Consider the following 103191-nt stretch of genomic DNA (forward strand, 5'->3'; position numbering starts at 1 on the left):
CTATTGTCAAACTTTTCGTCACACAAAAATGTTTATGTTGTGGCTAATGGTCATTTATAGACTCTAATTTTTGTAATTTCATGTGTGGCTATTGTCTTACTTTTGGCCACATCTCTTTAATGTGTTCTATGTGGCCAAATTGTGTGTAATTAGGCAAATAAAATTTTTTATTTTTGTGCAGTAATATAAAACAGCTATAAGCAAGCATGACAAAATAATATTAGAAACAAATTATAATAACAATAATATTCACTTAAGAAAATGTATATGCAAAATATCTTACAAAATACAAAAATAATGACTACCTATATACTAGCTAAGGCGTCAGTTTTCTTGGCACTGTTCCTTGTGTTCTGTTTGGTCACCCGGTCTATCGTTGTGTACTTTGCCTTTGCCTTCTTGCCTTGTTCTTTTGAGGATGGGAGTGGTGGTAGCTGGAACAACAGAATATGAAAAACAAATATGTATAATTAATGTCGTATTTTGTAATTGAATAGAACAAAAGAGTAGGCCTGCAGACGAACCGAACGTTCGTTTAACTGTTCGTGAACCTTTCGGTTGGAAGTTCGTTTATCTTTGTTCAATTACGTTAGTTTAGATTATAAACAAATGAACATAAACGAACACAAGTGTTCATTTTTTAAACTAAATGAAAATGAACATAGATATTTGTTCGGTTAAGTTAAAAGGGAACAAACCTCCTGGTCACATAAGATTAGGTGTTCTAGCCAAGCAACAAAAGTAACACGTGCGTTGCCAACAGTCACAATTTCACCTGCCTCACAAGGAATAATTGCTTGTTCCTTTATGACTTCATCAATACTAACTTTATAGCAACCTGCCGGTAAGCCTGAAGTTGAAGAAAACACTGCAGCTGAGGAGAAACAAGAACATGGTATTAAACTTGTTATTTTCTTCTAAAAAACTCTCATATCTCTGATCTCTACATGCATTTTATGTAATACAACATTATATGTAATTAAAAAACAGATGGTCAAATGTAACATCCCAAAATTTCAATAAATAATATTTTAAATATTCTCTCTTTGGATGGATAAGTTTACTTAAGATGGTAAATAAAATAATAATAAAGGATGGTAAGATAAGTATGCTAATTAAATGGATTAAGCATGGACTAAAAAGGAAAGATGGGTCTTAGGTCCATAGGCTTAAGGGAGTATAAATACCCCTTAAACCCTAAATCTTTTCATTTTTATCCATCTTATTCTCTCTACACCTTAAAACACACTTAAGCCAAATATTCCCTCCCTAGCCGTCGGCCACCATCCAAGTCCACAACCAAGCATCATAACTTAAGATCTTTCATCATATAAGCAAGATAACAAGTCCAAGATGGTATATCAAGCTAGTCGTGACTTAGTGACGATAAAAGGTATGTTCTTGATCTTAAAGCTTGCATTTTTAGAAACGACTAGCCATGAAACTTGAGCATAAACTAGATCGGGTCTAGACAAAGCATAAAGTTTCAAACTTGATGATTTAAAATGGACATAAAGGATTCAAAGTTATATACGGTTCATCAAGAAAACCCTAGATCTAGCTTAATGGACATTTTTATGGTAAAAGGTTCGAGTTTTATGCTAAAAAAAAGGACTTGGAAATGGGGCGATAATGAGCGTAGGACGGGTTAGGAGGTTGGGTTTTGGGTGATTAAAGGTGTGTTTACGAGTCGGTAACCGTTGTTGAGCCTTAATGTATTATGGATAAGAATGATACAAACAAAGAACATCAGACCTGGAAGTTCTCGGCCAGCATGCAGTCAACAAGAGTTCTCGGCCATGAGATCTTTTCCTTGGAGTTCTCGGTGACCTTATGTTCTCGGTCAAGGTTCTCGGCCGAAAACAGGAGTTCTCGGCCAACGATTTCGGCCAAATAAGAGTTCTCTACCTTGGGTTCTCGGCCACACCGCTCTTGGTAGGGCCTTGGGCCAGAATCCAGTGGACCTGAATTAACTAAATCCATAAAAGATAAGCCCACATCTAACATAAGATAAACCAGCCCATTGTCATGAACTAACAAACAAGCCCAACTTAGGAAGCCCGTTGGTAAACTAAAATACCAACTTAATTAGTTAGACGGTTGATTAACGAATATATATTTAACAGTTTACCGAGCTCAGTTAAAGAAAGGAATTACGATAAATGGCGAACGCAACAGGATCCAGGTGAGTTTCTAGCCCCATTTACTTGTTATGTTTTCGGGGCTGTGTGCATAATCGATGTGAATGTTAATACACTTACCTTAATGGTAAGTGTATGTCTTTATGAATATTGTGATTGTTATGTATGTATGCTTAATAGTACGTGAACGACCTTCGGGTATTGCACGTATTGTTAAGGCAAGTATAGTGTAGTATGTATGATGCGTGCATGTGAATAAGGAAGTATGTACGACTATGATATGTATGGTGTTAGATTTATGGCTATGGAAATGAAGGGTAAGGAAAGGATAAAGGGTTGCATACCCTAATAATATATGCGAAGGATAAAGGATTGCATACCCTAATAATATATGCTATGGAAATGAAGGGTAAGGAAAGGATAAAGGGTTGCATACCCTAATAATATATGCGAAGGATAAAGGGTTGCATACCCTAATAATATATGCGCATGTTTAAGGGTTGCATACCCTAATATATGCGAATGTTAAAGGGTTGCATACCCTAATAATATATGCGAATGTTAAAGGGTTGCATACCCTAATAATATATGCGAATGTTAAAGAGTTGCATACCCTAATAATATATGCGAAGGTTATAGAGCGAAATGCTCTTTAAAACGTAAGGTATGAATAGTAAGAAAGAGAGTAAGTAAGTAAGTAAGTATATGAACGAAAGTATGAAGGTATGGAGTACGTATGAAAGTATGTAATTACGAATATGTTGTATGTTGTATGATTAACTAGAACTCACTCAGCGTAGCTGACTTTTAGTATGCACTCAGGTGAGTAGGAGTAGGCGGCTCGCTTGAGGGGAACACGTGGCATTGAATAAGAGGCTGGCATCGGAAGACTCAAGACGTGTTATGTTTTAATTACTTAGTTTTTGAAAGACAAGTTGTTTGTTTAAGACAAGTTATGGATTTATGTAATCTTTTATGAAGTTTCTATTTTTCGCGAAAGTTTTTATTAACTCGGATTACTAAAACTATGTGAATGAGTAAATCCAACGTCCAATATGAGGCACCGGTAACGGGGCCTTACAAGTTGGTATCAGAGCAAAGTTCGAGAGATTTAAGCATCCTACATGCTTAGACTCGAACAGAGAATGAGATTTAAATAAGAAAAGAAAGAAGATGCCAGTCCAAGAATGCCATGTTTCACTCAAGCAAGCTCAGTAAAGGTAAAGTATGTGATTGAATAATGTATGTTAACAGTAGAGATAGGATTAATTGATTTTCCTTGATTGATTAACTGTTTAAAGAAGAACCAACACAAATGGACTCATGAAGGGAAGTGTATAGGACATGGAAAGTAACGTGATTAGCTAATCACAACTGGCCACTATTATTACCTGTTAGCCTTACTATCCTTGTACTAAATAGTTCCTTGAGTGATGACGTTTGTGTTTCCTTATAGAATACGAATGGCTGGAGCTAAGAAGGTTGTTGGAAGGGGAGGACATACAGGACGTCGTGGTAGGCCACGCGTTGTCCGAGAGCCGTCAGTAGGAGCAGCTACTAACGCTGAAGGAAAGGGAAGTCCAGCTGGTGGAAATCTGAGTAACAACGAGGGAGCTCAACTGGACCCCGCAATCCAAACAGCCATTGCTCAAGCGGTAGCAGCTGCTGTGAAAAACATGAATGTTGAAGGGTTTGCTGGAGGCCGTGAAAGAACTGCTGGAGGGGCAGGGGGTGATGGTGAGAGGAATGAGGAAGAAGAGAGGGAGGCCTCGAGTGAGGTTAAGTCTGTGAAAGCTGGTGACGGGAAAAGAGTCCGAGGCAGGTGCAACTATAAGTCCTTTAAGGGATATGACCGGCCAAAGCTGACTGGTTTGGGTGATGCAATCACTACCCTTCAGTGGATAACCGCTATGGATAAAATTATCCGAATCAGCGAGTGTCGCCCTGTCCAAGCTGTCGGTTATGCCACCCAATCCTTCGGTGATAAGGCGATGTACTGGTGGGAATCAATTGAGCAGAGGAAGAGTCGAGAGCAAATCAAGGCTATGAAGTGGGAGGATCTGAAAGAACTGGTTATGAAGAAATTTTGTGCTGACGCCGAGGTTGAAAGGGCGGGGATGAAGTTCTTGAACTTGAAAGCTGGGACGATGACACATCGTGAGTATACCACCGAGTTCAACCGAATGTCTAGGTTGGTACCCGATATGGTCAACACTGAGGCTAAGAGAATCAAGTGTTATGTGAGAGGGTTGCCACAGAAAATCCGCTTGCTATTCAGGACGAGTAAACCTGCTACTTTTGACTCTGTTGTCGAACTCGCAGAGATGGTTTATGCAGACCTGGCTGCGGATGATGTGGTGGTGGGAGAAGAAAAGAAGGATAAGAAGTGGATTGCTCCTGTTAAAAGGCCATGTACTCAGCTGTGGAACCCTAAAGATAAGAAGCAGAAAGTTTGGGAGAAGAGGTCGTGTAAGACCTGCGGGAAAATGCACGGTGGTGAGTGCAAATGGGGTAAGAGTTCTGATACTTGTCACAAGTGTGGAAAGGTTCATGGTGGGGAATGCAGGATGGGGTCTAATGCATGTTATAAGTGTGGGAAGGTGGGGTATTATGCCAATGAGTGCAGTGAGAAACCGGCATGTTTTCGATGTGGTAAGACGGGCCATATGGCCAGAGAGTGTACCGAAGCTAGGGGAAGTGGAAAGAAGGATGCTGAAACATCAAGGCCAAAGACCAGAGCCTACATGCTGACCCAAGAGCAGGCCAAACAAATCATAGATGTCGTCACACGTACGTTTCTAGTAAACGGTATTTCTGCTTCTGTATTGTTTGATTCGGGTGTAAACAAAAGTTTCATAGCCACGCCTTTTAGTAAATTAGCTAAAATGAACTGTTGCCGAGTGTCTGAAACTTTAATAGTAGAAACTGCTAGTGACACTTCGGTTAAAATAATTAAAATGGTTAAGGACTGTAAGATAGAGTTAGAGGGACATGATTTCCCTGTTACCTTGTACGTAATGACCTTAGGAGGGTTCGATGTGGTTTTGGGAATGGATTGGTTGTCTGAGTACGAAGCTCAGATAGTGTGTAAAAGTAGGATAATAAGGTTAAAGTCCTTGGATGGTAGTGCGGTGACGGTTTATGGTGATATGGAAAGTTCTGGGCTTAACGTCATTTCGATGATAAAAGCCGAGGGTTTGTTAAGGCGAGGGTGCGGTGCCTACCTGGCGTATGTTGTCACCGCTACGGCTGAGACAAAAGAAATGAAAGATGTTCCGATAGTGCGCGACTACCCATAAGTTTTCCCAGAGGATATTCCGGGGTTGCCACCGGAGCGAGAGATAGAATTCCAGATAGATCTAGTACCAGGATCCCAGCCCGCGCAAAGGCGCCTTACCGTCTAGCGCCGTCTGAGATGAAAGAATTAATGTCCCAACTGCAAGAACTCCTCGATAAGGGTTTTATTAGCCCGAGTGTTTCCCCGTGGGGCGCTCTAGTGTTGTTTGTGAAGAAGAAAGACGGAAGCATGAGAATGTGCATTGATTATCGCGAGTTGAATAAGCTTACGGTGAAGAATAGGTATCCTTTGCCAAGGATTGACGATCTGTTTGACCAACTGCAAGGTTCAAGTTGGTTCTCACGAATAGATCTCAAATCAAGCTATCATCAACTAATGGTGAAGGAGTCAGACATCCCTAAGACAGCGTTCCGAACGCGGTATGGACACTACGAGTTCCTCGTGATGTCATTCGGTCTAACAAATGCTCCTGCAGCATTTATGGACATGATGAATAGGGTGTGTCGGCCAATGTTGGATAAGTCAGTTATTGTCTTCATCGACGATATATTGATTTATTCAAAGAGCGAGTCTGATCATGCTGAGCATCTGAAAGAGGTATTGGAGACTCTGAAGAAGAGAAATTATATGATAAGTTTTCGAAATGTGCGTTCTGGTTGCGAGAAGTGCAATTTCTAGGTCATGTGATTAATCCTGAAGGGATTACCGTGGACCCAGCTAATATTGAAGCGATAACTAAGTGGAAGACTCCATAGAACCTGGTTGATATACGAAGCTTCTTAGGGTTAGCTGGCTACTATAGGAGATTCATCGAAGGTTTCTCCAAGATAGCCGCACCGTTGACCGGTATGACCCGAAAGTCGATAGTATTCAGTTGGGGTAAGTTTCAAGAAGAAGCTTTTCAGGAGTTAAAGAAGAGACTCACGCAAGCTCCAATCCTTGCCTTACCTGATGGTTGTTTGTACTGATGCTTCGCATCGTGGGTTAGGTTGCGTATTGATGCAACGAGGAAAGGTGATAGCTTATGCATCTAGACAGTTGAAAGTCCATGAGAGTACTTATCCGACGCACGATTTAGAGCTAGCAGCTGTAGTGCATGCTCTTAAGATATGGAGACATTATCTGTATGGTACTAAGTGTACCATTTACACCGATCATAAGAGTTTGAAGTATTTCTTCGAGCAGAAGGAACTGAACATGAGGCAGAGAAGATGGTTAGAGTTGATAAAGGATTACGACTGCGACATTAAGTACTATCTTGGTAAAGCTAATGTGGTCACTGATGCGCTAAGTCGTAAGAATGAGGAAGTCATTTCTATAGTGAAGTCATACCGGTTGATTATGAATTCGAGCCTTTTTGAAGAAATCATCAAAGTGCAGTCAGAGGTGTTAGTAGATGAGAGGTTAGTGAAGAAAGAGAGAGTCTATGGCCAGCAAGATGAGTTGATGCAAAACACTCATGGTGTTAAGACTAGATTTGACCGCATGTGGATCCCACGCCATGGAGATCTTAGAGGTCGAATCTTAGAAGAAGCTCACAAGTCAAGATACTCGATTCATCCTGGAGCTACAAAGATGTATCAAGATTTGAAAAGAGACTACTGGTGGCCAGGAATGAAAAATGATGTGGTGGATTATGTCAGTAAGTGCTTAACTTGCTTACAAGTCAAAGCCGAACATCAGAAGCCTTATGGGAAAATGCAACCGCTTGAGATACCTAAGTGGAAAGGGGAACACATCACCATGGATTTCATAACTAAGCTACCTCGTACAGCTAAGCACCATGATACCATATGGGTGATTGTGGACCGATTGACCAAGAGTGCTCACTTTCTGCCCATACGAGAGGCTATCTCGTCAGAAATGTTAGCAAGCTTGTTCATAAAAGAGGTTGTATCTAAACATGGAGTACCACTGTTAATAGTGTCTGATAGAGATACACGGTTTACTTCGAGGTTTTGGAAGAAGTTCCATGAAGCTATGGGAACGAGATTGAACATCAGTACGGCGTATCATCCTCAAACCTATGGACAGTTCGAGCGGACGATCCAAACCCTTGAGGATATGCTACGTGCTTGTGTTTTAGATTTTGGTGGAAGTTGGGATGATCACCTGCATGTGGCAGAATTCTCGTACAACAACAGTTACCATTAAAGTATTGGTATGCCACCATTTGAGATGCTTTATGGAAGACAATGTAGGACTACCGTGTGTTGGGGAGAGATTGGCCAGAAAGAAATGGAAAGTCTAGAAATGGTTCAAGAGACATCTTCAAAGTTTGATCAGATTAAGGCAAGAATGAAAGCTGCTCAAGACAGACAAAAGTCGTATGCTGATAAGCGGTGACGACTGATTGAGTTTAACGTTGGCGACAATGTGATGCTCAAGGTCTCGCCTTGGAAGGGAATCATTCGATTCAGAAAGAGAGGAAAGTTGAGTCCAAGGTACATTGGACCGTTTAAGATTTTAAATCGCGTAGGTGAAGTAGCTTATAAGCTAGATTTACCTAAAGAGTTAGAAGGAATTCATTCAACCTTCCATGTTTCTCATTTGAGGAAATGTCTAGCTGATGACACGTCTCACGTGCCACTGATGGATATTGAGGTAGATGAAAAGTTGAACTACATTGAGCAACCGATAGAAATTGTCGATCGCAAGGAGAAGCAACTTCGTCACAAGGTTATACCCTTAGTGAAAGTGATATGGAAGCACCGCAAGGGATCGGATGCCACTTGGGAGGCGGAGGATGAGATGCGCAAGTTTTACCCTAATCTGTTCGTGTAATAGTTAGGTTTCGGGGACGAAACCTCTTTAAAGAGGGAAGACTTGTAACATCCCAAAATTTCAATAAATAATATTTTAAATATTCTCTCTTTGGATGGACAAGTTTACTTAAGATGGTAAATAAAATAATAATAAAGGATGGTAAGATAAGTAGGCTAATTAGAAGGATTAAGCATGGACTAAAAAGAAAAGATGGGCCTTAGGTCCATGGGCTTAAGGGAGTATAAATACCCCTTAAACCCTAAATATTTCCATTTTTATCCATCTTATTCTCTCTCTACACCTTAAAACACACTTAAGCCAAATATTCCCTCCCTAGCCGTCGGCCACCATCCAAGTCCACAACCAAGCATCATAACTTAAGATCTTTCATCATATAAGCAAGATAACAATGCCAAGATCGTATATCAAGCTAGTCGTGACTTAGTGACGATAAAAGGTATGTTCTTGATCTTAAAGCTTGCATTTTTAGAAACGACTAGCCATGAAACTTGAGCATAAACTAGATCGGGTCTAGAAAAAGCATAAAGTTTCAAACTTGATGATTTAAAATGGACATAAAGGATTCAAAGTTATATACGGTTCATCAAGAAAACCCTAGATCTAGCTTAATGGACATTTTTATGGTAAAAGGTTCGAGTTTTATGCTAAAAAAACGGGTTAGGACTTGGCAATGGGGCGATAACGAGCGTAGGACGGGTTAGGAGGTTGGGTTTTGGGTGATTCAAGGTGTGTTTACGAGTCGTTAACCGTTTTTGAGCCTTAATTTATTATGGATAAGAATGAAGCAAACTGAAAACATCAGACCTGGAAGTTCTCGACCAGCATGCAGTCAACAAGAGTTCTCGGCCACGAGATGTCTTCCTTGGAGTTCTCGGTGACCTTATGTTCTCGGTCAAGGTTCTCGGCCGAAAACAGGAGTTCTCGGTCAACGATTTCGACCAAATAAGAGTTCTCTGCCTTGGGTTCTCGGCCACACCGTTCTAGGTTGGGCCTTGGGCTAGAATCCAGTGGACCTGAATTAACTAAATCCATAAAAGATATGCCCACATCTAACATAAGATAAACCAGCCCATTGTCATGAACTAACAAACAAGCCCAACTTAGGAAGCCCGTTGGTAAACTAAAATACCAACTTAATTAGTTAGACGGTTGATTAACGAATATATATTTAACAGTTAGCCGAGCTCAGTTAAAGAAAGGAATTACGATAAACGGCGAACGCAACAGGATTCATGTGAGTTTCTAGCCCCATTTCCTTGTTATGTTTTCGGGGCTGTGTGCATACTCGATGTGAATGTTAATACACTTACCTTAATGGTAAGTGTATGTCTTTATGAATATTGTGATAGTTATGTATGTATGCTTAATAGTACGTGAACGACCTTCGGGTATTGCACGTATTGTTAAGGCAAGTATAGTGTAGTATGTATGATACGTGCATGTGAATAAGGAAGTATGTACGACTATGATATGTATGGTGTTAGATGTATGGCTATGGAAATGAAGGGTAAGGAAAGGATAAAGGATTGCATACCCTAATAATATATGCGAAGGATAAAAGGTTGCATACCCTAATAATATATGCGAATGTTAAAGGGTTGCATACCTTAACAATATATGCGAATGTTAAAGGGTTGCATACCCTAATAATATATGCGAATCTTAAATGGTTGCCTACCCTAATAATATATGCGAAGGTTATAGGGAGAAATGCTCTTTAAAACGTAAGGTATGAATAGTAAGAAAGAGAGAAAGTAAGTAAGTAAGTATATGAATGAAAGTATGAAGATATGGAGTACGTATGAAAGTATGTAACTACGAATATGTTGTATGTGGTATGATTAACTAGAACTCACTCAACGTAGCTGACTTTTAGTATGCACACAGGTGAGTAGGATGAGGCGGCTCGCTTGAGGGGAACACGTGGCATTGAATAAGAGGCTGGCATCGGAAGACTCAAGACGTGTTATGTTTTAATTACTTAGTTTTTGAAAGACAAGTAGTTTGTTTAAGACAAGTTATGGATTTATGTAATCTTTTATGAAGTTTCTATATTCCCTCAAAGTTATTATTAACTCTGATTACTAGAACTATGTGAATGAGTAAATCCAACGTCCAATGTGAGGCACCGGTAACGGGGCCTTACATAAAAGTGCATCTGAAACAGATAATGCCGATCAAACAGCTGAACATGATTTGGTTGGTTATGTAAGCGATTATTCACCTTTAAGTTTGCAAATGCCTATCATGCTTGTTGACTATTATTTAACTCTATTACAACTGGCTGGGATAAATTAAAGATGTTTTTGAATTAACAATAACTAAATTTTCCTTTTACAGTCTTGGAATAAGGCAATGGATAACAAGTTGAAAAAATTTGATAAAGTTTGCTCCGAGATCAACGAGTTGGTCCGTCAAGGAAATGATAGACATCCATCAAATGAAAATATCTTTGCTAGATGTTGTGAATGGGAAAACAGATTCACTAATAATGTGGCCCCTAAAACACAAGATTCAGATGTTGGTGTTAGTGGTCCAGTGGCTGCTCTATAAGGTATTTGGGCTAAATTAATTATTAGTATAATTAAAACGCTCTTAAAACACTTATGCTGTTATTTTAAACTTATTACATCTGTGTGATGCAGTTGATTCAGATGTTGGTGTTGGTGGTCCAGTGGCTGCTCAAAAAGGTATATCATATATGTACCAGCTTAATTATATACCAGCTTAATTATAATCACAGTTGAACATATTACATCTTTGGCTGTCGTAAAAAATGATGCAGGTGATGCATGTCAAGAAAACAATGTCTCGTGCGCAGATATTGATGAAGTTGTTAATACAGTGGTTGCGTGGGCAAAAGAAGGTATTTAATTATAAATAAAAACCAAAAGGGGTTGAAGGTATTTAATTATAGTTACAATTATTTTCAGTCAAATTTAATGTGAGTTGTTTTATGTTTAACAGTTGACACCGGATTGTCAACAAGTGATAGCCTCATTACACTAAACTCTCCATAACTACGGTGTCAACCAACATGAGTTTTAAGGAGATGGGGGCGGAGACTGTGGACAAGGCGGAGTGATGGTGATGTTAGCTTCTCTCTTTTTGGTTTTTTTGTGATGCATTGTAAATATATGGATTATCTTAAAATGCTTTATGTATTGTAATTAATGGTACTTTTTGTGATACATCTTTTGATGAATGGTAAATATGGATTAATGGTTCTCATCTTTCTTTGTTACAAATGCGTGTAATCAATTAGCTTAAAATATGTTATATATTTGTTCAAAAGAGTCTATTACGCTTGCAACACGCTACTGTACATAGACATATACAAATATCCTAAAATGCTAGTAACACGCATGTATACAACAACTCCTTTCTAAACCCTCCTATATATATATACTTATATATCTAGTTTTATTTTCAATAAAAACTCCTTTTTCACCATGGAAGAAACCTCATCGCGAACCACAACATCAAGTAACAATAAATCTCAGGTTTATTGTTTTTGTGGTCAAGAAGCCATTCTAAGAACATCAAGGACCACCAAAAATCCAGGTCGGAGGTTCTACAATTGTGCATCTCAGGTTAGTGAAATTGAAAATAAATTTGGAATTCATCTACAATTGTTGACCCTAAACTCTATATTTTTTAACTTAGGGCAAAAAATGTGATTTCTTTACATGGTCTGATTGTGTTTCGTCCACAAGATATGATGTGTGCACAAGATGTACAGACATAATTTCTATCTTGATAAGGGCAAATAAGTCATTAGAGGATCAACTTGCAAGGAGTGTATATAACGTCCCGTTTTTCTAGTTTCGGTTAATAAATGGAAATACGAGTTATTATGAGACGGGCTAGTGTTGGGTTAAATGGATATGGGTTATGGACTTGGGTTATGAAAGAAAGAGGAAATGACCATGGGCTTAAGCTCATGATCCATTATTATATAAACCATTAATCACCCATTTAATTCATTTTACACACATTCTATACACCACAAAAACACACACTTAGCTCTCTCTCATCTTGCTCTCTCTCTCAAGCCGAAATATAGAAGAGAAAACCGATCCCGAGCCAAGGTATGATGGTATTTTGTTGTATGAGCTTAAACCCGTTAGATACAGTCACGAAACGACGAGCCGACACCGTTAAACCGTTTAAGTCACGAGATCCGGGTGGAATCGGGTATAAACCGAACCTAAGATGAGCTTAGGGATCACCCTAGCTCAGATTTGGATCGAACGGGACGAAAAACGGTGGAAAAACGAGTAGAATCTCGTTTTCCGGCAAAAAAAACGGTTTTCCGGCGATGACGGCGCCGGAAAGGCGGCGCCGGAAAAACATGTACGAGGTTGTCAGGGAATGTTCTGACATTCCCTGACCTAACCCTAATTCGCTATGGAAATCTAAAGAATTAAAAGGTAATTCGTTAGTTTATTCGTATGAGGGGGCATAACGAACTAGCCCTAGTTCGTATCTGATTCGTTAAGGGAAAAGGTAGCGAATTACCTGAATTCGTGATAGTTAGTTCGTTAAAGAAATAACGAATTAGAAAGTCCAATTCGCTACTTGGACCGATTCGTTATATAGACTGATTCGTTAAGGAGTCCAGTTCGTTAAAGGGTTCAATTCGTTATAGGAACCAGTTCGCTAAGATAAGCCAATTCGTTATGAACCAGTAACGAATTAGAAGTTTAACAGAATGACAGAATGGTCCCTGGACTTCGAAAAGAATGATTTAATTACAAAGAATCCCTTGGACTTTTAGTAGCAAATTATTTAATGATTCAAAATCCTAATGAAAAATGTGTTAAGACACTGCCCCTTGGACCCCGTTAGGGGCTGCCGCCCCTAGAACCCGCTGCCAGGGGCCCTGCCCCCGGACCCCCGTTCGTTGAGGGTAATAATTAAACTAGAAAGACGATATGTGTAGTGATCGTTTATTGATACGTATAATTATTATACCGTTAGTCGTGCACAGCTCAAGAAGGGAATAACCGTAAACGGTGAACGCAACCGCATTGAGGTGAGTTTCTAGCCTCACTTCCTTGTTATGTTTTCGGGGCTGTATGCATACTCGATGTGATAGTCAATACACTTACCTTAGGTGGTAAGTTTATGCCTTGTATGATTTATATATGACGATTGCTTGACGGTGCGTGAACGATCTTCGGATATTGCATGCGCCGTCATGTGTTAGTTAAAGGTATGATTGATATGTATGATGTATGAATGATGTATGTATGAATATGTATGATGTATGAACAATGTATGTATGAAATGTTGATGGTACGTGAACGCTCTTCGTAGATTGCACATATCGTCAAGGAAGGTATATAAATGACAGGTATGTTATAGTAGCACGAATGTAGGGAACCGACCCTAAAAATGTCGGCGAATGAAGGGAACCGACCCTAATAGTATCGGCGAATGTAGGGAACCGACCCTAATAATATCGGAGAATGTAGGGAACCGACCCTAATAATATCAACAAAGGTTATAGGGCGGAATGCTCTTTAAAACGTATATGTACGAATGAAAGTATGTAAGTAAGTACGAAAGAAAGAATGAAAGTACGTATGTAAGTAAGTGTGTAAGAAGATATGAAGGTATGTACCTCCGGGTGCATATGCTAGTATGTGAATGTATTGTATGTCGTCTGATTAACTAGAACTCACTCAGCGTAGCTGACTTTTAGTATGCACGTAGGTGAGTAGAATGACGCAACTTGCTTGAGGGGAAACACATGGCATGGATTTGAAGACACTAGCATCTCAATGAAGTGTTATGTTATGAGGTTTTAAAAGACAATGTTTTATGTTTAAATAATTTGAATGCCCATTAAGACAATAAAGGATGGTTATGTAATATAATGGTTTGAATGTTTTAATATTTCGCGAATGTTTTTATTAACTCTGATATTATGAACCGCGTTTATGAGTAAATCCAACGTTAAAGTGAGGCACCGGTAACGGGGCCTTACAGTGTAGCATCACTGATTGAATCAGAAAAAAAAGTGAAGATATTGTATTTTATTTGCTTCTTGTTATTTTTAGGGCTTTTAATTAGTTTTGTAATTAAAATCTAAGAAACTTTGTTATGATTTTATACCAGCTATTATGATGTATTTTTATGTTTCTGAACGGATTTAAAGGCCTTTTAATGAGTAGTTTAGTTTGAGTGTTTTCAAAATCACAGTGTATTTATTTCATTAAAAAGAGGTTATTATAAAAAAATTAATAAAAATATGTTCCCTCCGGAGTTTCGAACCTGCGGTATTTGCAATCTATATTTAATCACAAGCGCCTCAACCATTTGAGCTACACCCTGAGAACGTAATAGAACCTCTTCTAATATTTATATACCGACATTTAGAAGTTTAAAATTTTCATTTTTACCCGCCAATTAATCGAGTTATCTTCTGGAAGACTCCCAAATCAATTTAGTACGGTAACTTTCCCTCATGATGGTAATACGTTGCCACTTGTAAAACCAAATCAACTGCTTCGTAATGCGTCCCCGGATGATTACTGGAGGCCCGGGAAAAAGCCTACAACCGTAATGGAGATTGACACCGATGTCGGGGTTGTCGACCCAGCAGTTGTGTTCGTTCAGCTAGTTAGATGTAAATAATGTTTAAATTTAGTTGTGATACACGATATCACCAATCTTTACTTTGTACTTATTAATTCAAACTAAAGAAATATTGGTTGTTTTTAATACTATTACTACTTATACAGGCCGGTTTGTTGAATTCATTTCATCTTCTGGCTATTTTGGTCAATTGATGTCAAGTTCAAACATATATCATGTTACATCGATAAAAGTCACAATTGACTTGTAGTGTATCATAGTAAGATCAATAAAGTCATTACACTCATAACTGACTCGTGCTATATCAAAGTTACATTAATACAAAGAAAGCCCAAAAATGCATCATGTTGTCTAGGGTGTTCATGGTTCGGTTGGAAACCGCGAAACCGCCCAAACCGGCCATCGGTGACAGTCATCATTTCTCGTCTGATGGTTTTGTTTCTTGCACAACCTCTATTTGGTTATGTTTCAACATACTTTTTAACAAATGGTTTCCTGCAAAACATTATCAACTCATTTTATAAAAAAGACCATTATGCCCTTCTTTTCACTAACCTGCATACCAAAATTGTACCCTCCATACGTAGATCTTTGACCAAAGCATCTGTGGGTCTTAGACTTTGAAGAAGCCTTTGAACAAATAAAATTCAGTTTTGAAAAACCCCTTCCAAACTCAATGCCATCACCAGTAACCTTAGATTTGGTGATGGCATTGAGTTTTGGAAGGGATTTTATCACAATTTAAGATCTTTGGGAAGTTTAAGATCTGTGGGAACCTTAGATTTTTTCTGCTTGGCCAAGTTTGGAATTCACATAACATATATATATTAAAGCCTAATAAATTTCAGCCACCAGTTTTATTGCAGGCATTAAAGTCTGTTGTTTTATAGTTGGTTTATTGCAGTCATTAAATTTCAGCCACCCGTTATATATATCACGCTTTGGAAACGCTCCACGCTTTACAGTTAATAATAACATTTACATTAATAACATTCACATAATATAAGTGATTATGTATTAAAAAAAAGCAGTCATTAAATTTCAGCCACCAGTTATATATATCACGCTTTGGAAACACTCCACGCTTTACAGTTAATAATAACATTTACAATAATAACATTCACATAATATAAGTGATTATATATTAAAAAAAAGCAGTCATTAAATTTCAGCCACCAGTTATATATATCACGCTTTGGAAACGCTCCACGCTTTACAGTTAATAATAACATTTACAATAATAACATTCACATAATATAAGTGATTATATATTAAAAAAAAGCAGTCATTAAAATTCAGCCACCAGTTATATATATCACGCTTTGGAAACGCTCCACGCTTTACAGTTAATAATAACATTAACAATAATAGCATTCACATAATATAAGTGATTATGTATTAAAAAAAAAATTAAATATGATTAATCAATTCACATAACATATTAATACCAAAATATAATAACATTTACAATAATAACATTTACATTAATATAGAAAACCAAATTACATAAAACTAACTAGCTCCTAACATCCGACTCCATCTCGGAATCTACATCGACATCCATCGTAGACCTCCCTATAGATTCCGTATCCGAATCTACATCCGGATTCTCTTCTGGAGTATAAGAGAGCATGATCCTCTCGTACATGCCATCCGAGGTATAAGTGGAGTCCCTAAGCCTTTGGAGGCGAAGGTTCACCTGAATACGGAATGCCCCATAAACGGACACCGCCTTGAAGTGCTCCAAGTCGTTCAACTCGATGTATGCCACCTCGATTCCCTGCACTACCATATCAATGCTGAAATAATCAGCAGTCGTGTACCCAAGCCACCTAACCATTCGGTTAAGTTGTTGGTACGTGAAGGTGTGAGGGTGGACATAGTCCACATACCTCACCATCTGATTCCTCCTGACAGCGCCAGAAGAAAAGTGGAATCGTATGGTGAAAAATGTGGGGTCGTAGTAGATAGGGGCATGAGCACTCGGTGCACGTTCAACCCATGATGAAGCCATTATCGGAAATTATAATCAGAAGAAAGGTGGATTGTGATTGTGATTGTGATTGTGGACTGTGATTATGGATTGTGATTATGATTTGTGGATTGTGATTGGTATTTAAACACCATCGCAACCCGGCGGTACATCTCCCTGACAATTTGAAATTGACGGCACAAGAAACTGTAAAGGCAATGATGACGTCGCCACTCATCAAATCAATGTGTGGCCATTAATTACCTTTTTGACACGCTTAAATATATTTTAGTGTGACCATTTATCACTTATAGCCACACATAACAAGTGTATATGTGACAATAAAAAACTTAGAAAAAATAAAACTAACATACTCTTTGGTCACACAACCTCGTATAAGTGGCCATTAATTACATTTGGACACACTTAAAAATATTTAAGTGTGTCAATTTATCACTTATAGCCACAGATAATAAGTGTATCCGTGACAATAATAAACTTAGGAAAAATAAAAGTAAACTACTCTTTGGTCACACAACCTCGTATAAGTGGCCATATATTTTAAGCTTTTTAGCCACATTACTAATAAATACAATGGTTGTTCGTCATATTTCGCCACTTTATTAAAAATGTGGCTAGAAAATGTGACATTAGGTCACACAATGTAATATAAGTGACTATATCTTTTACCTTTTAGACACATCTTTTATCAATACAGTAGCCGTTTGTCACATTTGGCCACACTATTAAAACATGTAGCTAGTTAAATGTCACAGTTTGTGGCTAATGCATGTGTTTTTTGTCACATGTATCAAAGATCAAACAAATTATGACTGTAGGTCACATTTCGCCACACGTTTTTATAATGTGGCTAGTTTTTGTAACAGTTTTTTTTCTAAGTGTGGCGAAAAGTACCTGAGTATGTATAGAATGGTCACATGAAGAATAATATGTGGCCAAAACATTCTGGAAGGTTTTCAAGCATGGTCAAAGACCTTTTAGCCACACATTTAAGCCGAAGTGTGGCAAATCGCCCAGACCACATGTGTGGCCGAAGGTTGATATTCACGTAGTGACATTATAATATTAGAAACTAAATATCTACCCTGTATAATAAAGGAAACTAATATTGGACCGCTTGTGACCTTATCAATCACCCAAAAGTTTTATTCCTAGCGTAGGCCTTTTTCACAATTAGGGTTTCTCTCCTGATGCATATTCTGCAGATCTCGATTCTATTCTTCAGCCACACCTTTTTCGCAATTAGGGCTTCATCAGTGATTCACTGGTTTTGGTGTTCTATTGATTTGTAATCGGATTCTCTAATTGACCAAACAAACCCTAACTGTAATCATCTATTGAATGTACTTGTGTGCAGGATATCAATTCCTTTGTTTGACAATCACGACAAGGTTTGATTTTAATTCGTTTATTAGATTTTGTTAATTATCTATGTTGATTAGGACAGGGTTTTTGTAGTAATCTCTCAGGTCTGCACTAAACTAGGTTATTTGATATTTTCTCCATTTTCATTTTATAACATAGATGAGGAAAATATCATATGATAGTGTTTATAAAAGTACTCTTGCTATACCATCGAGTATATTATCATCCAATCTTTCTGGTTCGAAATATTACCTTTTTAAGAATCTTGATATACTATTTTATTTTTAATAAAACATTGGTTTTGAAAGTAGTTTAATGCAAGCAATGCTTTACCGGTCATGATCAAGTAATTTTAAACATTTTTTATATCAGATGCTTATTGCAATGGGACCAGGTACGATCATTTATGGTGGAACAACTAAGGCCAGGATCAGTTTTTGTTTGTATCTCTTGTTTGCTTTCGCCATAGTTCATATGAATAGAATACTCATTTGAGTATATTTTTGTTAATATGTAGCATTTGTAGTTTTAAAGTAAATCATGCTGAATTTGGTAAGGTAAAATTTCACAAGATTTTGTGTTACTTGGTATTTTCAATCCTTTAAAGGGTAAAATTGGCATTCTGTTACTTAAAATTTGCATTATCTTTTTTATGTCAGACGATCTTAAAAATGTTTTTTCAAGAAAAAAGCATAAAGGCCAATATGGGGGATAAGTAAAATTGTTTGGGATTATGTCAGAATGAGTGTGGTTTCTGACATAAAGCAATGTGTACTTATTTAAAACAACCAGTCAATCACCTTTTAATCTGTTATTGGTTGAAATATGGATCAAATGTACACATTAAGGTTAGATTATGGTGCTGGTGACTTACTTTACATTCAACTTGAAGATATAATATATTTTCAATACTGCAAATGCTTATACTTAAGGGTACATGTATGTAGCCAATATTGGATCTATATGATGATAAGTTGATAACCCGTACGAAGTTGAGATATAAATACTTAAAATATAACCCGGTATTGAACAATTCTTTAATAATCTCGTTACTTGTATGAATTTCATATTAGACTATTAGGATTTTATATAATTTCTATTGACAATATTTGTCTCCATGTTTCAGCAACCCCTTGGTAGCAAAGCTCCTGCTGAAAAGAAAATGAAGGTGATGCTCTATTAGAAGTTGTATTGTATTACACCATCTTTATGACAGGTAAATTTTCAGAGCATCTTTCTTTCTTTTCTTTTCTTTTCTTTTGGTTGGATGTGCACTTAACTATTTGAGTATGAATATAAAGATTTCCCCAATATTGGCTATAAACCTTTCAGAAGGATTTAATGAAATTCCATGTATAACTTACATATGGGTTGGCGTAAAGGAGTAAATTGCATAGACTCATTTTCTCTGTGTTTGTATTTGGTAGTAGTTTCTTATGGTTAACATTCTTTCTAGACTTTTAATTTTGGGTTTTCCTTTCTGTTACTGTTACTGGTCGTTTTCATAGCTCTTTAAATTTCAGTTTGGTTTTATTCGATGTTCTGTCCTTCTGCACAACTCTTTTAATTTTAATTTTCAACTTTGTTTTCTTTTTGTTTTGATGTTTGCTAATTATGAATTCAACCCTTCTGCGCAACTCTTTAAATTTAAGTTTTGGTTTTTATTTCTGTTTTAGTGTTTACTAAGTATGAATTTAAACATTCTGCAATTCTATACGATTTCTTTCTTTTTAGTGTGAGTACAAACCATATATCTATTACTCAGTACACTTTAATATTCAATTACAACTAGATATATGCTTTTTGATCTTTGGTGGTAAGAAGTAAACAAATGGTATTTGTGGTCCAACCTAACCCGGTCTATTTTGACCCACCTGTTGTGACCCGTATCGGTTATTATCTAACTCATTTAATAATCTTGATGAATGTATATCTTCGAGTTTTTATACATACTTTTTTAACGTTTTTGTCATTTGATTAGAATTATTTTTTAATTTCCAAAGTCTAACTCTCTAACAACCCCCCCCCCCTCCCTCCGGAGGCTGTTGACACAAAACAAACTATTGTTAGTTATAATGTATGTACTTTTCTTAATATCTCATGTATAACCCATAGCAAAAAATAAAGGAAACCATCAGATTGTTTCTTTCTTTTTTTTTTTTGATAGAATTGTCATTATTTTAGCTTAATAGTTTAGATGGCAATTGTTAACCAAGTCTATTTCACCTTTCATTCTCGTGTTGACTTGTATAAAGCTATTGTATCAATGGAAGGCTAGCAGATGAGGCCGGAACAACAACAATCATTCTCTTTAATGTTGTTGTCAAATCATTCGCATACACATCTTGTAGAGAAATGGTCATTAAGCATACTAGAACCAATTTTAAAAGGTCAAACAAAAGTATTTAAGCTTATTTTTATATCCGGATGCTGCCAAATTTGTATACAACTAATGCTAAACACATCTACAGAAGAACAGCCACTCACACCCGTGTGCCCAGAATTAATTGCAGCTTTTGCACATTAAATGGTGTTACACAATGAACATGCACTTACAACCTTGCCTTTTTATATTGCTGCAAATTATATGGATGATACATGGATGATACCATTCCTTTTGTAATGTTTAATATTTATAAATTCATTCTTTTCTAATTCAAGTGTTCCATTGTCTGGATTGCTAATGTAATTATTAAAATGTGGCAATGGTTGGATTATAAACCATAAAAACTTATATATAACATGCAAGTTTATTATTCATTGTTTTATTCGTAGACTTGTAACTTATATAATTTATATCTTTCAACACGTGTAGCACACGGGTACCTAACATAGTATTATAATATAAGAAACTGAATCAGTTTTGATATTTGATATTCAATCCATATATGGAATTTACGTAGGACCCATTTCTATTTGTTTGATACATCTAGTTATTCTGATGAATATGAAATAATTGTTTTGTTTTATTAGTTATAGAATACATTTATCCACTATAGTCCAATGAAATTTGGAAACGAAGATATTTAATTTGAATATTATTTCAATTCAAATAAAAAATGCGTATACAAAATTAGTGTTCGGTCGGCTTAAATTATGTTCGTTAAGGAACTGAAACAAAAAAATAAAGAATAAAATAAAATAAAAACAAAATGACAAGGACCAGTAAGGTCCGCCAAGTAGTCTAAGTAGGTATTAGAAGCCCCAAAGTTGTTATATCTAACTATCTATATAATTGTCTACCATGAAGGCCTGTGTGTCGTTCTCACGAGGCAACGGATTGCTTGATTTCAGAATGGAGACTTCTCATGCGTTTGACCCCGAATTCATGATGGGTATGAGTCTTCTAAACAAACAGGTTAGATTGGAGTAAAATGGATTATATCTTCTCAGCCTCGAACCCTAAATCGCGTTCATCAGAGCACCCCCTTTCTCTCCAACATCACCCAAACCTCTCAATTTTTGGTTGATTATTCGCTCGCAAAAGCCATCAGATTGTAGTGCGTTTCGTGGTGCTTTTGATTCTACTCGATTACTTCTTTTGATAATATGCAAAGTTCGTACTACTTCCTTGCACTCACGTAAGTCAAATCCTATTTATTAAAAGCCCTAAATCGGGTGAATTCTATTTTTCTCTCCGTAAACTCTAGGTTTTCAATGCATATTGGGACATTTGCTTTTCTAATGTTCAATTTGTTATTTTAGTTTATAGCCTCAAGAAGTAAATATCTTATCTCATCAAAAAGCAAATTCTAGAGTTTGAAAAGTAGGCACACATAAACATAACTTCTGAGGCAACCCTACAGTTGAGATTTTTTCCCCTAGATCTTTTAACACGTTGCGTGATTTGTCTGTAATCATGATTTTAGAGATCCTGTTTCTAAAATAAGTTTATTTGTTTAATTAAAAATTGTAAAATCAATGTATGTTTATTAAATTATTCTCCAAAGAGTGATCAAAGGACTTGAGTTTTTTTAATTTTTAACTTTGCGTCTTCATGTGTGATTGTTATATTAAAGTTTAGCAAGCCTTTTTGGTTCGAATTTGTAAGACTGTAATTGGTAACTTTTGGGTTGTACTCAACATGTGATCTTGTGTTCATAAATTGGGTTCTTTCTGATCAACAAGATATATATAGGCTTGATCTAATCATTTTTTTATGTTAATTTGTGTTCAATTTGGGTTGTAAAGAAGGAGGACACCCTTTAGGGGATCACACATGTTTGCCTGCCTGTCAATTAGGAAATATGAGGATAAAAGCATTGGGTGTTTATATATGTTGTTTCTATTGGTTTATTGTTTAAATGCAACATCTCATATTTTAGTGATTACTAGAGATGTTACGCATGGAGTTTATTAGAAATGCATCAGACATATCATGTGTACCTTATCTTAAACACCATCAAGTATAACTATCTCAAAAAGTGTTACGTGCAGCCAAGAAAGAAAGCATGCAATCTTCTTTATTTTCAATGCTTGTCAAACGGACCGTCCAGGATGGGCTGACCGGCCAACACTTGGGGTTCAACATTTTCTTTTGTTAACATGAATAGTTGATTATTAAAACTATGGTGTTACAATAATGAATACTAGGATATTGGCCCGTGTTACACACGGGTGGAAAATATTTCAAACGTCATATATATGTAGATATCATAAGAATTTTTTACCATGTACTCTACAAAACCACAGGATGTAGGAAACGTTATAAATATACAAATAATTGAATTGCTAAAATAATAGTCATACTAAAAAAGAGAACACAAAATCAGTTAAAAATAATTAATTGTGGTCAAAATCGGTTTTCAAATCATTTGAAAGGAAATAGTTGGTTATGACTGTGGAAAACATTAATTAGTAAGATCATGATTCTAGAAAATATCAATTAGTTTATGTGATAATTCTATTGATGGAAACCGGATGATTTGTAAGTCTATGTGGACGTGCTAGTTAAGGGACATGTTTATATTTTGTATTGCTTTAATAATATAGTAAGATTAGTAAATCAGTTTAAATAGGTGTGTGCATACTTTGGCCTAACACCCTACGTAAACAAAGCATTTATTTCAGATTAGATTTGTTTTTAGATACGAGCAAAGTTTATTACTTTGTGTTTTAATATTGCCCGATCTACCATTTGTATAGGATTACTAGCTCTAACTGCTAGCCCGCATTAAAAAAATATATAATTTTTGTAATTGTTGACATATTTACTATGTATTGTTCTTATTACTTGAATCATAGGATCTGCATGAATCTCTTTTCTTATTGTACTTTTTGTAAGATATGGAACGGGCTTATAGTATTTTTTTTAACTTGATTTTGCTCATATGTTATATATAGAATGGAACTACTGAGAATGTGAAGAAGATTGTGTCTATACCGTCTTACAACATCGTCTTGATGGTGAAGAGTATTTTGCTGTCAATGATGAGTTTATGGAAGTCGCTATTGGTGACCAATTTATGAGGTTTTTCAAGTGTTGGTTGCAAGGGCAAAATGGTCTTCATGTATACAACGTTTTTTATATTAGGTTGAAGGTTATTAAAATAAGTGGCTTTTTAAGTTACTCTAATAGATAGAGAAATAGCTATAAATTATTTAATTATGACGTGAAGTGCAGAAAAACAAGTGATATAACTTCAATGATCTTTAAATCCAGAGTATAAAATGAAGTTTTTAAACCCTCAAAATCATGTTAAAATCCACACAAAACTGTATATTTGTAAATGTTGATTCTTTAATAAAATTGCAATCCTCTTAACTGGACAATTTAATCTAATGTTTAGAAACAAACAGCCAAGATTCCATATTGAGAAGACAAAACGTAAATAAAATAAAAATGAACTAAAGTTTGACTATTAATACCTAAACACGTCATACAAAAACAGCATATATTCATAAAATGTTTTTAAAAGAAAAAAACACTAAAAGTAACCCGCGTAACACGCGGACTAAAAACTAGTTGAATATATATGTGAACGAAACATCCATAAATTCTCTCAAGCCATAAGATTGATTTTTTTGTAAATGAAGACTTCTCATTCATTTTACCTGAATTCACGGGTATGGTCTCATCAAACCCATATAGCCCTTAAATGGGTTATAACACCTCATTGTATTAAAAATTAATCCAACAAATATTTGATATGAAAATCCTATAGAATAGGGATATACTAAAAATTAATATCCGATTTTTTTTTAAAATATATATTATTTATAATTAATAAACAGTTTTATAGTAAAAAAAAAGCAGGTCATGGGTCTCACCAAACTCATATAGCTTTTAAACTAGATTATGACATCTTATGTATTTGTGAAACATTTCCATCATAAAATCCTAAGTATATTATTAACTTCCTTATAAAAAATAAAATTAATATTCTAAAAAATATATAAATATTAGAAAAAGAATAATGTAAAATAACCTTGTAATACATGGGGGATAAAAACTAGGTATATATATATTAGAGTAAAATGCCAAAATATTCCCTGAGATTTGGTCAATAATGTGAGTTTGATCTAAAAAGTTTATTTTTTGCATCTGAACCATCCAGATCTTTAACCCATCTAAAAGTTCTGTTAAATTTTTATAAAAAGTCCAAAATACCCTTTATAAAATAATTGTTTAAAAAACTAAAATATTTATTACCTTTAAAAGATAATAACGAATATAAATATACCCCCACCCTAAGCTTCCCCCCCCCCCCCTCTTTTCATTCAGACCACCACCACAACCATTCTTCGACTACCGGAAGACTACTACCACAACCGCCACTCACTCCTGCCCATTTCTCTCGCCTGATCAATGATAGTAGTTGTTAGTGCACGGTTTTGCGTATTGAGTCTTTGTAACTATCGTTAACGTTTTGTTTATTATTTAATGTAATAATTAGTTAATTTATTATCTAGTTCGTTAAGATTAAGTCTAGTTCGCTAGGGGATGTTAGCGAACTAAGACATTAATTGTATTCCCTCCTGATTCGTTAGGGGATGTTAACGAAACATGGGGTGTTTCGTTAACTTAATGTATGTAACGAAGGAGAGTCTGGTTCGCTAGGGGATGTTAGCGAACCAGATCCTCTTCTATATATAGTGAACCCCTGTTCACTGTTTAAAAGAGGATTGAGAGTTAATTATCGAACCTCTGTCCAATTGTTCTCTCGATCTTCAAGCTAATATTATACGAATTACACTAACACATATATTGATAATACATATACATATACAACACTTAATCTATAGTAATTATGAGCTAAATCTATAAACGTATTAATCGGTTATTCACAGATCTGAGATCTGTTATAGTTATAGTTATTGGATTGATACGAATTGGGTTCCAACAGGTGGTATCAGAGCTGTTGGTGCTCATTACACTTGATTTGGTGTTTGAATTAGTTCGATATTGTTAGTTTTATGTTTAAGTGAATTTTGGACTAAGTTTATGTTGATTTGATTGAATTATGGTTGAATTGGACTGGATTTGAGTTGATTAAGGTATTGGTACGGATTAGTGAATTGGAATTGAGGTTTGAATTGGTTTTGTGTGGATTGGTTTTGGTTTCGGTTTAAGTCCGAAACAGGGTATATGTTATGATATAATTGGATCGGTAATTGGAATCGTTTGATATCGAGGTTTAGTGTACTAGATTCGCGATGATGTTACGAGTTGTTTGATAGGTCATTTGTGCGATCTGGTTATGATTTGAGATAGTATTACGAATTTGATATTTCTGGGTTTCTGGGTTTTTGTAGTTTGATGTTCATCATTTCTGGAATTTCATGTTGAAGATTTGAAGATTCAAGATGAATATGATTCGTTATATTGATTCGCTATACTGTTTAACTTAATTCGTTCATCAAAGTTGCTAATTCGTTATCCTGTTCAAGTAATTCGTTAGCCAGTTCGTGTGAGTTGTTAATTCGTGTTATTTGATTCGTCAATTGGATTAACCGATTCGTTTGACACGCGTCCACTTTGGGATTTGTGTCATAACAACCTTTGCCACGTGGCATAAGGTGTCATAGTTTGTTACAAACGGTTGTAACAACCTGATTCGCTATAGTTTGATTCGTTATCAACTGTAGTCAATTCGTTATCTCATTCGCTAAGCATTCCTTAGTGATTCGTTACTGTTTATCATTTGATTCGCTAAGATTGATTCTTGTTGATTCGCTTGGTTAATTCGTTAATCTTCAGATTTGTTGGTTGATTCGTTAAGTTCAGTTGTGATTCGTAGACTGATTTGTTAACTATCAATCTTAACTTCGTTAAGACTTGATTCGTTAGTCTACTGTTTACAGTTCGCTATAACTGTTCACAGATTCGTTAATCTTATTCGCTATTTGATTCGTTAAGCCCTAGAATTTTCAAAGATGGCCGGTATGTATGCATTAGCGTCTCAGAACATGTTGATGCAACAAATATTGCAACTTGATACCGAGATTGGTTCACATTCTAAATGTCCTAGATTGATGAAGTTTAGTGACTTTGCCAAGTGGGAACCTCGGTTTCGTGCTCATTTGGGATCTGTTCACCCTGATTGCTCCTATTTTCTCGATGAAGTTTATAAGGAACCGTTAATTGGTGATTATACTATTGGTTTTGTTCCTAAAGCTGTTTCTCAATACTCTCAAGAAGAAAAGAAAGCTTTAGAAATCGAAACAAAAGCTTATTCCACTCTCACTATGGCATTGCCAGAAAATATCTTTCATCAAGTGGGTAACATAAAGAGATGTGCTTCTTTATTTCAACATCTTCGTATGAGAAGTATGGGGAACACTGCTGAGAGTAAGAAAGTAATGCTCAAGTTTCAGTTTCGAAACTTTAATCTATTGAAGGGAGAAACAGTTGAAGAGATCATCACAAGGTTTATTCATTTAATTGCTGAAATGGACAAGATGAAATTGGAAATTTCTAAAACAGATAAAATTGACACTATTAAGAGTGTGCTTCCAAGTTCTTATTCAACATTTCTCATGGTCTTAAAAGAGAATGATTACTTCTTGAACGAAGATTTGACTGCACTTGAATTTTTACAAAAGATCGAAGCTAGAGAATATGATCTTAAGTGTCAAAATCTTCCAAGGAAAATCAAGATCCAGCTTTCTATGGTGGAAGTATGCCTCTTAGTTCATCAATTTCTCCAATCAATGCTTTTCTTACCCAAGCTGCAAGTGAAAAAGAATCAACTATGTTCAATGATCCAAAAGTTTGTTTCTATTCTGCTGGTAATTCTGGATTGTCTGGTGGTTCTGGAAGTTCAACTACTACTAATCCATTTGCTTCAACACCTAGTGTTAATATGAAGGAAGCTGAGCAAATCTTTGCTTTTCTGACAGCTTTCATGTCTTCATATGAAAACTTGGTGAGTAGTAAAATTGCCACAAGTGATTTAACTGATGAGGATTATGATCAGATAGATCCTGATGATTTGGAAATCATGGATTTAAAGTGGAACATGGCTATGATTGTCCGTAAGGTTAAAAGATTCATGCTGAGAACTGGTAAAGATCTTCCAGCTTTAAACAAGAAATTGGGCTTTGACAAATTGAAAGTAAAATGTTATAATTGTCAAGAATTTGGGCATTTCGCAAAGGAATGTGACAAACCAAAGAAAGAATACACTGGTTCTCGTGGTCAACATCAAAATACTTCTACACCACGAGGTAGTGATGCTGAAAAGAAACCATCCTCTTCTACAACACAAGCAATGTTAGCAGATGGTAATGATTGGTCACAACGGTTACTATGTAATGATGCTCAAGCAAATTTGGCTATTTTCGGATTACATAAAGATTGTCAAGATACAAGTGGGAGTGAGATGTCTTCTGATAATGATTCTGGATCTGATTATGATGACTCTTGCGACAAGCCTCCAACAGTATTTGCTTGCATGGCCAAAATCAATGAGGTTAGTCATTCTACCTCTGCTACTTCATCTGTTAAAGTATCATGCGTTGATTGTGAATCTAACAAACCTAAGTTAGAAGCTTTGAAAAGTCAAAATGATAATCTGGTAAGAGAAATTGCTTCTCTAAAGGATACTTATCGACAATCTCTTGAATCTCAAATGAGATCTCGAGAAAAGATTGAAGCATTATCGACAAGTAACCACGATCTCAAAGCTGAATTATCTATGAATATGACGATTAATGACCAAAAGTTTCAAGAAATTCTGAAACATCGTTCAAAGATAACCGAGCTTGAGAATGAGGTTCTTGAGTTGAAGAACAAACTGGGAAAGTTTAGGAATTCTTCTTTTCTGTTGAATGAAATTATTGAAGTATTTGGTAAACAAAAGGATTCTAAGAAAGGTATTGGTTTTGTTGAAGTTCCACCTCCATTTAACAATGATTACAAAATTAATCCTTTTGCTAGAAAAGAAGAAGATTTGATTGAGAAAGAAACAGTGATTTCTAAAAAACCTAAACTAGTTAACTCAGTAAAACCAGTTAAGACCCAAGTTGCTCCTCAAAAACCTCATGTTCAAAGTAAAAAGGTCTTTGTTGAGAATGATGATAAAGTGATTATCGAGGACGTGTTTGAACCTGAAATCATACACAAGAATAAGAACATCCCAAGTTCTAATCATATTCTTTGTGAACCTCAAGAATTTGAGGAAGCTGTGTATGGTTCATTCAAGTCTCACATGAAAAAGGAAGAACCGGTAAAAACTAAACCTGTAAAGGCAAAGAAGTCAGATAAACCAAAGATTTCTGATGAGGACTTAATGCGGTTTGTTAATCCTCCTAGTTCTAAGCCTTCACCTGTTAGAGTTTTTAAATTTAAAGGGATGGATACGATGTTCACAGAAAAAGATATTCCAATAATTATCATTAAACCTGAACTTATTGAGAGTGTCTTTATCAATGAAACGTAAAAAATTCAAGATCTTGAACGTCGATATGCTCAAGCGAAAACATCAGTTCCATCTGACCCATTGACTAAGGCAAAGCATGTTTTAAAACAAGCTAAGAAAATCAACTTTGTGAAGTCAACTGGGACAGACACAATGAAAAGTTTTTCAAATTGTTCTAATTTGAATTTTTACTTGAAAAAGAAATCTGAATTAACTGATGAGTTTGCTAAGAGCATGACCAAGAATGTGAGTCATCATCAAACTTCTGCATCATTCATTCCAACTACTTCACAACAACATCGTGTAGACATGCGAAGCTGTTTTCTTTGCAGTCAACTCGGTCATGTTGTGAGGGATTGTAATCAGAAGAGCTATCAGAATCTTCATCCTTTTATCAAGGACAACTCTAAATCAATTCCACTGGTAAAGGAGATTCTGAAACGACCTGCGTCGTATACTGATGACACTCATATTATGTTCTCTAATGTGAATCCACGGAAGGTTATTCATGTTAATGAGACACATGGTCAGGTTAAACCAAAGTTTGTCCCGCATGAGCCAATTTTTAGGAACACGAATTCAAACATTGTTCAAGCAGTTTACTTAAGACGAAAGTCTAGAAAGCCTGTAACTTATTCACAAGTGGTTGAACAACATTTGAACTCTGTTAAAGTTAATGATCAAAGAGAAAACCAAAAGGTGCCCAAGACTGAGGCCTGGGCTGCCTTTTTGAACTAATCATCTTTATTTTGTGCGTAGGGTTCATCCAGGAGTGTGTCAGGTGAAAACTGGATAATGGATAGTGGATGTTCTCGTCATATCACTGGGAATCTCGACCTATTAACCAACGTGAGGAATATTCAAGGGGGTTGTGTGGCATTTGCTGGGAATTCTGAGGGCATGATCACACAAGAGGGTGAAGTTTCAAATGGTCACATCACGTTTGAGAAAGTAAATTATTGTGATAAAGTAGATAATAACTTATTAAGTGTATCGTAGATTTGTGATAAAAAATACACAACGATATTCACTGACAAAGAATGTCTTATCTTAAAACCGGGTTATGTTATTCCCGAGGATATGGTTGTCATGCGGTCACCACGATCGAATGATATTTATGTCTTGAACATGAGCTCTAAGATATCCACATCAATCGAAACATGTTTTGTCTCGAAGGCAACCGAGAAAGACTCGATTCTATGGCATCGTAGAATGGGTCACATACATGTGAGAAAGATGAATTATTTGATGACTAATGATTTAGTGGAAGGTGTCTCGTTGAAGAATTTTAAATTATCCGATCACTGCGTTGCATGTAAAAAGGGCAAGCAGAAGAAGAAGACACATCCTTCTAAATTATTGAATTCCATTAATACTCCTCTAGAATGACATCATATGGATTTATTTGGTCCTGTGAATCGTGCGAGTATTTCTGGGGATTGGTATTGTCTTATGGTGACTAATGACTATTAGAGATACTCATGGGTGTTATTTATGAGTTCGAAAGATCAAACACCGGTTTTGGTACAAAACCTTATCACCAAGATCGAATCACTATACAAACAAAAGGTGAGGAGAATCCGAAGTAATAATGGTACAGAATTCAAAAACACTGTATTGGATTTCTTTTATGTTCAAAAAGGAATTCATCGAGAATATAGTGCACCTTATGTACCTCAACAAAATGGTGTTGCCGAACGAAAGAATCGAACCTTGATTGAAGCTGCACGTACAATGCTCGCTGATTCTAAGCTTCCCGTCCAATTCTGGAATGAGGAGGTGAATACAGCTTGCTATACTCTTAATCGGGTTCTAACAGTTAAAAGAATCAAAAAGACAAGCTATGAGTTATTGAATAATCGAAAACCTAACTTAAAGTATTTGGAACCTTTTGGGTGTCCGTGTACTATGTTGAAGAAGGAGGCGGGTAAATTTGAAGAAAAAGCTATCGAAGGGTATTTCTTGGGATATGCATCTCCAAAGAAAAGGGTATTTAACTTTACATCCGGTTGTGTTGAAGAGTGGTACCATGTGGACTGTCAAAAGTACACAACTCCTCCTCAAGGGAAAGGTCCCGATTGGATGTTTGACTACGATAGTTTATTTAATTCAGTTACTCCATCAACTGAACACATAGACGAAGACCTGGTTCGAGCATACTTTGAAGATCATTTGGCAATTCCGAGATTTTCAAGTTCTAATGATGTTGAAGCTCAACCTGAAGCTCCAACTGAGGAACCTCAAGTTGCTTCTCCAGTTTCTATCGATAATGTTTCCACTTCTTCTGATGATGATCAAGTTGACGATCAAGTTATTAACATTGACAGTGATAATGTTTCATCTCCTGAACTTGGTGAACATTACACTAACTTATTTGATAATGTTGTTGTTCCTGAGAATCCCACTCTTCGGATTCATGGCTATCATCCACAGGAAAACATCATTGGAGAACTTGATGTGGGCGTACGTACACGTCATCAAGTTGCTTCGTCAAGTGATAATAACATATTGTGTGCTTATACAGATTTACATTCATCGGGAATTGTAAATCTTGCTAAATTCACTTGATTTCTATCTCAAGTTGAGCCAACGATAGCTCGTAAGGCACTTGAAGATCCTTCTTAGGTAGAAGCTATGCAAGAGGAATTACAGCAATTTGCACGTTTGGGTGTTTGGGATTTAATAGACAAGCCTTCTAGAGTCAAGAAAGCGATTCCGACTAAGTGGGTATATAAGTGTAAGAAAGACGATCGAGATGTGATTGTCAGAAACAAGGCACGTCTAGTAGTGCAAGGGTTTCATCCGCAGGAGGGTATTGATTACACAGAGGTATATGCTCCAGTTGCAAGATTAGAATCGATTCGAATCTTCCTGGCATATGCAGCTTACAAGAATATCAAGGTCTACCAAATGGATGTTAAGAGTGCTTTTCTCGATGGTGAACTACACGAAGAGGTGTTTGTTCAGCAGCCACCTAGTTTTGAAGATCCTGAGTATCCGGACCGTGTTTACCGATTAAACAAGGCCTTGTATGGTCTACATCAAGCCCCGAGAGCTTGGTATGACACGCTCGCCGACCATCTGACTGATACTGGCTTCAAAAGAGGGACTGTCGACTGCACTCTATTTCATAAAACTGTTGGTGATGATCTTCTCGTAGTCCAGATTTATGTTGATGATATTATTTTTGGGTCCACAAATGACACATTGTGTAAGGAGTTCGAGAAGTCCAAGCAAACAAAGTTCGAGATGAGTTCGATGGGAGAGATGAATTTCTTTTTAGGGCTGCAGGTTCACCAGTCTGCTAACGGAATATTCATTCACCAGACTAAGTATGTGAACGACGTCTTGAGCCGATTCAAGATTTCTGCCGGAAAAATCCCTTCTACTCATCTCCCCGTGGGTCACAATTTATCACCGGATGAATTGGAGGATACCGTTGATCCTACCCTCTATCGTGCCATGATCGGTTCTTTGATGTATCTAACGGCTTCTCGCCTTGATATTATGTTTGCTGTTTGTCTTTGTGCTAGGTATCAAGCAAGTCCACGAGTGACTCACCTAGCTGCAGTCAAGAGAATTCTTCAGTATTTGAGGGGAAATCCAGACATCGGTTTGTGGTACCTCAAGGATGATACTTTCGATCTTACTGCTTATTCAGATTTGGACTATGGAGGTTGCAAGATCAACTTCAAATCAACGGCAGCAGGATGTCAATTCTTAGGAAATCGACTTATTTCCTGGCAGTGTAAGAAGCAGACAACGGTCTCCACTTCAACCGCCGAAGCTGAGCATGTTGCAGCCTCAAGTTGTTGTTCCCAGGTTTTGTGGATACAACAACATCTCCGCGACTACGGTTTGAAGTTTCTTACTACTCCTATTCTGATTGATAATTCTGCTGTAATTTCTATCACAAAGAATCTCGTACAACATTCGAAAACAAAACATATCGAAATTCGATATCACTTTATACGGGATTGCTTTGAGAAGAAGTTGATTGACCTTGAGAAAGTACATACTGACTTTCAGAAAGCCGATCTGTTTACCAAAGCTTTTGACAAAACACGTTTTAAATTTTTGCTTGGTTTAAACGGATTGAAGACCCCCGCTGATATCCTTAAACAAGGATAACTATCTTTATTTTCTGTTAATTTTTCTTTTAAAATTTATTTTGGTTTTAGGGGGTGAAAATTTAGAAAATACAAAAAGATTGTGTTTTTCGTTTGTATAGATAAAACTCAAAAACATTAGAAAATTCAGAAAAATCAAAAATACTGTTATTTCTTTAATATTTTCCTTTAAAACATTTCTTGAAAAACCAAATACATTTTAAAATCTGAAAATACAAAAAGAATGTACTTTTCAGTTTGTACAGAAAAATCCGAAAATACAAAAAGAATATGAAGTTTATTTTGTTTATAAGAATATTGAAAAAGACAAAAATATTGTGTTTTTAAAGTATGTAAAGAGAAAAACCAAAAAGATTTTTGCATACGTTTGCTGAAAATTATGTCAATTATCTACATTTGACGGACATGTACGTGTATATGTTTGGTCCTGATATTTACTTATAAATGTTCAGGTTAGCCATTTACCTGATAATGGAAAATAGTTGGGGCGTTCGTTATGCGTTTTTAGATTATTTTCTCGCTGAAAATTATGTCGGTTATTTAAGTTTGTGAAGCATGCTTGCATGTTTTGGTCCTATTATTCACTTGTTGGATTGATAGAACAGCCATTTATTTATTGACTTAAGTTAACTGGGTCGATTAAATTTATTTTTATTTTGTTTTATGCTCCTCAATTTTATTTTTTTTGAAGAAAAAAGAGAAAATGATAGCACATTGATTATCTTGACCCCAAGTCCAGCAAGAAGTAAGCTTAAAAGACTGTGTGCTTAATTGCATTGGTGCATTGGTAGGTCTTAAAACAACCTAGTAGAGTAAAGTATGTGATATAAACATAAAGAAACGCCAAATTGAAAGGGGTGTTAGTCTCTAGCAAAAGTCTCGGTGAGGATGGCAGAAATGTAATAACCAGACATACTCAAGCCTTATAGTTGTTGATTACCAAAAATATAATAAAGCAAATAACAAGCGTTAGGATTCTGGACACTGCGAGTCTTTATGCGGCTTAATCATCTAGGTATTCATATGCATGAATATTTCATTCGCTTTCTAGAGCAAACCCAAAGTCATTAAACTTGATCACTGCTGTACTTAGTACAAACTTCCAAATTACTGACTTGATCAAAATCTGCTGTTAGTCATACATTTGTTCTTCCCTTGCGCGCGTCTTAATACCATTAAGAAACAGACCCCAGGGGATACAATATATGTAAGCCGACAGATGGACTCGTGCATTCTCACTCACAGTAAAGGAAACTTGATGCATTGCTCAAAATTTCTAAATTGGTATCAAAATTTTTGATCAATACTATAATGGTTTAAGTCAAGTTGGGGTGTTTTGGCAAAAATCAAATTAAGCTTGAACCGAGATTAGAGGCTGATAGTTTCTGATATTTTGTGCTATAATTGAACCAATTAATCATATCACAAAAACACTTGAAAATTTGTTATTAGATTTAAGTGGACAACAATACCAATGACCGACTTAACGCCAGTCATAATATCGCTGAAATATAAAACTGTGATGGAATAGCAACTTGGTCAATATGATTCTCTGCTCAAACTCAACAAAAACACAAAAATATGTATTGCTTTTGTTAAAATCATAGAAAAACACAAAAAGATTGTTCAATTTTTTAAATGTTCGGATATTTCTTTGTACATACATTCTTTAAAAAATTTTTTTACAAAATACCAAAAAGATTTTATTTTTCTTTCTTTATAAATTATTTAATGGCTTTAAGTTATGTTTCGTAAAAATGAAATGTCTTTTAAGGTATTTAGTTATCGGGATAAAACGGTTCTCGGTAATGTTTTTAAGTTAAAAGATTATTTAATTCATTTAATTATTTAATTTAAAATTAAATAAAGTGTTTAATTTGTTAACACTAAGTCGTTAATTATGGATAACGAACTAGGTGATTCTTTAGCGAACTGACTTCCAGTTCGCTCACCTAATTCGCTTCCGCACTCTGTAACGAATCATCCCTCTTCGTTATACATATTTAACGAATCAAGACACGAATCATGTCTTGTTCGCTACCCTTAAGTTAACGAACTGAGTTAGCGAATGAGCTAATTCATTTATTTTAAATCCATACAAATCGCTTGATTCGTACAACTTGTACCTCGGGTTGCGTGCAAGGCTATAAAAGACAAGAAACACGAACAGTCCTTCACTGTTCGTCTTCTTCCTTCACTCTAAAGACACCCTATTCAAATTTTCTTTGAAATCTCAACATTCACATTTCGATATTTCTAAGATATATTTGGATTTCTCAGGTATAGATGAACACGGCGATATGTTTTTCGTCAAAAATGATTGTGTATTTATGGTTAAATTATGAACTTTTGTGTTTAAGGGTTTTACGAGTGTATAAACCCATTTGATTTATGATTTGTTATGGTGAACTTGATTATTTATGACTTAATGTGATCGGAATGCTATTCCGATACCCTTGGTGGACTTTAATCGACATTTGATTATCGTTTGTTGGGTTAATTATGTATTCATGCTCTCGGTGTTTATGTTTGGTTCGTTTAACCTCAGTATCTCTGGGTTTTGAGTCTCAATCTCATCACCATGAGCTTCATTGTGTGTTTCCGAGCTCAACATGTTCATTGTTTTGATGATTCAACGATAGTTATGAACTAATTGCTTATGGATTCATATTGTTGACTATCTGTGTTCATCTTAATTTTGACCTTGACTATGAGGAGTCAAAGATTAAGTCTATTTAATGGACAATTCATTCTAACGAAGAATGGAGTTCACAAATCAGATGTTGATTCGTTAAAATTATAACGATACTAGATCCTTAGTTCGTCAATTTGAATAGTAATTCGCTAAGGCTACTTCGTTGGCTTATTTACCTGATAGCGAATCACACAATTCGTTATTGAATTGTAACGAATCAGTGGGATATTTAACAAATGACATTTAATATTAATTAAATTTAAAAGTCACGTAATTTAACTAAAGTATTTAAATCGTCTAAACGTGTAAATAGATTAAATACACATATCTTTTATCATTGAATACATTCCATCTATAAAATAATCTGACATATTTTGATGTTTAATATATTTTACGTCTTCTATATTCGTTTTTATGTATACAGTAATCATGGCTGATCAACAAAAGTAACCACCACAACAAGCACAACAAGACGATGTTATTCTACTCCCATTTGACTAGAAACACAATATCTGTTCTTATGTGAATCAAGATGTTATAGATGTGGCTGTGTTTGGGGATATGTTGGCCTTCTTCCGACGTTCAAAGATACACTATGCCATAACCGCGAGACCTAAAGTGTATCTAAGTATTATCAGGCAATTTTGGAACACAGCTGAATATGTTGAAGAGGACAAAAACATTCGAGCAACAATCAATCAAACTCAGATTACAATTGATGTTGAGGTCATTCTTCGTGTACTTCAATTTGACGATAATGATGATAACCCAAGTGAATTTGACAGGCCGTTGGTTAGAGGAACCGAAATAACCCAACCTGTTTTGATTATCGGTTATAGATAAAACCAAACCGAACCGATGTTAGCTCACCCCTAACAGAAACTGTATGCAATTATACTCTGAACTCAACGGTTCACCCACCAGTTTTCTAAGACTAACGCAAATCAACACAAAATAGAAACAAATTCTAAAGGCGGACGGTATACCTTCCAATTGCAGACAAATTAAATGGTTCACTCAACACAGTTGTATACACATTTATTTATTATTTTTAATATATATATATATATATATATATATATACTCTGATAAAAATATAACTAAATAATACATATTATGTTATATTCTAAATCATAATTGAAAAAAAAACAATAAATACACATAAATTAAATAAAATCCTAGAGCTTTAGAAACAGAGCTCGAAACGAGTCAACGATATACCTTTCGGATTGCAGACACGTCTTCTCCAACTGCTCAAACAAAACCCTAGCAGCTCGCAACGTCCGCTTCACCGCGCAAATCTCTCTAATCGAAAGCAACTGCCCGGCCAACGACGACTCAACGAGCTCCGAAACATCCTCAATTCCCGACAAATCCGGCGGGAAATGAAGCAAAACCGCAGCAGATGTTTGATCCAACAGCCTCCGGGTCTCCTCGGGGCTCCGGCCAATAGGAAGCAGCCCGTTCTGGCTGCGGATAGGCCCATGGTGGTGTAGGTGAATGCGGAGAGTTGAGTGCAGATGGATGGCCATTCGAGGATGCTTAGGGTCTCGTGTTGGAGTGAGTCGTTGAGTTTGGCTGAGCATTTGAGTGAACGGGTGGTGGTGGTTTAACTAGAGATCTCTGGTTAACTCATAACACATAGCCTTATGAAAACTCGGATTTGTGGATTTGTGACATTTGTAAGTTGTAACAAGTTGATCAAGATTAAATATTCATGCTCTAATATGACAGTAGTGTTAAGTTACATAGACATTTGATGTAAAATTGTAAATATACACAACAAATGTATACAAGGTTTGCACTTCTTCTATGATTACATTGCTAAAATTGAAACTTTATCGACTTTAAAGGTTGATTTTAAAACTTTTTTTATTGGCTATCTACCATGGTTTGTGTTGCCATTTGTCAATCTAATATTGGTTTCACAAAAATAAAAAAGAAAATAAAAGCAACAATCTGATCATTTTGAACGTCGCTTGAATGGCATAGGTCATGACCCAAAAATTTTCAAGTTTGTTCAACTTCATGTCACTTGTCTAAATTCGGTTGGTATACAGGTTTACATTTCTTTTTTACTTTTTTCTTAACTACTACTTTTCCCCTATCAATTTAAATACTAAAACCTTGTAATATTTAAACTAAAATAAAAAAAAAACTAAATACAAAACATTTCTTATTTTTATTTTCTTGTGAACATCCCGATATTAATATTATTGAAAACGGTAGTTTACTCTTGAAAATAATAATAATAATAATAATAATAATAATAATAATAATAATAATTTTGTTATGAACATTTAATTAAAAGTTAGTTATATAAAAGGCTATGAATGTAAATATAGCATTAACAAATAAAATTAACTAAAATAAAAATATCATTTCGTGAGAACCGATCTTGATCTGTTGGTTCAATAATATATTTGGATCAAACTTTCAAATTTTCCAACCTTATCCGCTATAAACTAACCATCGAAATTTGAAAGAATCGGGATCACAAAGATATCCATCCGGCTTATTTATATCAACCCACGAACCCACCGCAAATTATATACTCAGGAGATGCGATCATAATCTGTCGCCTCTCAGCTCTGTTCCGACTTAAACCACGTCTGGTAATCTGCCGCCACGCCGTCTGCTAACTTCGTCGCCTCCGTTATTGAACTATCGCTACCGTCTCGCCCTTTTTCCATCCTAATTTTGAGGTAACATTCACGACATTTGTTCTCGTTATGACGATGCCTAAATACGAGTCCCGATCTGCACTACTTGATTGTTCCGGCGACTGAATCGTTTTAAAAATGGAAGTTATATATTTTGCTTGGAAAATAGTAATAAAAGTAATAGAATTCTTTTGTTTAGTTGGTTTTGCGTATAATCTTGTTCCACATGCACACACCAGTAAGTGATTATTAAACTAATTGTTGGATGCACCATAGTGTTGCATGTATATATACTTATTTTAACCGACTATAAAATCTAAGAGGCTAAATTTTAATGTGTTATCGTAGGGAATATAATAATGAGTTATTTTAGCCTCTTAAATTTTATATTCTGTTTAAAATAAGTATGTGTACATGCAACACTATGGTGCATCCAAACAATTAGTTTAATAATCACTTACTGGGAGTTTGAGCCATAACATAAACAATTTGCATGAGTATTGATGTGTGCATGTGGAACAAGATTATAAGCAAAACCAACTAAACAAAAGAATTCTATTAGTTTTATTACTATTTACCAAGCAAAATATATAACTTCCATTTTTAAAACGATACAGTCGCCGGAACAATCAAGTAGTGCAGCTCGAGACTCGTATTTAGGCATCGTCATAACGAGAACAAATGTCGTGAATGTCACCTCAAAATTAGGATGAAAAAGGGCGAGACGGCAGCGATAGTTCAATAACGGAGGCGTCGAAGTCAGCAGACGGCGTGGCGGCAGATTACCAGACGTGGTTTAAGTCGGAACAGAGCTGAGAGGCGACAGATTATGATCGCATCTCCTGAGTATATAATTTGCGGTGGGTTCGTGGGTTGATATAAATAAGCCGGATGGATATCTTTGTGATCCCGATTCTTTCAAATTTCGATGGTTAGTTTATAGCGGATAAGGTTGGAAAATTTGAAAGTTTGATCCAAATATATTATTGAACCAACCGATCAAGATCGGTTCTCACGAAATGATATTTTTATTTTAGTTAATTTTATTTGATAATGCTACATTTACATTCATAGCCTTTTATATAACTAACTTTTAATTAAACGTTCATAACAATATTATTATTATTATTTTCAAGAGTATTACAACTCTACCTCCTTAAAAAAATTTCGACCTCAAAATTGCGAAGCATAGATGACAGTAAGTACAGATAGCTAAAAGATATGAGACATAACTTTAACTTCTTAAATCACATATGAGAACTTGTATCACACCAAAACATAAGACTTCCATGCCATGACAAATAAACGGAAAATGTAACTTAACAAAATCCAGTTCAAACGAAATCATATCCAAATAAACGAAATACAGAGTACTAAGACGGAAACAAATACAAAAATTAGGAACGGATCTGCCAAAGAACTTTATCGAAGGGAACTAATTTTCTTCCGCGGGTCTAGCATTCTCCCCGGTATTAGCTCTAGGGTTAATTCATTTTGGGTTAATGATACCAGGAATAATGGGTGTACGTGGACTAGCTAGTTGTGTACCAGTCTGTTCTGTTTAGGCTTGTGGGTGCTTTCGTCTCACTTGACTTTGAGTTATTGATATGTGTAGTCACGTGGTTTGATGTGTGTATATGTTATGATATGTTTTTTTATGCTTCCGTATGCATTTGATTATGTTCTGGCCAAGTGTCAGATCATACCTCCGAATTTTATTAAATATATGTTTCGGTAAAAAGGTTGATTTCGAGTTTGAAATGAAGTCCGTATATTTATTTTCCTTCGTCCATCTTTACCTATACTACTGTTTTTTCCGTTACTGGGCAATTTTTGGCTCAGCCCTATTTTTCTTTGTTGTGTTTTTCTTATTTGTTTACAGGTAATCTGAGACTCGGGGAAGTTAGTGATGAGAGAGATTAATAAAGTTCAAGTTTTTAAAAGTTAATTCATTTTGGGTTAATGATATCACTTAGGTTGCTTGATTTCTGTGGTAATTTGGATTGATGCTTTGGTTTGATATCTGTATTAGTGACACGTCAGCCTGTTCCAGATTAGAGTGTTACGGTATATATTTATGTATAAAATAAATACAGGAGATAAATTTTTTTTCCTATATTGAATAAAATAACTTTCAGTTATTAAATTAATAATTTATAATATTATTATTTTTTGATAGAATAAGATAACCACACCCTACTGTTTATTTAATAAAAACTTAGGTTGGGTTGGGTTGTGTTATAAACGTCGTGTAAATATTTGAATTAGATTAAGTTGTGTAGGCGGAGGAAAGAGATATTACTTTTTAATAAAATATTAAAAAAGTTAGATTGTGTTAAATCACCAATAAAAGTAGTCTTAGATGAACTCCGGCTACTTTTGTTCAAGGCACGTGTTCAAAGCTCGAGATTGCGACACATAGGTTGTTGCCATTGGTGAATATGTATATGTTTTTTTGTGATATGACATAAATTCTTTAGATGGTTTTATGTTTGCTATAAAAACACACACCCATCTTCAATTGCTAATGGCAACAATAAGCAACATGCTTCTACAGACTATCTAGTGTTTAAATGCCAACACAAAAAGTTATTAGTTTGGGATTCAAACCAGTCGATTATGACTATTTGGACAGCCTGCCTGAAAAATGAAACTTGGGACCAACTGCTTTAACTTTAGAATGCACCAACTTATTTATTTGTTATTTCTTTTTGTATTTTGTTTGTGTATAATATTTATGATTATAAGATTTTGAATACAAATTCTAGAAGTTTAAAAAAGACAATATATGCCCATAACTCCACAAGACAATGTAACAAATATAGTTTTTATTGTATTTGTTTATATAATTCCAAATCAAACCTACACATACAATTACTATTGGCAAGAGTAGGATTAAAATTCATAATCTCCAGGGCCAAGAAAACAGACATTTTAGCATTCCAGCATATACATATTTACTACATACAATTACCACAACAGCCACCACTTTATGTTGCAAATAAACTATCCGAACATCAATCCCATGCACGCCACAAACTCGGGCCGGGTTCATCTAAACAACAAACATTTGATTTCTAAAAGCCTAAACAAACCCAAACGAATCTCGGGTTCTCTCCATTTCAGGAGGTGGGGTAGATATGTAAATTAGTACGGACGCAGCAGGGGTTAATTAATATATGGTCACATCAGATGCGAGTCGTAGCTGTCAAAATGTGAGTCGGGAATAATAACCAGAGGCAGCTTGTCTATGTACATGAACAATCTTTTCAGATTCTCTCTTGTTATTGTGGCCATGTCAATTGTTTCATTATAGTCAACATACACCCACAGCTCACTCGAGTCAACTCTCTTCAGGCTGACCCGACAAAACGGGCATGATAGGGATCTTGTACGCCTGCCATAAAGTAATTGTATTGTGTAAGAACTAAGAAAGATGAAATGTTTATGTTTCGGGACAATAATAAAAACACTTTTTGTTCATTCTTTATATATAAATAACTAAATCAAAGCAACATGCTTAACCAAAGAGTGAAACAAAAATATAACAATAAGGTTATTAGGAGGCTCAAATTCGTAATCTAAAGTATTCTACGGCATCTAGTCAAGATCATAAAATTGGTTATTATGTTAAATTAGTTGGTGTATACTGTATAGAACATAAACATTTAACCTCACATCAAACAATCAGTATTTACTAGCTCGCAAGCGTTTATCATCCTCAATCCACAAACTGAAAATACATTGAAGTTTGCATATCATTCACCCAACAATGACATCTAGAATCAATACCAAGCAAATGTTGGACGTAATTTCCATCTTAATAAGCCTGTCACGTGTAGGTGACCGGGTTGGACCTATTGGATCGTGGGATTCATTAATATGTAATGGGTTTATGGGGTTACAATTAGGGTTTATTATATTTGGTAATGTCTTATAACATATACTATATTTCTATTTAGAAAATGCACTACAATAACTTTTTTATTTTTAATTCCATGCCAAGAAACTGTAACCTTTTGAAGATCTACAAATAACAAGCTTATAACAGCTAAGGAACCATGCCCATCTTCATATATTGTTTTTGAAGTTGCACAGGTTCACAAGGACTCCTTACAACCCCTCTGGATTTGTTTAACAGATATGGATGTTAAGATTCATTTCCAAACTCAATAATCTTTCATATGGAGGATGATTAACGTGAAGTAGATACCTTCTACATTCGCATGTGATAACACGCCCTTCATCTTTCTTGCTGCCAATCAAAGAAACATTCATCACATTAACATCACCAGTGTATGGCTGTGATTTGAAGGTTGGGTCGACAAATTTAACCAAGAATTGAATTTGGTGTTGGTGTTGGTGTTGGGAGGATTCTCCAAGAACTTAATTTAGTTCTTGGTTATATATGCCAACTCAGCCTTCCAGTCACAACCACACCAATGGGGATGCAGATGTGATAAATATTTCTCTGATTGGAATCTAGAAAAGGAAAGGACATGTTCCCACACGGGAACAGAGAAAGTGCATACTTAACGGTCAATCATCCTCTATGAGAAAGATTACAAATTCGGAAATGAATCCAAGCAATCCATGTTGGTTAAAATGAATTTCAGAGGGGTTGTGAGGAATACTCATGGGCGTGTGCTAACATCAAAAACAAGAAATAAGATGAGTAAGGCTCTAGTTGTTATAAGCTTGTCTTTAGTAGATTTTAAAAAGGTTAAAGTATCATGGTGAAACATTACAAGGATGTAAAATTCAAGCATATTATAAAGAAGAAAATTTCAATTACTGGTTGAAGATAGAAGGTCATACCAGTCATTATAGCAACTTGAGCACATGGCGTGGTTACATTTAGGTAAAACGAGTTTGCTGTTCATCTCCATGCAAATACCACATTCTTCTTCACGTTCAATATCAATAGCAGAACGATGATTAAAATCTCCATCTTCTCGTTTTCTATATCTTTCCATGCATACTTTCTTTTGTTTTCTTTCTTCCGAATCAGTCACACCACTTTGAAGATGCATTAAAGATGGATATATGATACCTATTCATTACATCATCCTAAATATCAACACCATTGAAACAATAACAAAAATAATATAATAAAGGATCCAGTGATCCAATAATCCCCTCTTAGGACCAACTAGGCCTTTCAACATAATATTAGTGAATTAATCAACTATTCTCAACAAGTCATTTGATATATAGCACCAAATTCTTAGCTCATATGAAAACATTATCTTAAGAGAATTATATCGTGTAGTCCTGTAAACGAACCGAACATTTAGTGAGCCGTTCAACAGGAAGCTCGTTTTCTTTATAAACAATACATTTTAGTCATTTAGTTAAACGAATGGACATCAATACATCTTATCCGTTCATATATAGTCATGAACGTTCGCTCGTTTATGTTCTTTAGTTTGTGTTTGTTCATTTGTGTATGCATTGAAGTTGTTAAGTCCATTACAATTTAGTCTAGTTTTAATAAATCAAAACATCACCTAGTATAATTTAGTCTAGTTTTATCATCTTCTAAGACCCAACAGGTTGATATTCACGCTTATTTATAATTGGCTAATTGGTGTTTGCTCAGTTATGTTCGTTTATATTAGTCCATCAATTTTCAGTTATATTTGTCGGTGCATGCTATTACGTTTATCTTCTTAATGAACGAACAAGAACAAGAAAACCTTGTTTGTTTAACTGCTCGTGTTTGATCATTGTTCGGTTAAAGTAAAACGAGCGAACACGAACAGGCCCTGTCTGTGTTCTTTCAGTTCGTTTACAGGCCTAATATTTTGCACAGTTGAATTCGGAACAATGAAATAAGCCAACATTTGAATCAAGAATTCATGTTTGACTTATACAGAGATAGTCAAACCGTTTGGGCCTTTGGATCTTACCATAGAATTCTCTTATGCTTGCCTTCCTTTCGTGTGTAGACATGGTGGTCGTGCCATCTTCATAAACCTGTAATATGTGCAAGTCGGAAACCTTATCACTGGATATTATTTACCGAATCCTAGAAATAATGAATATACCCTAACAAGTTTGACTTTTTGACCTGAAAAATGAGAATCCTCAAGAGTCCAAGCGCACCCGCGAGATGGTAATCCGACCATTGAACAAAGAAAAGAAAAAACTGTGCAACCGGGCTGTACGACATCCTCATCTGCACACACGCACCATCATACTCCCTTGGAAAATCAGATGCCCTGCATCATCATACATCAAACATACATAACAATCACATCATCATCATCATCATAAAAGTCTTGCAAAAAGATCATCTTCAATCTTGATTAGACCTCAAAAGTCAAAGTGTATATCTTTTCTACACTAACTGGATTCAAAAGCTCACGTTCTTGGTGTCAACCTCACTCTTTCACAATATACATAAATGTGTGGGTTATATATGTGTCCCTGTGTGTTTTTGAATCTACTCAATAATACTTATCAAGTTTTTAAGGTTTTTCACTGTGTTCATGGGCAAAGCTTCAACCCCCCACCCCTTTTATGCTGTGTAAATTTACGTATTTTCATTCGGAAAAATAATTTTATGCGTATTAAGCCCGGGCCCACCGAAGCAGGGTGCATAAGTTTCAACCCCCCGGTACCCCTAAATTGGCCAACATAGGATCAATATTAATCAATATAAGTTATAAGAAATTAATCTAAATAAAAAAAAACTTGAATTTCAAAATTGGGAGTGAAAATTAATTAAGGGTATTAAATTAAAAAAATTGAATACCCAAAAAAAAGATACCTTTATCGCTAATAGAAGCAACGACTAAAGTCAAAATCAAATACACAATTTACATGTAAAAAATCAAGAAGAAGAATTGAAAGAAAGTGTTGGGGGATTATTCTTACAGGGTATTAGCGTGTTGAAGATCAGCTTCAAGAATTTTGAGGGAATCCTTGAACGATTTTCTCATCGATCTCAATAATATTAATATTAATATTAATATTAATTTCTTCTTCTTCTTCTTCTTCTTGTTAGGCAAATAATTCACACACCATCTGATTCTCTCTCTCTCTCTCTATATGTATGTATATAGAATTAGTGGTAAGCTGTTGTTCGTCTCTGTTCTCCAGAGAACTGAAAAAGAAGGTGGAGAAGAACAACAACTGTGTCACTCTCAAGCTGACACGTGGACAACAACCTCCTTTATATTTCTATAAACATTTCTTTTTCTTTTTATTGGATGTATGTAGTGGTCATTATTATAATAATACTAATATTAATATAATAATACCAACTGGATTAAAGTGGTGATTGACGGTGGTTTAACAAGAAGCAAAGTATCCCTTTTTCCACTAGCTGGGTGTCTTTGTGATGCGACGGAGTATGCACGCAAACATGAGTAGTGACCTCACAACCGTACGTAAACCGTTTCAACCTGACACTTTTCTAACCTAAAATTTGTTTTGACGTGGCCCCTTTTGACCTAAACCTGTCTTAACCAACCTGAACAATATCAACCTTTTTTGTATCACCCGTTCCAACGTTAACCCTCTTAGACCCATGACCCGAACTCACCGACCCGACCCGTTTGCCGGTCCTTACAGGCAATCACGTAACATGTTAAGTTTTTAAAATGAAAAAAATATAGCAATATCATACTCAAATTAAAGAGAATAAAATGTTTGTTTTTATAGAATAATATTTCTAAAAATATATTTACGTGTAAAAAAGTTATTATCGTTTAAACGTCCTGAAGGTAGTTGATTTAAAATAATATGTAAATATGTAACTGTTTTATAAATTAACAAAATAATATTGAAGTTAAGGAACAAACTTGTAACTATTTTTAAATGAATTAAAATCAAACATACAAGATGGTGGGTAGAGACCAAACTGTCCTAAAAATCTAATAATTTTATGATCCTTTGTTGTACCTAAATAAACAAGTTTGATATCTATTAAAAATAAAGATGTCTCTAACTCATGCTTTATATATAATATATATTATTGAGTTGTATAAGTTTTTTTTTAAAACATTATTTTAACACTGCAAACACTCATCCAAAAACACTATTAACAAGGAAAACCAACTAGTATAGGAACTCACTTGAGTAATATTTCAAACATAAAAACATAAGATCTCAAGTCTTAATCGTCACTCTCATCATCTCATGTCATTAAATCAGTTCAATAACATTATTTTTATGAAATCGATGGCATCTTAGCATCATACATATTCCTTCCATGTTAGTACATCTCTTATTGTCCTGAAATAAGACCAACTCAAAAGTCCAAGACTAAAACTTCAATGAAATCCAGTTTTTTTTTTTATTTACACGAATTAGGATAAGTAAATGTACAAGAGGTTATAAATAAATATTATACAGCTATTGTGTTATATAGAAAAAAAACATCATTAAACAATAAAATCGTCATGTCAATGTTCCGCCTCATGGTGTTACCAAAACATTTTAGTATCTGGCATGTATACCGAGATCCTTAGCTGATCAAAACATGTTGGGTGGAATCTCCAACACATATATATCACCAACTATCAAATATCTCTTTAAAAAGGCCGAATTCATCCTCTAATAATTAAGGTTTACGTCACTACGTGATGTACTTAAGTGATGATATGGAGAGGATAAGAATGGTGAGAAGATATCAAAAAGTTCTAGTTGGAGTTTTCCTGTTATAATTAATATTCTAAAATTTTAATGGCTTTGTTGCATTACGTACGTGTCCAAAATATAATCAAAGAATTCTTAGGGACAACATATTTTTAGTTTTATCCTTGTATCAAATTATAAGGATGATAGTGACAATATTAAATAAAATGGGACAATGTCAACAAATACTTTCTTATATAAAAATAAATACTAATACCATACTTATATTTTAATTCATACTAAAAGGAATGACATCTTAAATCATTTATTACCCATCCATTTCATTCTCTAATTCCTTCCTTTTCTTCCATATCTTAATCATCATTAATTAACCTTGTAACCTGTCGCTTGCAAGCTGGTAACCACCGTGTTACCGGCACTCTCTTTCTGTTGTCGTCCCTGCCTATATATGATGTCTACATATAACTTTGGTTGACGTTGTCCCTAATTAAACTTGGCATAGTCCCACAACGTACCCAACCCCACTCCCCATATCTTTAAAAGTTTTATATAACAAATAGACAGAATTACAAATTTTGTCCTTTAAAATAAGACGAATTACGGTTCGTGTCCTTTTCTAAGTTTCCTTGCAGGCGGTGTACTTTAAACTTTTTTTTCCTACAAGTTTTGTCCTTTACGCTAACTGGGTTAGAAAAAGTCAGTTAAGTATGACATGTGCCAGACATGTGATGGGCATAATTGTAATTTTAATAGGGGAATGTATTATATATATTTTCTTTTCTTTCTCTCTAAGCCACCACCATCACCATAAATTCCGGCCACCATAAATTCCGGCCACCTCGTTGCAGATTCCATTCAACCCACCACCACCACCTCCTCTCCATCTCACAAACCGCCACCACACTTTCCGTTCACAAACGCAAACGATCCCTATCACCCGAACCCGACCCATCCTTTTCCAAAACCCGTATCCGAAAATATTCTATTATATTTTATACATATACCTGTATTGAATGAATACGACAGTGAACCATCTAATTATAACTATGCACTTGATTATTATAACATTATTCTAATATAGCTAAAGTATTACAATTTTACATAAATATTAATACGACTTCTGTTATAAAAATAACAGTAACATGAGATCTACAAATAATTCAGATAATAATACTGAATTGCAAAATATTAAAGGAAGCACGGCCGTAGCAGAGGCTCGGGTAGACGGGTTTCGACGGGACCGAAATCCTAAATGGCTTGAACAAAACCCAGATCGAAACCGATTGTTCAACGAACCCCGACGGCCACAGTTAGAACTCGAACCAGATCTGGAGAAAGGCCGTGCGATGGGAGGATTTCGCTTCTGTAAATGGTAATTCTTGTATTTCATTCTTTTTTTTTTCCTTTCACATATTTATTTGATCAGATCAATTTAGTTGTGTTATATTATATTATATCATGCCTGAAGCTACACCAGCCATTGAAGTTAACCAACTGTTAAGTCGCTTGATTGGGTGCGACTGATCTTGGTCAGTGGGTGGGTTAGGTGAATTGGGTTTTCGGATACGGGTTTTGGAAAAGGATGGGTCGGGTTCGGGTGATAGGGATCGTTTGCGTTTGTGAACGGAAAGTGTGGTGGCGGTTTGTGAGATGGAGAGGAGGTGGTGGTGGTGGGTTGAATGGAATCTGCAACGAGGTGGCCGGAATTTATGGTGGCCGGAATTTATGGTGATGGTGGTGGCTTAGAGAGAAAGAAAAGAAAATATATATAATACATTCCCCTATTAAAATTACAATTATGCCCATCACATGTCTGGCACATGTCATACTTAACTGATTTTTTCTAACCCAGTTAGCGTAAAGGACAAAACTTGTAGGAAAAAAAAGTTTAAAGTACACCGCCTGCAAGGAAACTTAGAAAAGGACACGAACCGTAATTCGTCTTATTTTAAAGGACAAAATTTGTAATTCTGTCTAACAAATAATGAAAGATTAATCTTGAATATTAATAAAGTTAAGGGTCCATTTTGTTAAATTATAATTTAGTTATTTGAATTGTAGTAGGTTTATGAATGGTATGTCTTGGAAAGCAAGTTAAGTAGGTCTATAAATATAGTTTAGATTATTAGTTTTATGAGTGTGAGAGTTGAGAGAGAGTTAAGAGATAGTCAAGGAGTCTCATCTTCATGTACGTTTGATAAGTTCGTGAAGTTCGTTTGGTATGTTCTTTTGATATATGAAAAGAGTCGCGGGTTGTCACCCCAATATCGCATGTTTGTTTGTTTGATAAGTTCGTTTGATATAATTGTTTGATCCGTCCGGGCCAACAATTCGTATCAGAACTTAGGCTCGTTGATCGTGAAAGTTTTGTGAGTTTCCCATTCGTAGGGTTGAAAGAATCGATGTTCGGAGAGAAGCTGTTGAGTTTTCTTACAAAGAAATTTGGTGTTTTAGATTTGTTGCAATATATATATTATATTGTTTTTGTTTGTGTTCGAAGTCAAAGCAACAGCCGCTAAAGACAAAGAGGAAAAGGAAATAAGAGTTTGTTGGATAGATTAATTGGACCTTAACAATTTACGTATTCAATTTTTATTTTATTCTTCTTTACTTTCTACCTTCATATATTTTTTATTTGGTAATTATATTATCAAGTTCAAAACCTATGGCTGGTGATAAAGAAGGGAGTTCAGGAACAGAACAGTAAAAAAATCGATGGGTGGTTTTGTTTTGCAAGCACCGAAGTTAACTTTGACCAACTACGCGTCATGGTCGGTTATGGTGAAAATTATTTTGGGTGCGAATGGTTTGCATGATGCGATTGATAAAGAAAAGGGTGCGGGAATTGAAGAAAGAAAGAAGTTTATGGCATTGGGTGTTATCTTCCAAACCCTACCTGAAGATGTGATGCTTCAGATGGCCAAGTAGTCAAAACCGAAAGATGTTTGGGAAGCATTAAGAGTTCGTTATCTTGGTGCCGAAAGAACTCAGAACTCGTGTTCAAATGCTAAGAACCGAGTTAGATGCATTGAAGATGGGCGAGACATAAAGTATTGATGATTATGTAGCGAAGTTGGGTGGAGTACAATCTAAGTACAAGAGCTTGGGAGCGGTACTTGAAGAAGAGGTTTTGGTAAGAAAGTTCTTGAACTCTGTGCCGGATAAATATTTACCTATTGTTTCTTCGATGGAGCTACTCGCAGACATCGAAACAATGGCGTTTGAAGATGTGGTTGGACGTTTAAAGGCATATGAAGAAAGAAACAAGTTCAAGAATGTGAATGGAAGTTTATCCCAAAGTCAGCTCATGTTCACCCAAACCTAAAAGAAAGTTGAAAACTACCAAGGACATGGTAGAGGCCGTGGAAGATACAATGGACGAGGAAGAGGGAACCAAAGATGGAATGGTGAAGGTAAGAATGATGAACGGGGTGAATACCGGAAAAGGAACCTGAAGAATGGGAAGATAGAAGGAAGTATGTAACGTGCTACAACTGTGATAAGATTGGGCACTACTCGAATGAATGTAAAGAACCAAGCAAATGGAGTGATAAAGTGAATTTGACAAAGAAAGATGATAATGTTTATCATTCTTTGTTCATGGCAGTTGGTTCAATAAAGAAAGTAAGTTTGAATGAAGAAAGGGTTATCCCTGGTGTGTTTGAAAATGATGAAAAGAATGGAGGTACATGGTACTTAGACAATGGTGCAAGTCATCATATGTCAGGAAAAAAAGAGTTCTTTACCACCTTGGATGAAGGAGTTTCGGGTCAAGTGAAGTTTGGTGATAGATCCGAGATCGAAATCAAAGGTAAAGGTAATGTGACTGTGGTAAGTAAGACTGGTGAAAAGAAAACGTTTTTTTGATGTTTTCTATATCCCTAAGTTGAAGACTAATCTTCTTAGCTTGGGAAAGTTGGATGAAGAAGGATGTAAGATTGAAATAGCCAATGGGACATTGAGGCTATATGATCAGAAAGAGAGATTGTTGATGAAGGTTCATAGAAATATGAATAAGACGTACAACATCAAGCTTCAGGTATGTTGTAATCCTAACAACTTTGAAGTTGAAAAGAAAGAAAGTTATGATGTGAAACCGATTATGAAAGTGAAGGAAATTCAGTTTGGAACAATCCCGAATGATTTGTTTGGAGTTCGTGAAAGTATTGGTCAAGAACGAGTTGATGAGAAGAAGCAAGTTGAGAAAGAAAATTGCAACATGGTTTCAAAGTTAAGTACGGAAGGAACGAATGCTATGTTTGAAGAATCGGTGAAGCAAGTATGCTATAGTCAGTTGAAAAGGAGAAACAAATGCAAGAAGAAATACAAATTCAAGATTAAGGGGGTAAATGAAGGATTAATCTTGAATATTAATAAAGTTAAGGGTTTATTTTGTTAAGTTATAATTTAGTTATTCGAATTGTAGTAGGTTTATGAAAGGTATGTCTTGGAAAGCAAGTTAAGTAGGTCTATAAATATAGTTTAGATTATTAGTTTTATGAGTGTGAGAGTTGAGAGAGAGTTAAGAGATAGTCAATGAGTCTCATCTTCATGTACGTTTGATAAGTTCGTGAAGTTCGTTTGGTATGTTATTTTGATATATGAAAAGAGTCGCGGGTTGTCACCCCAATATCGCATGTTTGTTTGTTTGATATGATTGTTTGATCCGTCTAGGCCAACAAATAAAATATTGTTTGGCAATCTAGTGTTAAGTCAATAAAATGTCTGAAATAATTAAAATGTAACATCTGAATCATTCATTTTATTTCTGAAATATAACCATTAAGAGGCTTGATAAGCCAACTAAAAGTGTAACAAAAAAAATTCTACTTCTGATTAATTCAGAGACATTCTCTTAATAAAATCATTAAGAGCCTATCAAATACTCACTAAAACAATTTTGTTATATATCTAGAAATTTACAACTAACCATATAATTTGTAACACATGTAGAAATTTACAATTAACCATATAATTTGTAGCACACGTGATGAGCAAGATAATTTTCGTTGTACATATTGTGAAAATGAAAATAACGTTGTACATTTACTGGAAAAAAAACTGTTTATAATTTTGTATATATGTAAACGAGGTGTGTTATATCTTTATATACTAGTATGGTACCCGCATGATGCGGCGGGATAAGGAAACAACACTTAAATCAAATCTAGCCAATGCCAATCAAACTCGACTCCAACTTCATTCCAAGTCACAAGTTTCCAAATTAAACTTGACCTGGCTCGCTCGACTAAATTTGACTCGACACTACAACTTATTTGTCATAAGGGTCAAACATATAACTTATTTTTGCCAATCATTTAAAAATAAAAACTTATTAAGGAAAATGATTGAGTAGGTAAGTTACGCAACATACTAACTCTTACAATAGTATAACTTACATTATAGATTTCTCAATTGTTCTTTCTTCATTCATTTAGGAGAAAGAAATAAAGAGTAACTAGTTTTATACCCGTCCGGTGGACGGATGTTTTAATGCTTTAATAACATAATTATTTTTTCCTTGCATTCTAGAAAACATTATTTGCTAGAAAAAGATTCAAAATACGTGGAAATATAATAATATTAAAATATATCTTAGAAAAGTGAAGTACCACATATTTAAGACGAAGTTTTAGAAAAATCAACAAATATTTTTAAAAAGGTGAAGTACATTGTGAAAAAATACATTAAGATAATTTCAGATATGATAAGTGCTTGCTTGTCCTACAAGATAACTATCGGAGACAATGGATACTAATTCAGGTGATGACAAAGAACTACAAGAGGAAGAGGGTGATTCTTGTTTTGAATTTTTGCATGTTACAGAATTAAATTACAGTGGTAAAGATATTGTCTTTCCAATCATAATCAACACATTTTATTATTTTTTAAAATCTTAAAGAACTAAACAAATGAGGTAATTTGAGGGTCAGTTGAACCCGACTCAATAAATTTCACTCGTACTAAAAGATCCTTGCTTTTGACCAAAACCAGTTTTGAGAACCGTTGTTTATAAATAAAAATTAAACTTGTTATCATAAATGATTTACAAAGTGACATACAAGGATGAAATAAGTGTCTAATATTATAACATGTGAACATGTCAGATCTAAATGTGTTTTTTCTATGATTTATTATCACTTCTATAATACCAAAATATTACAGCAATTCACTTTACTTCAGCAACAACCCTACACCAAAATGATGCCATTATCTTTATATACTTTTCAAACATCCAATGACTTCTACAAGCTCTACAATAAAGTTACTAGGTGGAGCACCATAAAGGTATTTTAATATAGATGCAATTGTTGTATTCGTCTCAAATGAACAGTTAGTTTTCCTTTCAAAAACACACCCTTCTGCATATATCCTGCAAGAAATTGAGAAAAAAGAAAAATTGGTGAATATATTTCTTTCAGGAAAACAAAGAATCTACCTAGCACCATAAAGTAAATATACAAGAAAAGTTTTTAGCAGCTATCTCTATCAAGGGTGACATATCTCCTTATGACATTAACAGATCTTTCATTGGCCTCACCACTCTAGTATTCCTGCAGTTGACCAAAAACAATCTCATATAAGATAACATAAACCGTCTTATAACAGACGCTATATTTGCTACTATCCACTTCACATTTTTTAGAATAGAAAGAATACGGTGAAAGAAAATAAACTGACTTACAATCTCATGTACACAATTCACAAAAATCAGGTAAAAAGTGCAACAAAATTAAATAACAATAAACTTACTAAACACCAATAGTCATAACTGAACCGAACAATTCACCTATGGTTCGGTTAAGCCATAAAACGTATTAGAATACAAAAATATTTAAGCAAGATGTTGTTGTTACCTTTAACATGTGGCGTGTACTTGGTAAGAACACATTTTGATCAAATTCCGTAAAACACGTATTTGTGTCATCAGTTTTATCGGCTTCTTGAACTTCCTATTTCTCAAACCACTCCTGCAAGGCTGCAAATCTTGTTTCGTCTTGATTTGCTTCGGTGTGCTCTTTTCCTATTTGAACCAAATAATGTTAAATGTGAATGTATGAATCTAGCCTGAGATAAATCAAACACCACAAATAAAGTAATAAATGTGGCCCATCGATCTTACTGCAACAACAAACTTTAAAACATAAATATGAAGAAACCTAGAAGGCAGGAAATAAATTAAAGCACAAACATTGTGTACCTGATCAATAAGATAACATAATACCAATAGAAAAAACTTTCAATGGGATTCAGATTATGAAAAGTGAAAGAATAATAGAATTAATATCTATGCTATATATAATATAGGAGTTAGGGACCTCTTAAATTTTAAGAGGTACCACTCCTATTGCATGTTATACAATTAATAATGCATAAAATTTTAAAAATATAGGGGCAAATTAGTCTTTGCTCATTCAAAAATAAGTTACAATAATGGTCCTTCAACTTAAATCAAGTTTTGTTAATTTATTAAATAGTTACACATTTTCCCCTAATTTTAAACAAACTACCCCCACGATTCTTTAACGACTGTAACTTTTTAACTCTTTAATATTTTTTCTAAAAAAATGTATCATAAAAACGAGCATTTTATTCTCTTTAATTTGAGTATAGTATTGCTATAGTTTATTAATTTTTAAAAAACTAACATGTTACGCGATTACCATTTATTACCAGCAACTGGTCGGACAGTTTCGGCTAATGGTGTTGGAATGGGATAGACTGGAACATGTTAATACAAAAGGGGTTAATTTAGTTCATGTTGGGATGAGTTTAGATCGAAAGGGTTCATGTTAAAACGGAATTTGGTTCGGAACTGGTCCGTTAAAACGGATTGGGTTAAAAAATAGTTTATTTGAAATTACTATACATTTCATCTTGATTCTTGCTTGTCGCCACCAGTTGCGCGCGTTTAAACATCAGTTACGTGGATGACATACCAAGTTGCTCACGTATAGACGTTATGTGACGCGCTTACCGGCACCGGCTACACCTCCGATGCCACGTTAAATGCATACCACTGTCGGGTTACGTACGTATCGTTGCGAGGCTACAAAGATACTAACACCAATTACGTTTGTGCGTACACCGCTGCATCGCGCGGGCAACTGGCTAGTATAGGAAAATATTCTACTACAATGAGTTGGGTTAATGATTTTCAACTGCACGTGTAATTTCTCAATTGTTGTGATCCGGATTACCTAAAGAACATAATTACCTATATAGGGTCAAGATCATCCAACTGCACGTGTAGGAACTGTTCACCGGTTGTCAGCGAAGAAGGAGGAGGACGTGTGAATGGAAACAACTGCTAGTAGCAAACTGCCCTGGGATATGAGAGAGAGTGATGAACCTCCTCTAACCACCGCTTCTAGAAGGAATTCTAGTACTTTGAACGGCTCAGGTGAAGACTTTATAGGGTCAACATCATCCAAAATTACAGTTTCACTTAAGAGGAACAATATATTATATAATGTTTGAACTTTAAACAAAAAGATTATTGTATGTTTTTTAGGATTCATAATGTGTTTTAACACTATTTGTAATTATTTCAACTCTAAAATTTTGTGTAAAATATTTTTTCTTATACAAAAACCTAAATTAAGCACAATTCCTTCATTTTTAAAATGTTAGACAATTTTTTTAGGGTAAAGTTAAAATACAAATAGAGACAAAAATAAAAAGTGTGAGAAGAATTTATGACCGCGTAAAAAACCCTCAACAAAAAATAAAAAAAATAATAATAAATCATAACTCAAAATACATATAAAAAATAAAAAAACCAAAATGTTTCCCCCGTCATTATCGTTAAAAAAACGACTAAAAGACACAATGTAAAAAAAAAGACACAATGCCGAAAATGAACAAATAACAAAATGATAAATAAAAAAAGATACAATATGTTGCAAAATTTAACACAATTACGAACAAAATATAACACAATGTTAAGTAATATAACACAATATCAAGAAAAAAAGACACAATGTTAAGGAAAAAGACACAATTAACAACGGAAAAAAACACAAAACACAATAATAAATAAAAAGAAACAATGATGTTTATTCCTCAACTTTGTGTCTTTTTCGAGATTTGTTTTGTGAACGATGAAGAGAGTGGATACATTTTTACGGTTTTACATTTTTTTTATTAACTAGAGTTATGATTTTTTTAATTAATATTTCATTATTTTTTAGTGATTTTTTTATAGCTAGAAATCATTTTCATCATTATCATTTTTATCCCCCTTTGTAAAATAACTTGACCCAACTTTTTTAATACGATATTATTTTTCAAATAAAAAACCTACACCATAAATTTGAGCAATTTATTATTTTTTAATTTGAGTACATATTTGCTACACCTTATTTAAAAAAAACTTATACCTGTATTTGTTATCCGTAAAACATCATGATTACACTGATGCGTAATTACGAAAATAGGTTGCGTAATTATTATAAAAGGTTCGTACTTATAAATATAGGTTGCTACATAATTTGTGTGATTATTTATGTAAACGTGAATTTTTTTTTGTGTGTGATTAATTATTAATAAATGTTGCTTAACTTTTACATATGGTGTGTGATTATGCAACTTTTTATGTGTATAGGTTGCATATTTACAATTATGTCCTTGCGTATTAAGGGACAAAAATTTTTCTTGCGCTTGTTATCATAAGGAGACTTTATACAATAATCTGTCAAACTATAAAATACAACTATAGAAAACAAATTATTATTTTTACAACCACTAAGTGAACTTAATGGTCATATAGCAGGAGATGATCATGGAGTTGGGTAAACGCGTCAGAAACATTTCCCGGATGACTCAGATAAATGGGGACAGGCCGCAAACGTCTCCGGGCCTTTGGATAAGGATTCATCGCAGTTTCGATTACGTTTCACAATATAATTAGGGTTTTGTGTATGAAAATTTTCTGGCATATTGTGTTCCAACGGCGATGGACGACGGTCTGGTAGTTGTTGGAAAAAGTGTGAACAAGTTAATAAGACAAAATGACGTGATGACTGATTCTGTGCTCTTTCTTGTTAACCTAATGACAATAAATTGAGTTTTATTAAGACTGTGGATGGGCCTTTCAAATGGACTAGTTTATTTATTTTAATAAGCTCAAATTCAGACCATATATTATATTAATAATAGTTTATTTTTTCACTTTTAACATAGTTCGGTTTTGCAAAGCAAAATCACTAAAATCTTTTCATCTTTTGGACTTTGTTTAATATATTTGTAATTTTTTATATTTTTTGGCGTATCCTTGGCATACCCGCATCTTAGATTTTTGATTTTTGCCATTTCCAATACCTGTAACGTCCTTGTATTTTGTTCCCGTACCCATTCTCGTGCTACTTAGAAGACAACATAGTTTGGCCAGAGTGGGACAACATGACTATCTAAATTTGGAGAGTGCAATAGCCTAAATACAATAAAGTCGTTATTCTAAAAAAAAGGAAGCCTGACAAACGAACATCCGCCAAAGGCTACAACACCATGAACAAACAAAACCACCGACTACAAATAATACACGAGAACAAAAAAACAACAAAATCCAACCTGAAACCGACGTCGATCCTCCCATGACAAAGTAAGTCTTTGAGATCTATTATTAATCCAAATAAAACCCAACACCTTTATTTCGTCAATCAAACTCGAGGCTTGAATCGGGTTTCCATTATGAACCAACCCGTTCATCTTCTTCTACAGGCACCATAAAACAATCAGGCAAATAGCTTGATTATTTTAGCCTTATCCTTATAAAACGAGGTAAACTTGTGTAGCTTCATCACATCCTGAATGCTAAAGATGAAAATACTAGGCACCTTATACCATTAAATAATATATTTAATGTTGCTTTTTACAAAATGGTCATCTCTATATGGTATCAGTACCGGTACTAATATGGTCCCGAAAATATGATACCGATTTTTGAAAGAGTAAGTACCGAATACCGTATTAATTCTATAGGCATGGTAGCAATTCGGTTGGCACGAGCACCGGTACTTGCTACCAAATAGTCATCTCTACTTCTCTGTTGTCGTTATCAATAGCTTAATACTACTATTTTTAGTGTTTTTATTTTTATTACCTTAGCCCACTCAAATACCACACCTTAAAGCATTCTCATCCCTTCTATCATCTCTCTTTTATCTCTATATTTTTCTTAGTATGTGAAGCACAAGCCAATTATACCTCTTTTAGGATTCATTATTACGATACTCCATACATTTGCTACAAATTGTAGTATACTTAACTATGCTTTCTTAATTTTTGTTTCAAAATTCATGACATAAGCTGGTGCGATTTTTAAACACTACTCACCCCACTATTTTCTAAAACGAAAGGGCATATTATTATTTTTTTATCTTATTGTTATTCCTTATTGATTTGCTTGCTAACTATGAATTATTGTGGCAAATAATGGGTAGATGCTGGATGAATACTCGATGTTTCACAAGCATTTTGTCTTCGACCGTCATCGGGAAACCAATTGTGAGTAAACTCGCATTTGTTATCTATTTGTAAGATATTCGTCAGTAGTCAATTAGTGCATTAATTACATGGTCCGACGATAGGAACTTTGTGGCTCGCTTGGCAAGAAGGCTGCAATTACGCCACACTAATATTAGAGTTTTAATTGTTAGAATTTAAAAGTGTCAGACGGATGTGGGCAAGTCTATTGATGCTACTGATAAGAGGGTGATAAGTTGCATTGGTGATGGCAAGTTGGTAACTTTCAAGTATATACAACAACCTAACCTTAATGTCACTTAACTAGATCTTTAGTTATAAAACTAATATATTTTTATTGATTATCATTATAGGTTATATCCCAACATGTGTCTGCATTATGCAATGCTAATATGTGCGCAAAATTCCATCATTCACTTGATCAACAATGATAGTTATACATTGGAGTAGAAATCCATGATGGGCCTTAAATTGTCATACTTATGAAGGGCCGCAACCCGGGGACTTTTACTAATACTAGACAACTGCATATATGTAAATTTTACTTTATGTTTGGTCTCATTACATCTATATTGCCCGGCACAACGCACAGGTTCCCAAAACTAGTTGTAGATCTAAAATGGCTAATCCAGTTGAGAAGAAAGGTAAAGATGAAGATACTCAGATGAAAAAGGCTTATAAGTTGTAATCATTGAAAACGATGACACAGATGAAAATAAGAAATAAAGAAGGGAAGGAAAATTTTATTATCTCAGAATCAAAAGTTACGAAATACAAAGAACAAGAAACTATATATAGACAACACGCATACGTCGGCGTATTATGCGACTTACACGCCGTATAGCATATACCACACAAGTACGTAGCTGGAGAGGTGAAGAGCGAAACTAAACAGGTTGCTAAAATCTCTATATCGATTGTTGTCGTGCACGTGGCTAGTGACACGGGAAAGATGATCGTGGATTTAGGAGATACGGTGAGGAAGGGAATTACGTACTCGCTGTATAGCGTCGGGAATGGCTTGAAGATGGTCGGGGTGAACTTGAAGCTGTTGTGAATGTTACCACGACACTTGAGGTGCAAATGCTTCGGGAGACGATTCAAAATCTGACGCATGAACTGGATAAATTGAGACATGGTAACGGCTTGAAGAAGGTCGGTGAGGAAAGGAGTTACATACTCGCTATATAGCATCGGTAACGGCTTGAAGAAGGTCGGGATGTACCGTGCGAATCGCGCGGAGGAAGAAACGAGCGGATGGTTTTACCGGAATTTCGATAAGAAGAAGGAGGTTGAGGATAAAGCTAAGCTTGAGTTGCAAGTGCTAAGGGAGACTATTCAAAATCTGACGGAGGAACTTAATAATTTGAGACATGAAGAGGAGGATGTATGATTTGGTAAGTTAATGATTTATGTTTTAGTTTATAATGAATGAAATTGAATTGAGTTGAGATATTGATGTTGGTGTCAATTGCACCACAAATCTAGTATAATATGGTAGAATTAATTAATTAATTAATTAATTAATAGCGATGGATGATCGGAGTTGTAATTTAGTCATCGTAGGTTCTTTTCTAGATGAATTCTATGCTATAGTAACGCACAAGCTATGACTCCGGTGAATGACGTCATAGAATAATAATTAATAATTAATAATAATAATAATAATTAGGAACCTGAGAACGGTGAATGACGTCATAACCCCCAACTATTATTGTGTTGTTAGGAAATTGAGATGTGCTTTGTTTCCGATTTCGGTCTTGCCACAAACACAAAGTTTGTTGTTGGATTTAATTACACCACAAATCAGAACTAATTGATATTGTTAAATTTTTTATATAGATTTACTTTGTTTATTGATATGAACTAATGGGTTAATAATAATCTATCAAGTCAAGTCTAGTATAGTGTTCCTTCCATAACCAGTCCTAAAAAATATATACATCTTGTTATTTTTAAGTTGACCCACAAATACAACCTCTCTCCTGTTTCCAGGCCCGGCCCATTCTCCTTTTCTCTAAGTTGGCCCAAAAAAGTCCCAATACGGGTTTTGTATTCTTGTTTGGCCCGTTCTTGCCCACGCTCTCTTTCGTATCTTTCCAACTCCCATTATTTTTCACGGGTCCGTTCTCGCTCTTATCGGGTGAACTTGATTCAAGCTTCTCGTTTTCATTTGTTGGTTTCTCTTCATCTTCTTTTTTTTTTTTTTTAATATTCAGCTGCATATGAAAAGGCCAACATCAAATGAAGAAAACAACAATTACCACATATTTGAAAGCAGATATATCAGGTTAAAATAACGAGTGTGCTAAAATTAATTTGAACAACTTTTGTTATGGGTCAAACTGCAAACAATTCCTTCTCGTTTTTTCCTTCAAACTTTGATATAAGTTGATTTTTTGTAACCAGGATTCAGAGAGCAATATCTTGTTACGATAATAACCTAGACGTTCAGATTAATGGTTTAGGAGCTTTTATGTATTAAAATTAATTTGAACCAACTTACTTTCAGCCCGATATATAAACTCAAACATTCTAGGTTTAGCCATTACCCACGGGTTCCCCCAATATAGTAGGTTTAACTAAGTTGATCTAGGAGCCGTAAATTGCGATTGATTCGTTAAACAAGAAAAAAATTAGGCGTAAAAAGGCAAATCAGACACGCACGCTACGACTTGTTAACTCGCAAAATTTAAAACATTATGTGTATAACACGGGTTCTAAAACTAGTAACTGTAACACATGTAATTAAAAAAAATCCTTTGAGTCACCCGACTTGTTCGGTGAAGCAACCAAAAGTCGGTTGGGTGTTACATACCCAAACTCATTCAAATTCGTTAATTAGGGAGCCGTTTCTCTCTGGATGTTTGTGTTTGTTCATTAACTTTATAAACGAACATAGACGGACGGACACAAACAAACAAACATAGATGAACAAGCACAAACGGTCGGACATAAATGTATATTAGTTTGAAAATTGAAACTAAACAAGTTGTCACAAAAGTAACCGAACTGTAATTAAACAAAGCATTATTCGACCATCACATTTGTACATGCACTTCATGCTCAGGACTACCCGTTTTTTTCATTTATCGTGGATACTTTTTATTTGAGGTAAATGTGCATTTTGCTTTATTTATCGGTTTTGTGTATTTTTTTTTCTTGACGAAAGGTCCACCTACATCATGTATGGATTGCACTTGTAAATGGTCAATGTTTGGTAGTTACTAGTATGGAACTTTGTTGTATGTACCGTAACTTTGTAAGATATTCATCTTTCAACAACGTCAAATGTTATAATCTTTGTTGATTTATGGCATGCCCTTCATTACATAAAACAAATAATATTAGTTTTTTATATCAAAGTCTTACTAGGGCATGTGGAGAGGTTGCAAGAAAATGAAAAATGACCCGCTACATTACTGCCATGTAAATGAAAAATATCAATAAAAAAAATTATGCTTGATGTTTTCACCATACCATATAATTAAAATTTTTAATTATATAATATATTAAATAATTAATAAAAGTGGATGAAGTTGATTTGTTGAAAAGGGGTAATAGTCACCAAATCTGTGTCAAAAGTCACTTTCTTCTTGACGCCCTAATTACTTTTCCGAAAATGCTCCCCTCCCGTAGCAGTGTTTGGGCGTTGTTGAGTTTATGTGGGAAGGGGAAACGCTCCATTACAGATGCTCTTACAAAAGTTATATCATTTTGTTTAATGACTTTCATTGTTTCAAGTTATTGTTACAAAGTTGTATCGTTTTGTTTAATGACTTTCATTGTTTCAAGTTATTGTTACGGTTCTATGACAATGTAAGTAAACTTTATCATGTCATGAACTTCTCCATTGCACTATTAGGCTAAATGTTACGAAGAATGGTTAGTTAATCAAAAATGTTGTTAGTGTTACCCATATAGTGGGACATTAACAAACTAATCTAGCAGACGAGATTTAACTTTCTTTTTCTTTAAATGATTAATATGTCGTCACGACTGAGACTTGAACCCAAGATTTCTCGTTTATTAAGTGTATCTTTTAACCACCACAACGGGTTTTAACTAACATTTCTCCGGCGACTGTAGTTTATTCTCTCCGGCGATGAAAACCCTGATTTCAAACCCTCAATTCACCACCTTTATCTCTAATTACCCGTCACTTCCTCGCAATAATAATCGCATATTCCTAAATATTCAACCCACAAAACCTCTTTCCACACACACAACGACGTCGTGTTCGTGTTCAGCTGACTACAGCGGCTGGTACGATCTGATCTCCGGCGACAGTTCAAACGACTCAAATCAGCTCAACAGGTTTCTGGGTTCACTCGGAATCGATGAAAAAAGGTACGCATTTGTGTATCTATTTGGGTTTGTATGCGCTCTAGGGTTTTCCAGGGTTAGGGTTTCATCGATTGTTATTTTCCCAGCGTGTTTTCTTGTTTTCGCGGTCGGGTTTTCGTTCGGGGTTGTGAATAGGTGGGATTTGGATGTGGGTTTGAGTTTGTTTGGGAAGAAGAACAAGAAAAAGATATTTATTAAAGATGATGAGTATCGGGTTTCGGTTGAGAAGTTGAAGAGTTTGGGGGGTTTGTTAAACGGGTTTGATGAAAAGTTTGCGAATTTGAAGAGGAGTATGCGAAAAGATGTTGATTTGAATAGGTTAGTAGAAATGATTTGGTTGGTTATATTGAAAGTGTTGAGTTGATTGAACAAGGTGTGTTGCAAGCTAAAGGTGTGATTGAAGGGTATATGGATGGTATGGTGGTTGACGCTAATGATGTATCGAAATCTTTGAATAATAAACCGAGTGATCAAACGAAGAAGGTGGAGAGAAAAGGGTTTGATTTTTCACAGTTCATTTCTGGTTTCCAAGAAAGATCTTTCGGGCCGAGGGCTAATAAAGTGAAAGATGCTGTTAACAATGAGTTGAAAGATACAGAGTCAAGTGATCGGAATCAAGCGAAAGTCGTGGATCTTGAAGATAAGACAATGAAATCTGTAATTAGTGATGATAAAAGCATGTTTAATGATACTGATGTTAGGGTTAAACAAACATATAGAGGAAAAACAATAGGTAGAATGGGTAGAATGACGTTAATGGTTATGGAAGTCGATTCGAAACAAGTTTTTGAAAGAGACGAGTATGTCGTTAAAGATAACAAAGCACGGTTTTATAAGCAAAGAAGGACAAAAGGATATTACGAGCAAGAACAACAGGTTTTCAGTAAATATGATGGAAATAATATGCTTTATGATGACATGGATTCAAGTGAAAAAGAAGGTTATGCAAATGAGAACAGATTTGCTAACTCTCAATCTTCAGAGATATCAAGTGACGTGCTTTTCAATGATTACTTAACCGAAGCAAACGGGCTTTTAAAACAAGCCCGTGAGTGGTTAACACAAAGAGGTATTGAAGAGGATGCAGAACAAATGTTGTATAAATCGAGTGATTTGTTGTCTAAAGCCGTAGACATGAAGCCCATGAGTTTATTGGCAGTGGGCCAGTTAGGAAACACTTATCTTCTTCATGGAGAGTTGAAACTGAAATTAAGCCGAAAATTAAGAACTTTACTTGCTGAAAGTGATAATGAAGTTATGAACAGAGATGAGTTTGTTGATTATCTTGTAAATGTTTGTGAAGAGTGTGAAGAACTGTTGGTGCAAGCTGGCAGGAAGTACAGGCTGGCATTATCGATTGATGGTGATGATATGAGAGCGTTGTATAATTGGGGTCTCGCTCTATCTTTCAGAGCGCAATTGATAGCTGATATCAGACCTGTAAGCACATTTAGTCAACATATGAAATAGTCAACACACATACACATGTTGTAAGTTTTAACATTACGGTTTAATGTTGTCTCAGGAAGCAGCTTTTGATGCTGACAAGGTTTACTTGGCGGCTATTGACAAGTTCAATGCAATGATGTCTAGAAGCAATGCTCATACACCAGACGGTACGATGTTTGTCTTTTGGACAGAAACTATGTTATGCTAATCGTGTTTAAAGAAACATGTTTTGATGTAAAAGTTTGTGTTTGCAGCTCTTTTCAGATGGGGTTTTGCGTTACAACAAAGATCGCGTTTAAGAACACGGAACTTTAGAGAGAAAGTGAAGTTGTTAAGTCAGGCTAAAAGGTTGTATGAGGATGCGCTTCTTATGGACTCAAGTAATATGCAGGTGAAACAGGCCCTAATGACTTGTGAATCTGAATTAAGGTACCAGAACCGGTTTTGACCCGAAAGTCAACTACTTTTGCTGAATATATGGCAAAAGGGTGCAATTTTAGTTAGCGTTTTTGAACGTTTTATAGCATTTGGAATAAATTTCATTCCTAGAATGATGAAATTCATAGTGAATATATATCAATGACGTGTAATCGATGCATGAATGTTGTAAGTTATTGTTGATTTGGATATTTTGTCTTTGGAAGAAGGCATGACTGTTGTCCAACAGTGTAACCTTTAAAGTTAAATTTGTTGTTGATAATCAATTGATTTTTTTATTGTTACTTACTATGCTCCATTTGTCCTTTAATGTTTATCTTTGATATCTTATATGGTGTGGAACTGTGGATGCAGGCTTTGGCTTGCTTGAATGCAAGACATACATATATGGCTAATTATATATGCTGTGTAACACTTTTAGTTTTATCATCATCATCAATATGATAAAACATTTTACAATTATATGGCATATATGCATAAAAGACTCAAGATTTGTATTTCATGAATGATATTTAATGATGTTTTCATCCCGCACCAATATGTTGCTAAAGAGTAGATTATTTCTTGCCCTCCAAATGCTCCAAAGAGTGATGGAAGCAATTCCCGTCATGATTTTCTTTAGTCTTGGTGACGAGTATGCATTGAAAGCCAAAATCGAAAACATCCTTAACCGAATCTTCATAGAACACACAAGTGTTTTACACCAAGAGAAGATCCACAGCCAAATGGCTCGAGCTACCCGCACCAGATAAAACGTGGTTTGCTGATTCATATGCACAGTTGCAAAAGTGACATAAAAGTGATGAACAAACAATGTAAGCTTTAATAGGAACCCATTCACCTGAAGTGTTTGAGCCTTTGACTGAGGCAAATGTCTTTAGCATGTGTTAACTACACCTTAAAAAGAAGTTTTAAACACTCGCCTTTTGGCGTCTCGGTATCTATGTTCAATTCCCTTTTCCATTCACATAACCAAGTAGGAAAGGAACCGAGACGCCAACAAGAATCATCCACCACACATTTTCCGTTTTTAGTAACAGGAAAGAGAAAGGTATAAACAACAAAGGCCCGATTATCCATCCAAAAGAGAGCCTCCGAGCCGGTACCTAGTTGCAAGGAAAATAGTTCATCCAAATTGATGTTCCAAAACCAAATGCTTAGGTCCTTATCAATTGAACACATATTTTCCACGTGCAAGTTAGGAAGCTTTAAGAGGGGAGTGATGGGTCAATCGGGCGGGTTCACGTCAAAATGGGTTTCGAGTAAAATGGTTCGTTTTAAAAAAGCGTCAACTACCACTTGTGAGAACGATATATTAATCTTATGTAAGTTATTTAATAATAAAGAAGTATAGATGATGTTCATAACAATTAAAAAAAGAGAAACTAAAATTTTAAAAACGTTAGGTTCGCAGGATTCAAAGTCCTGAGTGTTAACCACTAGACCATAGAACCAATTCGATTCTTATACTTCTTTGAGTATTTATATTGTAGTACAAAGTAAATGGTACAGCTTGCAATAATAATAATAAACAAAGTTAAAATTTGGAAATAATATATTAAAAGTTATACGAGTAGGATAATTCAAAAGGTTCTACCATTTGTTGGTAGGTTGTAATAATTCTAATTGTTCAGTAAAAAAGTTATTGTAATTATAGTTCATACTTCATAGCATGGATTACCCATTAGCATTTAGAAATATGCATGACGAGCGTAAAACTCACATATTCTAGTTGTGTCCACAAACCAAAGATCAAAAACACAAGAATTATAATTATACGACTTCATTTTAATTTATTTCCAACTTTACAAACGTCCTTATGCCTCCTTACATTTTCACATCACAACCATTTTAAAATCTATTTTTCAAAATCAAATAAGTAAAATCACTATATAAGTTAGATTATTGTATAAGAGAAATAAAAATAATGTATAAGTTAATGTTGTTAATATCAAAACATTACATATATTTATTATTCTATTTAACTACTACATTATAATATTATAGGTAGTCACTAAAGCACGTTGTATAAATGGCGAACTAACTAAAAATCCAGTTCACATAAAAGTGAAGGGCACGCACCCCGGCTCGAACCCTCGCCCTTGTGTTATCATAATCCCGATCGGATTTGAAAAGAGAAGCTATTAGCCGGTAATTCAACGAAGATGATCAAGATAATGATTAAGCAGAGTTTGAATTAAAAAGATTAGACTTTTATCAAATTTGAATTAATTAGTTTATTTAACTTTATTTAATTAAGTTGAATACATTAGGATTAGCATTTGTTTAGTTTAAGCAGAGGGTCTCTTTCTAATTTAAACTAAACAAATGGGGCACTGAATCTATCAACAAAAATCTTTTATCCTCAATATTCTATCACATTATTTCACAAATATTAATATTATTCGTGTTGTGTTTAGTTTGTTTTATTTAATCCTTTGATGACGTTCTCATTTTTGTTATTCTCTTATAAGCTATATGAAAAAGAATTAGAAAAAAGTGTCATTTTAATATGTTTTTTGAGCGTATGAATACTCCTACAGGACACTAGGGAGATGTAATCTGATCTTTTCATGTTTAATATAGTCACGTTTTTTGCATTATATCTATATTGTATTTGGTCGTACAATGATATATATCATCTTTTATCATTCACTAAAATGAATCGTATTTTACCTCCCTAACGAGAACTATATCCGCCAACAGGAATAAACACCTAATGCTTTTTCTAAACCAAGGTTCAAGAGTATAAAATGACTACATGACCATTTCCTAATCCGGACATCTTGCATTTTTAACACTCGTCAGAAACACCATTCGACCTAATAATATGTACGTATCACCAAAGACCAGGTCGAAAACCACAAGTCAGGTTAATCCTGTATGCGTGGATCTCGCAAATTAAGTGTAAATTAAATGGCAAAGAAACCATAATGTCCAGTTACATTTTCACACGTCAGTTCACCTATAATCTCCCATTTTATGTTCATCGACAAGAAAGCAAATGATGCATTCATTTGACAGAAGTAAAAAAGGCAAATTACTTCAAGTAAACATCACCCTGCAAATCACATACAGTTTAGTAAATACATAACCATGTATTATGTTCCTCTCGACAACATTTCTACAACAAATATTATAGAAAAAATAAGATTTAAATACCGCTCCTAAGATTTTATGGGGCAAAGTTGTCAAATTGTGTAGCGATTTTACAAACTAAGCAAAAAAGAATCTAATCTAGAACTTAACTGAAGTGGTCATCTATACAACACGAACCCATGTCCCTCCACACATTGGACAACCATGAACCCAGCGGCTGATCCACCACGTTTCCCGCTCGTTTTGAGTAGACGTGCTACTGCTTCCGCCTTGTGACCCAAAAGCTGAAGTTTGGCGCAAACATCTTATACACTGCATATAAACGTAATCCGTTTAGAAATGGCTTCATAACACCAGATCCGAAAGATATAGTCATAAGACAGAAAAAAAAACATTACCTTGTACCAAACACCTTCAAGGCCCGTTTTCCATACAGCTGTCGTCACGTCTCGCCGGGACCCCATTATCCCTAAAAACGCACCCAACCCAACTGAAGTGTTCAACCCAAAAGCTGCATCTCTCTCCGACATCCTGCGTTTCCTGGGCCATAACCGTTGGGCCTCATGGTGCACATCATTAGTATCAACCGAGCTAAAGCTGGCCCAATCTGTAGAAGTGGTCAGCCTTGAAGAATCATCAACACCCATATCATCCGGGTCTGACCAGGGCCCACCAAATGTGTTCCGTCTATGCCATTCTTCAGCAGGAGGATGAAGTTCCAACTCTCTTAATAACAAACCGGCTGCATCCGCTCCCCGAGGCCGTGGCATGTTCTGCATAAAAAATTCATTAGATAACAATAATAATAACAAAAATAATAATAATAATAATAATAATAATCAAGCTTAACATATATCAAGAATTTAATACCTGCATATGTGGACCAAGGGATGCTTCAACAACCTCCGGCAGAACAGTGTAATTCCCATCTATGTAATGAAGACGGACTTGAATGTTACTGTTGCCTACTTGAGAACCGGGTAATGGGTGGGCCAGAGCCGACGTTCGTTTACAAAGATCCATTAGTATCAAAAACAACACCTTAACCTCGTCAAACGTGTAACCTTGACCAGCATTTCCAGACCCATATCTCGACTTATTAGCCGGGCCTTCTTCCGAGCCTTTAGGTCCAGAGCCAACCTGACCACCCCGAGACACTGCTAACTCGTCTGACCTACCCATCGCTGATGTCACTTTTGTAGAGCCGGAGCTGATTTCTTCAACCTTGTTAGGCCCCCCAGACTGAGGTTTATGCACGGATGAGTCCGCGTTGTTTCTTTGAGGAGCACCAAGAAATCGAGGTAGGTGTATTCGCCGGAAGAAATAACAGAATAATAAAAGTTGGCAGAGTCTATGAAGAAAATGACAGTCTCCAATTAGCCTGACAGCCGGCGTTCCCGGGAATGTTCCCGTGTTTATACTTATAGGCATGAATGAAGATGATGGCCCACTTATGGGATTAGGTGTTGTGTTAGGCACACCATCAGAAGTGCTACTGATCTTAGCAATAGCTCCTTGTACCCATGCATGAATTGGTGTGCTTGCAGTAGAACTTGCACTGCCATTTTGACCACCTGAATAACAAAGCCATACATTCATAACTAAAAATATATATGTCACATATTTTGTAAAACCTACCCGGTGCAGCTCCAGGAGTGCCAGTGCTTTGTGTAGGACTGACGACTATGTTACGATTGCCACCTGTACCAGCAGTTACAGCATGGCTTGCCAGTGTACGACAAAAGCTAGCATATCGACGTAACCGTGTAATAAAATGTGAAGCTAAATCAAGCACAGCATCAACATATGCCTGCACAGTGCACATTGATTTGTGTTAATTTGAAAGAAAATAACAACCATGGAGTTGGGTGCAAACTGCAAAATACAAACCTGGATGTTTAATACAAGTGCAGGGTCAATAGCCATTGACTCAGGGTCAAGGCTGTTTAATGTCTCACCAGATGCGAGCCATGGCTCAACTACTAAAGCTGACGGATTAACCAGAGCTGACTCTATTCCCTTTCCTAACATATCCAGTAATAATCTTGCTTGCATATCCAGCACCATTGCTCTCACCTCCTGAGCATTTGTACCTTCTAAAAGTCTGCATTTTATCCTGTCCAATCTCTGCATAAATCAACGATTCAACATTAATAACACATGTAATGCAACATAATTATATGCATACAAACAGAGTACAAGAGTGAGACAGTTGGAAGGAAGTTGAAGAAACATACAGGGCCATATTGTTGTCTGTGCTGAGTGGAAGGAAGAGAATGAAAATCAGCATCCAGAACCGCAATCACATTGTTAAGTGAAACTAATAAATCCACAGAAACAAAACTATCAACACTTAGTCAAAGTCAACTTCAAAGTCAACCATTCAGAATCTTACCAATGCCATCTTCAGCAGCACTCTGTGTACAGCCAACAGCATCCCACCAATCAACTCCAACCATAAGACTCCACCAAAACCTAGTAGAACACAACACCATTTCAAGAAAAATACAATGATTACCAAAACATTAAGATTTAAGTAGTGTAAAATACCTCTCGGCTATTGCACGTTCCCATGTTGATGAGTTTGCTTTAACTTGACTGCTTGGAACAGCAGGGGGAAGAACACGAATGATCTTCAACATAGTACAATCCTTAACTGTGTCATGCCAAACAGTAGCAGAACAGCAGCTTGTAGAAGAAAACGCAGGAGACGCAATTGCAGAAACAACATTGATCTGATAATTATCAACAGGCGTAAAACTAGAACCAGAAAAAATGTGAATCCCGCCTCGTAGAAAAGCAACAGCCACCTCACCACCATGAGCAGAATAGACTATACGAGCAAGAGTTCTAACATCACTTGGCAAATCAAACGGGTCAAAAACCACCCGTTTTGACTCTTCATTGCCAGAATCAGATGTGTTGACACCACCCTCTGCAGTAGATCCGCTGGGACCCGTTTGATTACTTTTTAAATAGTCAGCAGCTGGAATGCTTTTGTTGACTTTTGTGACCCACACCGTCTGCATCGGGGGTTGACCACCAAAACTTGATGTGGGATTCCCGAATATTGGGTGTAGGACGACAGGCTCGAGAGAAGATTCCCAACGTTGAACTCTCCATCCGGTAATAGATGGACCCTCATCTGGATCATAGGGAGACATGTATTGCCCTATATACACAATGCCAACATCTAATAAGTTCATTTTCCATTATAAGAAATACATACCTAAAAAACAATAAATTCAATTAAAGTTGAGTAGGCGTGTAAACAAACCAAATGCTCAGTGAATCATTCGTGAATTGTTCAGCGAGAAGTTCTTTTAGGCTTGAAATGATCGAACATGGACAAGTTTTTTATTCATTTACTTAGACGAACAAACAAGAACACATGCCCCGTTTGTTCATTTACGTTTGTTTATATATTCACATAACTTTTTAGGCGCATTATTATTTCATCTAGTATATAAACTTAAGATATCACCCATAACAGTTAGGTCAAGTTTTATTAATTTTTTAGGCCCAATAGATTAATTTCAGTTGACCTTTAATTGCCAATCACTTAGTTATGTTCGTTCATGTATGTCCAATCATGTTAGTTTATGTTTGTGAAGCGTTCATTTGTACTATACGAGCACGAACATGTTCATTTTCTTAACGAACGAAAACGAACCAAAAATACCCCGTTCGTTAAGTTGTTTGTATTCGACCTTTTGTTCAGCCAAAGTTGAATGAAGGAACACAATCTGTTCATTAACAGATTGAAGTCAGTACCTTCAACAATCACAATAGCAATCACGGACCCGCCACAAGTCGGGTCAAATGCAACTGCAGTAACACCAGAACCCCATGTAGTTGTTGCTGCTGACTGAGCCGAAGCTTCAGGACTCACATAAGCAGAGAAATTAGAGACAGGTGAACAATGAAGTGCAACCATGTCACTATAATCTTGCTCTGTATGCTTCTTCCCTTGTTTAGCTTCTAAACAAAGATATTCTTGCCAGCTAAACAAATATGACGCCAGCGGTGCAAAACCGTCCCATGATGGTGGATTAACAGACGGAGGAATTCCACTACTAGTACTGGTTTTTGGAGTAGCTTGAAATCCGTTTCCAGGGCCTGGTGTGACCTCCCAGACAACAACGGTTGATGGGTTCACAATTGGAACTCCTGCAACATGTAATGCACCTGAATCCGTCACGATTGCATCAGCAGCCATAATCCCACTGGGGCCTGCTCCTAAAAGGCCTTTGCTTGTGCAAAACCATTTAGATGTACCACTCTGGTTTGATGGCCACTGAGACCAGTGAAGCTGGATAGATCCAGATGAGAAGACAGAACATACACATAGGAAGTTCGGCCATCCAGCTGAATTTAAAAGAAGAAAAGATTTAACAAGAAAGTAATGAATGATGTTATGTTTTGAATAGTTTATAGTTCAAAGTAACAAGAATCACCTGGAGCTTGAGGCTGTTGTGAGAGAAACTTTTCCTCAAAGGTTGACTTTGTAGAACTATTAGATCTTGAGGAAAGCCACCTATACTGTTTTTACAAGAAAACAAAGAAATGTCAAATCATTAAAATCATACTTTGAATATAAATAACAAGGTAATATCAACTTCATACAGGTGACACCCCAGATAGCCACTTGGTAATAACTGCAATATCCTGTCGCCACTCGTGCTCCCGTTGCCAACAACTAGCATCTTTAACCAAGCTACATGATCCCTTTAGCATCATAAAAGATAACACAAGTCAGTTTCAATGTATCGTATCAGATAACTAAAAAATTAGGCAAGATAAGTAACAGATCATATGCTCCATAAGAAAGAACTGTATATACTGTTTCCACAAATATTTACAATGGCATTGGACCATATGCTTAAAAACTGGAAAACAATAATCCACATGGACAGACAAAGCTTACCTGGGAAGGCTGAGTCCAGATAGTTATCCGCCCATGAAAATTAGCAATTAGTAACGCACGAGGACAAGACGAAGGAGACCATTCAATAAACTGAACAGAATCACGTGGAGAATCTGGCATAATTATTCAATACAAAAAGTCAGGACTTAAATATTGACCATAAGGAACAGAAAAAAAAACTATATGAATTCTAAACCAAGCTGGTGGATTTGCATTAGAGTAACTATTATATGCAACTAGTTTGAGACCCATCTACTGCACGAGTAATTCATGAAAATCTATAACCTTTAATAATTAAGCAACAATACAATAAAAAATAAAAATATCATATATTGTTTATAGAAAAAAGATTTATATTTAAATTACAAGAATTAAAAAAGAAACTCATAATGTATATATCTTGAATAACGTTTTTTATAAGATAAGAGATTATTAAAAATTCATATATTGGCAAGTAAATATTAAAATTAACATTTTTTTATTATCTGCCTTTTTGTTTTCATGCTTTGTGTTAAATAAAATTATAAATTTATTTAAGATAAGTTTAAGAAGGGTGAGGTTTAGCATGAGAGTGACAAGTGGTAAAACTTGTAGCTTTTTATTAGAGAGTGCAGATTAGGTGGACAGAAAACTACCGTATCATTCAAATAACCAAGCCAAAACTGATGAACATAAGTGGTATCATGTAAAATAATGTCATACACATTACCTGCAATGACATTAAATACAGTTGACTCGGTAGGTCGTTCAGGGATCACAATATGGATTGGAATCCAAAATGGTGGATTTGCATTAGAACTGCAAGAAAGAAAAATCTAAGAACATAAGGCATATCCAAAAATAAATTACTGTCACTGAAGCTTAGAATGAAAATTTGATGCATATATCTTAATTGCATTTATTTATTAACAAGTGCCGGCCAAAATGCAACACCAAATGGATGAACTTGGTAACTACAAGTCTACAATGGTACATAAAAACCTCTATAACAAAATCCCCAACACTAAAAACCTTATATTAAGTTGGAACTGATACCAAGAGGATACCAAGTCCATAAGATAATACTAATGAAAAATATGTGGCATCAAGTTCTTTTGAATATGTGAAAGTTAAGCTTAGTATTTAGTGACTTAGTTCTATAACCAACTCTTCCTAGATACATAAAACATGTGAGCTACTGTCAATGATTGGAAAACACCACATACCTGGGTATACGTGCACAGGTCTCTGATGCACATGCTATAGCATTTAGCTTTCCACACCAAGCAACAGCACTGTTAAATCAAAAGGTTCAATTTTTTCATAAAAGAACGGTAAAGTACTACAAATGGCATGTGTTCAAGTTGCATATAATAAATCAATTCAAAGTTTGACAAGGATAAGACAGATATCACTCACTGCTAATATCAAAATACTTCTACCAACCAAAATCAGTTAAAACATAGAAGACATTGTTCAATTTGCTAAAACACACTGAAAAGAATATAGATAAAATTCACCAAATTCTCAAACAAGTTGTAGTTCCTAACTCCCACTCAAAAAAATAGGAACAGTGTTTGCTTGATATCAACACGGTAACTCTTAGACTAACAATAATCAATAGATATGAATCTTGGACTCTTGGTCTCCAGTAATCAGCACCAAAACCGAGTCATTTTAACTGCTTTCATATAACCAGATCATATATCAAATAACCAATTCACGTGTGAGCTACAAAGGCCTGTCAAGCTAAATGAATTCTTTTACATATCACTGTTGAGTTTACCCAATTCTACATATCCTATCAAGATAAACAAACACCAAATGCTGCAAATTGCAAAAGTACAAGCATAATTCAAAGCATTCATCTTTCCTAATTCATAGTTTATCCAACCACATACAACCCGAATCAAACCAACAACCAAAACCCTATGCAGTTAATGCAGAGAAATACCGGATATCTGCTAGAGGTTCGAAGATGGCTATAGCCAAAACCTAAGCAAATTAAACCTAATTATCCACCAATTAACCACATCTAAACCTAAAACTACAGCAAATTAACCAGAAAATAAAGTTGAAATGATTACCAAAAATTACGGCATAATTCAGGAACACTCATCTTAAACTGCAAATTAGACCTAGGCTGCTTAAGCCTAATACAAAAGACAGTGGCCGGACTAACAACATCTTCATCCATGGGATCACCACCGCCTCCTTTATCCATCATATCACTGTCCTCTTCTTCTTCAGCGGCACCTGAATCAGCAACAACGATAGCGGCTGAATCAGCAGCGTCAACAACAACAGCTGCTGCTGCTTCAATAGCAGGTGAATCGTTGTCTTTGGCAACAGGTGCGGATGAAGCACTCATTGAAGAAAGAAGCGATTAAATGAAAAAAAGCCCTAATTTATATATAATAATAACAGATTGTAGAGAGAGAGAGAGAGAGAGAGAGAGTGTGTGTGAGAGAAAGTCGCGATTGAAGGCGACAGCAATGACTGGAAATAGAGAGAGAATTGATTTGTTTTTGTCCACAATAGAGAGATGAATAATAATAATAATAATAATAATAATAATAATAATAATAATAATAATAATAATATGTCCTTTAGGGTGGGTTTGTGTTGTGTGTAGTGTAACGAATGAGAACGATACATACACGAGTCAATGCTTTCTTTCTAACCATTTATTCTTATGTATATATCTTTAATTATATAAAAAAAATCTAATTTTCATAGTGTTGGAGATAAATTGTTTTTGAAGGTGGTGATGTTACACTTTTTAACTTTTACTGGTTCATTTTTAGTTTATGATACATTTATGTTAGAGCATCCCAACTAAGACGTGTGTACCCATGTAAAAGAGAGACGGACAAGGATGATGATGTCTTCAGGAGAGAGAGAGAGGCTGAAGTTGTGAGGAAAGGTGGGAATGTATCTAACTTTGTTGACGTTGGTACGGTATGTCCCTGACTTTGTTGGAGACTTGAATATATCTTTAGGCTGGTTGTTGTGGAGAGACTTTAAAGTTCAAGTTAAAACGTCACGTCATGAACTCACCTCTAACACTGTATTGTGGTTTAAAGTCTAGCCCTTCAGCATTTGGGTCCTACCATGTGATGAAGCCTTTCCATTGTCGTGCCGGTATTGTGTTGAAGCTCCTCTATTAAAGTCATGCCACATGGGCTATTGAAGCCCTGTATCAACTCAAAGTGAGAGTGTAAGCTTTCGCTAATGATATTTGTTTATACCCACTAATATACGAGTTTTTAAATTTGAGGGTGATGAACTGAATACATAGTTTGATGGTGTTAGTAATAATCTGAAGGTTCATATACTAATTTGATTAATCGAAGTGATAAGCTCTTATCATACGAGAGCTCAAAATCAATTACCTATGACCCCATGTAATATGTATGGGGTAATGGAACTATTGTTTGGTTGGTCACGAATATACTTGAAGTAGAATATGTTTCTTCATTTAGTATAATTCTCTTTTCGATGTATGGTCTTAAACAATTCCCCACTTAGTGGAGAATCTTTGTACCTAGTTGCTTTATCAAATAATCATTTAAATAAACCTTAACTTGCTTTATAAAAATGGAGTTTAATTAGGAAGTTGTGTCACTTTATATGAGTAAATATAAATTCATAATGATTTTTATTTATATACAATCATAAAACCTATCTTCTACTCTTAATTTGAATGTCTTAAACAAACATGGTAACCGTACTCGATCATTTGAATTTGAAGTTTGACTTGATCATTATCATATAGTTGATTCACAATCTGGATCTCTCTCCTTTTTTTTTAAGGTTATATTTTCTCATTTGTCTTCGATGTTTAATCTTTTAACAAACTAATGATGTAGGCTTTTAAAATTGATGTGTATGAAACAATGAATGCACATACATGTGAAGAATCATTTAGAAATATATATTATGAGGGGGCAAGGAGTGGTTTAAGTGATCATCACTTGATCACTTGGCTCCAACCAATCCAGTTATGCCACTTCGTATCCATATTTCATGAGTTATGGTGATCAAATGGGGTGGGGACGGTATAACCGTGTAAGTGATCATCATTTGAACATTTGTCTCATTCCTAAAAAAATTCCCCCTCTATTATTCTCCATCACACCCATGATCACCATCACAAAATAATCACTCATCCTAGGATGCTTGTATGTTACGGGTGTAGCAATGAAAGGATAATGTATACGACACAGTGATGTACAAGGAAAACCTTGATCCTTAAGATTGCCAGCACAAAACCTCGGGAGGCAATTAAAAGTCAACCTGCCTTAGACAATCTTATTAAGTAAAAAATCAATTACAAGCTTGGAGGTGTAACGATCACCGTTAAAGTTACAAGAGAGTGTGTATGGTTCTATGCAATCAAGGCATTTCTATATATAGTTACAATATGCTCTTTATATAATTATCCACTCCATGATACTTTAAGAAGTAATCATTGTCTCATAGTGGATTAAGAAAACTCTAATGGATATGACTGGGGATCGTGTTCTATGATCACCGTCACAAAAAAATCACTCATTGATAAATATGATTGGGGTGGTGTTCCGTGATCATCACTTGATCCCCCCTCGAGGAATCATTAATTCAAAATAGTAATGACATTTACGTAATTAAATAAAAATAGTAATGGATAATAATGAATAAGGACATAATAAGCATTAAAGTGACTCTTATAATTTATTCACCTCTTTTTTAAATGTTGTTGACGTTTTCACTCTTAAGTAACGTTTGGTATATATGAATGAAAGAGGGAATGACATGATTCATTACGTGGGAATAAAGAAAGTGATGTTTGGTTACTTAATGAAATGGAATCATCCATTACACATGAAATCTCATTCCATCAAAACCATTCATTCCTACCCCCTTCTTTTTTTTCATTCCATTCGTCTCTCACCCTACTTTCTCAACATCACCACCACCTAACAACAATCACCACCACTACCATCGCCACCACCACCTGACCGCCACCGTCACCGTCGCCACCACCACTTTACCACCAGCGCTACCACCGCCACCTGACCATAACCGCAACCACCACCGTCGCTGCCTGACCACCACCACCTTCGTCGCCACCCTACTATCGACATCACTACCAATGCTACTACCGCCACCCCCACCACCACAACCACCCCACCTAACCGCCACCACCTTCATTTTCGTCGCGGAGCTATCACCACCACCGTCGCCATTTCAGCTTTTTTTTTTTTTTTTTGTAAAAAAATATATTTTGAGATAGGAATATTTTTATTATTTCTATTTCATTCATACAATTTTTTGGATACTAAACAAGATAAAGTAATTATTCATTTCATTCTCATATGTTAACCAAACAAGACAAATGAATGGTAATAGTCCATTTCATTCCCTTTTTCATTCCATTTAATCTATCATTCTATTCCCTCTTCATTCCATTACTTCCAACCAAACATACCTTTAACCTATAACATATTATATCTTCGGTGATCTCTAAGATGAAACGAAATAAGGAATGAAAACTTTGTGAATTAATTAAACAAGCAAGCAAATATGTGAGTTAATTATACACACAAAAATATGAACTAATTAAGCAAGCAATTAGTTAATTATAGACACAAGTAAACATGTAACAGTTTTTAAAGAGCCTATATTAAGCAGTTCACGAACGACCTAACTCGTTTATACCCCTAAAAGATGTAAAACAAAGACAAAAGGTCAAAAGCAAGCAATTGTTATCAATAGTATTCCTTTAAAGCTACCCTATATGATAATAAATTATTATTACTTTATTGGTTCCACAATATAAGCTTAACGTACAATCATATACGGTACCTTTCAAGTTACAATTACCATCTATAATATATACAAACGAAAACATAAAAATCTTATGTGTCGCGATGTGGTCGCTCCCTCTTTCTTTGGAGTCACCAGATTTACTTGATTTGTAAATGGAGGTTTCTCATGTATTTGACCTGAATTCATGGGTATGTGTCTTACCAAACCCAGATATCCCTTAAACGGGTTATAACATCTCATTAAATTAAAAATTATTCTCACCAAATTATTGATGTAAAAATCTTATAAAATAGGATATACCAAAGTTAATAACTTATTTATTTTAAAAAAGATATATATATTATTTAAATTAAAAAAACAATTTTATAGTAAAAAAATAAACGGGTTTTGGGTCTCATCAAACCATAAGTATATTATTAACTTTTATAAATATTATTTATAATTAAAAAATCAATTTTATAGTAAAAGAAATAAACGGGTCTTGGGTCTCATCAAAACCATATAGCTTTTAAATCGGGTTATAACATCTCATTTATTAGTGAAACAATTTATCACCCAACCATAAGTATATTATTAACTTTTATATAATAATAAAATATAAATCAAAAAATAAATAAATATTAGAACAAATCATATAAAACAACCCCCGTAATACGGGGGATAAAAACTAGTTTATGATATAAAATAAGATAAATGTAACAAATTATTATTTTTAAACCATGTAGACAAACCTATGTTCACTAATCACTACTGAACAAGACCCACAACCAGACACCACTAAATACACGCTCTTTGGTTAGTAGACTATTTATTTAACTTAAACTACACTTAACCCCGAATATTTTACAGGCTTTGCATGAATCTCGTTGAACCCAAACGTCAAACATCACCGAAATTGAGTTATATTGAAATGTTTAGTCAATACTATATAGAAACAACCAAGTCATGGCATCTTTAATTTATGTTTTATTTTATATATAACACCATTAAAAAACATACGGTCCTAGAAAGCTTCAAAACACAAATATCCTTGCAGAGGGACAAGCATCATCCATAATTTACAGATACTCCAATAGGTCTTCCTGGTTTTTCAAATCCCATATCACCACTTTACCATCTAGTCCTGTAATGTTCACCGTAACAAAACGACTCAATGTTTCATGCAACTGAGTATAACGCTAATGTTTCATGTAATATGTTTACCTGAAGTGCTAAAGCTGGTCATTTTGGCAGTCTCTGATCTCTTCAGTGGTACAATGCAACTAAGAATACAAAAAATGGGAAATTATTAATTAAACAAAATGTGAAAAAAAGATGAAAGAGTTTAAAATGGCAAAAGGATGTACTTGATGCAGTTGTCATGAACCCCAGCACGGCCTTTATCATTGCTCGTTCCCTGTTTCGAGCTTCCATAGAACTTTCCAAACGCTTCTGTAAACTGAAAACGGGAAGATAAAATGTTAACATAAAAGTAATATTGTTTGCCCCTATTGTATATATTCAAATTAACATACAAACATCAAAATGAAGAGGTTAAAATGAGTGTAAAACCTGTGAACCGTATCTTCCACCCGAAGATGCTGTCTTTTTTTCATCAAGGTACCTGACAAAGCTCCTAAACAAAGATACAAATTGCAGAAGTTGGATCTCAATGCATATATAACACCATAATTATAAATAGTTTTTTGAAGTCAACAAGCAATATTTGATATATTACCATAAACCGGTTCCATCTGCTGCAAAGACCATGGGATTGCAGTCAAAGCCCACACCAATTACCAGTTTCTCAGAAACAAACATAACCTGAGTAAACAACGTTTATAATCGTTTAATTAAAGGAATTGCAAAAACAGGGCAGAATGATAGAGAGGATGCTGACCCACATCACGAAGAGGCAGGTTACGCAGAACTACACTTTGAGCTAAAGGAGAAGGTCCAATTTGGTCAACAAAGTATATCATCGAATTATGGCCTAATTCACATAAACAAATACAAAATTATAAGATATTATGACTTTATAGCATCTTAACTTGTGTTACAATGAATATGAAAGTATTAGAGTCGATTATCTCACCTACATAGGCTAAACTATTCCCACTTGGAGACCATTTGACTCCAAAAGCCCAGCAAAATGAGAGGTCAAGCTGAACAATTTGCTGGTCAAGCATACAAGAAAAAGTTACAAATAGCACAAAGTTTAGGGAAATAATAATTGTAAATGTTAATAGACACCAAACCTCTCCAAATTTTGCATCTAACGAGCCGCTTCCGGATTTTTTTGGCTTTCTGTCAACCGCCATCATAGATGTCAGTGCAAATTTTTCAGTAAACGTATAAAGTGTAAGCAAAGATAAAGCCTATGAAATGATAAAATTTTGTGCACATACCCTGCATCAACTCCTTTAATAAAAGTTGAGAATACTCTGCATTTTCCATCAGTAGATGTTGTAGCAATGAGAACCTGTTATAATGTATCATAAGGATAAATTTATTAGACGGGCATGCTGGAAACAGCAATAGGTATGTAGATGCACATAAATAAAGTTTAATATCAACTTTAAAGCAGCATCTCAATAGCATTTTTAAAGTTATATGAAATAAGGGAATAAACAAACATTATTTGGATGCCACGCAACACTAGTCACAGAAGAATCATGTCTTTTCCTGATTAGCTTACTAACCCACCTGAGAAAACATATAGTATACATGATTGATAAGAGTTGATATGTGTACGAAGAAACAAACGTCAATTAGTAAAGCTATATTCCGTATGCTGTCAAAATTTTTCTATATCTACTAGATTCTATGATGGAAAGATTCAATTACTTTCAAAGATGAAGTTTTCATGCATATAATACATCAAGAAAAGAAAGAGAATTAAACTTGAGACAAAGTGACAAGTTAAACATTTTATGTATGAAGTTAGAAATCTAAACAGCAGGATCTTACCAGTTATTCTCCTGCTCATAGTAGCATATACAAACAGTTTTAGCTCCACTTCCCACAGCAAACTTGTTTCCTGCGGACCATAATTACCAAGTATAAAGTGACACAAATAGGAGAGGTCAACTTCCCAACAATGTCATGACATCATGAACATTCAACTAATTAGCTAGTTCTTTTTTTAACAGACAGTGATCAAGAGCATTATACCGCATTTGGATGGTTAGAATACCTTTAGGACTCCACTGAACACAAAGTGCAGCACGGTTGAGTCTAAGGATAACAAGAGTAGGTACCCATAAAGATCCTTCCTCATTCCAAACATATCTGCAAAATGAAATGTGTTCAAAATATAGGACATAATGAATAATGGCACTAACAACAAAGAACCTATGAAAAAGAATATTAGAAAATTCACTCACGAATTCCGATCATGAGACACAGTAACTATTCTGTTTGATGATTTACTCCAATCTATCCCTACTATGATTTGGTCATGCTGCACCAAAGTAAAAAAGAAATAAAGTAGAAGGTTTTTCTGTTAGAACAAACATGAAACTAACTGAAAAGGCGTTATGAAATAAACTTAACATAAACTACCTTTTGGAGAACATGAATCCTTTCCCAACTTTCTTCCACTAGTTTATAGATGTGAACCTCATTATTGTTTGGACAAAGAGCAACCACTGCATGAGTGCATATACTATCAAAACTTATGATCACAAGTGCAAACAAAGTTAAAAAAAAAAAACATGTAACAGCATTACAGCAAGTTGTCAGAATACACTAAGGGTGCAAACAAGCCAAGCCGCTGACGGGCTACTCAAGAACGGATCGATAAAAAACTCGATACTAGCCGAGCCTTATCGAGCCCAAGCTCAAGCCTTGCATTGTAAGATCGTTTAGGATCATCAAGCCAAGTGTATTCTTCAGTTTTAACCTTTTGGGACTTCTGTGTATTAATTTCACACTGCACAGCTAAGCTCGAGCCGAGATTTGGCTAGCTAAGGTACCACACACGAGCTAGAGCCAAGCTTAGGCTTATTAACGATTTTCTCAAAATGTATGAAAAAATCACGAAAAACGTATATAAATATATTAATAAATAACAAACGAGCCGAGTTTGAGCTTGAAAAAACGACTCATGAGCCGTGCTCGATCCTAGTCGAGCAGGGGCTCGGCTCGTTTACACCCTAGAATATACAAGACCCCTGAACACAACAAAAGCATCTAAAATAGTATATGATGGAATATACATTACGCCAAGGCCTAACCATGTAAACAAGTGGAATTCAAATAAATAACTAAGAACTCCTTCACATAGCTTTTTTACATACGCATAAATCTTGATAGAACGTCAGATCAATTTTGTTCAGGTAATTATAGGTGAGCAACGAACATACTGCCCACCACCTAGATTTCCAACAGTTACATGAACTGTAAAAAAACTCAAGAAACTTACTGAACTTCAGAATAATATTACAAACAAAGCACTGCCATTAAAAATCAAAAACTATTATTTGGATCAAAGGGGGCACAATTCACCTTGACAATAACTGCACAAGCTAAAATCGAAATAATTGAAGCACTAATCGAATAGACAAATCATCAATTTCTATCTAAAACAATGATCATATTATACCTAGACCAAGTAATCAGGGAGCATTTCAAGTTTATTAACCCAAATTCAAAATTAGCCAAATTCGGTAGTAATTGTATAAGACTGTTTGAATTGGCATCTTACTAGATTGATCAGGGCTCCAGGCATGGCAAGTAATGCAATCTGCGAACTGATGTACTGAAATTGCCGCCATTTCAATCTGCAAAACAGAATAATTAAATGAGCTGTTTGATTCTGTCAGATTTGTGATGATTTGGATGATGATGATGAGAGAGATTGAGAATCACAATTAATTAGATCGGAGAAGAGGAGTAATCATGAAGATTAGAATCCAAGCAAAAGCCTGATGAATGCAAATCCTATGTTTTTTTAGGGTTTGAAAATAATATATTCTTCAGTTTGACCTTTGGCTTATTCTATTTACGTATGACAACTGACGAAGGACCTTTTACCTTTTTACCAATTTATCTTTCTCATATAACCATAGTAAATTATATTTTTGTGTATATGATTTGAGTCGGCATCATTTGATTTACTCAGTGGTTAGTAGTCTATCTTTCATTTGGTGGTTCAGCGTAGGATGGCGCGATAGATAAGGGCCATTAGTCTTGAGTGGGTTAGGTTGTCGGGGTATATTTTCTTTAAATCCGTACCGGAGATAAAGAATAATAGAATATCCAACCAAGCTCTATAAGATGGAATACGAAGTGATTCAAGCAATTGTGTTGGTGACATGTTGGATGATTTGGTTAACAAGAAACGATATGATATTCAATAATAAGGTTGTTTCGATGACGAAAGTAATAAATGATATTACGGTCATTGTAAGACCTCGTTACTGGTGGACTTTGGACGTTGGATTTACTCATAAACACAGTTCTAAATATCAGAGTTAATTAAAACTTTACGCGGAATATAAAACTTTCATAACATTACAATAGTAATCCATAACATGTCTTAAAACATTCTTGTCTTTCAAAATTAAAACACTAAGGGGGTGTTTGGGATTGCTTATTTTCACTAACTTATAACTTATAAACTTTTAGAAAAGTAATAAGGTGTTTGGGATTGCTTATATTGTGAGAGGAAAAGTTCCATAAGTTATAATGTTGTAAGTTATTAACTTAATGAAAAGTTATAAGGAGGTAAAATAAGGAATCCCAAACACCCCCTAAATATAAAACATCATGCGTCTTCGGATCCCAGACCTTATTCTTCTGCCATGTGTTCCGCTCAAGCCAGTTGTCTCATCCTACTCACCTGCGTGCATACTAAAAGTCAGCTACGCTGAGTGAGTTCTAGTTAATCACACATCATACAATACATATACTTACCTTCAATTATGCATCCGAAGATACATAATAATTACTTACTAATTTACTTTCATTACGTAATTTCATACATACGATCATACTTTATTACTTTCATACTACATAGTTACTGTCCATTCTATCTAAGATATTATTAGGGTCTGATCCCTCTGTCCTTTTCTATCTTAGATATTATTAAGGTTTGATCCCTTTCTTGTTTATCTCAGATATTATAAGGGTCTGATTCATTTCTTGTCTATCTCAGATATTATTAGGGTCTGATCCCTTTCTTGTCTATCTCAGATATTATTAGGGTATGATCCTTCTTTTTTTCTCTATCTCGGATATTATTAATATCTGATCCCTTTCTTCTCTATCTCAAATATTATCAGGGTCTGATCCCTTACTTCTTCATCTTCGTGCATACTGTCTTTTCATACCCGTAACGTACATATACTTTCCTTAATCATTCATACATATTCATATGTTGTACATATATATATCATACACATTCATCTTTCATATACATACCTCCCTTGTCAATATGTGCAATATCCGAAGATCGTTCATGTACCGACAAGCTTTCATTCACATTCAAGACATATATAAATAACATATAGATCATACATTTACCATTTAAGGTAAGTGTATTAACTATCACATTGAGTATGCACACAACCCCGAAATTATAACAAGGAAATGGGGCTAGAAACTCACCTGAATGCGGTTACGTTCACCGTTAATAATTATTCCCTTATTTAGCTGTGCGCGACTAACTGTATAACAATTACACATACCAATTAACTATCACTACCCATATCGTGTTTCTAGTCTAATTATAACCCTCAACGAATGGGGGTACGGGGGCAGCGCCCTGGCAGCGAGGTTTAGGGGCGGCAGCCCCTAGCAGGGTCCAATGGGCAGAGCCCCTGGCTGGGGTTAAGCTGACCTGACAGCTTGGAAAAATTTTATTTTCATTAACTGTCTTAACACATTTTCCATTAGGATTTTAATCTATTATCTACTTCGCTAACTCATTCTTCATAACGAATTAAGCTTGATTCGTTTTTTATTTCGTTATCTTATCATGCCTTGATTCGTTATCTGGTTCGTTACCTTATCATAACGAATTGGGTAAGTAACGAACCACTTGATTCATTATCTTACCATAGCGAATTGGTGGGTAACGAATAGCTTGATTCGTTATCTTAACATAGCGAACGGAGTGAGTAACGAATCACTTGATTCGTTATCTTAACTTAACGAACTGGGTGAGCTAATTTGTTATCTTGTCTTAACGAATGGGCGAGTAACGAATTACTTGATTCGTCATCTTGATCCGTTCATCATAACGAATTAGCGTATGTTCTTATCCAAACTTTGACTAAGGGGGTCAAAGTCAAAATCGATAAGAACAAGAACAGTCAACGCTCGTCGGATCTGCAATTAACCCTTAAAATCATGATGAAATAACATGATTTCGGTACCATTGAACTCGGATTAGCAGCGCCTGTAAACCCTAACCACCCAAACATTCGCGTTTAATAGGGTATTTGATTCACGTTTATATACGGTTCTTAGGCTAACGATTAAACTATCAAACTGTAATGGATTGCACTGCGGATTAGTTCGTTGGATTTGTTTTCATCACATTCATACAGATATAGGATTACCTAAACGAATATGGACCTAAATGAACGATTTCTAATTATAAACGTATCTTAAACGAGTCGGTTTGCAAACACGAGCTAGTCTTGATGTAGGTTTGGTTCGTCACAACGTTCTAGCACCAACAAGCTTGGGTTTTCACCTTCGAATCTTGGCTCGGGATATAGGATGGTGTTTGTGTGTGTTTTTGATGGTGTAGGCTATGGTTTAGAGATGGATAAAATGAAAAGGATTAGGGTTTAAGGGGTTTTTATACTCCTTTAAGCCCATGGACCTAAGACTCATTCCATCTTTTAAAGTCCAAGCCCACCTTCTGTTAGTTTATTTATCTAAACGACAAACGACACACTATAAAATAAACGAAATTTCATTTATTATTATAACCGAAAATAGGATGTTACAGTCATGGCATTCCTTTGGGTGAGTCAACGGAACAAGTGATTGTTGCTAGAGTGGGAGAAATGGGGGGCTTTTTCAATTTCGTTAATATTATTGGTAGATTTCCTGTATATTTGGGAATCCTTTCTTCTTGTAAGTGGTCATTTTATTTTGGTTCTTAAAAAATTGGCTTTTCAAAAAAAAAAGTTCATATATTTAACAAAGGCTAGTCTCATGTGTTAAGTGTCTCAATAGCTACACATTAGGGGTAAACTGATAAACTTGGTTGTTTTCTTTCTTTTCTAATCGATTGTGTCCCTTCTTTTGTTTGACCTATATTTGCAACATCAAGACTTGAATAGCCAAGATCGTGGTGATTTGTTTATGTGAGTATCTTGTTTATGTGGGCATCCAACGTGGATTCGAACTTTACGAACAACAACAAATTATAATGTTAGCTTTAATATTTCACTCAAGAAATGTTGCATTCCCTAGTTGATGAATGTTGATCATGTGAACAGAATACAAATTTAGGTTTTATCGAAAGGGTTGACCATTCAATGTGTCAAAGTGTTACTGATAATATTATGTAGCTTAGGTTCATCAATAATCATGAAACAAAGACAAATAATAGATGTTCTAAAAAACAAACAATGATGTATGTATTATAACTCAGTTAATTGTTCTTCCTCATTTGGTATTGGCATATATATATTCTCAATTTCTCATTGTCAGTATGCAATTTAAATGCCATTTTTATTTAGGGGGTGTTTGGCTAAGCTTTTTGTTTTTGTTTTTTTGTTTTTGGAGGGGTAAAATGTCCAAAATACCCCTCCAAAAGCTAAAAAAGCTTTTGGAGGGGTATTTTGGACATTTTACCCCTCTAAAAGCAAAAAAGCAAAAAGAAAAAGCTTAGCCAAACACCCACTTAGTAGTTACATGGTTTAGGTCTATTACTTCATGAGAACACGTAGCCATTATCTTCTTTTGACCCAAGTTCACTTGTTTATTTATGAGTCTTGAATCATTACACCACCCATCACCAAATGATTAAAGCATTTTACAAATCTTTTTAGGCGTTTTGACAGGTACTGACTTCATTTAGCCTTCAAAACATTTAAACCCATTACAAGTAGAAATACCATAACCCTCGCGCCCTCTTCGTCACCAAAATTATTATTCCCAAAATGCTATTTTTCAAGAAATGTGTGTTTAGAACGCAATTTAATTTTGTTACTCAATTTTGAATTGCTAGTCTTGTATACAATCGCTACTCCACAACTGATGACGGGGGTAGCCCAAGGAAATAATAAAATGAGTGAAACACATTAACGCTAAAAGGGTTAAAAGGTTAAAGGCTTCATTTCCCTCCCAAACTTATGTAAACAAGTACACATGTGCTATAGTACGATGTCAAATCACTGTACACATCCTTGTCTCCTCTGAGCAAAGGACATGCTCAGATAAAGTATTATTATTTTAACTATAGACCAGCGGTCCAAAGCTTCCCGCCCATAACGGTCAACCCTCTAAGCGAATTGGAGGTCAATTAGTTTGTACACTGGATAAAGAGCTTGGTCTCTCTTTCTATAAAAGGAGGACTTAAGCCCTAAACATAGAACATCAGATCTGGAGTTAATACATACTCCCTGATATTCTCTTCTTCCTTGAGAAATATGCTCTTAGCTTATTTCTTTCTTACTTCAATAGCTTCATAGCTTCACCAAGAACATCATTCAGGAACCGATTCCAAACATCACTGTTCTTGATCCTCGGTGAACTATAACAATCAACAACAAACTAGTGAACCTCCTTCTACGTTTTGCAAACGTAGAGGGACACCACGACCTGCGTTAGGTTTACCTGAACCCTTGAAGCTTGTTAGCCTAACCAGTCCATTCACTATCATTGGTCTTATCTTTGTTGTAGCAACAAGTTGACGCCCACCGTGGGGCTACGCCGCTTACGTTATCATAAAGACCAGTAGTGTAGCTCCATCCTCATGACAGAAGGTGAATCTCCCGATGAAGTCGACAAAGTGTCGAGAACACCGACACCAAGTGCCGGCCAAGAAACTCCGGCCGCCACCATATCTTTTTCCACCCCGGGAGGAACTCCGACGGAACCTTTGTTCCTCGAGTTTTCACCTTTCCGACCTCCAACCCCTTCACGATCTGGGGTTCCTTCTCCTCATGCAGGAGTCACGAACACTCCGGAACGTGTCGACTTGACGATAGAAAGTGTATCACGACATTTCTTGCAACTAAGACATCTTCTTAACCGACACGTGAGCCAAGAAAGAGAGAAAGGGATAAGATTAAGGCTGGAGTACGACGACGATGAACCCTCACTGTCACTCGGACGTCCACCTTCCCCTTTAACCAGCTCACGACCTGCTGCTTCTCATTTAGAAGCTGGTCCAAACGTAACCTGCCAACCCTTTAACCCGTCTCCTTATACCTATGCGAGGTCAAGCCCAACGGCTTTCCCTTTGTATACTTCACAACCCCTTGGGCACGAGACCACTCTCGACCAAATATGGCAGTCACCAGCTTCAAGTGTTCCCCCTCCTACAGCCACCACATGGGAACAGGCCATGTCGGTCTTATCCTTAGCTCGTAGTGCAACGATGAGCACTCCCATGGGAACAAGCCAAGCAGCAGCATCCCCTGAAAGCATGCAAGGCTTCAACCTCATGCCTCAAATGATAGCTCAAATGATGGCACACCTCCCTTGGACCCAACTCATCAACCAAGCACTGGATACTCACCAAGGAACAACGAGTCATAATACAAGGGTAGATGAAGACCTTGCGAAACCTTACAAGCCCAACAACCTTTCTTGTTTCTCTCAATAAATTGCCGATTATGACTCTCAAACAAAGATCAAAATGCCACCCTATATAAAAACATATGATGGAACCGAGCATCCCGAAGACCACCTCCAGGTATTTACCGGTGCTGCCAGAATTGAAAAGTGGTCCCATGCTGAATGTTGTTTAATGTTCATGCAAACACTTGTCGGATCAGCCAGAATATGGTTCAACGACCTTCCTGCTCAAAGCGTTCGAAGCTTCGATGATCTAAGCAAGGGATTTTTGGCCCATTTTTCACAACAAAGGAGGTATGTCAAAGATGCCACGGTCATTTTCCAGATAAAGCAGAAAGATGATGAAAGCCTTCGAGACTTTATCGAAAGGTATAAAAAATAAGGGTTACAATATGTGGGGGCTGACGAAAAAATGAGGGTGGCAGGCTTCATGAACGCCATCACCTCCAAGTACCTCACAAGGGACTTCAACAAGTGCCTACCTAAAACCCTTGAAAACGCTCTCGAACGAGCTGAAGCTCATATCCGAGGCGAGGAGGCCGTTGATTTCAAAGAACAAAGGAAGAGAACTCCTAGTAGGCGAGGCAACAGCCCCAGCCGAAAGAAAGGGAACTACAACCCCTATGACAAATACCCCAGGAGCTCAGATCAACGAAGGCCTGAAGGCCGGAACCCTCCAAGCAGGGAAAAGACTGTGAACTTCACAGCCTTAACCAAAACACCTCAGGAGATCCTTGCCACTGAAGAGGTGAAACACAACTTCCGACCTCCTCGACCCTTGCCCAAGAGCAAGAAAAACGAAAGCTCCATCCAGTTCTGTGATTCTCACGAAGAAAAAGGTCACCACACCAACGATTGCTTTCAACTCAAGAGAAGAATTGAGGAAGCCGTTAAGTCTGGAGAATTGGCTCATTTGGTGAAAGGGGTCAAGGACAAGATGGCCGAAAGAAAAGGCAAAGAGGTGAATATGGTGAATATAGACGATGGTGTTTCCCACAAACGACAACGCTTGGAGGCTTGGGAGCTTCAATGTGTCTGCTTCCCACCACCTCAAGGTGACTTACTCTCAAACCCTTTGGTGGTAGAAGCGAACGTGGGAACACTCAAAACAAGCAAAGCCTACATCGACACAGGGGCGGCCACAGAGATCATGTATGAAAGGTTCTTCAATCAACTATGCAAAGAAGAACGTTCAAGGCTTCAACCCTCCGGGTCTTTTATAAAAGGTATCGCCGATGTACCCTTGAAGCCTTTAGGCCAACTAACCCTTGATGTCTGTTTTAGTGAAGGCAAGATGAAGAAAACCAAACCACTCACTTTTGTGGTTATCTACATACCTTCCAACTATGACGTGATCACAGGAAGGCCAGGGCAGTGCGCGTTCAACATGGCTGTCTCAGTTGGTCAAGGTGCTGTGAAGTTCCCAACTGACAGGGGAATTGCAACCCTTCAACCTACCCAAGAGGTTTACACGGTTGAAGGGGAAAGCTCAAAAGGCAAAGATGAAGAGCAAGGCTTAATCATAAACCCCAAGTACCCTAAACAAAAGGTACGGGTAAACACAAGCCTTTCCAAAGAAACACTTTCACACCTTGAAAAGCTGTTGATGAACTACAACGATGTCTTTGCTTGGTGCCCGGAAGACATGACCGGCATCCCTCGAAGCATTGTAGAACATGAGCTAAAAATACCACCTGATGTCAAGCCTGTTGTCCAAAAGAAACGGAGCTTGGCTCCTGAACAAAGCTTGGCAGCATGCCAAGAGGTTGAAAAGCTTGTACTGGCTGGGATCCTACGAGAGGTCAAATACCAATCCTGGGTGGCTAATCCAGTCATGGTTCGAAAGCCTGACAAGTCTTGGAGGATGTGCATCGACTTCAAAGACTTGAAAAAAGCATGCCCAAAGGATTGCTATCCCTTACCCGAGATGGACCTCAAGGTTGACTCCTTAACAGGCCATCCCTTCAAATGTTTTCTTGATGCCTACAAGGGTTATCATCAAATCCTCATGAAAGTGGAAGATGAAGAAAAAACCGCATTCCACACGGACAAGGGTATTTTCTGTTATCAAAAGATGCCTTTTGGCCTATGAAATGCCGGTGCAACTTACCAACGTTTGATCGACAAAGCATTCGCTAGCCAAATTAGTAGAAACCTGGAAGCTTATGTCGATGATCTGGTAATCAAAATCAAAACCGAGCATCAAATGCTTGAAGACATAGAAGAAACCTTCCAAAACTTGAGGAAGATCAATATGAAGCTCAACCCTGGAAAATGCTCATTTGGGTTCGAAGAAGGCAAGTTTTTGGGACACATTGTGGGGAAACAAAGCATAAAAGCCAATCCCAACAAAGTCAGGGCTGTTCTTGAAACTAAATCACCATAGAGCAAAAAAGAAGTGGAAAGCCTGAACGGAAGGCTCGCAGCCTTGAAGCGTTTTACCTCCAAGCTTGCTGAGAAATCCCTCCCCTTTTTCAAAACATTAAAGGGTTGCACCAACAAGAAAGATTTCAGGTGGACGGAAGAAGCAGAAGAAGCCTTCAACCAAATGAAGCAACACTTGGCTTCACTTCCAGCTATTGCAGCCCCCGAAACAGGAGAACTAATCTCTGTCTATCTCTTAGTGGCTGAAGAAGCACTAAGCGCGGTGCTAACCATCGACCGAAACAAAGTTCATGTACCCGTTTATTTCTTTAGTAAAACATTAAAAACGGAAGAGATCAAATACCCTCCTTTGGAAAAACTTGCTCTGGCCTTAATTCATACAGCCAGAAGGCTTCGAAGGTACTTTCAAGCACACCCTATACAAGTGGTCACTGACCAACCCATCAAGAGTGTGCTTGAAAAACTAGAAAATTCAGGCCGATTGGCCAAATGGGCTGTGGAACTAGGTGAACATAACATCACCTATGTACCAAGAAAAGCTATCAAAGCCCAAGTCTTGGCAGATTTCATTGTGGAAATCCTGAAGCAAGTCACTCCTGAAATACGCACAACTGCCACTGAACCTTCTGACCCTGAAGCCTGGAAGCCTTTTGCCGATGGAGCTTCCAGCATCGAAGGGTCAGGAGCTGGGCTCGTTTTAATCAACCCTGAAGGGTTAGAATTTACATATGCTCTTCGACATGAATTTCAGACCACCAACAACGAAGCTGAATACGAAGCATTGATCGTTGGTCTGAAGATTGCCAAAGAGATGAAAATCCAAAAGCTACAAGTCTTCACAGACTCGTTGCTTGTTTCAAGTCAAGTCAATGATAGTTATATAGCAAAAGAGCCTAACATGAAGAAGTATCGTGAAAAGGCAAAAGGGTTGATGACCACATTTCAAGAGTGAACTATCAAGCAGGTTCCAAGATCACAGAACAAGAGAGCCGATGCCCTGAGCAAACTAGCATCCCTCACATTTGCACACCTCACCAAGAAAGTTTTTGTGGAAGTGTTGAAAACTCCTTCAATCCAAGAATTGGAGGTTCAAGATGTAATCACTAGAGGGTCCAAGCTGGATGACTCCCATAAAAAAGTTCCTCAAAAATGGTGAGTTACCTTTGGACCAGACAGAGGCTGAAAGGGTTCGAATCAAATCCCGACAGTATGTGTTGCAAGGAGAAACCCTTTATAAGAAGGCTTACCTTGCACCGCTACTAAGATGTGCGGGCCCTGAACAAAGCCAGTATCTGATCAAAGAGGTTCATGAGGGAATATGTGGAGCTCATTTTGGGCCAAGAACGGTGGTTACAAAGTTGATGAACCTTGGATACTTCTGGCCCATGATGCACCGCGATGCAACCGAACAGCTCAAGAAATGTGAAGCTTGTCAAATTCATGCACCTGTTCCCAAAAGCCCTAAACACGATCTGGTTCCCATCTCTTCGGATTGGCCATTCCACAAGTGGGGAATAGATATTGTTGGTCCATTCCCACCAGCCAAGGGCGGGGTAAAATTTTTGTTGGTAGCCGTGGACCGCTTCACCAAGTGGCCTGAAGTCAAACCACTTGCAAAAATAACGGGCAAACAAGTCATTGACTTTGTATGGGAAAGCATCATTTGTCGCTATGGGTTGCCAGGAGTGTTGGTCACGGATAATGGGAAGCAATTTGCCGAGAAGCCTTTTAGCACATGGTGCAAAGAATTCAGAATCACCCAAGTGTTCAGCTCGGTTGCTTACTCACAATCCAACGGTCAAGTTGAAAGAACAAACATAACCATTGTTGAAGGAATCAAAACAAGGCTGGGAAGGCACAACAGCAATTGGCTTGAAGAACTACCAAATGTTCTATGGGCAATAAGAACAACCGAAAAAACAAGCCACAAACGAACACCTTACAGCCTAGTGTTCGGATCAGAAGCTGTAATTCCAGCCGAAGTTGGAGTTGTGACTCAAAGAACACTCAACATGGATCTCGAATCAAACAACAATGAGACCATGTTGAATATGCAACTCCTTGAAGAAGTTCGTGATCAAGCCGCAATACAAGAGGCTAAGTACAAGCAGAAAACGGAAGCTTATTACAATGCAAGAGTAAAACATGAACGTTTCAAGCCTGGAGACCTTGTACTCCGAAACAATGAGGCCAGCAAGAAAGAAAACGAAGGAAAACTTGGCCCAAAGTGGGAAGGGCCATACACAATCCTTGAAGCTCACAAGGGTGGATCCTCCAGAACCGGTTTCGGAACCGAACCATCCGGAACCGGTTAGGAACCGGTTCTAGCCGTTGGATCGATTATAGCCGTTGGAAATCGTTTTTTTTGGCCGTTTTTTTGACCGTTAGGGTCAAAAATAGCCGTTTTTTGGCTCCCCCAAGCACCCCACTACTAGTATAAATAGGTATTTGGTGTCATGGGTTCATCACAACACTCAAAACGCAAACCTGAACGCAAAAAAATACAAAAAAACGCTATTACAACGTTTTGAGTTCTCTAATTTCTTGTTTTCTCTTCTTCTATATTCATATTTGTCGTTATGGCTGCCTCACAATCATCGGTTGGTCAAGGTTCCAACGCCGAACCAAGTTTCGTTCGTATTGTACCTCATAATCGTAATCAAGAGATTTGGTGCAATTGGGATTTGGTTGAATTGAGTGACCATTCATTGAAGGCTCGGTGCAAGTTTTGTGGGATTTATTTAAACCCACTTTCGAATTCAAATTTGAAGAAACACATCGAAAACCGTATTGCAAGGCGTTGAAAAAGAATGTCGATTCGCAACAAACGCAAACGGATAGTGAAGGCGGAATATTTACATACCAAATTGATCGAGTTCAAGATCGTATGGCGAAGTTTGTGATTCAAGAAGCTTTGCCGTTTAGCCACTTCGACAACCCTCGCTTAACCGCCATGATTCGAGATACGCTTCAACCACAATACACTCACGTAAGTCGTCATACTCTTAAACGTTATTGTTTAAAATTGTGGAAGAAGGCCAAAGAGGTACTAATTGCATATTTTGAAAATATAAATACGGGAATAAACTTAACTAGTGATGTTTGGTCGGCTCCACATGGTCTACCCGAATCTTATCTTTGTGTCACCGCTCATTGGGTAGACCCGTCATCGTGGGAAATGATGAAACGCACCATTGCTTTCGAACTCTTTGAGTATCCACATACGGGAGATAATTTGTTTGAAATTTTAGATTATGTTATAAAAACTTATAAACTAGAAAATAAAATATTTTCAATGGCATTTGATAACGCGTCGAATAATACATCGGCGGTTGATAAATTAAAATTAAAATATACGCCGATTTGCAATGGTGTATTTTTTCACTCAAGGTGTGTTGCACATATCATTAATTTAATCGTGCAAGACGGACTTGCTTCGGATGAGGTTACATCGGTTATAAACGATTTTAGACTAATGATACATGAAGTTTTTAAGAAAAGTAAAAAAAGACAAATGGAATATAGAAAATTTTGTAAAGATACGGGAAGAAAAGCTTTGGGAGCTAATTGGGATGTACCTCATCGATGGAATTCCACTTGCATAATGTTTCAAAGTGCTTTGGAACAAAGAGAAACTTTACAAATGTTTCATTCTAGTCTTGCCGAGAATGATTTGGCAATCCCTTTTTCAAATGAGAAATGGGAAATTATCAATGACTTATCCACTTTTCTTGAAGTTTTTAAAACATCAACTACGAAACTATCGGGAACGTATTATCCGACAAGTCCCTTGGTTCTTTCGGAGTTATTTTTAATGGTTAACAATCTTAAAGAATTTGAAAATAAAAGTCCAATGTTTTCAAACATCATATTACCAATGTAGTTTAAATTAAAAAAATACTTTCTTGAATTGCCACCGGTTTTTACTTGCGCCGCCGCTTTAAACCCAATGTTAAATGTTACGGGGGTTGAATGTGTGATAGACGAAATTTTTTCAGCCTTAGATATGCATGAAGTTGACCCAAACTTTTTAACAGAGGCAAAAAATTATTTTAACTTGAATTTTAAATTTATGTATGACTTTTATTTAAATAAATATGGGTCAAACATACACATGCCTATGCCGGGGGGGGGGGGGGGTCTTCATCAAGTTCAAGTGCTACTAGAGTACGAGATCCCATGATTAGCCTTATGAACACCGTTCGCAACGTAACGGCTAAAAAACAAAGGGGTAACACCCCTTCAAGCGAACTAGGAAGGTATAGTGCAAATGATTACTCTACCGGTTTATCCGAAGAGGAATATGGCACTTTTGATGTTTTGGCTTGGTGGAAGGTAAAGGAAACCGAGTTTCCGTTTCTTGCCACCATGGCCCGTGATTTACTAACCGTCCAAGCTTCTACGGTAGCTTCGGAATCCGCTTGTTCTCTTAGTGGCAGGGTAATATCGGTGAGAAGAACAAGACTAAATTCGGAGTCGGTGGAGATGTGCATTTGCTTAAAGGATCACTTGGACTCAATCGATCGTATTCAACACGTAACCACTCTCGAAGATGAAACACCACTTGATGTTTGAGTGCACGACGAACAAGAAGGCATTTCTACAAGTAATTCCGAGGAAGAAGTCGCCGCTCAAAGATGAAACACCACTTTATAAGTTTAATGTTTTGTTAGTTTGTTTTTGAAGATTTTAAAACATGTAACCTTTTTTTTTGAACTTCTTAAAGTAAATAAAATGAATTTTATGTTAATTGTTTTTTTTATTTTTCATGTTATACAAATACGAATCGTAGTTTAGAATCCAAATCGCAAACGAAAAACGAAAAAAAAAAAAAATTTACACTGTAACCGGTTGCAGTACAGGAACCGGGTTAGGAACCGGTAAGAACCGGTTAGATAGGTTAGGGGTCCGAGGGTGGGAGAATCGGTTCGGTTCCTTAACCGGTTCGAGCCTGGAACCGGTTTAAAATGGGGTTTTGAATATAGAAACCGGTTAGGAACCGGTTACGGTTCCTATTCTCAAACCGTTTTGAACATCTCTATGTATAGATGTTCAACATCCTATAGACAATGATTAATTATATTCTTGGAGACAATTCACAAACCGTTGGTAAACACATTAATCAAAGTTAACGGTAAGAAATACATTCTGAAATAACATATGTTACAAGTCAGCATGCTACACGTAGGAATATCAATTCTATAATAAAAGGGATACTGACAAAGGAAAAGAAAAAGAAAAAGAAAAAGAAAGAAAAAACAACTTTCTTGCTACCATATTCAAGGCTTTCTTCTAATTCTTAAAAGAGAAAAAAGAAAAAGACAAAACATCGTAAGTGGATTCTAGTCATCTAGTGCCACCCATGGGCCTTGACAAGTAAGTTGGGTGGCCCAAATCAACCTACAAAATATGAAATTTTACCAAAGGAATAAAAGCAGCATTACTTGAGTTAAAATCTAATGCAATTAAAATGATTTCCCTAGTTTGTTCTTGCAACAATTATCTTAAACCAACCAATAATATCAAAATGCATATAAAATCAAACCTGCATTTAACTTTAACAGATTAAATCTGAAGCAAAATACAATTTTGCAAACCACCATCAATAAATCATCTCCTGAACAGATGTAATCCCTTTCATAATTCCTTAAACTTGTAAGGACCCATTCTGTTCACATTCACATATCTCCTTTGTCTTTGTGTAGAGGTCTTCATCCCAATGAAAATCACTAGTCCCCCCAACAGAGCCAAATTCTACAAAATCCACAATTTAAAGAAAAATAATAATAATAATAATAATAATAATAATAATAATAATAATAATAATATTTAAAGAAAAGATGTATAGTTATAACCTGTGTAAATTTGATAAAAAGTTGTGTGAATGCTTTCTTCTCCATGTCATAGTTATAGAAATCATATAATATGGGAGTAGCAATCAGCTGGTGCAGAATCTGAAACAAATGGTTTGTAGTATTTTGAAACATTATGATACATAATATTTTGAAATTGTTAGAAACTTAAATTATTAAAGAAATACACAATTGTTAAGAGTTGTACTTAGCATTTGATATTTTAAGTCACTTTTGATTTGAGTTCTATATTACGTTTCGGTAACGCTACTGATCAAACACGAACAGAGCACGTTCATGCAAGAACAATAAAATGAACGAGGTTTTCTTGTTCGTGTTCTTTCATTTAAAATTAACATGTTTAAAAGTATAAAAGAATGTCCCATGAATGTAAACAAACGAACATAATTGAACATAGATGAGCGAACATAACGGTACTAAACCAGTTAAAAGTAGGCCTAAAAAGTAATTAAACCTAAACTTAGTGGTAATGGGCAAAAAAATTTAAATGAATATATTAACAAATCTAAATGAACAAGCTTAAACAAACGTAAACTAACAAACATAAATGAATTTAAATAAACGAAGGTTCACGAACATAAATGAACGAACTAGACAGGTGTTCATGTTCATCCGTTTAACCAAATGAACAGTTTTTTTCTTTCTTGTGTTTCGTTCGTTTATTAAATACAAACATAAACGTGTAACTAACCAGGAAAAATGCACCAAATCTGCTACCAAATATGAAAATAAGGCTCCCAACAACCTTCAAGATTATAGATGCAATAACCAGAAGGTTTATCTGTATTATCAAGATTTTTGTTAAGCGGGTCCGTGATAAAAAAATAAAAAACACAAATTAGATCAAAATAACAAGGAAAACATGTTTTTTTACCTCAAATTCTGGTAGTTTGAAGCCGGTAAGTGTCGTGATATGTTTTGTGAACTTAGTGAACTTACGTTCAAGGGTTTTTGTTGCTTGTCCACCATCAAAGCCAAATTCGTTAAACCTACACTCCATACCCGTTAGTTTGTTAAAAACTACTCAATAGGATTCCCAACTACATTTCTAACTGTCCTAGATTATATATCAATCAATCAATCAATCAATCAAGCCCTATATATCCCACCGCATAGCACGCTATCGGTAGGGTCAGGGGAGGGTGGGATGTAGGCAAGTCTTTCCTCTATCCGTGAGAATAGAGAGACTGCTTCCAGAGAGACCCCCGGCTCATAAAGCTACATACAGGTAAGCAGAGTAAACATACATCCTACATGCAAAGACACTTAGCAATACATAGAATAGCAAACTACCAAAATAGCAAGGAATCTGTAACCAGAATAGAGAGTCCTGTCCTAGATTATATATAAATTTATTACCCAAAAAAATTAGAAATACATTAGAAATATAAAAAGTAGAATTTTCTAATATCCAAGAACAAATAAAAAATAAAAAAAGCACGAATATATATGGTTTTGGACCTTTTGGTAATCATGCCAGTTATATCATACGTTACATACGTATAAACTGAACACAAGCAAAGTATATACTTAAAGGCCAAAATTAAACTTAGAAACCCTATGTATATATCAACAATAATCTTAAGATCCAAAACTAGAAAACTGAACTAACTAATGTACTTATAATATTATAACCGATACAATGAGATCTCAAGTGCATGTATGATACAAACTTACTCTTGCCAAGCAGAAAAAACAAAGGAGACGAAGAGAACACGACCAAAGAATGATATGAACGACATGAACGCCATTGATGCAACTGTCCGAGGTTTCTCTTTATTTCAACAAACAAGGAACGGTCATCTTAATGGAAAATAAAAACCTTCCTTTAAATTCTACCGAAATCTTGTTGGTCTCTATATTACAACTTTGGTCTTTTGTTTATTTCATTTCCTCAGATTTAGGACTTTAGGTAAGTAAATGCACATTTTTGGCTCCTATATTTTTCCTTATCAAAATTTGACTAGATAATACAGTAGTCATTTTCAACATTTTCTCAAAACGATTTTTCTAATTCTCTCTTTTTATAATAATAAGTAATAATTGTAGGAAACATGAATTGATAGAATATATTGAAAATTAATGAGTCATTTAAACATGATTACCTTTTATTTTTATAAGTTCTAGTCTTGTAAATAAAACTGATATTTTGGTTTAAACTATGTATAAAAGCATGACAGTAGATTTGATGAGTTTAAGAAGTTGAAAATATGTATGAAGGTAAAGTTATTTTATATTTTCTTCTTTGAAATGAAAATTCCATTCAACAACAACCAACTATAACAGAATAGCATGACCTCTTCACCGAACACGAAGGAGCCACACTACATTAGGCAAACTTACACCAATTTGCCCAAAAACTGAAAACTAATAGATGATAAAAGTTTTAGAGAAATGTATTATGTTTGAAAAATCATGAAAACATATCGTAGTAGTCTGAATATGGATGGTAAATTAAATTTAAAAACAAAATATACATTTAAAAAGGTAAAACTCTTATTACCACATTGAATTAAATAGAAAGAAAAATGTTCTTTAGCCATATTTTACTTATATTGTATGTATTTACTAAAAATTAATATATCCTTGTACATATAAATACATATTCCTGGTAAAAAAAGTTTGTCGTAACTAAAATTAATTGAAAAAAACCATTTAAGATCCAATACACTAAATGAATCAATTGTTCAGTCAAGTACAAAATTTGGTAAAACAAATGTAACGGAATTTTTATTAAATTTTCATACTATTATAAGGTTTAACTTTGTGAGTTTATGATCATAGAGTTTTTGTGAGTTGACAAGTTTCCAGTCTTTAACTGTAATTTGTTAAACTTGCATGTCACTAATGTAAGTTGTTAAGCTTCAATGCAAATTAATGCAGCCACTAAATATAGGAAGTTTGGTCACCATCGTTACCGACCTAGGGTAGGGATCTTTGTCAACAAGGCAATAGACTAATAGATTGGGCCTTTCATCATGAGCCTGTTTCATTCATCAATGCCATAAAGATGACCTCTCCACCTAAACTGTCCATTATATTCATTTCTCTTAAAACAATCTATATCTATCTATACACAAACTTTTTTGATTAACGTTTGAATTATCCACTTTGAATACTAATTTTATCGCTCTAGGTCTGGCTCACCCAGGACATCAAAAAGGAGGAAACCCATCGCCCATAATATTTGAACTTGAGATCATATCAAGACTTAAGTATCACCCCTTATAATTGGACCAGAAGATCAACTCTATCTATAATATGTGTTAGTTTTATAAATTATATGTTAATCTTTTTACAAAAGATGCATGTACAATTTATAAAAAGTACATGTTAACCTTTTGTGCCTAATTATGTTATAATTCGGTTATTACTGAATCACTCATGTCATCTAGAGGTACACAAATCGGGTTATTCTAATACCTGATTCTGAGTTTAGAATCAAGTTCGGGTATGACTGGGTACTGTAAAATCGGGGTATTGACAATATACATGTAGGATTCTAAAGAAACACTGATCCAATCCCCTTAACGGGTCATGGATCTAATGAGTCCACATGGTAGGATACAAATACAACCAATTACGATATGAGCACAACCTCCGGAAGTCCAGTGACCCAGAAACCTGCAAAACAAGCACCGTGAGCTCGTTACGGGAAGGACAAGAGGGGGGGGGCTTCCCGTAACCACCCTGTGAGAATAAGTACAGTTCTGATGGAGAGAAAATACTTAAGTAATTTAAGTAGATAGTGGGGAGTGAATGTGTTAACTCATGGGGTTGTGAAGTATTTATAGCCGAAGGGTGTGAGAATGTGATTGGGCCAGTTGTCCCTTTCTAGAAGATGCTCTCGTAACCGTCTGGACACGTGCATTCATGCGATAGGTTGAGCTATACGTCCCATGTGCATTGTTATAACAACCTGGACACGTGTCTCCTTATGATAGGACGAGATATATCTGGCCATGTGCACGGTTATAACAACCTGGCCAGCTGTCCTCTATTCATTGGCTGATGGGTCACGTATTCCTCAAGAAATGATCTTGGTAAATCTTATAGAAGGTAATTAGTTAATTACAACTGTCTTATGACATTGCCTTCTGGTCATCTTGGCGTGGGGATACTACCCTGTGGATGACTTCTGAGGGTGCTTGGATGCTTCCGCATATAGTATCTAGGACGTACTCTTGTTCTTCCTTTATTGAGTCGTGCGGGTGATTCATTTGTCCCGCATGTGACATATGAGGAGTTTACCTTTGATCAGCGGGTGATTTAAGGGTATTTGGGTCTTTTTGGTACCCTACCTCTATAGATTTGGATCCGATATTGTCACTAAAGCATACCCTATGAATCCGTTCGGGTTAGGTATTAAACAAAGTATTCTAAAACTGGGTATTTAAATACCATATTCCCGGGTACAAAAATCTCTATATTCGAGTATTTCCCCTCTAATGTCAACAACGAGCATGAAAGTGTAAACCAAAGTCAGGCCCAATAAAATGCTGTCACTGGGCCTAAAATCTATAATAATATTAATATCTGTTACAAACAAGACCCGTTAATCAATTTGTTCCACCGTCGTACACCGGAATCCGCATTCACGCCACCATTATCCGGTTAGTTTCCGATGACAGTCGAGGTTTCAAACGCCGTAATGGACTCTCATCCGAACGCAGATTCGAAATCTATAGATAATAATAACAATCTGAATTCGAAGAAATCGCGTGACGCTGAACGCCGCCGCAGGCGCCGGAAACAGAAGAAAAACAAGTCCGCCGGTGGTGACGATACGGACGCCGGTAACGACGGAAATGATAGCGCTAAAGAGAACTCTGATCTAAATAAGGTATTGCTTCGTCTGATTTGTTACCTAGGGTTTCATAATATTATTATTTAGTTTTTTAATTGTTGAAGGTTAATCAGGTCATTTAAAATTAGGTTATGTATTCATTAGAGATGAAGTAATGAGAAGGTATCTGACCTCTTGTTGTCATATGTAAATTAGGCATGTTTTTAAGCTTAAAAGAATTGTTAAATTTAGAGATGAAGACGATGGGTTAAATACTTTCTCGTTGGTTCGCTCCGCTCGATTGAATACCTGATTACTGAATTAGTTTCTTTAAATCTTAGGTTTACTGAACTACTGTCACAGGTGATTATGCATTTAATAGAGATGAATTAATGGTAAAAGTATAAGGTTTATTGTTGCCACTTGCCATATTTAAATTAGGCAAGTTTTTAGGGTTAACAATACATTAGAAAAGTTTTTAAGCCGAAAGAATAGTTAAATTTAGAGATGAAGACTATGGACTAAATAGTTACTCTCTGGTTTATTTGCTCGATTGGATACATGATTACTACTGTAACCATTACTCAAATGTAAAAGGAAAGTTTTGGAATAATTTAGGAGAAAATGCCTTTTTCGGTTTTCTTAGTGAATCTATTGGTTGGATTGGTCAGTAAGCATACTCGTGGAGATTTTATTTTGATTCGCTCATTT

At 35.7% G+C, this 103191-nt stretch overlaps 5 protein-coding genes and 1 long non-coding RNA gene across 6 annotated transcripts; 1 reads left to right on the top strand and 5 right to left on the bottom strand.

The window, feature by feature from the left end:
• Positions 1 to 41360: 41360 nt before the first annotated feature.
• On the bottom strand, positions 41361 to 45566 carry LOC143557048 (E3 ubiquitin-protein ligase AIRP2-like). The gene is made up of 5 exons (XM_077046217.1): positions 45423 to 45566; positions 44614 to 44764; positions 44453 to 44519; positions 43359 to 43593; positions 41361 to 41937 (listed from the first exon to the last, which is right to left on the bottom strand). Exons 1-5 carry the CDS (start codon positions 45485 to 45487, stop codon positions 41724 to 41726), a joined length of 732 nt encoding a protein of 243 aa, XP_076902332.1. The 5' UTR covers positions 45488 to 45566; the 3' UTR covers positions 41361 to 41723.
• Positions 45567 to 53535: 7969 nt separating this feature from the next.
• Positions 53536 to 54399, bottom strand: LOC143557050 (uncharacterized). Its single transcript, XR_013139498.1, has 2 exons — positions 54005 to 54399; positions 53536 to 53701 (listed from the first exon to the last, which is right to left on the bottom strand). It is a non-coding gene; the product is annotated as an uncharacterized LOC143557050 (long non-coding RNA).
• Positions 54400 to 62669: 8270 nt separating this feature from the next.
• Positions 62670 to 65162, top strand: LOC143557053 (uncharacterized). The gene is made up of 3 exons (XM_077046221.1): positions 62670 to 64421; positions 64507 to 64597; positions 64685 to 65162. Exons 1-3 carry the CDS (start codon positions 63390 to 63392, stop codon positions 64876 to 64878), a joined length of 1317 nt encoding a protein of 438 aa, XP_076902336.1. The 5' UTR covers positions 62670 to 63389; the 3' UTR covers positions 64879 to 65162.
• A 2623-nt stretch (positions 65163 to 67785) lies between these two features.
• Positions 67786 to 75288, bottom strand: LOC143557054 (mediator of RNA polymerase II transcription subunit 16-like). The gene is made up of 15 exons (XM_077046222.1): positions 74961 to 75288; positions 74100 to 74168; positions 73604 to 73692; positions 72895 to 73007; positions 72594 to 72695; positions 72425 to 72509; positions 71742 to 72335; positions 70518 to 71139; positions 70363 to 70442; positions 70205 to 70287; positions 69858 to 70094; positions 69606 to 69777; positions 68838 to 69541; positions 68366 to 68740; positions 67786 to 68279 (listed from the first exon to the last, which is right to left on the bottom strand). Exons 1-15 carry the CDS (start codon positions 75242 to 75244, stop codon positions 68130 to 68132), a joined length of 3759 nt encoding a protein of 1252 aa, XP_076902337.1. The 5' UTR covers positions 75245 to 75288; the 3' UTR covers positions 67786 to 68129.
• Positions 75289 to 79601: 4313 nt separating this feature from the next.
• Positions 79602 to 83626, bottom strand: LOC143557051 (actin-related protein 2/3 complex subunit 1A-like). The gene is made up of 16 exons (XM_077046218.1): positions 83539 to 83626; positions 83375 to 83450; positions 82231 to 82316; positions 82053 to 82129; positions 81863 to 81957; positions 81637 to 81706; positions 81303 to 81372; positions 81075 to 81148; positions 80925 to 80973; positions 80762 to 80843; positions 80571 to 80659; positions 80405 to 80490; positions 80239 to 80302; positions 80034 to 80125; positions 79891 to 79949; positions 79602 to 79810 (listed from the first exon to the last, which is right to left on the bottom strand). The coding sequence occupies exons 2-16, from the start codon at positions 83442 to 83444 to the stop codon at positions 79746 to 79748; spliced, it is 1128 nt and encodes a 375-aa protein (XP_076902333.1). The 5' UTR covers positions 83445 to 83450; positions 83539 to 83626; the 3' UTR covers positions 79602 to 79745.
• A 13832-nt stretch (positions 83627 to 97458) lies between these two features.
• LOC143557052 (uncharacterized) lies at positions 97459 to 99436 on the bottom strand. The gene is made up of 5 exons (XM_077046219.1): positions 99372 to 99436; positions 98569 to 98683; positions 98386 to 98475; positions 97677 to 97775; positions 97459 to 97575 (listed from the first exon to the last, which is right to left on the bottom strand). Exons 1-5 carry the CDS (start codon positions 99434 to 99436, stop codon positions 97459 to 97461), a joined length of 486 nt encoding a protein of 161 aa, XP_076902334.1.
• Positions 99437 to 103191: the final 3755 nt, after the last annotated feature.

The sequence above is a fragment of the Bidens hawaiensis genome, unplaced genomic scaffold (genome assembly GCF_021521415.1).
Source record: "Bidens hawaiensis isolate Kalapana, Puna unplaced genomic scaffold, B.hawaiensis_p1.1 tig00018784_1, whole genome shotgun sequence".
In the NCBI taxonomy this organism is placed as follows: domain Eukaryota; kingdom Viridiplantae; phylum Streptophyta; class Magnoliopsida; order Asterales; family Asteraceae; genus Bidens; species Bidens hawaiensis.

Bases quoted from the DNA above. Each gene is read 5' to 3' on its own strand.
- LOC143557053 (XM_077046221.1), top strand. From the start codon at position 63,390: ATGGATGGTATGGTGGTTGACGCTAATGATGTATCGAAATCTTTGAAT. The intron at 64,422-64,506 runs GTAAGCACATTT...ATGTTGTCTCAG, and splicing joins TGATAGCTGATATCAGACCT to GAAGCAGCTTTTGATGCTGA. The intron at 64,598-64,684 runs GTACGATGTTTG...TTGTGTTTGCAG, and splicing joins CAATGCTCATACACCAGACG to CTCTTTTCAGATGGGGTTTT.
- LOC143557052 (XM_077046219.1), bottom strand. From the start codon at position 99,436: ATGTCGTTCATATCATTCTTTGGTCGTGTTCTCTTCGTCTCCTTTGTT. The intron at 98,684-99,371 runs GTAAGTTTGTAT...TATGGAGTGTAG, and splicing joins GTTTTTTCTGCTTGGCAAGA to GTTTAACGAATTTGGCTTTG. The intron at 98,476-98,568 runs GTAAAAAAACAT...TTGATAATACAG, and splicing joins TCAAACTACCAGAATTTGAG to ATAAACCTTCTGGTTATTGC.
- LOC143557054 (XM_077046222.1), bottom strand. From the start codon at position 75,244: ATGAGTGCTTCATCCGCACCTGTTGCCAAAGACAACGATTCACCTGCT. The intron at 73,008-73,603 runs GTAATGTGTATG...TAATTATGCCAG, and splicing joins TGTATTTAATGTCATTGCAG to ATTCTCCACGTGATTCTGTT. The intron at 69,778-69,857 runs GTTTGTATTTTG...TGCACTGTGCAG, and splicing joins CACTTGTATTAAACATCCAG to GCATATGTTGATGCTGTGCT.
- LOC143557048 (XM_077046217.1), bottom strand. From the start codon at position 45,487: ATGAGAAAATCGTTCAAGGATTCCCTCAAAATTCTTGAAGCTGATCTT. The intron at 44,520-44,613 runs GTCAAAAAGTCA...CACATATTACAG, and splicing joins TGAGGATTCTCATTTTTCAG to GTTTATGAAGATGGCACGAC. The intron at 43,594-44,452 runs GTAAGATCCAAA...TGTAATGAATAG, and splicing joins AAGCATAAGAGAATTCTATG to GTATCATATATCCATCTTTA.
- LOC143557051 (XM_077046218.1), bottom strand. From the start codon at position 83,444: ATGGCGGCAATTTCAGTACATCAGTTCGCAGATTGCATTACTTGCCAT. The intron at 81,707-81,862 runs GTATTCTAACCA...TATGGTCCGCAG, and splicing joins TGTTCAGTGGAGTCCTAAAG to GAAACAAGTTTGCTGTGGGA. The intron at 79,950-80,033 runs GTACATCCTTTT...TTGTATTCTTAG, and splicing joins GTTCATGACAACTGCATCAA to TTGCATTGTACCACTGAAGA.